The following is a 144,179-nucleotide window of genomic DNA, read 5'->3' as shown; positions in this document are numbered from 1 at the left end:
ACGTCATCACGCTGCATTAGTTGCCAGACGATAAATGTAAACGTTTCTGAGAGTAATGCGTCCAATGTGAAGATTTTCAGTTACGTCGATACAAAAACAATGTAGAAAACGTTATGTTTTCTGTGGTTTTTACTACGAATTACCACTTCTCGCTTTTTCTCGTGTAATGTGGCTGCCAGAGTTCGGTTCATGCAAAATCTTAAGGTCCTAGGTCAACTACAAGGCAGCAAAAGCAGCCAAAAACTGAATTTTCAAAAACTAAAACCTGAATTTCTGTGCCTCTTTCTTGGTGACTGCGACAACTTAGAAGCTTCTACTTCGTACAGAGTGGTGCGACCGCAAACGTCATCACGCTGCATTAGTTGCCAGACGATAAATGTAAACGTTTCTGAGAGTAATGCGTCCAATGTGAAGATTTTCAGTTACGTCGATACGAAAACAAATGTTGAAAACGTTATGTTTTCTGTGGTTTTTACTACGAATTACCACTTCTCGCTTTTTCTCGTGTAATGTGGCTGCCAGAGTTCGGTTCATGCAAAATCTTAAGGTCCTAGGTCAACTACAAGGCAGCAAAAGCAGCCAAAAACTGAAATTTCAAAAACTAAAACTTGAATTTCTGTGCCTCTTTCTTGGTGACTGCAACAACTTAGAAGCTTCTACTTCGTACAGAGTGGCTGCCAGAGTTCGTTTCATTCAAAATCTTAAGACCCTAGGACAACTACAAGGCAGCAAAAGCAGCCAAAAACTGAATTATCAAAAACTAAAACTTGAATTTCTGTGCCTCTTTCTTGGTGACTGCAACAACTTAGAAGCTTCTACTTCGTACAGAGTGGTGCGACCGCAAACGTCATCACGCTGCATTAGTTGCCAGACGATAAATATAAACGTTTCAGAGAGTAATGCGTCCAATGTGAAGATTTTCAGATACGTCATTTCGATAACAAATGTTGAAAACGTTATGTTTTCTGCGGTTTTTACTACGAATTACCACTTCTTGATTTTTCTCGTGTAATGTGGCTGCCAGAGTTCGGTTCATGCAAAATCTTAAGGTCCTAGGTCAACTACAAGTTAGCAAAAGCAGCCAAAAACTGAATTTTCAAAAACTAAAACTTGAATTTCTGTGCCTATTTCTTGGTGACTGCAACAACTTAGAAGCTTCTACTTCGTACAGAGTGGTGCGACCGCAAACGTCATCACGCTGCATTAGTTGCCAGACGATAAATGTAAACGTTTCTGAGAGTAATGCGTCCAATGTGAAGATTTTCAGTTACGTCATTTCGAAAACAAATGTTGAAAACGTTAAGTTTTCTGCGGTTTTTACTACGAATTACCACTTCTCGCTTTTTCTCGTGAAACGTGGCTGCCAGAGGTCGGTTCATGCAAAATCTTAAGGTCCTAGGTCAACTACAAGGCAGCAAAAGCAGCCAAAACCTGAATTTTCAAAAACTAAAACTTGAATTTCTGTGCCTCTTTCTTGGTGACTGCAACAACTTAGAAGCTTCTACTTCGTACAGAGTGGTGCGACCGCAAACGTCATCACTCTGCATTAGTTGCCAGACGATAAATGTAAACGTTTCTGAGAGTAATGCGTCCAATGTGAAGATTTTCAGTTACGTCGATACGAAAACAAATGTTGAAAACGTTATGTTTTCTGCGGTTTTTACAACGAATTACCACTTCTCGCTTTTTCTCGTGTAATGTGGCTGCCAGAGTTCGGTTCATGCAAAATCTTAAGGTCCTAGGTCAACTACAAGGCAGTAAAAGCAGCCAAAAACTGAATTTTCAAAAACTAAAACTTGAATTTCTGTGCCTCTTTCTTGGTGACTGCAACAACTTAGAAGCTTCTACTTCGTACAGAGTGGTGCGACCGCAAACGTCATCACGCGGCATTAGTTGCCAGACGATAAATGTAAACGTTTCTGAGAGAAATGCGTCCAATGTGAAGATTTTCAGTTACGTCGATACGAAAACAAATGTTGAAAACGTTATGTTTTCTGTGGTTTTTACTACGAATTACCACTTCTCGCTTTTTCTCGTGTAATGTGGCTGCCAGAGTTAGGTTCATGCAAAATCTTAAGGTCCTAGGTCAACTACAAGGCAGCAAAAGCAGCCAAAAACTGAATTTTCAAAAACTAAAACTTGAATTTCTGTGCCTCTTTCTTGGTGACTGCAACAACTTAGAAGCTTCTACTTCGTACAGAGTGGTGCGACCGCAAACGTCATCACGCTGCATTAGTTGCCAGACGATAAATGTAAACGTTTCTGAGAGTAATGCGTCCAATGTGAAGATTTTCAGTTACGTCGATACGAAAACAAATGTTGGAAACGTTATGTTTTCTGCGGTTTTTACTACGAATTACCACTTCTCGCTTTTTCTCGTGTAATGTGGCTGCCAGAGTTCGGTTCATGCAAAATCTTAAGGTCCTAGGTCAACTACAAGGCAGCAAAAGCAGCCAAAAACTGAATTTTCAAAAACTAAAACTCGAATTTCTGTGCCTCTTTCTTGGTGACTGCAAAAACTTAGAAGCTTCTACTTCGTACAGAGTGGTGCGACCGCAAACGTCATCACGCTGCATTAGTTGCCAGACGATAAATGTAAACGTTTCTGAGAGTAATGCGTCAAATGTGAAGATTTTCAGTTACGTCATTTCGAAAACAAATGTTGAAAACGTTATGTTTTCTGCGGTTTTTACTACGAATTACAACTTCTCGCTTTTTCTCGTGTAATGTGGCTGCCAGAGTTCGGTTCATGCAAAATCTTAAGGTCCTAGGTCAACTACAAGGCAGCAAAAGCAGCCAAAAACTGAATTTTCAAAAACTAAAACTTGAATTTCTGTGCCTCTTTCTTGGTGACTGCAACAACTTAGAAGCTTCTACTTCGTACAGAGTGGTGCGACCGTAAACGTCATCAAGCTGCATTAGTTGCCAGACGATAAATGTAAACGTTTCTGAGAGTAATGCGTCCAATGTGAAGATTTTCAGTTACGTCATTTCGAAAACAAATGTTGAAAACGTTATGTTTTCTGCGGTTTTTACAACGAATTACCACTTCTCGCTTTTTCTCGTGTAATGTAGCTGCCAGAGTTCGGTTCATGCAAAATCTTAACGTCCTAGGTCAACTACAAGGCAGCAAAAGCAGCCAAAACCTGAATTTTCAAAAACTAAAACTTGAATTTCTGTGCCTCTTTCTTGGTGACTGCAACAACTTAGAAGCTTCTACTTCGTACAGAGTGGTGCCACCACAAACGTCATCACGCTGCATTAGTTGCCAGACGATAAATGTAAACGTTTCTGAGAGTAATGCGTCCAATGTGAAGATTTTCAGTTACGTCGATACGAAAACAAATGTTGAAAACGTTATGTTTTCTGCGGTTTTTACTACGAATTACCACTTCTCGCTTTTTCTCGTGTAATGTGGATGCCAGAGTTCGGTTCATGCAAAATCTTAAGGTCCTAGGTCAACTACAAGGCAGAAAAAACAGCCAAAATCTGAATTTTCAAAAACTAAAACTTGAATTTCTGTGCCTCTTTCTTTGTGACTGCAACAACTTAGAAGCTTCTACTTCGTACAGAGTGGTGCGACCACAAACGTCATCACGCTGCATTAGTTTCCAGACGATAAATGTAAACGTTTCTGAGAGTAATGCGTCCAATGTGAAGATTTTCAGTTACGTCGATACGAAAACAAATGTTGAAAACATTATGTTTTCTGCGGTTTTTTCTACGAATTACCACTTCTCACTTTTTCTCGTGTAACGTGGCTGCCAGAGGTCGGTAATTGCAAAATCTTAGGGTCCTAGGTCAACTACAAGGCAGCAAAAGCAGCCAAAAACTGAATTTTCAAAAACTAAAACTTGAATTTCTGTGCCTCTTTCTTGGTGACTGCAACAACTTAGAAGCTTCTACTTCGTACAGAGTGGTGCGACCGCAAACGTCATCACGCTGCATTAGTTGCCAGACGATAAATGTAAACGTTTCTGAGAGTAATGCGTCCAATGTCAAGATTTTTAGTTACGTCATTTCGAAAACAAATGTTGAAAACGTTATGTTTTCTGCGGTTTTTACTACGAATTACCACTTCTCGCTTTTTCTCGTGTAATGTGGCTGCCAGAGTTCGGTTCATGCAAAATCTTAAGGTCCTAGGTCAACTACAAGGCAGTAAAATCAGCCAAAAACTGAATTTTCAAAAACTAAAACTTGAATTTCTGTGCCTCTTTCTTGGTGACTGCAACAACTTAGAAGCTTCTACTTCGTACAGAGTGGTGCGACCGCAAACGTCATCACGCTGCATTAGTTGCCAGACGATAAATGTAAACGTTTCTGAGAGTAATGCGTCCAATGTGAAGATTTTCAGTTACGTCGATACGAAAACAAATGTTGAAAACGTTATGTTTTCTGTGGTTTTTACTACGTATTACCACTTCTCGCTTTTTCTCATGTAATGTGGCTGCCAGAGTTCGGTTCATGCAAAATCTTAAGGTCCTAGGTCAACTACAAGGCAGCAAAAGCAGCCAAAAACTGAATTTTCAAAAACTAAAACTTGAATTTCTGTGCCTCTTTCTTGGTGACTGCAACAACTTAGAAGCTTCTACTTCGTACAGAGTGGTGCGACCGGAAACGTCATCACGCTGCATTAGTTGCCAGACGATAAATGTAAACGTTTCTGAGAGTAATGCGTCCAATGTGAAGAATTTCAGTTACGTCGATACGAAAACAAATGTTGAAAACGTTATGTTTTCTGCGGTATTTAGGACGAATTACCACTTCTCGCTTTTTCTCGTGTAATGTGGCTGCCAGAGTTCGGTTCATGCAAAATCTTAAGGTCCTAGGTCAACTACAAGGCAGCAAAAGCAGCCAAAAACTGAATTTTCAAAAACTAAAACTTGAATTTCTGTGCCTCTTTCTTGGTGACTGCAACAACTTAGAAGCTTCTACTTCGTACAAAGGGGTGCGACCGAAAACGTCATCACGCTGCATTAGTTGCCAGACGATAAATGTAAACGTTTCTGAGAGTAATGCGTCCAATGTGAAGATTTTCGGTTAGCTCATTTCGAAAACAAATGTTGAAAACGTTATGTTTTCTGCGGTTTTTACTACGAATTACCACTTCTCGCTTTTTCTCGTGTAATGTGGCTGCCAGAGTTCGGTTCATGCAAAATCTTAAGGTCCTAGGGCAAATACAAGGCAGCAAAAGCAGCCAAAAACTGAATTTTCAAAAACTAAAACTTGAATTTCTGTGCCTCTTTCTTGGTGATTGCAACAACTTAGAAGCTTCTACTTCGTACAGAGTGGTGCGACCGCAAACGTCATCACGCTGCATTAGTTGCCAGACGATAAATGCAAACGTTTCTGAGAGTAATGCGTCCAATGTGAAGATTTTCAGTTACATCGATACGAAAACAAATGTTGAAAACGTTATGTTTTCTGCGGTTTTTACTACGAATTACCACTTCTCGCTTTCTCTCGTGTAATGTGGCTGCCAGAGTTCGGTTCATGCAAAATCTTAAGGTCCTAGGTCAACTACGAAGCAGCAAAAGCAGCCAAAAACTGAATTTTCAAAAACTAAAACTTGAATTTCTGTGCCTCTTTCTTGGTGACTGCAACAACTTAGAAGCTTCTACTTCGTACAGAGTGGTGCGACCGCAAACGTCATCACGCTTCATTAGGTGCCAGATGATAAATGTAAACGTTTCTGAGAGTAATGCGTCCAATGTGAAGATTTTCAGTTACGTCGATACGAAAACAAATGTTGAAAACGTTATGTTTTCTGCGGTTTTTACTACGAATTACCACTTCTCGCTTTTTCTCGTGTAATGTGGCTGCCAGAGTTCGGTTCATGCAAAATCTTAAGGTCCTACGTCAACTACAAGGCAGCAAAAGCAGCCAAAAACTGAATTTTCAAAAACTAAAACTTGAATTTCTGTGCCTCTTTCTTGGTGACTGCAACAACTTAGAAGCTTCTACTTCGTACAGAGTGGTGCGACCGCAAACGTCATCACGCTGCATTAGTTGCCAGACGATAAATATAAATGTTTCTGAGAGTAATGTGTCCACTGTGAAGATTTTCAGTTACGTCTATACGAAAACAAATGTTGAAAACGTTATGTTTTCTGCGGTTTTTACTACGAATTACCACTTCTCGCTTTTTCTCGTGTAATGTGGCTGCCAGAGTTCGGTTCATGCAAAATCTTAAGGTCCTAGGTCAACTACAAGGCAGCAAAAGCAGCCAAAAACTGAAATTTCAAAAACTAAAACTTGAATTTCTGTGCCTCTTTCTTGGTGACTGCAACAACTTAGAAGCTTCTACTTCGTACAGAGTGGCTGCCAGAGTTCGTTTCATGCAAAATCTTAAGACCCTAGGACAACTACAAGGCAGCAAAAGCAGCCAAAAACTGAATTATCAAAAACTAAAACTTGAATTTCTGTGCCTCTTTCTTGGTGACTGCAACAACTTAGAAGCTTCTACTTCGTACAGAGTGGTGCGACCGCAAACGTCATCACGCTGCATTAGTTGCCAGACGATAAATATAAACGTTTCTGAGAGTAATGCGTCCAATGTGAAGATTTTCAGATACGTCATTTCGATAACAAATGTTGAAAACGTTATGTTTTCTGCGGTTTTTACTACGAATTACCACTTCTTGCTTTTTCTCGTGTAATGTGGCTGCCAGAGTTCGGTTCATGCAAAATCTTAAGGTCCTAGGTCAACTACAAGGCAGCAAAAGCAGCGAAAAACTGAATTTTCAAAAACTAAAACTTGAATTTCTGTGCCTCTTTCTTGGTGACTGCAAAAACTTAGAAGCTTCTACTTCGTACAGAGTGGTGCGACAGCAAACGTCATCACGCTGCATAAGTTGCCAGACGATAAATGTAAACGTTTCTGAGAGTAATGCGTCCAATGTGAAGATTTTCAGTTACGTCGATACTAAAACAAATGTTGAATACGTTATGTTTTCTGCGGTTTTTACTACGAATTACCACTTCTCGCTTTTTCTCGTGAAACGTGGCTGCCAGAGGTCGGTTCATGCAAAATCTTAAGGTCCTAGGTCAACTACAAGGCAGCAAAAGCAGCCAAAACCTGAATTTTCAAAAACTAAAACTTGAATTTCTGTGCCTCTTTCTTGGTGACTGCAACAACTTAGAAGCTTCTACTTCGTACAGAGTGGTGCGACCGCAAACGTCATCACTCTGCATTAGTTGCCAGACGATAAATGTAAACGTTTCTGAGAGTAATGCGTCCAATGTGAAGATTTTCAGTTACGTCATTTCGAAAACAAATGTTGAAAACGTTATGTTTTCTGCGGTTTTTACTACGAATTACCACTTCTCGCTTTTTCTCGTGTAATGTGGCTGCCAGAGTTCGGTTCATGCAAAATCTTAAGGTCCTAGGGCAACTACAAGGCAGCAAAAGCAGCCAAAAACTGAATTTTCAAATAATAAAACTTGAATTTCTGTGCCTCTTTCTTGGTGACTGCAACAACTTAGAAGCTTCTACTTCGTACAGAGTGGTGCGACCGCAAACGTCATCACGCTGCATTAGTTGCCAGACGATAAATGTAAACGTTTCTGAGAGTAATGCGTCCAATGTGAAGATTTTCAGTTACGTCGATACGAAAACAAATGTTGAAAACATTATGTTTTCTGCGGTTTTTACTACGAATTACCACTTCTCGCTTTTTCTCGTGTAATGTGGCTGCCAGAGTTCGGTTCATGTAAAATCATAAGACCCTAGGACAACTACAAGGGAGCAAAAGCAGCCAAAAACTGAATTATCAATAACTAAAACTTGAATTTCTGTGCCTCTTTCTTGGCGACTGCAACAACATAGAAGCTTCTACTTCGTACAGAGTGGTGCGACCGCAAACGTCATCACGCTGCATTAGTTGCCAGACGATAAATGTAAACGTTTCTGAGAGTAATGCGTCCAATGTGAAGATTTTCAGTTACGTCATTTCGAAAACAAATGTTGAAAACGTTATGTTTTCTGTGGTTTTTACTACGAATTACCACTTCTCGCTTTTTCTCGTGTAATGTGGCTGCCAGACTTCGGTTCATGCAAAATCTTAAGGTCCTAGGTTAACTACAAGGCAGCAAAAGCAGCCAAAAACTGAATTTTCAAAAACTAAAACTTGAATTTCTGTGCCTCTTTCTTGGTGACTGCAACAACTTAGAAGCTTCTACTTCGTACAGAGTGGTGCGACCGCAAACGTCATCACGCTGCAGTAGTTGCCAGACGATAAATGTAAACGTTTCTGAGAGTAATGCGTCCAATGTGAAGATTTTCAGTTACGTCGATACGAAAACAATGTAGAAAACGTTATGTTTTCTGCGGTTTTTACTACGAATTACCACTTCTCGCTTTTTCTCGTGTAATGTGGCTGCCAGAGTTCGGTTCATGCAAAATCTTAAGGTCCTAGGTCAACTACAAGGCAGCAAAAGCAGCCAAAAAGTGAATTTTCAAAAACTAAAACTCGAATTTCTGTGCCTCTTTCTTGGTGACTGCAAAAACTTAGAAGCTTCTACTTCGTACAGAGTGGTGCGACCGCAAACGTCATCACGCTGCATTAGTTGCCAGACGATAAATGTAAACGTTTCTGAGAGTAATGCGTCAAATGTGAAGATTTTCAGTTACGTCATTTCGAAAACAAATGTTGAAAACGTTATGTTTTCTGCGGTTTTTACTACGAATTACAACTTCTCGCTTTTTCTCGTGTAATGGGGCTGCCAGAGTTCGGTTCATGCAAAATCTTAAGGTCCTAGGTCAACTACAAGGCAGCAAAAGCAGCCAAAAACTGAATTTTCAAAAACTAAAACTTGAATTTCTGTGCCTCTTTCTTGGTGACTGCAACAACTTAGAAGCTTCTACTTCGTACAGAGTGGTGCGACCGTAAACGTCATCAAGCTGCATTAGTTGCCAGACGATAAATGTAAACGTTTCTGAGAGTAATGCGTCCAATGTGAAGATTTTCAGTTACGTCGATACGAAAACAAATGTTGAAAACGTTATGTTTTCTGCGGTTTTTACTACGAATTACCACTTCTCGCTTTTTCTCGTGTAATGTGGGTGCCAGAGTTCGGTTCATGCAAAATCTTAAGGTCCTAGGTCAACTACAAGGCAGAAAAAACAGCCAAAAACTGAATTTTCAAAAACTAAAACTTGAATTTCTGTGCCTCTTTCTTGGTGACTGCAACAACTTAGAAGCTTCTACTTCGTACAGAGTGGTGCGACCACAAACGTCATCACGCTGCATTAGTTGCCAGACGATAAATGTAAACGTTTCTGAGAGTAATGCGTCCAATGTGAAGATTTTCAGTTACGTCGATACGAAAACAATGTAGAAAATGTTATGTTTTCTGCGGTTTTTTCTACGAATTACCACTTCTCCCTTTTTCTCGTGTAACGTGGCTGCCAGAGGTCGGTAATTGCAAAATCTTAAGGTCCTAGGTCAACTACAAGGCAGCAAAAGCAGCCAAAAACTGAATTTTCAAAAACTAAAACTTTAATTTCTGTGCCTCTTTCTTGGTGATTGCAACAACTTAGAAGCTTCTACTTCGTACAGAGTGGTGCGACCGCAAACGTCATCACGCTGCATTAGTTGCCAGACGATAAATGTAAACGTTTCTGAGAGTAATGCGTCCAATGTGAAGAATTTCAGTTACGTCGATACGAAAACAAATGTTGAAAACGTTATGTTTTCTGCGGTATTTAGGACGAATTACCACTTCTCGCTTTTTCTCGTGTAATGTGGCTGCCAGAGTTCGGTTCATGCAAAATCTTAAGGTCCTAGGTCAACTACAAGGCAGCAAAAGCAGCCAAAAACTGAATTTTCAAAAACTAAAACTTGAATTTCTGTGCCTCTTTCTTGGTGACTGCAACAACTTAGAAGCTTCTACTTCGTACAAAGGGGTGCGACCGAAAACGTCATCACGCTGCATTAGTTGCCAGACGATAAATGTAAACGTTTCTGAGAGTAATGCGTCCAATGTGAAGATTTTCAGTTAGCTCATTTCGAAAACAAATGTTGAAAACGTTATGTTTTCTGCGGTTTTTACTACGAATTACCACTTCTCGCTTTTTCTCGTGTAATGTGGCTGCCAGAGTTCGGTTCATGCAAAATCTTAAGGTCCTAGGGCAAATACAAGGCAGCAAAAGCAGCCAAAAACTGAATTTTCAAAAACTAAAACTTGAATTTCTGTGCCTCTTTCTTGGTGATTGCAACAACTTAGAAGCTTCTACTTCGTACAGAGTGGTGCGACCGCAAACGTCATCACGCTGCATTAGTTGCCAGACGATAAATGCAAACGTTTCTGAGAGTAATGCGTCCAATGTGAAGATTTTCAGTTACATCGATACGAAAACAAATGTTGAAAACGTTATGTTTTCTGCGGTTTTTACTACGAATTACCACTTCTCGCTTTCTCTCGTGTAATGTGGCTGCCAGAGTTCGGTTCATGCAAAATCTTAAGGTCCTAGGTCAACTACGAAGCAGCAAAAGCAGCCAAAAACTGAATTTTCAAAAACTAAAACTTGAATTTCTGTGCCTCTTTCTTGGTGACTGCAACAACTTAGAAGCTTCTACTTCGTACAGAGTGGTGCGACCGCAAACGTCATCACGCTTCATTAGGTGCCAGATGATAAATGTAAACGTTTCTGAGAGTAATGCGTCCAATGTGAAGATTTTCAGTTACGTCGATACGAAAACAAATGTTGAAAACGTTATGTTTTCTGCGGTTTTTACTACGAATTACCACTTCTCGCTTTTTCTCGTGTAATGTGGCTGCCAGAGTTCGGTTCATGCAAAATCTTAAGGTCCTACGTCAACTACAAGGCAGCAAAAGCAGCCAAAAACTGAATTTTCAAAAACTAAAACTTGAATTTCTGTGCCTCTTTCTTGGTGACTGCAACAACTTAGAAGCTTCTACTTCGTACAGAGTGGTGCGACCGCAAACGTCATCACGCTGCATTAGTTGCCAGACGATAAATATAAACGTTTCTGAGAGTAATGTGTCCACTGTGAAGATTTTCAGTTACGTCTATACGAAAACAAATGTTGAAAACGTTATGTTTTCTGCGGTTTTTACTACGAATTACCACTTCTCGCTTTTTCTCGTGTAATGTGGCTGCCAGAGTTCGGTTCATGCAAAATCTTAAGGTCCTAGGTCAACTACAAGGCAGCAAAAGCAGCCAAAAACTGAAATTTCAAAAACTAAAACTTGAATTTCTGTGCCTCTTTCTTGGTGACTGCAACAACTTAGAAGCTTCTACTTCGTACAGAGTGGCTGCCAGAGTTCGTTTCATGCAAAATCTTAAGACCCTAGGACAACTACAAGGCAGCAAAAGCAGCCAAAAACTGAATTATCAAAAACTAAAACTTGAATTTCTGTGCCTCTTTCTTGGTGACTGCAACAACTTAGAAGCTTCTACTTCGTACAGAGTGGTGCGACCGCAAACGTCATCACGCTGCATTAGTTGCCAGACGATAAATATAAACGTTTCTGAGAGTAATGCGTCCAATGTGAAGATTTTCAGATACGTCATTTCGATAACAAATGTTGAAAACGTTATGTTTTCTGCGGTTTTTACTACGAATTACCACTTCTTGCTTTTTCTCGTGTAATGTGGCTGCCAGAGTTCGGTTCATGCAAAATCTTAAGGTCCTAGGTCAACTACAAGGCAGCAAAAGCAGCGAAAAACTGAATTTTCAAAAACTAAAACTTGAATTTCTGTGCCTCTTTCTTGGTGACTGCAAAAACTTAGAAGCTTCTACTTCGTACAGAGTGGTGCGACAGCAAACGTCATCACGCTGCATAAGTTGCCAGACGATAAATGTAAACGTTTCTGAGAGTAATGCGTCCAATGTGAAGATTTTCAGTTACGTCGATACTAAAACAAATGTTGAATACGTTATGTTTTCTGCGGTTTTTACTACGAATTACCACTTCTCGCTTTTTCTCGTGAAACGTGGCTGCCAGAGGTCGGTTCATGCAAAATCTTAAGGTCCTAGGTCAACTACAAGGCAGCAAAAGCAGCCAAAACCTGAATTTTCAAAAACTAAAACTTGAATTTCTGTGCCTCTTTCTTGGTGACTGCAACAACTTAGAAGCTTCTACTTCGTACAGAGTGGTGCGACCGCAAACGTCATCACGCTGCATTAGTTGCCAGACGATAAATGTAAACGTTTCTGAGAGTAATGCGTCCAATGTGAAGATTTTCAGTTACGTCGATACGAAAACAAATGTTGAAAACATTATGTTTTCTGCGGTTTTTACTACGAATTACCACTTCTCGCTTTTTCTCGTGTAATGTGGCTGCCAGAGTTCGGTTCATGTAAAATCATAAGACCCTAGGACAACTACAAGGGAGCAAAAGCAGCCAAAAACTGAATTATCAATAACTAAAACTTGAATTTCTGTGCCTCTTTCTTGGCGACTGCAACAACATAGAAGCTTCTACTTCGTACAGAGTGGTGCGACCGCAAACGTCATCACGCTGCATTAGTTGCCAGACGATAAATGTAAACGTTTCTGAGAGTAATGCGTCCAATGTGAAGATTTTCAGTTACGTCATTTCGAAAACAAATGTTGAAAACGTTATGTTTTCTGTGGTTTTTACTACGAATTACCACTTCTCGCTTTTTCTCGTGTAATGTGGCTGCCAGACTTCGGTTCATGCAAAATCTTAAGGTCCTAGGTTAACTACAAGGCAGCAAAAGCAGCCAAAAACTGAATTTTCAAAAACTAAAACTTGAATTTCTGTGCCTCTTTCTTGGTGACTGCAACAACTTAGAAGCTTCTACTTCGTACAGAGTGGTGCGACCGCAAACGTCATCACGCTGCAGTAGTTGCCAGACGATAAATGTAAACGTTTCTGAGAGTAATGCGTCCAATGTGAAGATTTTCAGTTACGTCGATACGAAAACAATGTAGAAAACGTTATGTTTTCTGCGGTTTTTACTACGAATTACCACTTCTCGCTTTTTCTCGTGTAATGTGGCTGCCAGAGTTCGGTTCATGCAAAATCTTAAGGTCCTAGGTCAACTACAAGGCAGCAAAAGCAGCCAAAAAGTGAATTTTCAAAAACTAAAACTCGAATTTCTGTGCCTCTTTCTTGGTGACTGCAAAAACTTAGAAGCTTCTACTTCGTACAGAGTGGTGCGACCGCAAACGTCATCACGCTGCATTAGTTGCCAGACGATAAATGTAAACGTTTCTGAGAGTAATGCGTCAAATGTGAAGATTTTCAGTTACGTCATTTCGAAAACAAATGTTGAAAACGTTATGTTTTCTGCGGTTTTTACTACGAATTACAACTTCTCGCTTTTTCTCGTGTAATGGGGCTGCCAGAGTTCGGTTCATGCAAAATCTTAAGGTCCTAGGTCAACTACAAGGCAGCAAAAGCAGCCAAAAACTGAATTTTCAAAAACTAAAACTTGAATTTCTGTGCCTCTTTCTTGGTGACTGCAACAACTTAGAAGCTTCTACTTCGTACAGAGTGGTGCGACCGTAAACGTCATCAAGCTGCATTAGTTGCCAGACGATAAATGTAAACGTTTCTGAGAGTAATGCGTCCAATGTGAAGATTTTCAGTTACGTCGATACGAAAACAAATGTTGAAAACGTTATGTTTTCTGCGGTTTTTACTACGAATTACCACTTCTCGCTTTTTCTCGTGTAATGTGGGTGCCAGAGTTCGGTTCATGCAAAATCTTAAGGTCCTAGGTCAACTACAAGGCAGAAAAAACAGCCAAAAACTGAATTTTCAAAAACTAAAACTTGAATTTCTGTGCCTCTTTCTTGGTGACTGCAACAACTTAGAAGCTTCTACTTCGTACAGAGTGGTGCGACCACAAACGTCATCACGCTGCATTAGTTGCCAGACGATAAATGTAAACGTTTCTGAGAGTAATGCGTCCAATGTGAAGATTTTCAGTTACGTCGATACGAAAACAATGTAGAAAATGTTATGTTTTCTGCGGTTTTTTCTACGAATTACCACTTCTCCCTTTTTCTCGTGTAACGTGGCTGCCAGAGGTCGGTAATTGCAAAATCTTAAGGTCCTAGGTCAACTACAAGGCAGCAAAAGCAGCCAAAAACTGAATTTTCAAAAACTAAAACTTGAATTTCTGTGCCTCTTTCTTGGTGATTGCAACAACTTAGAAGCTTCTACTTCGTACAGAGTGGTGCGACCGCAAACGTCATCACGCTGCATTAGTTGCCAGACGATAAATGTAAACGTTTCTGAGAGTAATGCGTCCAATGTGAAGAATTTCAGTTACGTCGATACGAAAACAAATGTTGAAAACGTTATGTTTTCTGCGGTATTTAGGACGAATTACCACTTCTCGCTTTTTCTCGTGTAATGTGGCTGCCAGAGTTCGGTTCATGCAAAATCTTAAGGTCCTAGGTCAACTACAAGGCAGCAAAAGCAGCCAAAAACTGAATTTTCAAAAACTAAAACTTGAATTTCTGTGCCTCTTTCTTGGTGACTGCAACAACTTAGAAGCTTCTACTTCGTACAGAGTGGCTGCCAGAGTTCGTTTCATGCAAAATCTTAAGACCCTAGGACAACTACAAGGCAGCAAAAGCAGCCAAAAACTGAATTATCAAAAACTAAAACTTGAATTTCTGTGCCTCTTTCTTGGTGACTGCAACAACTTAGAAGCTTCTACTTCGTACAGAGTGGTGCGACCGCAAACGTCATCACGCTGCATTAGTTGCCAGACGATAAATATAAACGTTTCTGAGAGTAATGCGTCCAATGTGAAGATTTTCAGATACGTCATTTCGATAACAAATGTTGAAAACGTTATGTTTTCTGCGGTTTTTACTACGAATTACCACTTCTTGCTTTTTCTCGTGTAATGTGGCTGCCAGAGTTCGGTTCATGCAAAATCTTAAGGTCCTAGGTCAACTACAAGGCAGCAAAAGCAGCGAAAAACTGAATTTTCAAAAACTAAAACTTGAATTTCTGTGCCTCTTTCTTGGTGACTGCAAAAACTTAGAAGCTTCTACTTCGTACAGAGTGGTGCGACAGCAAACGTCATCACGCTGCATAAGTTGCCAGACGATAAATGTAAACGTTTCTGAGAGTAATGCGTCCAATGTGAAGATTTTCAGTTACGTCGATACTAAAACAAATGTTGAATACGTTATGTTTTCTGCGGTTTTTACTACGAATTACCACTTCTCGCTTTTTCTCGTGAAACGTGGCTGCCAGAGGTCGGTTCATGCAAAATCTTAAGGTCCTAGGTCAACTACAAGGCAGCAAAAGCAGCCAAAACCTGAATTTTCAAAAACTAAAACTTGAATTTCTGTGCCTCTTTCTTGGTGACTGCAACAACTTAGAAGCTTCTACTTCGTACAGAGTGGTGCGACCGCAAACGTCATCACTCTGCATTAGTTGCCAGACGATAAATGTAAACGTTTCTGAGAGTAATGCGTCCAATGTGAAGATTTTCAGTTACGTCATTTCGAAAACAAATGTTGAAAACGTTATGTTTTCTGCGGTTTTTACTACGAATTACCACTTCTCGCTTTTTCTCGTGTAATGTGGCTGCCAGAGTTCGGTTCATGCAAAATCTTAAGGTCCTAGGGCAACTACAAGGCAGCAAAAGCAGCCAAAAACTGAATTTTCAAATAATAAAACTTGAATTTCTGTGCCTCTTTCTTGGTGACTGCAACAACTTAGAAGCTTCTACTTCGTACAGAGTGGTGCGACCGCAAACGTCATCACGCTGCATTAGTTGCCAGACGATAAATGTAAACGTTTCTGAGAGTAATGCGTCCAATGTGAAGATTTTCAGTTACGTCGATACGAAAACAAATGTTGAAAACATTATGTTTTCTGCGGTTTTTACTACGAATTACCACTTCTCGCTTTTTCTCGTGTAATGTGGCTGCCAGAGTTCGGTTCATGTAAAATCATAAGACCCTAGGACAACTACAAGGGAGCAAAAGCAGCCAAAAACTGAATTATCAATAACTAAAACTTGAATTTCTGTGCCTCTTTCTTGGTGACTGCAACAACTTAGAAGCTTCTACTTCGTACAGAGTGGTGCGACCGCAAACGTCATCACTCTGCATTAGTTGCCAGACGATAAATGTAAACGTTTCTGAGAGTAATGCGTCCAATGTGAAGATTTTCAGTTACGTCATTTCGAAAACAAATGTTGAAAACGTTATGTTTTCTGCGGTTTTTACTACGAATTACAACTTCTCGCTTTTTCTCGTGTAATGGGGCTGCCAGAGTTCGGTTCATGCAAAATCTTAAGGTCCTAGGTCAACTACAAGGCAGCAAAAGCAGCCAAAAACTGAATTTTCAAAAACTAAAACTTGAATTTCTGTGCCTCTTTCTTGGTGACTGCAACAACTTAGAAGCTTCTACTTCGTACAGAGTGGTGCGACCGTAAACGTCATCAAGCTGCATTAGTTGCCAGACGATAAATGTAAACGTCTCTGAGAGTAATGCGTCCAATGTGAAGATTTTCAGTTACGTCGATACGAAAACAAATGTTGAAAACGTTATGTTTTCTGCGGTTTTTACTACGAATTACCACTTCTCGCTTTTTCTCGTGTAATGTGGGTGCCAGAGTTCGGTTCATGCAAAATCTTAAGGTCCTAGGTCAACTACAAGGCAGAAAAAACAGCCAAAAACTGAATTTTCAAAAACTAAAACTTGAATTTCTGTGCCTCTTTCTTGGTGACTGCAACAACTTAGAAGCTTCTACTTCGTACAGAGTGGTGCGACCACAAACGTCATCACGCTGCATTAGTTGCCAGACGATAAATGTAAACGTTTCTGAGAGTAATGCGTCCAATGTGAAGATTTTCAGTTACGTCGATACGAAAACAATGTAGAAAATGTTATGTTTTCTGCGGTTTTTTCTACGAATTACCACTTCTCCCTTTTTCTCGTGTAACGTGGCTGCCAGAGGTCGGTAATTGCAAAATCTTAAGGTCCTAGGTCAACTACAAGGCAGCAAAAGCAGCCAAAAACTGAATTTTCAAAAACTAAAACTTGAATTTCTGTGCCTCTTTCTTGGTGATTGCAACAACTTAGAAGCTTCTACTTCGTACAGAGTGGTGCGACCGCAAACGTCATCACGCTGCATTAGTTGCCAGACGATAAATGTAAACGTTTCTGAGAGTAATGCGTCCAATGTCAAGATTTTTAGTTACGTCATTTCGAAAACAAATGTTGAAAACGTTATGTTTTCTGCGGTTTTTACTACGAATTACCACTTCTCGCTTTTTCTCGTGTAATGTGGCTGCCAGAGTTCGGTTCATGCAAAATCTTAAGGTCCTAGGTCAACTACAAGGCAGTAAAATCAGCCAAAAACTGAATTTTCAAAAACTAAAACTTGAATTTCTGTGCCTCTTTCTTGGTGACTGCAACAACTTAGAAGCTTCTACTTCGTACAGAGTGGTGCGACCGCAAACGTCATCACGCTGCATTAGTTGCCAGACGATAAATGTAAACGTTTCTGAGAGTAATGCGTCCAATGTGAAGATTTTCAGTTACGTCGATACGAAAACAAATGTTGAAAACGTTATGTTTTCTGTGGTTTTTACTACGAATTACCACTTCTCGCTTTTTCTCATGTAATGTGGCTGCCAGAGTTCGGTTCATGCAAAATCTTAAGGTCCTAGGTCAACTACAAGGCAGCAAAAGCAGCCAAAAACTGAATTTTCAAAAACTAAAACTTGAATTTCTGTGCCTCTTTCTTGGTGACTGCAACAACTTAGAAGCTTCTACTTCGTACAGAGTGGTGCGACCGGAAACGTCATCACGCTGCATTAGTTGCCAGACGATAAATGTAAACTTTTCTGAGAGTAATGCGTCCAATGTGAAGAATTTCAGTTACGTCGATACGAAAACAAATGTTGAAAACGTTATGTTTTCTGCGGTATTTAGGACGAATTACCACTTCTCGCTTTTTCTCGTGTAATGTGGCTGCCAGAGTTCGGTTCATGCAAAATCTTACGGTCCTAGGTCAACTACAAGGCAGCAAAAGCAGCCAAAACTGAATTTTCAAAAACTAAAACTTGAATTTCTGTGCCTCTTTCTTGGTGACTGCAACAACTTAGAAGCTTCTACTTCGTACAGAGTGGTGCGACCGCAAACGTCATCACGCTGCATTAGTTGCCAGACGATAAATGTAAACGTTTCTGAGAGTAATGCTTCCAATGTGAAGATTTTCAGTTACGTCGATACGAAAACAAATGTTGAAAACGTTATGTTTTCTGCGGTTTTTACTACGAATTACCACTTCTCGCTTTTTCTCGTGTAATGTGGCTGCCAGAGTTCGGTTCATGCAAAATCTTAAGGTCCTAGGGCAAATACAAGGCAGCAAAAGCAGCCAAAAACTGAATTTTCAAAAACTAAAACTTGAATTTCTGTGCCTCTTTCTTGGTGATTGCAACAACTTAGAAGCTTCTACTTCGTACAGAGTGGTGCGACCGCAAACGTCATCACGCTGCATTAGTTGCCAGATGATAAATGTAAACGTTTCTGAGAGTAATGCGTCCAATGTGAAGATTTTCAGTTACGTCATTTCGAAAACAAATGTTGAAAACGTTATGTTTTCTGCGGTTTTTACTACGAATTACCACTTCTCGCTTTCTCTCGTGTAATGTGGCTGCCAGAGTTCGGTTCATGCAAAATCTTAAGGTCCTAGGTCAACTACAAAGCAGCAAAAGCAGCCAAAAACTGAATTTTCAAAAACTAAAACTTGAATTTCTGTGCCTCTTTCTTGGTGACTGCAACAACTTAGAAGCTTCTACTTCGTACAGAGTGGTGCGACCGCAAACGTCATCACGCTGCATTAGGTGCCAGATGATAAATGTAATCGTTTCTGAGAGTAATGCGTCCAATGTGAAGATTTTCAGTTACGTCGATACGAAAACAAATGTTGAAAACGTTATGTTTTCTGCGGTTTTTACTACGAATTACCACTTCTCGCTTTTTCTCGTGTAATGTGGCTGCCAGAGTTCGGTTCATGCAAAATCTTAAGGTCCTAGGTCAACTACAAGGCAGCAAAAGCAGCCAAAAACTGAATTTTCAAAAACTGAAACTTGAATTTCTGTGCCTCTTTCTTGGTGACTGCAACAACTTAGAAGCTTCTACTTCGTACAGAGTGGTGCGACCGCAAACGTCATCACGCTGCATTAGTTGCCAGACGATAAATGTAAACGTTTCTGAGAGTAATGTGTCCAATGTGAAGATTTTCAGTTACGTCTATACGAAAACAAATGTTGAAAACGTTATGTTTTCTGCGGTTTTTACTACGAATTACCACTTCTCGCTTTTTCTCGTGTAATGTGGCTGCCAGAGTTCGGTTCATGCAAAATCTTAAGGTCCTAGGTCAACCACAAGGCAGCAAAAGCAGCCAAAAACTGAATTTTCAAAAACTAAAACTTGAATTTCTGTGCCTCTTTCTTGGTGACTGCAACAACTTAGAAGCTTCTACTTCGTACAGAGTGGTGCGACCGGAAACGTCATCACGCTGCATTAGTTGCCAGACGATAAATGTAAACGTTTCTGAGAGTAATGCGTCCAATGTGAAGAATTTCAGTTACGTCGATACGAAAACAAATGTTGAAAACGTTATGTTTTCTGCGGTATTTAGGACGAATTACCACTTCTCGCTTTTTCTCGTGTAATGTGGCTGCCAGAGTTCGGTTCATGCAAAATCTTACGGTCCTAGGTCAACTACAAGGCAGCAAAAGCAGCCAAAAACTGAATTTTCAAAAACTAAAACTTGAATTTCTGTGCCTCTTTCTTGGTGACTGCAACAACTTAGAAGCTTCTACTTCGTACAGAGTGGTGCGACCGCAAACGTCATCACACTGCATTAGATGCCAGACGATAAATGTAAACGTTTCTGAGAGTAATGCGTCCAATGTGGAGATTTTCAGTTACGTCGATACGAAAACAAATGTAGAAAACGTTATGTTTTCTGCGGTTTTTACTACGAATTACCACTTCTCACTTTTTCTCGTGTAATGTGGCTGCCAGAGTTCGGTTCATGCAAAATCTTAAGGTCCTAGGTCAACTACAAGGCAGCAAAAGCAGCCAAAAACTGAATTTTCAAAAACTAAAACTTGAATTTCTGTGCCTCTTTCTTGGTGACTGCAACAACTTAGAAGCTTCTACTTCGTACAGAGTGTTGCGACCGAAAACGTCATCACGCTGCATTAGTTGCCAGACGATAAACGTAAACGTTTATGATAGTAATGCGTCCAATGTGAAGATTTTCAGTTACGTCATTTCGAAAACAAATGTTGAAAACGTTATGTTTTTTGCGGTTTTTACTACGAATTACCACTTCTCGCTTTTTCTCGTGTAATGTGGCTGCCAGAGTTCGGTTCATGCAAAATCTTAAGGTACTAGGTCAACTACAAGGGAGCAAAAGCAGCCAAAAACTGAATTTTCAAAAACTAAAACTTGAATTTCTGTGCCTCTTTCTTGGTGACTGCAGCAACTTAGAAGCTTCTACTTCGTACAGAGTGGTGCGACCGCAAACGTCATCACGCTGCATTAGTTGCCAGACGATAAATGTAAACGTTTCTGAGAGTAATGCGTCCAATGTGAAGATTTTCAGTTACGTCGATACGTAAACAAATGTTGAAAACAATATGTTTTCTGCGGTTTATACTACGAATTACCACTTCTCGCTTTTTCTCGTGTAATGTGGCTGCCAGAGTACGGTTCATGCAAAATCTTAAGGTCCTAGGTCAACTACAAGGCAGCAAAAGCAGCCAAAAACTGAATTTTCAAAAACTAAAACTTGAATTTCTGTGCCTCTTTCTTGGTGACTGCAACAACTTAGAAGCTTCTACTTCGTACAGAGTGGTGCGACCGTAAACGTCATCACGCTGCATTAGTTGCCAGACGATAAATGTAAACGTTTCTGAGAGTAATGCGTCCAATCTGAAGATTTTCAGTTACGTCGATACGAAAACAAATGTTGAAAACGTTATGTTTTCTGCGGTTTTTACTACGAATTACCACTTCTCGCTTTTTCTCGTGTAATGTGGCTGCCAGAGTTTGGTTCATGCAAAATCTTAAGGTCCTGGGTCAACTACAAGGCAGCAAAAGCAGCCAAAAACTGAATTTTCAAAAACTAAAACTTGAATTTCTGTGCCTCTTTCTTGGTGACTGCAACAACTTAGAAGCTTCCACTTCGTACAGAGTGGTGCGACCGCAAACGTCATCACGCTGCATTAGTTGCCAGACGATAAATGTAAACGTTTCTGAGAGTAATGCGTCCAATGTGAAGATTTTCAGTTACGTCATTTCGAAAACAAATGTTGAAAACGTTATGTCTGCGGTTTTTACAACGAATTACCACTTCTCGCTTTTTCTCGTGTAATGTGGCTGCCAGAGTTCGGTTCATGCAAAATCTTAAGGTCCTAGGGCAAATACAAGGCAGCAAAAGCAGCCAAAAACTGAATTTTCAAAAACTAAAACTTGAATTTCTGTGCCTCTTTCTTGGTGATTGCAACAACTTAGAAGCTTCTACTTCGTACAGAGTGGTGCGACCGCAAACGTCATCACGCTGCATTAGTTGCCAGATGATAAATGTAAACGTTTCTGAGAGTAATGCGTCCAATGTGAAGATTTTCAGTTACGTCATTTCGAAAACAAATGTTGAAAACGTTATGTTTTCTGCGGTTTTTACTACGAATTACCACTTCTCGCTTTCTCTCGTGTAATGTGGCTGCCAGAGTTCGGTTCATGCAAAATCTTAAGGTCCTAGGTCAACTACAAAGCAGCAAAAGCAGCCAAAAACTGAATTTTCAAAAACTAAAACTTGAATTTCTGTGCCTCTTTCTTGGTGACTGCAACAACTTAGAAGCTTCTACTTCGTACAGAGTGGTGCGACCGCAAACGTCATCACGCTGCATTAGGTGCCAGATGATAAATGTAATCGTTTCTGAGAGTAATGCGTCCAATGTGAAGATTTTCAGTTACGTCGATACGAAAACAAATGTTGAAAACGTTATGTTTTCTGCGGTTTTTACTACGAATTACCACTTCTCGCTTTTTCTCGTGTAATGTGGCTGCCAGAGTTCGGTTCATGCAAAATCTTAAGGTCCTAGGTCAACTACAAGGCAACAAAAGCAGCCAAAAACTGAATTTTCAAAAACTGAAACTTGAATTTCTGTGCCTCTTTCTTGGTGACTGCAACAACTTAGAAGCTTCTACTTCGTACAGAGTGGTGCGACCGCAAACGTCATCACGCTGCATTAGTTGCCAGACGATAAATGTAAACGTTTCTGAGAGTAATGTGTCCAATGTGAAGATTTTCAGTTACGTCTATACGAAAACAAATGTTGAAAACGTTATGTTTTCTGCGGTTTTTACTACGAATTACCACTTCTCGCTTTTTCTCGTGTAATGTGGCTGCCAGAGTTCGGTTCATGCAAAATCTTAAGGTCCTAGGTCAACCACAAGGCAGCAAAAGCAGCCAAAAACTGAATTTTCAAAAACTAAAACTTGAATTTCTGTGCCTCTTTCTTGGTGACTGCAACAACTTAGAAGCTTCTACTTCGTACAGAGTGGTGCGACCGGAAACGTCATCACGCTGCATTAGTTGCCAGACGATAAATGTAAACGTTTCTGAGAGTAATGCGTCCAATGTGAAGAATTTCAGTTACGTCGATACGAAAACAAATGTTGAAAACGTTATGTTTTCTGCGGTATTTAGGACGAATTACCACTTCTCGCTTTTTCTCGTGTAATGTGGCTGCCAGAGTTCGGTTCATGCAAAATCTTACGGTCCTAGGTCAACTACAAGGCAGCAAAAGCAGCCAAAAACTGAATTTTCAAAAACTAAAACTTGAATTTCTGTGCCTCTTTCTTGGTGACTGCAACAACTTAGAAGCTTCTACTTCGTACAGAGTGGTGCGACCGCAAACGTCATCACACTGCATTAGATGCCAGACGATAAATGTAAACGTTTCTGAGAGTAATGCGTCCAATGTGGAGATTTTCAGTTACGTCGATACGAAAACAAATGTAGAAAACGTTATGTTTTCTGCGGTTTTTACTACGAATTACCACTTCTCACTTTTTCTCGTGTAATGTGGCTGCCAGAGTTCGGTTCATGCAAAATCTTAAGGTCCTAGGTCAACTACAAGGCAGCAAAAGCAGCCAAAAACTGAATTTTCAAAAACTAAAACTTGAATTTCTGTGCCTCTTTCTTGGTGACTGCAACAACTTAGAAGCTTCTACTTCGTACAGAGTGGTGCGACCGAAAACGTCATCACGCTGCATTAGTTGCCAGACGATAAACGTAAACGTTTATGATAGTAATGCGTCCAATGTGAAGATTTTCAGTTACGTCATTTCGAAAACAAATGTTGAAAACGTTATGTTTTTTGCGGTTTTTACTACGAATTACCACTTCTCGCTTTTTCTCGTGTAATGTGGCTGCCAGAGTTCGGTTCATGCAAAATCTTAAGGTACTAGGTCAACTACAAGGGAGCAAAAGCAGCCAAAAACTGAATTTTCAAAAACTAAAACTTGAATTTCTGTGCCTCTTTCTTGGTGACTGCAGCAACTTAGAAGCTTCTACTTCGTACAGAGTGGTGCGACCGCAAACGTCATCACGCTGCATTAGTTGCCAGACGATAAATGTAAACGTTTCTGAGAGTAATGCGTCCAATGTGAAGATTTTCAGTTACGTCGATACGAAAACAAATGTTGAAAACAATATGTTTTCTGCGGTTTATACTACGAATTACCACTTCTCGCTTTTTCTCGTGTAATGTGGCTGCCAGAGTACGGTTCATGCAAAATCTTAAGGTCCTAGGTCAACTACAAGGCAGCAAAAGCAGCCAAAAACTGAATTTTCAAAAACTAAAACTTGAATTTCTGTGCCTCTTTCTTGGTGACTGCAACAACTTAGAAGCTTCTACTTCGTACAGAGTGGTGCGACCGTAAACGTCATCACGCTGCATTAGTTGCCAGACGATAAATGTAAACGTTTCTGAGAGTAATGCGTCCAATCTGAAGATTTTCAGTTACGTCGATACGAAAACAAATGTTGAAAACGTTATGTTTTCTGCGGTTTTTACTACGAATTACCACTTCTCGCTTTTTCTCGTGTAATGTGGCTGCCAGAGTTTGGTTCATGCAAAATCTTAAGGTCCTGGGTCAACTACAAGGCAGCAAAAGCAGCCAAAAACTGAATTTTCAAAAACTAAAACTTGAATTTCTGTGCCTCTTTCTTGGTGACTGCAACAACTTAGAAGCTTCCACTTCGTACAGAGTGGTGCGACCGCAAACGTCATCACGCTGCATTAGTTGCCAGACGATAAATGTAAACGTTTCTGAGAGTAATGCGTCCAATGTGAAGATTTTCAGTTACGTCATTTCGAAAACAAATGTTGAAAACGTTATGTCTGCGGTTTTTACAACGAATTACCACTTCTCGCTTTTTCTCGTGTAATGTGGCTGCCAGAGTTCGGTTCATGCAAAATCTTAAGGTCCTAGGTCAACCACAAGGCAGCAAAAGCAGCCAAAAACTGAATTTTCAAAAACTAAAACATGAATTTCTGTGCCTCTTTCTTGGTGACTGCAACAACTTAGAAGCTTCTACTTCGTACAGAGTGGTGCGACCGGAAACGTCATCACGCTGCATTAGTTGCCAGACGATAAATGTAAACGTTTCTGAGAGTAATGCGTCCAATGTGAAGAATTTCAGTTACGTCGATACGAAAACAAATGTTGAAAACGTTATGTTTTCTGCGGTATTTAGGACGAATTACCACTTCTCGCTTTTTCTCGTGTAATGTGGCTGCCAGAGTTCGGTTCATGCAAAATCTTACGGTCCTAGGTCAACTACAAGGCAGCAAAAGCAGCCAAAAACTGAATTTTCAAAAACTAAAACTTGAATTTCTGTGCCTCTTTCTTGGTGACTGCAACAACTTAGAAGCTTCTACTTCGTACAGAGTGGTGCGACCGCAAACGTCATCACACTGCATTAGATGCCAGACGATAAATGTAAACGTTTCTGAGAGTAATGCGTCCAATGTGAAGATTTTCAGTTACGTCGATACGAAAACAAATGTAGAAAACGTTATGTTTTCTGCGGTTTTTACTACGAATTACCACTTCTCACTTTTTCTCGTGTAATGTGGCTGCCAGAGTTCGGTTCATGCAAAATCTTAAGGTCCTAGGTCAACTACAAGGCAGCAAAAGCAGCCAAAAACTGAATTTTCAAAAACTAAAACTTGAATTTCTGTGCCTCTTTCTTGGTGACTGCAACAACTTAGAAGCTTCTACTTCGTACAGAGTGGTGCAACCGCAAACGTCATCACGCTGCATTAGTTGCCAGACGATAAACGTAAACGTTTATGATAGTAATGCGTCCAATGTGAAGATTTTCAGTTACGTCATTTCGAAAACAAATGTTGAAAACGTTATGTTTTTTGCGGTTTTTACTACGAATTACCACTTCTCGCTTTTTCTCGTGTAATGTGGCTGCCAGAGTTCGGTTCATGCAAAATCTTAAGGTACTAGGTCAACTACAAGGGAGCAAAAGCAGCCAAAAACTGAATTTTCAAAAACTAAAACTTGAATTTCTGTGCCTCTTTCTTGGTGACTGCAGCAACTTAGAAGCTTCTACTTCGTACAGAGTGGTGCGACCGCAAACGTCATCACGCTGCATTAGTTGCCAGACGATAAATGTAAACGTTTCTGAGAGTAATGCGTCCAATGTGAAGATTTTCAGTTACGTCGATACGAAAACAAATGTTGAAAACGTTATGTTTTCTGCGGTTTATACTACGAATTACCACTTCTCGCTTTTTCTCGTGTAATGTGGCTGCCAGAGTACGGTTCATGCAAAATCTTAAGGTCCTAGGTCAACTACAAGGCAGCAAAAGCAGCCAAAAACTGAATTTTCAAAAACTAAAACTTGAATTTCTGTGCCTCTTTCTTGGTGACTGCAACAACTTAGAAGCTTCTACTTCGTACAGAGTGGTGCGACCGCAAACGTCATCACGCTGCATTAGTTGCCAGATGATAAATGTAAACGTTTCTGAGAGTAATGCGTCCAATGTGAAGATTTTCAGTTACGTCGATACGAAAACAATGTAGAAAAAGTTATGTTTTCTGCGGTTTTTACCCAGAATTACCACTTCTCGCTTTTTCTCGTGTAATGTGGCTGCCAGAGTTCGGTTCATGCAAAATCTTAAGGTCCTAGGTCAACTACAAGGCAGCAAAAGCAGCCAAAAACTGAATTTTCAAAAACTAAAACTTGAATTTCTCTGCCTCTTTCTTGGTGACTGCAACAACTTAGAAGCTTCTACTTCGTACAGAGTGGTGCGACCGTAAACGTCATCACGCTGCATTAGTTGCCAGACGATAAATGTAAACGTTTCTGAGAGTAATGCGTCCAATGTGAAGATTTTCAGTTACGTCATTACGAAAACAAATGTTGAAAACGTTATGTGTTCTGCGGTTTTTACTACGAATTACCACTTCTCGCTTTTTCTCGTGTAATGTGGCAGCCAGAGTTCGGTTCATGCAAAATCTTAAGGTCCTAGGTCAACTACAAGGCAGCAAAAGCAGCCAAAAACTGAATTTTCAAAAACTAAAACTTGAATTTCTGTGCCTCTTTCTTGGTGACTGCAACAACTTAGAAGCTTCTACTTCGTACAGAGTGGTGCGACCGCAAACGTCATCACGCTGCATTAGTTGCCAGACGATAAATGTAAACGTTTCTGAGAGTAATGCGTCCAATCTGAAGATTTTCAGTTACGTCGATACGAAAACAAATGTTGAAAACGTTATGTTTTCTGCGGTTTTTACTACGAATTACCACTTCTCGCTTTTTCTCGTGTAATGTGGCTGCCAGAGTTTGGTTCATGCAAAATCTTAAGGTCCTGGGTCAACTACAAGGCAGCAAAAGCAGCCAAAAACTGAATTTTCAAAAACTAAAACTTGAATTTCTGTGCCTCTTTCTTGGTGACTGCAACAACTTAGAAGCTTCCACTTCGTACAGAGTGGTGCGACCGCAAACGTCATCACGCTGCATTAGTTGCCAGACGATAAATGTAAACGTTTCTGAGAGTAATGCGTCCAATGTGAAGATTTTCAGTTACGTCATTTCGAAAACAAATGTTGAAAACGTTATGTCTGCGGTTTTTACAACGAATTACCACTTCTCGCTTCTTCTCGTGTAATGTTGCTGCCAGAGTTCGGTTCATGCAAAATCTTAAGGTCCTAGGTCAACTACAAGGCAGCAAAAGCAGACAAAAACTGAATTTTCAAAAACTAAAACTTGAATTTCTGCGCCTCTTTCTTGGTGACTGCAACAACTTAGAAGCTTCTACTTCGTACAGAGTGGTGCGACCGCAAACGTCATCACGCTGCATTAGTTGCCAGACGATAAATGTAAACGTTTCTGAGAGTAATGCGTCCAATGTGAAGATTTTCAGTTACGTCATTTCCAAAACAAATGTTGAAAACGTTATGTTTTCTGCGTGTTTCACTACGAATTACCACTTCTCGCTTTTACTCGTGTAACGTGGCTGCCAGAGGTCGGTTCATGCAAAATCTTAAGGTTCTAGGTCAACTACAAGGCAGCAAAAGCAGCCAAAGACTGAATTTTCAAAAACTAAAACTTGAATTTCTGTGCCTCTTTCTTGGTGACTGCAACAACTTAGAAGTTTCTACTTCGTACAGAGTGGTGCGACCGGAAACGTCATCACGCTGCATTAGTTGCCAGACGATAAATGTAAACGTTTCTGAGAGTAATGCGTCCAATGTGAAGATTTTCAGTTACGTCATTTCGAAAACAAATGTTGAAAACGTTACGTCTGCGGTTTTTACTACGAATTACCACTTCTCGCTTCTTCTCGTGTAATGTTGCTGCCAGAGTTCGGTTCATGCAAAATCTTAAGGTCCTAGGTCAACTACAAGGCAGCAAAAGCAGCCAAAAACTGAATTTTCAAAAACTAAAACTTGAATTTCTGTGCCTCTTTCTTGGTGACTGCAACAACTTAGAAGCTTCTACTTCGTACAGAGTGGTGCGACCGCAAACGTCATCACGCTGCATTAGTTGCCAGACGATAAATGTAAACGTTTCTGAGAGTAATGCGTCCAATGTGAAGATTTTCAGTTACGTCATTTCCAAAACAAATGTTGAAAACGTTATGTTTTCTGCGTGTTTCACTACGAATTACCACTTCTCGCTTTTTCTCGTGTAACGTGGCTGCCAGAGGTCGGTTCATGCAAAATCTTAAGGTTCTAGGTCAACTACAAGGCAGCAAAAGCAGCCAAAGACTGAATTTTCAAAAACTAAAACTTGAATTTCTGTGCCTCTTTCTTGGTGACTGCGACAACTTAGAAGTTTCTACTTCGTACAGAGTGGTGCGACCGCAAACGTCATCACGCTGCATTAGTTGCCAGACGATAAATGTAAACGTTTCTGAGAGTAATGCGTCCAATGTGAAGATTTTCAGTTACGTCGATACGAAAACAATGTAGAAAAAGTTATGTTTTCTGCGGTTTTTACTACGAATTACCACTTCTCGCTTTTTCTCGTGTAATGTGGCTGCCAGAGTTCGGTTCATGCAAAATCTTAAGGTCCTAGGTCAACTAGAAGGCAGCAAAAGCAGCCAAAAACTGAATTTTCAAAAACTAAAACTTGAATTTCTGTGCCTCGTTCTTGGTGACTGCAACCACTTAGAAGCTTCTACTTCGTACAGAGTGGTGCGACCGCAAACGTCATCACGCTGCATTAGTTTCCAGACGATAAATGTAAACGTTTCTGAGAGTAATGCGTCCAATGTGAAGATTTTCAGTTACGTCGATACGAAAACAACGTAGAAAACGTTATGTTTTCTGCGGTTTTTACTACGAATTACCACTTCTCGCTTTTTCTCGTGTAACGTGGCTGCCAGAGGTCGGTTCATGCAAAATCTTAAGGTCCTAGGTCAACTACAAGGCAGCAAAAGCAGCCAAAAACTGAATTTTCAAAAACTAAAACTTGAATTTCTGTGCCTCTTTCTTGGTGACTGCAACAACTTAGAAGATTCTACTTCGTACAGAGTGGTGCGACCGCAAACGTCATCACGCTGCATTAGTTGCCAGACGATAAATGTAAACGTTTCTGAGAGTAATGCGTCCAATGTGAAGATTTTCAGTTACGTCGATACGAAAACAATGTAGAAAACGTTATGTTTCCTGCGGTTTTTACTACGAATTACCACTTCTCGCTTTTTCTCGTGTAATGTGGCTGCCAGAGTTCGGTTCATGCAAAATCTTAAGGTCCTAGGTCAACTACAAGGCAGCAAAAGCAGCCAAAAACTGAATTTTCAAAAACTAAAACTTGAATTTCTGTGCCTCTTTCTTGGTGACTGCAAAAACTTAGAAGCGTTTACTTCGTACAGAGTGGTGCGACCGCAAACGTGATCACGTTGCATTAGTTGCCAGACGATAAATGTAAACGTTTCTGAGAGTAATGCGTCCAATGTGAAGATTTTCTGTTACAACATTTCGAAAACAAATGTTGAAAACGTTATGTTTTCTGCGGTTTTTACTACGAATTACCACTTCTCGCTTTTTCTCGTGTAATGTGGCTGCCAGAGTTCGGTTCATGCAAAATCTTAAGATCCTAGGTCAACTACAAGACAGCAAAAGCAGCCAAAAACTGAATTTTCAAAAACTAAAACTTGAATTTCTGTGCCTCTTTCTTGGTGACTGCAACAACTTAGAAGCTTCTACTTCGTACAGAGTGGTGCGACCGCAAACGTCATCACGCTGCATTAGTTGCCAGACGATAAATGTAAACGTTTCTGAGAGTAATGGGTCCAATGTGAAGATTTTCAGTTACGTCGATACGAAAACAATGTAGAAAACGTTATGTTTTCTGCGGTTTTTACTACGAATTACCACTTCTCGCTTTTTCTCGTGTAATGTGGCTGCCAGAGTTCGGTTCATGCAAAATCTTAAGGTCCTAGGTCAACTACAAGGCAGCAAAAGCAGCCAAAAACTGAATTTTCAAAAACTAAAACTTGAATTTCTGTGCCTCTTTCTTGGTGACTGCAACAACTTAGAAGCTTCTACTTCGTACAGAGTGGTGCGACCGCAAACGTCATCACGCTGCATTAGTTGCCAGACGATAAATGTAAACGTTTCATAGAGTAATGCGTCCAATGTGAAGATTTTCAGTTACGTCGATACGAAAACAAATGTTGAAAACGTTATGTTTTCTGCGGTTTATACTAAGAATTACCACTTCTCGCTTTTTCTCGTGTAATGTGGCTGCCAGAGTTCGGTTCATGCAAAATCTTAAGGTCCTAGGTCAACTACAAGGCAGCAAAAGCAGTCAAAAACTGAATTTTCAAAAACTAAAACTTGAATTTCTGTGCCTCTTTCTTGGTGACTGCAACAACTTAGAAGCGTCTACTTCGTACAGAGTGGTGCGACCGCAAACGTCATCACGCTGCATTAGTTGCCAGACGATAAATGTAAACGTTTCTGAGAGTAATGCGTCCAATGTGAAGATTTTCAGTTACGTCATTTCCAAAACAAATGTTGAAAACGTTATGTTTTCTGCGTGTTTCACTACGAATTACCACTTCTCGCTTTTTCTCGTGTAACGTGGCTGCCAGAGGTCGGTTCATGCAAAATCTTAAGGTTCTAGGTCAACTACAAGGCAGCAAAAGCAGCCAAAGACTGAATTTTCAAAAACTAAAACTTGAATTTCTGTGCCTCTTTCTTGGTGACTGCGACAACTTAGAAGTTTCTACTTCGTACAGAGTGGTGCGACCGCAAACGTCATCACGCTGCATTAGTTGCCAGACGATAAATGTAAACGTTTCTGAGAGTAATGCGTCCAATGTGAAGATTTTCAGTTACGTCGATACGAAAACAATGTAGAAAAAGTTATGTTTTCTGCGGTTTTTACTACGAATTACCACTTCTCGCTTTTTCTCGTGTAATGTGGCTGCCAGAGTTCGGTTCATGCAAAATCTTAAGGTCCTAGGTCAACTAGAAGGCAGCAAAAGCAGCCAAAAACTGAATTTTCAAAAACTAAAACTTGAATTTCTGTGCCTCGTTCTTGGTGACTGCAACCACTTAGAAGCTTCTACTTCGTACAGAGTGGTGCGACCGCAAACGTCATCACGCTGCATTAGTTTCCAGACGATAAATGTAAACGTTTCTGAGAGTAATGCGTCCAATGTGAAGATTTTCAGTTACGTCGATACGAAAACAACGTAGAAAACGTTATGTTTTCTGCGGTTTTTACTACGAATTACCACTTCTCGCTTTTTCTCGTGTAACGTGGCTGCCAGAGGTCGGTTCATGCAAAATCTTAAGGTCCTAGGTCAACTACAAGGCAGCAAAAGCAGCCAAAAACTGAATTTTCAAAAACTAAAACTTGAATTTCTGTGCCTCTTTCTTGGTGACTGCAACAACTTAGAAGATTCTACTTCGTACAGAGTGGTGCGACCGCAAACGTCATCACGCTGCATTAGTTGCCAGACGATAAATGTAAACGTTTCTGAGAGTAATGCGTCCAATGTGAAGATTTTCAGTTACGTCGATACGAAAACAATGTAGAAAACGTTATGTTTCCTGCGGTTTTTACTACGAATTACCACTTCTCGCTTTTTCTCGTGTAATGTGGCTGCCAGAGTTCGGTTCATGCAAAATCTTAAGGTCCTAGGTCAACTACAAGGCAGCAAAAGCAGCCAAAAACTGAATTTTCAAAAACTAAAACTTGAATTTCTGTGCCTCTTTCTTGGTGACTGCAAAAACTTAGAAGCGTTTACTTCGTACAGAGTGGTGCGACCGCAAACGTGATCACGTTGCATTAGTTGCCAGACGATAAATGTAAACGTTTCTGAGAGTAATGCGTCCAATGTGAAGATTTTCTGTTACAACATTTCGAAAACAAATGTTGAAAACGTTATGTTTTCTGCGGTTTTTACTACGAATTACCACTTCTCGCTTTTTCTCGTGTAATGTGGCTGCCAGAGTTCGGTTCATGCAAAATCTTAAGATCCTAGGTCAACTACAAGACAGCAAAAGCAGCCAAAAACTGAATTTTCAAAAACTAAAACTTGAATTTCTGTGCCTCTTTCTTGGTGACTGCAACAACTTAGAAGCTTCTACTTCGTACAGAGTGGTGCGACCGCAAACGTCATCACGCTGCATTAGTTGCCAGACGATAAATGTAAACGTTTCTGAGAGTAATGGGTCCAATGTGAAGATTTTCAGTTACGTCGATACGAAAACAATGTAGAAAACGTTATGTTTTCTGCGGTTTTTACTACGAATTACCACTTCTCGCTTTTTCTCGTGTAATGTGGCTGCCAGAGTTCGGTTCATGCAAAATCTTAAGGTCCTAGGTCAACTACAAGGCAGCAAAAGCAGCCAAAAACTGAATTTTCAAAAACTAAAACTTGAATTTCTGTGCCTCTTTCTTGGTGACTGCAACAACTTAGAAGCTTCTACTTCGTACAGAGTGGTGCGACCGCAAACGTCATCACGCTGCATTAGTTGCCAGACGATAAATGTAAACGTTTCATAGAGTAATGCGTCCAATGTGAAGATTTTCAGTTACGTCGATACGAAAACAAATGTTGAAAACGTTATGTTTTCTGCGGTTTATACTAAGAATTACCACTTCTCGCTTTTTCTCGTGTAATGTGGCTGCCAGAGTTCGGTTCATGCAAAATCTTAAGGTCCTAGGTCAACTACAAGGCAGCAAAAGCAGTCAAAAACTGAATTTTCAAAAACTAAAACTTGAATTTCTGTGCCTTTTTCTTGGTGACTGCAACAACTTAGAAGCGTCTACTTCGTACAGAGTGGTGCGACCGCAAACGTGATCACGTTGCATTAGTTGCCAGACGATAAATGTAAACGTTTCTGAGAGTAATGCGTCCAATGTGAAGATTTTCTGTTACGTCATTTCGAAAACAAATGTTGAAAACGTTATGTTTTCTGCGGTTTTTACTACGAATTACCACTTCTCGCTTTTTCTCGTGTAATGTGGCTGCCAGAGTTCGGTTCATGCAAAATCTTAAGATCCTAGGTCAACTACAAGGCAGCAAAAGCAGCCAAAAACTGAATTTTCAAAAACTAAAACTTGAATTTCTGTGCCTCTTTCTTGGTGACTGCAACAACTTAGAAGCTTCTACTTCGTACAGAGTGGTGCGACCGCAAACGTCATCACGCTGCATTAGTTGCCAGACGATAAATGTAAACGTTTCTGAGAGTAATGGGTCCAATGTGAAGATTTTCAGTTACGTCGATACGAAAACAATGTAGAAAACGTTATGTTTTCTGCGGTTTTTACTACGAATTACCACTTCTCGTTTGTTCTTGTGTAATGTGGCTGCCAGAGTTCGGTTCATGCAAAATCTTAAGGTCCTAGGTCAACTACAAGGCAGCAAAAGCAGCCAAAAACTGAATTTTCAAAAACTAAAACTTGAATTTCTGTGCCCCTTTCTTGGTGACTGCAACAACTTAGAAGCTTCTACTTCGTACAGAGTGGTGCGACCGCAAACGTCATCACGCTGCATTAGTTGCCAGACGATAAATGTAAACGTTTCTGAGAGTAATGCGTCCAACGTGAAGATTTTCAGTTACGTCATTTCGAAAACAAATGTTGAAAACGTTATGTTTTCTGCGGTTTTTACTACGAATTACCACTTCTCGCTTTTTCTCGTGTAATATGGATGCCAGAGTTCGGTTCATGCAAAATCTCAAGGTCCTACGTCAACTACAAGGCAGCAAAAGCAGCCAAAAACTGAATTTTCAAAAACTAAAACTTGAATTTCTGTGCCTCTTTCTTGGTGACTGCAACAACTTAGAAGCTTCTACTTCGTACAGAGTGGTGCGACCGCAAACGTCATCACGCTGCATTAGTTGCCAGACGATAAATGTAAACGTTTCTGAGAGTAATGCGTCCAATGTGAAGATTTTCAGTTACATCGATACGAAAACAATGTAGAAAACGGTATGTTTCCTGCGGTTTTTACTACGAATTACCATTTCTCGCTTTTTCTCGTGTAATGTGGCTGCCAGAGTTCGGTTCATGCAAAATCTTAAGGTCCTAGGTCAACTACAAGGCAGCAAAAGCAGCCAAAAACTGAATTTTCAAAAACTAAAACTTGAATTTCTGTGCCTCTTTCTTGGTGACTGCAACAACTTAGAAGCTTCTACTTCGTACAGAGTGGTGCGACCGCAAACGTCATCACGCTGCATTAGTTGCCAGACGATAAATGTAAACGTTTCTGAGAGTAATGCGTCCAATGTGAAGATTTTCAGTTTCGTCGATACGAAAACAAATGTTGAAAACGTTATGTTTTCTGCGGTTTTTACTACGAATTACCACTTCTCGCTTTTTCTCGTGTAATGTGGCAGCCAGAGTTCGGTTCATGCAAAATCTTAAGGTCCTAGGTCAACTACAAGGCAGCAAAAGCAGCCAAAAACTGAATTTTCAAAAACTAAAACTTGAATTTCTGTGCCTCTTTCTTGGTGACTGCAACAACTTAGAAGCTTCTACTTCGTACAGAGTGGTGCGACCGCAAACGTCATCACGCTGCATTAGTTGCCAGACGATAAATGTAAACGTTTCTGAGAGTAATGCGTCCAATGTGAAGATTTTCAGTTACGTCGATACGAAAACAATGTAGAAAACGTTATGTTTTCTGCGGTTTTTACTACGAATTACCACTTCTCGCTTTTTCTCGTGTAATGTGGCTGCCAGAGTTCGGTTCATGCAAAATCTTAAGGTCCTAGGTCAACTACAATCCAGCAAAAGCAGCCAAAAACTGAATTTTCAAAAACTAAAACTTGAATTTCTGTGCCTCTTTCTTGGTGACTGCAACACCTTAGAAGCTTCTACTTCGTACAGAGTGGTGCGACCGCAAACGTCATCACGCTGCATTAGTTGCCAGACGATAAATGTAAACGTTTCTGAGAGTAATGCGTCCAATCTGAAGATTTTCAGTTACGTCGATACGAAAACAAATGTTGAAAACGTTATGTTTTCTGCGGTTTTTACTACGAATTACCAGTTCTCGCTTTTTCTCGTGTAATGTGGCTGCCAGAGTTCGGTTCATGCAAAATCTTAAGGTCCTAGGTCAACTACAAGGCAGCAAAAGCAGCCAAAAACTGAATTTTCAAAAACTAAAACTTGAATTTCTGTGCCTCTTTCTTGGTGACAGCAACAACTTAGAAGCTTCTACTTCGTACAGAGTGGTGCGACCGCAAACGTCATCACGCTGCATTAGTTGCCAGACGATAAATGTAAACGTTTCTGAGAGTAATGCGTCCAATGTGAAGATTTTCAGTTACGTCGATACGAAAACAATGTAGAAAACGTAATGTTTTCTGCGGTTTTTACTACGAATTACCACTTCTCGCTTTTTCTCGTGTAATGTGGCTGCCAGAGTTCGGTTCATGCAAAATCTTATGGTCCTAGGTCAACTACAAGGCAGCAAAAGCAGCCAAAAACTGAATTTTCAAAAACTAAAACTTGAATTTCTGTGTCTCTTTCTTGGTGACTGCAACAACTTAGAAGCTTCTACTTCGTACAGAGTGGTGCGACCGCAAACGTCATCACGCTGCATTAGTTGCCAGACGATAAATGTAAACGTTTCTGAGAGTAATGCGTCCAATGTGAAGATTTTCAGTTACGTCGATACGAAAACAATGTAGAAAACGTTATGTTTTCTGCGGTTTTTACTACGAATTACCACTTCTCGCTTTTTCTCGTGTAATGTGGCTGCCAGAGTTCGGTTCATGCAAAATCTTAAGGTCCTAGGTCAACTACAAGGCAGCAAAAGCAGCCAAAAACTGAATTTTCAAAAACTAAAACTTGAATTTCTGTGCCTCTTTCTTGGTGACTGCAACAACTTAGAAGCTTCTACTTCATACAGAGTAGTGCGACCGCAAACGTCATCACGCTGCATTAGTTGCCAGACGATAAATGTAAACGTTTCTGAGAGTAATGCGTCCAATGTGAAGATTTTCAGTTACGTCGATACGAAAACAATGTAGAAAACGTTATGTTCTCTGTGGTTTTTACTACGAATTACCACTTCTCGCTTTTTCTCGTGTAATGTGGCTGCCAGAGTTCGGTCCATGCAAAATCTTAAGATCCTAGGTCAACTACAAGGCAGCAAAAGCTGCCAAAAACTGAATTTTCAAAAACTAAAACTTGAATTTCTGTGCCTCTTTCTTGGTGATTGCAACAACTTAGAAGTTTCTACTTCGTACAGAGTGGTGCGACCGCAAACGTCATCACGCTGCATTAGTTGCCAGACGATAAATGTAAACGTTTCTGAGAGTAATGCGTCCAATGTGAAGATTTTCAGTTACGTCGATACGAAAACAATGTAGAAAACGTTATGTTTTCTGCGGTTTTTGCTACGAATTACCACTTTTCGCTTTTTCTCGTGTAATGTGGCTGCCAGAGTTCGGTTCATGCAAAATCTTAAGGCCCTAGGTCAACCACAAGGCAGCAAAAGCAGCCAAAAACTGAATTTTCAAAAACTAAAACTTGAATTTCTGTGCCTCTTTCTTGGTGACTACAACAACTTAGAAGTTTCTACTTCGTACAGAGTGGTGCGACCGCGAACGTCATCACGCTGCATTAGTTGCCAGACGATAAATGTAAACGTTTCTGAGAGTAATGCGTCCAATGTGAAGATTTTCAGTTACGTCATTTCGAAAACAAATGTTGAAAACGTTATGTTTTCTGCGGTTTTTACTACGAATTACCACTTCTCGCTTTTTCTCGTGTAATGTGGCTGCCAGAGTTCGGTTCATGCAAAATCTTAAGGTCCTAGGTCAACTACAAGGCAGCAAAAGCAGCCAAAAACTGAATTTTCAAAAACTAAAACTTGAATTTCTGTGCCTCTTTCTTGGTGACTGCAACAACTTAGAAGCTTCTACTTCGTACAGAGTGGTGCGACCGCAATCGTCATCACGCTGCATTAGTTGCCAGACGATAAATGTAAACGTTTCTGAGAGTAATGCGTCCAATGTGAAGATTTTCAATTACGTCGATACGAAAACAATGTAGAAAACGTTATGTTTTCTGCGGTTTTTACTACGAATTACCACTTCTCGCTTTTTCTCGTGTAATGTGGCTGCCAGAGTTCGGTTCATGCAAAATCTTAGGGTCCTAGATCAACTACAAGGCAGCAAAAGCAGCCAAAAACTGAATTTTCAAAAACTAAAACTTGAATTTCTGTGCCTCTTTCTTGGTGACTGCAACAACTTAGAAGCTTCTACTTCGTACAGAGTGGTGCGACCGCAAACGTCATCACGTTGCATTAGTTGTCAGACGATAAATGTAAACGTTTCTGAGAGTAATGCGTCCAATGTGAAGATTTTCAGTTACGTCGATACGAAAACAATGTAGAAAACGTTATGTTTTCTGCGGTTTTTACTACGAATTACCACTTCTCGCTTTTTCTCGTGTAATGTGGCTGCCAGAGTTCGGTTCATGCAAAATCTTAAGGTCCTAGGTCAACTACAAGGCAGCAAAAGCAGCCAAAAACTGAATTTTCAAAAACTAAAACTTGAATTTCTGTGCCTCCTTCTTGGTGACTTCAACAACTTAGAAGCTTCTACTTCGTACAGAGTGGTGCGACCGCAAACGTCATCACGCTGCATTAGTTGCCAGACGATAAATGTAAACGTTTCTGAGAGTAATGCGTCCAATGTGAAGATTTTCAGTTACGTCGATACGAAAACAATGTAGAAAACGTTATGTTTTCTGCAGTTTTTACTACGAATTACCACTTCTCGCTTTTTCTCGTGTAATGTGGCTGCCAGAGTTCGGTTCATGCAAAATCTTAAGGTCCTAGGACAACTACAAGGCAGCAAAAGCAGCCAAAAACTGAATTTTCAAAAACTAAAACTTGAATTTCTGTGCCTCTTTCTTGGTGACTGCAACAACTTAGAAGCTTCTACTTCGTACAGAGTGGTGCGACCGCAAACGTCATCACGCTGCATTAGTTGCCAGACGATAAATGTAAACGTTTCTGAGAGTAATGCGTCCAATGTGAAGATTTTCAGTTACGTCATTTCGAAAACAAATGTTGAAAACGTTATGTTTTCTGCGGTTTTTACTACGAATTACCACTTCTCGCTTTTTATCGTGTAATGTGGCTGCCAGAGTTCGGTTCATGCAAAATCTTAAGGTCCTAGGTCAACTACAAGGCAGCAAAAGCAGCCAAAAACTGAATTTTCAAAAACTAAAACTTGAATTTCTGTGCCTCTTTCTTGGTGACTGCAACAACTTAGAAGCTTCTACTTCGTACAGAGTGGTGCGACCGCAAACGTCATCACGCTGCATTAGTTTCCAGACGATAAATGTAAACGTTTCTGAGAGTAATGCGTCCAATGTGAAGATTTTCAGTTACGTCATTACGAAAACAAATGTAGAAAACGTTATGTTTTCTGCGGTTTTTACTACGAATTACCACTTCTCGCTTTTTGTCGTGTAATGTGGCTGCCAGAGTTCGGTACATGCAAAATCTTAAGGTCCTAGGTCAACTACAAGGCAGCAAAAGCAGCCAAAAACTGAATTTTCAAAAAGTAAAACTTGAATTTCTGTGCCTCTTTCTTGGTGACTGCAACAACTTAGAAGCTTCTACTTCGTACAGAGTGGTGCGACCGCAAACGTCATCACGCTGCATTAGTTGCCAGACGATAAATGTAAAAGTTTCTGAGAGTAATGCGTCCAATGTGAAGATTTTCAGTTACGTCGATACGAAAACAATGTAGAAAACGTTATGTTTTCTGAGGTTTTTACTACGAATTACCACTTCTCGCTTTTTCTCGTGTAATGTGGCTGCCAGAGTTCGGTTCATGCAAAATCTTAAGATCCTAGGTCAACTACAAGGCAGCAAAAGCTGCCAAAAACTGAATTTTCAAAAACAAAAACTTGAATTTCTGTGCCTCTTACTTGGTGACTGCAACAACTTAGAAGTTTCTACTTCGTACAGAGTGGTGCGACCGCAAACGTCATCACGCTGCATTAGTTGCCAGACGATAAATGTAAACGTTTCTGAGAGTAATGCGTCCAATGTGAAGATTTTCAGTTACGTCGATACGAAAACAATGTAGAAAACGTTATGTTTTCTGCGGTTTTTACTACGAATTACCACTTCTCGCTTTTTCTCGTGTAATTTGGCTGCCAGAGTTCGGTTCATGCAAAATCTTAAGGCCCTAGGTCAACTACAAGACAGCAAAAGCAGCCAAAAACTGAATTTTCAAAAACTAAAACTTGAATTTCTGTGCGTCTTTCTTGGTGACTGCAACAACTTAGAAGCTTCTACTTCGTACAGAGTAGTGCGACCGCAAACGTCATCACGCTGCGTTAGTTGCCAGACGATAAATGTAAACGTTTCTGAGAGTAATGCGTCAAATGTGAAGATTTTCAGTTACGTCATTTCGAAAACAAATGTTGAAAACGTTATGTTTTCTGCGGTTTTTACTACGAATTACCACTTCTCGCTTTTTCTCGTGTAATGTGGCTGCCAGAGTTCGGTTCATGCAAAATCTTAAGGTCCTAGGTCAACTACAAGGCAGCAAAAGCAGCCAAAAACTGAATTTTCAAAAACTAAAACTTGAATTTCTGTGCCTCTTTCTTGGTGACTGCAACAACTTAGAAGCTTCTACTTCGTACAGAGTGGTGCGACCGCAAACGTCATCACGCTGCATTAGTTGCCAGACGATAAATGTAAACGTTTCTGAGAGTAATGCGTCCAATGTGAAGATTTTCAGTTACGTCGATACGAAAACAATGTAGAAAACGTTATGTTTTCTGCGGTTTTTACTACGAATTACCACTTCTCGCTTTTTCTCGTGTAATGTTGCTGCCAGAGTTCGGTTCATGCAAAATCTTAAGGTCCTAGGTCAACTACAAGGCAGCAAAAGGAGCCAAAAACTGAATTTTCAAAAACTAAAACTTGAATTTCTGTGCCTCTTTCTTGGTGACTGCAACAACTTAGAAGCTTCTACTTCGTACAGAGTGGTGCGACCGCAAACGTCATCCCGTTGCATTAGTTGTCAGACGATAAATGTAAACGTTTCTGAGAGTAATGCGTCCAATGTGAAGATTTTCAGTTACGTCGATACGAAAACAATGTAGAAAACGTTATGTTTTCTGCGGTTTTTACTACGAATTACCACTTCTCGCTTTTTCTCGTGTAATGTGGCTGCCAGAGTTCGGTTCATGCAAAATCTTAAGGTCCTAGGTCAACTACAAGGCAGCAAAAGCAGCCAAAAACTGAATTTTCAAAAACTAAAACTTGAATTTCTGTGCCTCTTTCTTGGTGACTGCAACAACTTAGAAGCTTCTACTTCGTACAGAGTGGTGCGACCGCAAACGTCATCACGCTGCATTAGTTGCCAGACGATAAATGTAAACGTTTCTGAGAGTAATGCGTCCAATGTGAAGATTTTCAGTTACGTCGATACGAAAACAATGTTGAAAACGTTATGTTTTCTGCGGTTTTTACTACGAATTACCACTTCTCGCTTTTTCTCGTGTAATGTGGCTGCCAGAGTTCGGTTCATGCAAAATCTTAAGGTCCTAGGTCAACTACAAGGCAGCAAAAGCAGCCAAAAACTGAATTTTCAAAAACTAAAACTTGAATTTCTGTGCCTCTTTCTTGGTGACTGCAACAACTTAGAAGCTTCTACTTCGTACAGAGTGGTGCGACCGCAAACGTCATCACGCTGCATTAGTTGCCAGACGATAAATGTAAACGTTTCTAAGAGTAATGGGTCCAATGTGAAGATTTTCAGTTACGTCGATACGAAAACAATGTAGAAAACGTTATGTTTTCTGCGGTTTTTACTACGAATTACCACTTCTCGCTTTTTCTCGTGTAATGTGGCTGCCAGAGTTCGGTTCATGCAAAATCTTAAGGTCCTAGGTCAACTACAACGCAGCAAAAGCAGCCAAAAACTGAATTTTCAAAAACTAAAACTTGCATTTCTGTGCCCCTTTCTTGGTGACTGCAACAACTTAGAAGCTTCTACTTCGTACAGAGTGGTGCGACTGCAAACGTCATCACGTTGCATTAGTTGTCAGACGATAAATGTAAACGTTTCTGAGAGTAATGCGTCCAATGTGAAGATTTTCAGTTACGTCGATACGAAAACAATGTAGAAAACGTTATGTTTTCTGCGGTTTTTACTACGAATTACCACTTCTCGCTTTTTCTAGTGTAATGTGGCTGCCAGAGTTCGGTTCATGCAAAATCTTAAGGTCCTAGGTCAACTACAAGGCAGCAAAAGCAGCCAAAAACTGAATTTTCAAAAACTAAAACTTGAATTTCTGTGCCCCTTTCTTGGTGACTGCAACAACTTAGAAGCTTCTACTACGTACAGAGTGGTGCGACCGCAAACGTCATCACGCTGCATTAGTTGCCAGACGATAAATGTAAACGTTTCTGAGAGTAATGCGTCCAATGTGAAGATTTTCAGTTACATCTATACGAAAACAATGTAGAAAACGTTATGTTTTCTGCGGTTTTAACTACGAATTACCACTTCTCGCTTTATCTCGTGTAATGTGGCTGCCAGAGTTCGGTTCATGCAAAATCTTAAGGTCCTAGGTCAACTACAAGGCAGCAAAAGCAGCCAAAAACTGAATTTTCAAAAACTAAAACTTGAATTTCTGTGCCTCTTTCTTGGTGACTGCAACAACCTAGAAGCTTCTACTTCGTACAGAGTGGTGCGACCGCAAACGTCATCACGCTGCATTAGTTGGCAAACGATAAATGTAAACGTTTCTGAGAGTAATGCGTCCACGTGAAGATTTTCAGTTACGTCATTTCGAAAACAAATGTTGAAAACGTTATGTTTTCTGCGGTTTTTACTACGAATTACCACTTCTCGCTTTTTCTCGTGTAATGTGGCTGCCAGAGTTCGGTTCATGCAAAATCTTAAGGTCCTAGGTCAACTACAAGGCAGCAAAAGCAGCCAAAAACTGAATTTTCAAAAACTAAAACTTGAATTTCTGTGCCTCTTTCTTGGTGACTGCAACAACTTAGAAGCTTCTACTTCGTACAGAGTGGTGCGACCGCAAACGTCATCACGCTGCATTAGTTGCCAGACGATAAATGTAAACGTTTCTGAGAGTAATGCGTCCAATGTGAAGATTTTCAGTTACGTCGATACGAAAACAATGTTGAAAACGTTATGTTTTCTGCGGTTTTTACTACGAATTACCACTTCTCGCTTTTTCTCGTGTAATGTGGCTGCCAGAGTTCGGTTCATGCAAAATCTTAAGGACCTAGGTCAACTACAAGGCAGCAAAAGCAGCCAAAAACTGAATTTTCAAAAACTAAAACTTGAATTTCTGTGCCTCTTTCTTGGTGACTGCAACAACTTAGAAGCTTCTACTTCGTACAGAGTGGTGCGACCGCAAACGTCATCACGCTGCATTAGTTGCCAGACGATAAATGTAAACGTTTCTGAGAGTAATGGGTCCAATGTGAAGATTTTCAGTTACGTCGATACGAAAACAATGTAGAAAACGTTATGTTTTCTGCGGTTTTTACTACGAATTACCACTTCTCGCTTTTTCTCGTGTAATGTGGCTGCCAGAGTTCGGTTCATGCAAAATCTTAAGGTCCTAGGTCAACTACAAGGCAGCAAAAGCAGCCAAAAACTGAATTTTCAAAAACTAAAACTTGAATTTCTGTGCCTCTTTCTTGGTGACTGCAACAACTTAGAAGCTTCTACTTCGTACAGAGTGGTGCGACCGCAAACGTCATCACGTTGCATTAGTTGTCAGACGATAAATGTAAACGTTTCTCAGAGTAATGCGTCCAATGTGAAGATTTTCAGTTACGTCGATACGAAAACAATGTAGAAAACGTTATGTTTTCTGCGGTTTTTACTACGAATTACCACTTCTCGCTTTTTCTCGTGTAATGTGGCTGCCAGAGTTCGGTTCATGCAAAATCTTAAGGTCCTAGGTCAACTACAAGGCAGCAAAAGCAGCCAAAAACTGAATTTTCAAAAACTAAAACTTGAATTTCTGTGCCCCTTTCTTGGTGACTGCAACAACTTAGAAGCTTCTACTACGTACAGAGTGGTGCGACCGCAAACGTCATCACGCTGCATTAGTTGCCAGACGATAAATGTAAACGTTTCTGAGAGTAATGCGTCCAATGTGAAGATTTTCAGTTACGTCGATACGAAAACAATGTAGAAAATGTTATGTTTTCTGCGGTTTTAACTACGAATTACCACTTCTCGCTTTATCTCGTGTAATGTGGCTGCCAGAGTTCGGTTCATGCAAAATCTTAAAGTCCTAGGTCAACTACAAGGCAGCAAAAGCAGCCAAAAACTGAATTTTCAAAAACTAAAACTTGAATTTCTGTGCCTCTTTCTTGGTGACTGCAACAACCTAGAAGCTTCTACTTCGTACAGAGTGGTGCGACCGCAAACGTCATCACGCTGCATTAGTTGGCAAACGATAAATGTAAACGTTTCTGAGAGTAATGCGTCCACGTGAAGATTTTCAGTTACGTCATTTCGAAAATAAATGTTGAAAACGTTATGTTTTCCGCGGTTTTTACTACGAATTACCACTTCTCGCTTTTTCTCGTGTAATGTGGCTGCCAGAGTTCGGTTCATGCAAAATCTTAAGGCCCTAGGTCAACTACAAGGCAGCAAAAGCGGCCAAAAACTGAATTTTCAAAAACTAAAACTTGAATTTCTGTGCCTCTTTCTTGGTGACTGCAACAACTTAGAAGCTTCTACTTCGTACAGAGTGGTGCGACCGCAAACGTCATCACGCTGCATTAGTTGCCAGACGATAAATGTAAACGTTTCTGAGAGTAATGCGTCCAATGTGAAGATTTTCAGTTACGTCGATACGAAAACAATGTTGAAAACGTTATGTTTTCAGCGGTTTTTACTACGAATTACCACTTCTCGCTTTTTCTCGTGTAATGTGGCTGCCAGAGTTCGGTTCATGCAAAATCTTAAGGTCCTAGGTCAACTACAAGGCAGCAAAAGCAGCCAAAAACTGAATTCTCAAAAACTAAAACTTGAATTTCTGTGACTCTTTCTTGGTGACTGCAACAACTTAGAAGCTTCTACTTCGTACAGAGTGGTGCGACCGCAAACGTCATCACGCTGCATTAGTTGCCAGACGATAAATGTAACCGTTTCTGAGAGTAATGCGTCCAATGTGAAGATTTTCAGTTACGTCATTTCGAAAACAAATGTTGAAAACGTTATGTTTTCTGCGGTTTTTACTACGAATTACCACTTCTCGCTTTTTCTCATGTAATGTGGCTGCCAGAATTCGGTTCATGCAAAATCTTAAGGTCCTAGGTCAACTACAAGGCAGCAAAAGCAGCCAAAAACTGAATTTTCAAAAACTAAAACTTGAATTTCTGTGCCTCTTTCTTGATGACTGCAACAACTTAGAAGCTTCTACTTCGTACAGAGTGGTGCGACCGCAAACGTCATCACGTTGCATTAGTTGTCAGACGATAAATGTAAACGTTTCTGAGAGTAATGCGTCCAATGTGAAGATTTTCAGTTACGTCGATACGAAAACAATGTAGAAAACGTTATGTTTTCTGCGGTTTTTACTACGAATTACCACTTCTCGCTTTTTCTCGTGTAATGTGGCTGCCAGAGTTCGGTTCATGCAAAATCTTAAGGTCCTAGGTCAACTACAAGGCAGCAAAAGCAGCCAAAAACTGAATTTTCAAAAACTAAAACTTGAATTTCTGTGCCTCTTTCTTGGTGACTGCAACAACTTAGAAGCTTCTACTTCGTACAGAGTGGTGCGACCGCAAACGTCATCACGCTGCATTAGTTGCCAGACGATAAATGTAAACGTTTCTGAGAGTAATGCGTCCAATGTGAAGATTTTCAGTTACGTCGATACGAAAACAATGTAGAAAACGTTATGTTTTCTGCGGTTTTAACTACGAATTACCACTTCTCGCTTTATCTCGTGTAATGTGGCTGCCAGAGTTCGGTTCATGCAAAATCTTAAGGTCCTAGGTCAACTACAAGGCAGCAAAAGCAGCCAAAAACTGAATTTTCAAAAACTAAAACTTGAATTTCTGTGCCTATTTCTTGGTGACTGCAACAACCTAGAAGCTTCTACTTCGTACAGAGTGGTGCGACCGCAAACGTCATCACGCTGCATTAGTTGGCAAACGATAAATGTAAACGTTTCTGAGAGTAATGCGTCCATGTGAAGATTTTCAGTTACGTCATTTCGAAAACAAATGTTGAAAACGTTATGTTTTCTGCGGTTTTTACTACGAATTACCACTTCTCGCTTTTTCTCGTGTAATGTGGCTGCCAGAGTTCGGTTCATGCAAAATCTTAAGGTCCTAGGTCAACTACAAGGCAGCAAAAGCAGCCAAAAACTGAATTTTCAAAAACTAAAACTTGAATTTCTGTGCCTCTTTCTTGGTGACTGCAACAACTTAGAAGCTTCTACTTCGTACAGAGTGGTGCGACCGCAAACGTCATCACGCTGCATTAGTTGCCAGACGATAAATGTAAACGTTTCTGAGAGTAATGCGTCCAATGTGAAGATTTTCAGTTACGTCGATACGAAAACAATGTTGAAAACGTTATGTTTTCTGCGGTTTTTACTACGAATTACCACTTCTCGCTTTTTCTCGTGTAATGTGGCTGCCAGAGTTCGGTTCATGCAAAATCTTAAGGTCCTAGGTCAACTACAAGGCAGCAAAAGCAGCCAAAAACTGAATTTTCAAAAACTAAAACTTGAATTTCTGTGCCTCTTTCTTGGTGACTGCAACAACTTAGAAGCTTCTACTTCGTACAGAGTGGTGCGACCGCAAACGTCATCACGCTGCATTAGTTGCCAGACGATAAATGTAAACGTTTCTGAGAGTAATGGGTCCAATGTGAAGATTTTCAGTTACGTCGATACGAAAACAATGTAGAAAACGTTATGTTTTCTGCGGTTTTTACTACGAATTACCACTTCTCGCTTTTTCTCGTGTAATGTGGCTGCCAGAGTTCGGTTCATGCAAAATCTTAAGGTCCTAGGTCAACTACAACGCAGCAAAAGCAGCCAAAAACTGAATTTTCAAAAACTAAAACTTGCATTTCTGTGCCCCTTTCTTGGTGACTGCAACAACTTAGAAGCTTCTACTTCGTACAGAGTGGTGCGACTGCAAACGTCATCACGTTGCATTAGTTGTCAGACGATAAATGTAAACGTTTCTGAGAGTAATGCGTCCAATGTGAAGATTTTCAGTTACGTCGATACGAAAACAATGTAGAAAACGTTATGTTTTCTGCGGTTTTTACTACGAATTACCACTTCTCGCTTTTTCTAGTGTAATGTGGCTGCCAGAGTTCGGTTCATGCAAAATCTTAAGGTCCTAGGTCAACTACAAGGCAGCAAAAGCAGCCAAAAACTGAATTTTCAAAAACTAAAACTTGAATTTCTGTGCCCCTTTCTTGGTGACTGCAACAACTTAGAAGCTTCTACTACGTACAGAGTGGTGCGACCGCAAACGTCATCACGCTGCATTAGTTGCCAGACGATAAATGTAAACGTTTCTGAGAGTAATGCGTCCAATGTGAAGATTTTCAGTTACATCTATACGAAAACAATGTAGAAAACGTTATGTTTTCTGCGGTTTTAACTACGAATTACCACTTCTCGCTTTATCTCGTGTAATGTGGCTGCCAGAGTTCGGTTCATGCAAAATCTTAAGGTCCTAGGTCAACTACAAGGCAGCAAAAGCAGCCAAAAACTGAATTTTCAAAAACTAAAACTTGAATTTCTGTGCCTCTTTCTTGGTGACTGCAACAACCTAGAAGCTTCTACTTCGTACAGAGTGGTGCGACCGCAAACGTCATCACGCTGCATTAGTTGGCAAACGATAAATGTAAACGTTTCTGAGAGTAATGCGTCCACGTGAAGATTTTCAGTTACGTCATTTCGAAAACAAATGTTGAAAACGTTATGTTTTCTGCGGTTTTTACTACGAATTACCACTTCTCGCTTTTTCTCGTGTAATGTGGCTGCCAGAGTTCGGTTCATGCAAAATCTTAAGGTCCTAGGTCAACTACAAGGCAGCAAAAGCAGCCAAAAACTGAATTTTCAAAAACTAAAACTTGAATTTCTGTGCCTCTTTCTTGGTGACTGCAACAACTTAGAAGCTTCTACTTCGTACAGAGTGGTGCGACCGCAAACGTCATCACGCTGCATTAGTTGCCAGACGATAAATGTAAACGTTTCTGAGAGTAATGCGTCCAATGTGAAGATTTTCAGTTACGTCGATACGAAAACAATGTTGAAAACGTTATGTTTTCTGCGGTTTTTACTACGAATTACCACTTCTCGCTTTTTCTCGTGTAATGTGGCTGCCAGAGTTCGGTTCATGCAAAATCTTAAGGTCCTAGGTCAACTACAAGGCAGCAAAAGCAGCCAAAAACTGAATTTTCAAAAACTAAAACTTGAATTTCTGTGCCTCTTTCTTGGTGACTGCAACAACTTAGAAGCTTCTACTTCGTACAGAGTGGTGCGACCGCAAACGTCATCACGCTGCATTAGTTGCCAGACGATAAATGTAAACGTTTCTGAGAGTAATGGGTCCAATGTGAAGATTTTCAGTTACGTCGATACGAAAACAATGTAGAAAACGTTATGTTTTCTGCGGTTTTTACTACGAATTACCACTTCTCGCTTTTTCTCGTGTAATGTGGCTGCCAGAGTTCGGTTCATGCAAAATCTTAAGGTCCTAGGTCAACTACAAGGCAGCAAAAGCAGCCAAAAACTGAATTTTCAAAAACTAAAACTTGAATTTCTGTGCCTCTTTCTTGGTGACTGCAACAACTTAGAAGCTTCTACTTCGTACAGAGTGGTGCGACCGCAAACGTCATCACGTTGCATTAGTTGTCAGACGATAAATGTAAACGTTTCTCAGAGTAATGCGTCCAATGTGAAGATTTTCAGTTACGTCGATACGAAAACAATGTAGAAAACGTTATGTTTTCTGCGGTTTTTACTACGAATTACCACTTCTCGCTTTTTCTCGTGTAATGTGGCTGCCAGAGTTCGGTTCATGCAAAATCTTAAGGTCCTAGGTCAACTACAAGGCAGCAAAAGCAGCCAAAAACTGAATTTTCAAAAACTAAAACTTGAATTTCTGTGCCCCTTTCTTGGTGACTGCAACAACTTAGAAGCTTCTACTACGTACAGAGTGGTGCGACCGCAAACGTCATCACGCTGCATTAGTTGCCAGACGATAAATGTAAACGTTTCTGAGAGTAATGCGTCCAATGTGAAGATTTTCAGTTACGTCGATACGAAAACAATGTAGAAAATGTTATGTTTTCTGCGGTTTTAACTACGAATTACCACTTCTCGCTTTATCTCGTGTAATGTGGCTGCCAGAGTTCGGTTCATGCAAAATCTTAAGGTCCTAGGTCAACTACAAGGCAGCAAAAGCAGCCAAAAACTGAATTTTCAAAAACTAAAACTTGAATTTCTGTGCCTCTTTCTTGGTGACTGCAACAACCTAGAAGCTTCTACTTCGTACAGAGTGGTGCGACCGCAAACGTCATCACGCTGCATTAGTTGGCAAACGATAAATGTAAACGTTTCTGAGAGTAATGCGTCCACGTGAAGATTTTCAGTTACGTCATTTCGAAAATAAATGTTGAAAACGTTATGTTTTCCGCGGTTTTTACTACGAATTACCACTTCTCGCTTTTTCTCGTGTAATGTGGCTGCCAGAGTTCGGTTCATGCAAAATCTTAAGGCCCTAGGTCAACTACAAGGCAGCAAAAGCGGCCAAAAACTGAATTTTCAAAAACTAAAACTTGAATTTCTGTGCCTCTTTCTTGGTGACTGCAACAACTTAGAAGCTTCTACTTCGTACAGAGTGGTGCGACCGCAAACGTCATCACGCTGCATTAGTTGCCAGACGATAAATGTAAACGTTTCTGAGAGTAATGCGTCCAATGTGAAGATTTTCAGTTACGTCGATACGAAAACAATGTTGAAAACGTTATGTTTTCAGCGGTTTTTACTACGAATTACCACTTCTCGCTTTTTCTCGTGTAATGTGGCTGCCAGAGTTCGGTTCATGCAAAATCTTAAGGTCCTAGGTCAACTACAAGGCAGCAAAAGCAGCCAAAAACTGAATTCTCAAAAACTAAAACTTGAATTTCTGTGACTCTTTCTTGGTGACTGCAACAACTTAGAAGCTTCTACTTCGTACAGAGTGGTGCGACCGCAAACGTCATCACGCTGCATTAGTTGCCAGACGATAAATGTAACCGTTTCTGAGAGTAATGCGTCCAATGTGAAGATTTTCAGTTACGTCATTTCGAAAACAAATGTTGAAAACGTTATGTTTTCTGCGGTTTTTACTACGAAATACCACTTCTCGCTTTTTCTCATGTAATGTGGCTGCCAGAATTCGGTTCATGCAAAATCTTAAGGTCCTAGGTCAACTACAAGGCAGCAAAAGCAGCCAAAAACTGAATTTTCAAAAACTAAAACTTGAATTTCTGTGCCTCTTTCTTGATGACTGCAACAACTTAGAAGCTTCTACTTCGTACAGAGTGGTGCGACCGCAAACGTCATCACGTTGCATTAGTTGTCAGACGATAAATGTAAACGTTTCTGAGAGTAATGCGTCCAATGTGAAGATTTTCAGTTACGTCGATACGAAAACAATGTAGAAAACGTTATGTTTTCTGCGGTTTTTACTACGAATTACCACTTCTCGCTTTTTCTCGTGTAATGTGGCTGCCAGAGTTCGGTTCATGCAAAATCTTAAGGTCCTAGGTCAACTACAAGGCAGCAAAAGCAGCCAAAAACTGAATTTTCAAAAACTAAAACTTGAATTTCTGTGCCTCTTTCTTGGTGACTGCAACAACTTAGAAGCTTCTACTTCGTACAGAGTGGTGCGACCGCAAACGTCATCACGCTGCATTAGTTGCCAGACGATAAATGTAAACGTTTCTGAGAGTAATGCGTCCAATGTGAAGATTTTCGGTTACGTCGATACGAAAACAATGTAGAAAACGTTATGTTTTCTGCGGTTTTAACTACGAATTACCACTTCTCGCTTTATCTCGTGTAATGTGGCTGCCAGAGTTCGGTTCATGCAAAATCTTAAGGTCCTAGGTCAACTACAAGGCAGCAAAAGCAGCCAAAAACTGAATTTTCAAAAACTAAAACTTGAATTTCTGTGCCTATTTCTTGGTGACTGCAACAACCTAGAAGCTTCTACTTCGTACAGAGTGGTGCGACCGCAAACGTCATCACGCTGCATTAGTTGGCAAACGATAAATGTAAACGTTTCTGAGAGTAATGCGTCCATGTGAAGATTTTCAGTTACGTCATTTCGAAAACAAATGTTGAAAACGTTATGTTTTCTGCGGTTTTTACTACGAATTACCACTTCTCGCTTTTTCTCGTGTAATGTGGCTGCCAGAGTTCGGTTCGTGCAAAATCTTAAGGTCCTAGGTCAACTACAAGGCAGCAAAAGCAGCCAAAAACTGAATTTTCAAAAACTAAAACTTGAATTTCTGTGCCCCTTTCTTGGTGACTGCAACAACTTAGAAGCTTCTACTACATACAGAGTGGTGCGACCGCAAACGTCATCACGCTGCATTAGTTGCCAGACGATAAATGTAAACGTTTCTGAGAGTAATGCGTCCAATGTGAAGATTTTCAGTTACGTCGATACGAAAACAATGTAGAAAACGTTATGTTTTCTGCGGTTTTAACTACGAATTACCACTTCTCGCTTTATCTCGTGTAATGTGGCTGCCAGAGTTCGGTTCATGCAAAATCTTAAGGTCCTAGGTCAACTACAAGGCAGCAAAAGCAGCCAAAAACTGAATTTTCAAAAACTAAAACTTGAATTTCTGTGCCTCTTTCTTGGTGACTGCAACAACCTAGAAGCTTCTACTTCGTACAGAGTGGTGCGACCGCAAACTTCATCACGCTGCATTAGTTGGCAAACGATAAATGTAAACGTTTCTGAGAGTAATGCGTCCACGTGAAGATTTTCAGTTACGTCATTTCGAAAATAAATGTTGAAAACGTTATGTTTTCTGCGGTTTTTACTACGAATTACCACTTCTCGCTTTTTCTCGTGTAATGTGGCTGCCAGAGTTCGGTTCATGCAAAATCTTAAGGCCCTAGGTCAACTACAAGGCAGCAAAAGCAGCCAAAAACTGAATTTTCAAAAACTAAAACTTGAATTTCTGTGCCTCTTTCTTGGTGACTGCAACAACTTAGAAGCTTCTACTTCGTACAGAGTGGTGCGACCGCAAACGTCATCACGCTGCATTAGTTGCCAGACGATAAATGTAAACGTTTCTGAGAGTAATGCGTCCAATGTGAAGATTTTCAGTTACGTCGATACGAAAACAATGTTGAAAACGTTATGTTTTCAGCGGTTTTTACTACGAATTACCACTTCTCGCTTTTTCTCGTGTAATGTGGCTGCCAGAGTTCAGTTCATGCAAAATCTTAAGGTCCTAGGTCAACTACAAGGCAGCAAAAGCAGCCAAAAACTGAATTTCAAAAACTAAAACTTTAATTTCTGTGCCCCTTTCTTGGTGACTGCAACAACTTAGAAGCTTCTACTTCGTACAGAGTGGTGCGACCGCAAACGTCATCACGCTGCATTAGTTGCCAGACGATAAATGTATACGTTTCTGAGAGTAATGCGTCCAATGTGAAGATTTTCAGTTACGTCGATACGAAAACAATGTAGAAAACGTTATGTTTTCTGCGGTTTTTGCTACGAATTACCACTTCTCGCTTTTTCTCGTGTAATGTGGCTGCCAGAGTTCGGTTCATGCAAAATCTTAAGGTCCTAGGTCAACTACAAGGCAGCAAAAGCAGCCAAAAACTGAATTTTCAAAAACTAAAACTTGAATTTCTGTGACTCTTTCTTGGTGACTGCAACAACTTAGAAGCTTCTACTTCGTACAGAGTGGTGCGACCGCAAACGTCATCACGCTGCATTAGTTGCCAGACGATAAATGTAAACGTTTCTGAGAGTAATGCGTCCAAAGTGAAGATTTTCAGTTACGTCATTTCGAAAACAAATGTTGAAAACGTTATGTTTTCTGCGGTTTTTACTACGAATTACCACTTCTCGCTTTTTCTCATGTAATGTGGCTGCCAGAATTCGGTTCATGCAAAATCTTAAGGTCCTAGGTCAACTACAAGGCAGCAAAAGCAGCCAAAAACTGAATTTTCAAAAACTAAAACTTGAATTTCTGTGCCTCTTTCTTGGTGACTGCAACAACTTAGAAGCTTCTACTTCGTACAGAGTGGTGCGACCGCAAACGTCATCACGCTGCATTAGTTGCCAGACAATAAATGTAAACGTTTCTGAGAGTAATGCGTCCAATGTGAAGATTTTCAGTTACGTCATTTCGAAAACAAATGTTGAAAACGTTATGTTTTCTGCGGTTTTTACTACGAATTACCACTTCTCGCTTTTTCTCGTGTAATGTGGCTGCCAGAGTTCGGTTCATGCAAAATCTTAAGGTCCTAGGTCAACTACAAGGCAGCAAAAGCAGCCAAAAACTGAATTTTCAAAAACTAAAACTTGAATTTCTGCGCCTCTTTCTTGGTGACTGCAACAACTTAGAAGCTTCTACTTCGTACAGAGTGGTGCGACCGCAAACGTCATCACGCTGCATTAGTTGCCAGACGATAAATGTAAACGTTTCTGAGAGTAATGCGTCCAATGTGAAGATTTTCAGTTACGTCGATACGAAAACAAATGTTGAAAACGTTATGTTTTCAGCGGTTTTTACTGCGAATTACCACTTCTCGCTTTTTCTCGTGTAATGTGGCTGCCAGAGTTCGGTTCATGCAAAATCTTAAGGTCCTAGGTCAACTACAAAGCAGCAAAAGCAGCCAAAAACTGAATTTTCAAAAACTAATACTTGAATTTCTGTGCCTCTTTCTTGGTGACTGCAACAACTTAGAAGCTTCTACTTCGTACAGAGTGGTGCGACCGCAAACGTCATCACGCTGCATTAGTTGCCAGACGATAAATGTAAACGTTTCTGAGAGTAATGCGTCCAATGTGAAGATTTTCAGTTACGTCGATACGAAAACAAATGTTAAAAACGTTATGTTTTCCGCGGTTTTTACTACGAATTACCACTTCTCGCTTTTTCTCGTGTAATGTGGCTGCCAGAGTTCGGTTCATGCTAAATCTTAAGGTCCTAGGTCAACTACAAGGCAGCAAAAGCAGCCAAAAACTGAATTTTGAAAAACTAAGACTTGAATTTCTGTGCCTCTTTCTTGGTGACTGCAACAACTTAGAAGCTTCTACTTCGTACAGAGTGGTGCGACCGCAAACGTCATCACGCTGCATTAGTTGCCAGACGATAAATGTAAACGTTTCTGAGAGTAATGCGTCCAATGTGAAGATTTTCAGTTACGTCGATACGAAAACAATGTAGAAAACGTTATGTTTTCTGCGGTTTTTACAACGAATTACTACTTCTCGCTTTTTCTCGTGTAATGTCGCTGCCAGAGTTAGGTTCATGCAAAATCTTAAGGTCCTAGGTCAACTAAAAGGCAGCAAGAGCAGCCAAAAACTGAATTTTCAAAAACTAAAACTTGAATTTCTGTGCCTCTTTCTTGGTGACTGCAACAACTTAGAAGCTTCTACTTCGTACAGAGTGGTGCGACCGCAAACGTCATCACGCTGCATTAGTTGCCAGACGATAAATGTAAACGTTTCTGAGAGTGATGCGTCCAATGTGAAGATTTTCAGTTACGTCATTTCGAAAACGAATGCTGAAGACGTTATGTTTTCTGCGGTTTTTACTACGAATTACCACTTCTCGCTTTTTCTCGTGTAATGTGGCTGCCAGAGTTCGGTTCATGCAAAATCTTAAGGTCGTAGGTCAACCACAAGGCAGCAAAAGCAGCAAAAAACTGAATTTTCAAAAACTAAAACTTGAATTTCTGTGCCTCTTTCTTGGTGACTGCAACAACTTAGAAGCTTCTACTTCGTACAGAGTGGTGCGACCGCAAACGTCATCACGCTGCATTAGTTGCCAGACGATAAATGTAAACGTTTCTGAGAGTGATGCGTCCAATGTGAGGATTTTCAGTTACGTCATTTCGAAAACAAATGTTGAAAACGTTATGTTTTCTGCGGTTTTTACTACGAATTACCACTTCTCGCTTTTTATCGTGTAATGTGGCTGCCAGAGTTCGGTTCATGCAAAATCTTAAGGTCCTAGGTCAACTACAAGGCAGCAAAAGCAGCCAAAAACTGAATTTTCAAAAACTAAAACTTGAATTTCTGTGCCCCTTTCTTGGTGACTGCAACAACTTAGAAGCTTCTACTACATACAGAGTGGTGCGACCGCAAACGTCATCACGCTGCATTAGTTGCCAGACGATAAATGTAAACGTTTCTGAGAGTAATGCGTCCAATGTGAAGATTTTCAGTTACGTCGATACGAAAACAATGTAGAAAACGTTATGTTTTCTGCGGTTTTAACTACGAATTACCACTTCTCGCTTTATCTCGTGTAATGTGGCTGCCAGAGTTCGGTTCATGCAAAATCTTAAGGTCCTAGGTCAACTACAAGGCAGCAAAAGCAGCCAAAAACTGAATTTTCAAAAACTAAAACTTGAATTTCTGTGCCTCTTTCTTGGTGACTGCAACAACCTAGAAGCTTCTACTTCGTACAGAGTGGTGCGACCGGAAACGTCATCACGCTGCATTAGTTGGCAAACGATAAATGTAAACGTTTCTGAGAGTAATGCGTCCACGTGAAGATTTTCAGTTACGTCATTTCGAAAATAAATGTTGAAAACGTTATGTTTTCTGCGGTTTTTACTACGAATTACCACTTCTCGCTTTTTCTCGTGTAATGTGGCTGCCAGAGTTCGGTTCATGCAAAATCTTAAGGCCCTAGGTCAACTACAAGGCAGCAAAAGCAGCCAAAAACTGAATTTTCAAAAACTAAAACTTGAATTTCTGTGCCTCTTTCTTGGTGACTGCAACAACTTAGAAGCTTCTACTTCGTACAGAGTGGTGCGACCGCAAACGTCATCACGCTGCATTAGTTGCCAGACGATAAATGTAAACGTTTCTGAGAGTAATGCGTCCAATGTGAAGATTTTCAGTTACGTCGATACGAAAACAATGTAGAAAACGTTATGTTTTCTGCGGTTTTTGCTACGAATTACCACTTCTCGCTTTTTCTCGTGTAATGTGGCTGCCAGAGTTCGGTTCATGCAAAATCTTAAGGTCCTAGGTCAACTACAAGGCAGCAAAAGCAGCCAAAAACTGAATTTTCAAAAACTAAAACTTGAATTTCTGTGACTCTTTCTTGGTGACTGCAACAACTTAGAAGCTTCTACTTCGTACAGAGTGGTGCGACCGCAAACGTCATCACGCTGCATTAGTTGCCAGACGATAAATGTAAACGTTTCTGAGAGTAATGCGTCCAATGTGAAGATTTTCAGTTACGTCATTTCGAAAACAAATGTTGAAAACGTTATGTTTTCTGCGGTTTTTACTACGAATTACCACTTCTCGCTTTTTCTCATGTAATGTGGCTGCCAGAATTCGGTTCATGCAAAATCTTAAGGTCCTAGGTCAACTACAAGGCAGCAAAAGCAGCCAAAAACTGAATTTTCAAAAACTAAAACTTGAATTTCTGTGCCTCTTTCTTGGTGACTGCAACAACTTAGAAGCTTCTACTTCGTACAGAGTGGTGCGACCGCAAACGTCATCACGCTGCATTAGTTGCCAGACAATAAATGTAAACGTTTCTGAGAGTAATGCGTCCAATGTGAAGATTTTCAGTTACGTCATTTCGAAAACAAATGTTGAAAACGTTATGTTTTCTGCGGTTTTTACTACGAATTACCACTTCTCGCTTTTTCTCGTGTAATGTGGCTGCCAGAGTTCGGTTCATGCAAAATCTTAAGGTCCTAGGTCAACTACAAGGCAGCAAAAGCAGCCAAAAACTGAATTTTCAAAAACTAAAACTTGAATTTCTGCGCCTCTTTCTTGGTGACTGCAACAACTTAGAAGCTTCTACTTCGTACAGAGTGGTGCGACCGCAAACGTCATCACGCTGCATTAGTTGCCAGACGATAAATGTAAACGTTTCTGAGAGTAATGCGTCCAATGTGAAGATTTTCAGTTACGTCGATACGAAAACAAATGTTGAAAACGTTATGTTTTCAGCGGTTTTTACTGCGAATTACCACTTCTCGCTTTTTCTCGTGTAATGTGGCTGCCAGAGTTCGGTTCATGCAAAATCTTAAGGTCCTAGGTCAACTACAAAGCAGCAAAAGCAGCCAAAAACTGAATTTTCAAAAACTAATACTTGAATTTCTGTGCCTCTTTCTTGGTGACTGCAACAACTTAGAAGCTTCTACTTCGTACAGAGTGGTGCGACCGCAAACGTCATCACGCTGCATTAGTTGCCAGACGATAAATGTAAACGTTTCTGAGAGTAATGCGTCCAATGTGAAGATTTTCAGTTACGTCGATACGAAAACAAATGTTAAAAACGTTATGTTTTCCGCGGTTTTTACTACGTATTACCACTTCTCGCTTTTTCTCGTGTAATGTGGCTGCCAGAGTTCGGTTCATGCTAAATCTTAAGGTCCTAGGTCAACTACAAGGCAGCAAAAGCAGCCAAAAACTGAATTTTGAAAAACTAAGACTTGAATTTCTGTGCCTCTTTCTTGGTGACTGCAACAACTTAGAAGCTTCTACTTCGTACAGAGTGGTGCGACCGCAAACGTCATCACGCTGCATTAGTTGCCAGACGATAAATGTAAACGTTTCTGAGAGTAATGCGTCCAATGTGAAGATTTTCAGTTACGTCGATACGAAAACAATGTAGAAAACGTTATGTTTTCTGCGGTTTTTACAACGAATTACTACTTCTCGCTTTTTCTCGTGTAATGTCGCTGCCAGAGTTAGGTTCATGCAAAATCTTAAGGTCCTAGGTCAACTAAAAGGCAGCAAGAGCAGCCAAAAACTGAATTTTCAAAAACTAAAACTTGAATTTCTGTGCCTCTTTCTTGGTGACTGCAACAACTTAGAAGCTTCTACTTCGTACAGAGTGGTGCGACCGCAAACGTCATCACGCTGCATTAGTTGCCAGACGATAAATGTAAACGTTTCTGAGAGTGATGCGTCCAATGTGAAGATTTTCAGTTACGTCATTTCGAAAACAAATGCTGAAGACGTTATGTTTTCTGCGGTTTTTACTACGAATTACCACTTCTCGCTTTTTCTCGTGTAATGTGGCTGCCAGAGTTCGGTTCATGCAAAATCTTAAGGTCGTAGGTCAACCACAAGGCAGCAAAAGCAGCAAAAAACTGAATTTTCAAAAACTAAAACTTGAATTTCTGTGCCTCTTTCTTGGTGACTGCAACAACTTAGAAGCTTCTACTTCGTACAGAGTGGTGCGACCGCAAACGTCATCACGCTGCATTAGTTGCCAGACGATAAATGTAAACGTTTCTGAGAGTGATGCGTCCAATGTGAAGATTTTCAGTTACGTCATTTCGAAAACAAATGTTGAAAACGTTATGTTTTCTGCGGTTTTTACTACGAATGACCACTTCTCGCTTTTTATCGTGTAATGTGGCTGCCAGAGTTCGGTTCATGCAAAATCTTAAGGTCCTAGGTCAGCTACAAGGCAGCCAAAGCAGCCAAAAACTGAATTTTCAAAAACTAAAACTTGAATTTCTGTGCCTCTTTCTTGGTGACTGCAACAACTTAGAAGCTTCTACTTCGTACAGAGTGGTGCGACCGCAAACGTCATCACTCTGCATTAGTTGCCAGACGATAAATGTAAACGTTTCTGAGAGTAATGCGTCCAATGTGAAGATTTTCAGTTACGTCGATACGAAAACAATGTAGAAAACGTTATGTTTTCTGCGGTTTTTACTACGAATTACCACTTCTCGCTTTTTCTCGTGTAATGTGGCTGCCAGAGTTCGGTTCATGCAAAATGTTAAGGTCCTAGGTCAACTACAAGGCAGCAAAAGCAGCGAAAAACTGAATTTTCAAAAACTAAAACTTGAATTTCTGTGCCTCTTTCTTGGTGACTGCAACAACTTAGAAGCTTCTACTTCGTACAGAGTGGTGCGACCGCAAACGTCATCACGCTGCATTAGTTGCCAGACGATAAGTGTAAACGTTTCTGAGAGTAATGCGTCCAATGTGAAGATTTTCAGTTACGTCATTTCGAAAACAAATGTTGAAAACGTTATGTTTTCTGCGGTTTTTACTACGAATTACCACTTCTCGCTTTTTCTCGTGTAATGTGGCTGCCAGAGTTCGGTTCATGCAAAATCTTAAGGTCCTAGGTCAACTACAAGGCAGCAAAAGCAGCCAAAAACTGAATTTTTTAAAAAACTAAAACTTGAATTTCTGTGCCTCTTTCTTGGTGACTGCAACAACTTAGAAGCTTCTACTTCGTACAGAGTGGTGCGACCGCAAACGTCATCACGCTGCATTAGTTGCCAGACGATAAATGTAAACGTTTCTGAGAGTAATGCGTCCAATGTGAAGATTTTCAGTTACGTCGATACGAAAACAAATGTTGAAAACGTTATGTTTTCAGCGGTTTTTACTGCGAATTACCACTTCTCGCATTTTCTCGTGTAATGTGGCTGCCAGAGTTCGGTTCATGCAAAATCTTAAGGTCCTAGGTCAACTACAAGGCAGCAAAAGCAGCCAAAAACTGAATTTTCAAAAACTAAAACTTGAATTTCTGTGCCTCTTTCTTGGTGACTGCAACAACTTAGATGCTTCTACTTCGTACAGAGTGGTGCGACCGCAAACGTCATCACGCTGCATTAGTTGCCAGACGATAAATGTAAACGTTTCTGAGAGTAATGCGTCCAATGTGAAGATTTTCAGTTACGTCATTTCGAAAACAAATGTTGAAAACGTTATGTTTTCTGCGGTTTTTACTACGAATTACCACTTCTCGCTTTTTCTCGTGTAATGTGGCTGCCAGAGTTCGTTTCATGCAAAATCTTAAGGTCCTAGGTCAACTACAAGGCAGCAAAAGCAGCCAAAAACTGAATTTTCAAAAACTAAAACTTGAATTTCTGTGCCTCTTTCTTGGTGACTGCAACAACTTAGATGCTTCTACTTCGTACAGAGTGGTGCGACCGCAAACGTCATCACGCTGCATTAGTTGCCAGACGATAAATGTAAACGTTTCTGAGAGTAATGCGTCCAATGTGAAGATTTTCAGTTACGTCATTTCGAAAACAAATGTTGAAAACGTTATGTTTTCTGCGGTTTTTACTACGAATTACCACTTCTCGCTTTTTCTCGTGTAATGTGGCTGCCAGAGTTCGTTTCATGCAAAATCTTAAGGTCCTAGGTCAACTACAAGGCAGCAAAAGCAGCCAAAAACTGAATTTTCAAAAACTAAAACTTGAATTTCTGTGCCTCTTTCTTGGTGACTGCAACAACTTAGAAGCTTCTACTTCGTACAGAGTGGTGCGACCGCAAACGTCATCACCCTGCATTAGTTGCCAGACGATAAATGTAAACGTTTCTGAGAGGAATGCGTCCAATGTGAAGATTTTCAGTTACGTCGATACGAAAACAAATGTTAAATACGTTATGTTTTCCGCGGTTTTTACTACGAATTACCACTTCTCGCTTTTTCTCGTGTAATGTGGCTGCCAGAGTTCGGTTCATGCTAAATCTTAAGGTCCTAGGTCAACTACAAGGCAGCAAAAGCAGCCAAAAACTGAATTTTCAAAAACTAAAACTTGAATTTCTGTGCCTCTTTCTTGGTGACTGCAACAACTTAGAAGCTTCTACTTCGTACAGAGTAGTGCGACCGCAAACGTCATCACGCTGCATTAGTTGCCAGACGATAAATGTAAACGTTTCTGAGAGTAATGCGTCCAATGTGAAGATTTTCAGTTACGTCGATACGAAAACAATGTAGAAAACGTTATGTTTTCTGCGGTTTTTACTACGAATTACCACTTCTCGCTTTTTCTCGTGTAATGTCGCTGCCAGAGTTCGGTTCATGCAAAATCTTATGGTCCTAGGTCAACTACAAGGCAGCAAAAGCAGCCAAAAACTGAATTTTCAAAAACTAAAACTTGAATTTCTGTGCCTCTTTCTTGGTGACTGCAACAACTTAGAAGCTTCTACTTCGTACAGAGTGGTGAGACCGCAAACGTCATCACGCTGCATTAGTTGCCAGACGATAAATGTAAACGTTTCTGAGAGTGATGCGTCCAATGCGAAGATTTTCAGTTACGTCATTTCGAAAACAAATGCTGAAAACGTTATGTTTTCTGCGGTTTTTACTACGAATTACCACTTCTCGCTTTTTCTCGTGTAATGTGGCTGCCAGTGTTCGGTTCATGCAAAATCTTAAGGTCGTAGGTCAACTACAAGGCAGCAAAAGCAGCCAAAAACTGAATTTTCAAAAACTAAAACTTGAATTTCTGTGCCTCTTTCTTGGTGACTGCAACAACTTAGAAGCTTCTACTTCGTACAGAGTGGTGCGACCGCAAACGTCATCACGCTGCATTAGTTGCCAGACGATAAATGTAAACGTTTCTGAGAGTAATGCGTCCAATGTGAAGATTTTCAGTTACGTCGATACGAAAACAATGTAGAAAACGTTATGTTTTCTGCGGTTTTTACTACGAATTACCACTTCTCGCTTTTTCTCGTGTAATGTGGCTGCCAGAGTTCGGTTCATGCAAAATCTTAAGGTCCTAGGTCAACTACAAGGCAGCAAAAGCAGCCAAAAACTGAATTTTCAAAAACTAAAACTTGAATTTCTGTGCCTCTTTCTTGGTGACTGCAACAACTTAGAAGCTTCTACTTCGTACAGAGTGGTGCGACCGCAAACGTCATCACGCTGCATTAGTTGCCAGACGATAAGTGTAAACGTTTCTGAGAGTAATGCGTCCAATGTGAAGATTTTCAGTTACGTCATTTCGAAAACAAATGTTGAAAACGTTATGTTTTCTGCGGTTTTTACTACGAATTACCACTTCTCGCTTTTTCTCGTGTAATGTGGCTGCCAGAGTTCGGTTCATGCAAAATCTTAAGGTCCTAGGTCAACTACAAGGCAGCAAAAGCAGCCAAAAACTGAATTTTCAAAAACTAAAACTTGAATTTCTGTGCCTCTTTCTTGGTGACTGCAACAACTTAGAAGCTTCTACTTCGTACAGAGTGGTGCGACCGCAAACGTCATCACGCTGCATTAGTTGCCAGACGATAAATGTAAACGTTTCTGAGAGTAATGCGTCCAATGTGAAGATTTTCAGTTACGTCGATACGAAAACAAATGTTGAAAACGTTATGTTTTCTGCGGTTTTTACTGCGAATTACCACTTCTCGCATTTTCTCGTGTAATGTGGCTGCCAGAGTTCGGTTCATGCAAAATCTTAAGGTCCTAGGTCAACTACAAGGCAGCAAAAGCAGCCAAAAACTGAATTTTCAAAAACTAAAACTTGAATTTCTGTGCCTCTTTCTTGGTGACTGCAACAACTTAGATGCTTCTACTTCGTACAGAGTGGTGCGACCGCAAACGTCATCACGCTGCATTAGTTGCCAGACGATAAATGTAAACGTTTCTGAGAGTAATGCGTCCAATGTGAAGATTTTCAGTTACGTCATTTCGAAAACAAATGTTGAAAACGTTATGTTTTCTGCGGTTTTTACTACGAATTACCACTTCTCGCTTTTTCTCGTGTAATGTGGCTGCCAGAGTTCGTTTCATGCAAAATCTTAAGGTCCTAGGTCAACTACAAGGCAGCAAAAGCAGCCAAAAACTGAATTTTCAAAAACTAAAACTTGAATTTCTGTGCCTCTTTCTTGGTGACTGCAACAACTTAGAAGCTTCTACTTCGTACAGAGTGGTGCGACCGCAAACGTCATCACCCTGCATTAGTTGCCAGACGATAAATGTAAACGTTTCTGAGAGGAATGCGTCCAATGTGAAGATTTTCAGTTACGTCGATACGAAAACAAATGTTAAATACGTTATGTTTTCCGCGGTTTTTACTACGAATTACCACTTCTCGCTTTTTCTCGTGTAATGTGGCTGCCAGAGTTCGGTTCATGCTAAATCTTAAGGTCCTAGGTCAACTACAAGGCAGCAAAAGCAGCCAAAAACTGAATTTTCAAAAACTAAAACTTGAATTTCTGTGCCTCTTTCTTGGTGACTGCAACAACTTAGAAGCTTCTACTTCGTACAGAGTGGTGCGACCGCAAACGTCATCACGCTGCATTAGTTGCCAGACGATAAATGTAAACGTTTCTGAGAGTAATGCGTCCAATGTGAAGATTTTCAGTTACGTCGATACGAAAACAATGTAGAAAACGTTATGTTTTCTGCGGTTTTTACTACGAATTACCACTTCTCGCTTTTTCTCGTGTAATGTCGCTGCCAGAGTTCGGTTCATGCAAAATCTTATGGTCCTAGGTCAACTACAAGGCAGCAAAAGCAGCCAAAAACTGAATTTTCAAAAACTAAAACTTGAATTTCTGTGCCTCTTTCTTGGTGACTGCAACAACTTAGAAGCTTCTACTTCGTACAGAGTGGTGAGACCGCAAACGTCATCACGCTGCATTAGTTGCCAGACGATAAATGTAAACGTTTCTGAGAGTGATGCGTCCAATGTGAAGATTTTCAGTTACGTCATTTCGAAAACAAATGCTGAAAACGTTATGTTTTCTGCGGTTTTTACTACGAATTACCACTTCTCGCTTTTTCTCGTGTAATGTGGCTGCCAGTGTTCGGTTCATGCAAAATCTTAAGGTCGTAGGTCAACTACAAGGCAGCAAAAGCAGCCAAAAACTGAATTTTCAAAAACAAAAACTTGAATTTCTGTGCCTCTTTCTTGGTGACTGCAACAACTTAGAAGCTTCTACTTCGTACAGAGTGGTGCGACCGCAAACGTCATCACGCTGCATTAGTTGCCAGACGATAAATGTAAACGTTTCTGAGAGTAATGCGTCCAATGTGAAGATTTTCAGTTACGTCGATACGAAAACAATGTAGAAAACGTTATGTTTTCTGCGGTTTTTACTACGAATTACCACTTCTCGCTTTTTCTCGTGTAATGTGGCTGCCAGAGTTCGGTTCATGCAAAATCTTAAGGTCCTAGGTCAACTACAAGGCAGCAAAAGCAGCCAAAAACTGAATTTTCAAAAACTAAAACTTGAATTTCTGTGCCTCTTTCTTGGTGACTGCAACCACTTTGAAGCTTCTACTTCGTACAGAGTGGTGCGACCGCAAACGTCATCACGCTGCATTAGTTGCCAGACGATAAATGTAAACGTTTCTGAGAGTAATGCGTCCAATGTGAAGATTTTCAGTTACGTCATTTCGAAAAGAAATGTTGAAAACGTTATGTTTTCTGCGGTTTTTACTACGAATTACCACTTCTCGCTTTTTCTCGTGTAATGTGGCTGCCAGAGTTCGGTTCATGCTAAATCTTAAGGTCCTAGGTCAACTACAAGGCAGCAAAAGCAGCCAAAAACTGAATTTTCAAAAACTAAAACTTGAATTTCTGTGCCTCTTTCTTGGTGACTGCAACAACTTAGAAGCTTCTACTTCGTACAGAGTGGTGCGACCGCAAACGTCATCACGCTGCATTAGTTGCCAGACGATAAATGTAAACGTTTCTGAGAGTAATGCGTCCAATGTGAAGATTTTCAGTTACGTCGATACGAAAACAAATGTTGAAAACGTTATGTTTTCAGCGGTTTTTACTGCGAATTACCACTTCTCGCTTTTTCCCGTGTAAAGTGGCTGCCAGAGTTCGGTTCATGCAAAATCTTAAGGTCCTAGGTCAACTACAAGGCAGCAAAAGCAGCCAAAAACTGAATTTTCAAAAACTAAAACTTGAATTTCTGTGCCTCTTTCTTGGTGACTGCAACAACTTAGAAGCTTCTACTTCGTACAGAGTGGTGCGACCGCAAACGTCATCACGCTGCATTAGTTGCCAGACGATAAATGTAAACGTTTCTGAGAGTAATGCGTCCAATGTGAAGATTTTCAGTTACGTCATTTCGAAAACAAATGTTGAAAACGTTATGTTTTCTGCAGTTTTTACTACGAATTACCACTTCTCGCTTTTTCTCGTGTAATGTGGCTGCCAGAGTTCGTTTCATGCAAAATCTTAAGGTCCTAGGTCAACTACAAGGCAGCAAAAGCAGCCAAAAACTGAATTTTCAAAAACTAAAACTTGAATTTCTGTGCCTCTTTCTTGGTGACTGCAACAACTTAGAAGCTTCTACTTCGTACAGAGTGGTGCGACCGCAAACGTCATCATGCTGCATTAGTTGCCAGACGATAAATGTAAACGTTTCTGAGAGGAATGCGTCCAATGTGAAGATTTTCAGTTACGTCGATACGAAAACAAATGTTAAAAACGTTATGTTTTTCGCGGCTTTTACTACGAATTACCACTTCTCGCTTTTTCTCGTGTAATGTGGCTGCCAGAGTTCGGTTCATGCAAAATCTTAAGGTCCTAGGTCAACTACAAGGCAGCAAAAGCAGCCAAAAACTGAATTTTCAAAAACTAAAACTTGAATTTCTGTGCCTCTTTCTTGGTGACTGCAACAACTTACAAGCTTCTACTTCGTACAGAGTGGTGCGACCGCAAACGTCATCACGCTGCATTAGTTGCCAGACGATAAATGTAAACGTTTCTGAGAGTAATGCGTCCAATGTGAAGATTTTCAGTTACGTCGATACGAAAACAATGTAGAAAACGTTATGTTTTCTGCGGTTTTTACTACGAATTACTACTTCTCGCTTTTTCTCGTGTAATGTCGCTGCCAGAGTTCGGTTCATGCAAAATCTTAAGGTCCTAGGTCAACTACAAGGCAGCAAAAGCAGCCAAAAACTGAATTTTCAAAAACTAAAACTTGAATTTCTGTGCCTCTTTCTTGGTGACTGCAACAACTTAGAAGCTTCTACTTCGTACAGAGTGGTGCGACCGCAAACGTCATCACGCTGCATTAGTTGCCAGACGATAAATGTAAACGTTTCTGAGATGCGTCCAATGTGAAGATTTTCAGTTACGTCATTTCGAAAACAAATGCTGAAAACGTTATGTTTTCTGCGGTTTTTACTACGAATTACCACTTCTCGCTTTTTCTCGTGTAATGTGGCTGCCAGAGTTCGGTTCATGCAAAATCTTAAGGTCCTAGGTCAACTACAAGGCAGCAAAAGCAGCCAAAAACTGAATTTTCAAAAACTAAAACTTGAATTTCTGTGCCTCTTTCTTGGTGACTGCAACAACTTAGAAGCTTCTACTTCGTACAGAGTGGTGCGACCGCAAACGTCATCACGCTGCATTAGTTGCCAGATGATAAATGTAAACGTTTCTGAGAGTAATGCGTCCAATGTGAAGATTTTCAGTTACTTCATTTCGAAAACAAATGTTGAAAACGTTATGTTTTCTGCAGTTTTTACTACGAATTACCACTTCTCGCTTTTTCTCGTGTAATGTGGCTGCCAGAGTTCGTTTCATGCAAAATCTTAAGGTCCGAGGTCAACTACAAGGCAGCAAAAGCAGCCAAAAACTGAATTTTCAAAAACTAAAACTTGAATTTCTGTGCCTCTTTCTTGGTGACTGCAACAACTTAGAAGCTTCTACTTCGTACAGAGTGGTGCGACCGCAAACGTCATCACGCTGCATTAGTTGCCAGACGATAAATGTAAACGTTTCTGAGAGGAATGCGTCCAATGTGAAGATTTTCAGTTACGTCGATACGAAAACAAATGTTAAAAACGTTATGTTTTCCGCGGTTTTTACTACGAAATACCACTTCTCGCTTTTTCTCGTGTAATGTGGCTGCCAGAGTTCGGTTCATGCTAAATCTTAAGGTCCTAGGTCAACTACAAGGCAGCAAAAGCAGCCAAAAACTGAATTTTCAAAAACTAAAACTTGAATTTCTGTGCCTCTTTCTTGGTGACTGCAACAACTTAGAAGCTTCTACTTCGTACAGAGTGGTGCGACCGCAAACGTCATCATGCTGCATTAGTTGCCAGACGATAAATGTAAACGTTTCTGAGAGTAATGCGTCCAATGTGAAGATTTTCAGTTACGTCGATACGAAAACAATGTAGAAAACGTTATGTTTTCTGCGGTTTTTACTACGAATTACTACTTCTCGCTTTTTCTCGTGTAATGTCGCTGCCAGAGTTCGGTTCATGCAAAATCTTAAGGTCCTAGGTCAACTACAAGGCAGCAAAAGCAGCCAAAAACTGAATTTTCAAAAACTAAAACTTGAATTTCTGTGCCTCTTTCTTGGTGACTGCAACAACTTAGAAGCTTCTACTTCGTACAGAGTGGTGCGACCGCAAACGTCATCACGCTGCATTAGTTGCCAGACGATAAATGTAAACGTTTCTGAGAGTGATGCGTCCAATGTGAAGATTTTCAGTTACGTCATTTCGAAAACAAATGTTGAAAACGTTATGTTTTCTGCGGTTTTTACTACGAATTACCACTTCTCGCTTTTTCTCGTGTAATGTGGCTGCCAGAGTTCGGTTCATGCAAAATCTTAAGGTCCTAGGTCAACTACAAGGCAGCAAAAGCAGCCAAAAACTGAATTTTCAAAAACTAAAAATTGAATTTCGTGTGCCTCTTTCTTGGTGACTGCAACAACTTAGAAGCTTCTACTTCGTACAGAGTGGTGCGACCGCAAACGTCATCACGCTGCATTAGTTGCCAGACGATAAATGTAAACGTTTCTGAGAGTGATGCGTCCAATGTGAAGATTTTCAGTTACGTCATTTCGAAAACAAATGTTGAAAACGTTATGTTTTCTGCGGTTTTTACCACGAATTACCACTTCTCGCTTTTTCTCGTGTAATGTGGCTGCCAGAGTTCGGTTCATGCAAAATCTTAAGGTCCTAGGTCAACTACAAGGCAGCAAAAGCAGCCAAAAACTGAATTTTCAAAAACTAAAAATTGAATTTCGTGTGCCTCATTCTTGGTGACTGCAACAACTTAGAAGCTTCTACTTCGTACAGAGTGGTGCGACCGCAAACGTCATCACGCTGCATTAGTTGCCAGACGATAAATGTAAACGTTTCTGAGAGTAATGCGTCCAATGAGAAGATTTTCAGTTACGTCGATACGAAAACAATGTAGAAAACGTTATGTTTTCTGCGGTTTTTACTACGAATTACCACTTCTCGCTTTTTCTCGTGTAATGTGGCTTCCAGAGTTCGGTTCATGCAAAATCTTAAGGTCCTAGGTCAACTACAAGGCAGCAAAAGCAGCCAAAAACCGAATTTTCAAAAACTAAAACTTGAATTTCTGTGCCTCTTTCTTGGTGACTGCAACCACTTAGAAGCTTCTACTTCGTACAGAGTGGTGCGACCGCAAACGTCATCACGCTGCATTAGTTGCCAGACGATAAATGTAAACGTTTCTGAGAGTAATGCGTCCAATGTGAAGATTTTCAGTTACGTCATTTCGAAAACAAATGTTGAAAACGTTATGTTTTCTGCGGTTTTTACTACGAATTACCACTTCTCGCTTTTTCTCGTGTAATGTGGCTGCCAGAGTTCGGTTCATGCAAAATGTTAAGGTCCTAGGTCAACTACAAGGCAGCAAAAGCAGCGAAAAACTGAATTTTCAAAAACTAAAACTTGAATTTCTGTGCCTCTTTCTTGGTGACTGCAACAACTTAGAAGCTTCTACTTCGTACAGAGTGGTGCGACCGCAAACGTCATCACGCTGCATTAGTTGCCAGACGATAAATGTAAACGTTTCTGAGAGTAATGCGTCCAATGTGAAGATTTTCAGTTACGTCGATACGAAAACAAATGTTGAAAACGTTATGTTTTCAGCGGTTTTTACTGCGAATTACCACTTCTCGCTTTTTCCCGTGTAAAGTGGCTGCCAGAGTTCGGTTCATGCAAAATCTTAAGGTCCTAGGTCAACTACAAGGCAGCAAAAGCAGCCAAAAACTGAATTTTCAAAAACTAAAACTTGAATTTCTGTGCCTCTTTCTTGGTGACTGCAACAACTTAGAAGCTTCTACTTCGTACAGAGTGGTGCGACCGCAAACGTCATCACGCTGCATTAGTTGCCAGACGATAAATGTAAACGTTTCTGAGAGTAATGCGTCCAATGTGAAGATTTTCAGTTACGTCGATACGAAAACAATGTAAAAAACGTTATGTTTTCTGCGGTTTTTACTACGAATTACCACTTCTCGCTTTTTCTCGTGTAATGTGGCTGCCAGAGTTCGGTTCATGCAAAATCTTAAGGTCCTAGGTCAACTACAAGGCAGCAAAAGCAGCCAAAAACTGAATTTTCAAAAACTAAAACTTGAATTTCTGTGCCTCTTTCTTGGTGACTGCAACCACTTAGAAGCTTCTACTTCGTACAGAGTGGTGCGACCGAAAACGTCATCACGCTGCATTAGTTGCCAGATGATAAATGTAAACGTTTCTGAGAGTAATGCGTCCAATGTGAAGATTTTCAGTTACGTCATTTCGAAAACAAATGTTGAAAACGTTATGTTTTCTGCGGTTTTTACTACGAATTACCACTTCTCGCTTTTTCTCGTGTAATGTGGCTGCCAGAGTTCGGTTCATGCAAAATCTTAAGGTCCTAGGTCAACTACAAGGCAGCAAAAGCAGCCAAAAACTGAATTTTCAAAAACTAAAACTTGAATTTCTGTGCCTCTTTCTTGGTGACTGCAACAACTTAGAAGCTTCTACTTCGTACAGAGTGGTGCGACCGCAAACGTCATCACGCTGCATTATTTGCCAGACGATAAATGTAAACGTTTCTGAGAGTAATGCGTCCAATGTGAAGATTTTCAGTTACGTCGATACGAAAACAAATGTTGAAAACGTTATGTTTTCAGCGGTTTTTACTGCGAATTACCACTTCTCGCTTTTTCCCGTGTACAGTGGCTGCCAGAGTTCGGTTCATGCAGAATCTTAAGGTCCTAGGTCAACTACAAGGCAGCAAAAGCAGCCAAAAACTGAATTTTCAAAAACAAAAACTTGAATTTCTGTGCCTCTTTCTTGGTGACTGCAACAACTTAGAAGCTTCTACTTCGTACAGAGTGGTGCGACCGCAAACGTCATCACGCTGCATTAGTTGCCAGACGATAAATGTAAACGTTTCTGAGAGTAATGCGTCCAATGTGAAGATTTTCAGTTACGTCATTTCGAAAACAAATGTTGAAAACGTTATGTTTTCTGCAGTTTTTACTACGAATTACCACTTCTCGCTTTTTCTCGTGTAATGTGGCTGCCAGAGTTCGTTTCATGCAAAATCTTAAGGTCCTAGGTCAACTACAAGGCAGCAAAAGCAGCCAAAAACTGAATTTTCAAAAACTAAAACTTGAATTTCTGTGCCTCTTTCTTGGTGACTGCAACAACTTAGAAGCTTCTACTTCGTACAGAGTGGTGCGACCGCAAACGTCATCACGCTGCATTAGTTGCCAGACGATAAATGTAAACGTTTCTGAGAGGAATGCGTCCAATGTGAAGATTTTCAGTTACGTCGATACGAAAACAAATGTTAAAAACGTTATGTTTTCCGCGGTTTTTACTACGAATTACCACTTCTCGCTTTTTCTCGTGTAATGTGGCTGCCAGAGTTCGGTTCATGCTAAATCTTAAGGTCCTAGGTCAACTACAAGGCAGCAAAAGCAGCCAAAAACTGAATTTTCAAAAACTAAAACTTGAATTTCTGTGCCTCTTTCTTGGTGACTGCAACAACTTAGAAGCTTCTACTTCGTACAGAGTGGTGCGACCGCAAACGTCATCACGCTGCATTAGTTGCCAGACGATAAATGTAAACGTTTCTGGGAGTAATGCGTCCAATGTGAAGATTTTCAGTTACGTCATTTCGAAAACAAATGTTGAAAACGTTATGTTTTCTGCGGTTTTTACTACGAATTACCACTTCTCGCTTTTTCTCGTGTAATGTGGCTGCCAGAGTTCGGTTCATGCAAAATCGTAAGGTCCTAGGTCAACTACAAGGCAGCAAAAGCAGCCAAAAACTGAATTTTCAAAAACTAAAACTTGAATTTCTGTGCCTCTTTCTTGGTGACTGCAACAACTTAGAAGCTTCTACTTCGTACAGAGTGGTGCGACCGCAAACGTCATCACGCTGCATTAGTTGCCAGACGATAAATGTAAACGTTTCTGAGAGTAATGCGTCCAATGTGAAGATTTTCAGTTACGTCATTTCGAAAACAAATGTTGAAAACGTTATGTTTTCTGCGGTTCTTACTACGAATTACCACTTCTCGCTTTTTCTCGTGTAATGTGGCTGCCAGAGTTCGGTTCATGCAAAATCTTAAGGTCCTAGGTCAACTACAAGGCAGCAAAAGCAGCCAAAAACTGAATTTTCAAAAACTAAAACTTGAAATTCTGTGCCTCTTTCTTGGTGACTGCAACAACTTAGAAGCTTCTACTTCATACACAGTGGTGCGACCGCAAACGTCATCACGCTGTATTAGTTGCCAGACGATAAATGTAAACGTTTCTAAGAGTAATGCGTCCAATGTGAAGATTTTCAGTTACGTCGATACGAAAACAATGTAGAAAACGTTATGTTTTCTGCGGTTTTTACTACGAATTACCACTTCTCGCTTTTTCTCGTGTAATGTGGCTGCCAGAGTTCGGTTCATGCAAAATCTTAAGGTCCTAGGTCAACTACAAGGCAGCAAAAGCAGCCAAAAACTGAATTTTCAAAAACTAAAACTTGAATTTCTGTGCCTCTTTCTTGGTGACTGCAACAACTTAGAAGCTTCTACTTCGTACAGAGTGGTGTGACCGCAAACGTCATCACGCTGCATTAGTTGCCAGACGATAAATGTAAACGTTTCTGAGAGGAATGCGTCCAATGTGAAGATTTTTAGTTACGTCGATACGAAAACAATGTAGAAAACGTTATGTTTTCTGCGGTTTTTACTACGAATTACCACTTCTCGCTTTTTCTCGTGTAATGTGGCTGCCAGAGTTCGGTTCATGCAAAATCTTAAGGTCCTAGGTCAACTACAAGGCAGCAAAAGAAGCCAAAAACTGAATTTTCAAAAACTAAAACTTGAAATTCTGTGCCTCTTTCTTGGTGACTGCAACAACTTAGAAGCTTCTACTTCATACACAGTGGTGCGACCGCAAACGTCATCACGCTGTATTAGTTGCCAGACGATAAATGTAAACGTTTCTGAGAGTAATGCGTCCAATGTGAAGATTTTCAGTTACGTCGATACGAAAACAATGTAGAAAACGTTATGTTTTCTGCGGTTTTTACTACGAATTACCACTTCTCGCTTTTTCTCGTGTAATGTGGCTGCCAGAGTTCGGTTCATGCAAAATCTTAAGGTCCTAGGTCTACAAGGCAGCAAAAGCAGCCAAAAACTGAATTTTCAAAAACTAAAACTTGAATTTCTGTGCCTCTTTCTTGGTGACTGCAACAACTTAGAAGCTTCTACTTCGTACAGAGTGGTGCGACCGCAAACGTCATCACGCTGCATTAGTTGCCAGACGATAAATGTAAACGTTTCTGAGAGGAATGCGTCCAATGTGAAGATTTTCAGTTACGTCGATACGAAAACAATGTAGAAAACGTCATGTTTTCTGCGGTTTTTACTACGAATTACCACTTCTCGCTTTTTCTCGTGTAATGTGGCTGCCAGAGTTCGGTTCATGCTAAATCTTATGGTCCTAGGTCAACTACAAGGCAGCAAAAGCAGCCAAAAACTGAATTTTCAAAAACCAAAACTTGAATTTCTGTGCCTCTTTCTTGGTGACTGCAACAACTTAGAAGCTTCTACTTCGTACAGAGTGGTGCGACCGCAAACGTCATCACGCTGCATTAGTTGCCAGATGATAAATGTAAACGTTTCTGAGAGTAATGCGTCTAATGTGAAGATTTTCAGTTACGTCGATACGAAAACAATGTAGAAAACGTTATGTTTTCTGCGGTTTTTACTACGAATTACCACTTTTCGCTTTTTCTCGTGTAATGTGGCTGCCAGAGTTCGGTTCATGCAAAATCTTAAGGTCGTAGGTCAACTACAAGGCAGCAAAAGCAGCCAAAAACTGAATTTTCAAAAACTAAAACTTGAATTTCTGTGCCTCTTTCTAGGTGACTGCAACAACTTAGGAGCTTCTACTTCGTACAGAGTGGTGCGACCGCAAACGTCATCACGCTGCATTAGTTGCCAGACGATAAATGTAAACGTTTCTGTGAGTAATGCGTCCAATGTGAAGATTTTCAGTTACGTCGATACGAAAACAATGTAGAAAACGTTATGTTTTATGCGGTTTTTACCACGAATTACCAGTTCTCGCTTTTTCTCGTGTAATGTGGCTGCCAGAGTTCGGATCATGCAAAATCTTAAGGTCCTAGGTCAACTACAAGGCAGCAAAAGCAGCCAAAAACTGAATTTTCAAAAACTAAAACTTGAATTTCTGTGCCTCTTTCTTGGTGACTGCAACAACTTAGAAGCTTCTACTTCATACGGAGTGGTGCGACCGCAAACGTCATCACGCTGCATTAGTTGCCAGACGATAAATGTAAACGTTTCTGAGAGTAATGCGTCCAATGTGAAGATCTTCAGTTACGTCATTTCGAAAACAAATGTTGAAAACGTTATGTTTTCTGCGGTTTTTACTACGAATTACCACTTCTCGCTTTTTCTCGTCTAATGTGGCTGCCAGAGTTCGGTTCATGCAAAATCTTAAGGTCCTAGGTCAACTACAAGGCAGCAAAAGAAGCCAAAAACTGAATTTTCAAAAACTAAAACTTGAATTTCTGTGCCTCTTTCTTTGTGACTGCAACAACTTAGAAGCTTCTACTTCATACACAGTGGTGCGACCGCAAACGTCATCACGCTGTATTAGTTGCCAGACGATAAATGTAAACGTTTCTGAGAGTAATGCGTCCAATGTGAAGATTTTCAATTACGTCGATACGAAAACAATGTAGAAAACGTTATGTTTTCTGCGGTTTTTACTACGAATTACCACTTCTCGCTTTTTCTCGTGTAATGTGGCTGCCAGGGTTCGGTTCATGCAAAATCTTAAGGTCCTAGGTCAACTACAAGGCAGCAAAAGCAGCCAAAAACTGAATTTTCAGAAACTAAAACTTGAATTTCTGTGCCTCTTTCTTGGTGACTGCAACAACTTAGAAGCTTCTACTTCGTACAGAGTGGTGCGACCGCAAACGTCATCACGCTGCATTAGTTGCCAGACGATAAATGTAAACGTTTCTGAGAGTAATGCGTCCAATGTGAAGATTTTCAGTTACGTCGATACGAAAACAATATAGAAAACGTCATGTTTTCTGCGGTTTTTACTACGAATTACCACTTCTCGCTTTTTCTCGTGTAATGTGGCTGCCAGAGTTCGGTACATGCTAAATCTTAAGGTCCTAGGTCAACTACAAGGCAGCAAAAGCAGCCAAAAACTGAATTTTCAAAAACTAAAACTTGAATTTCTGTGCCTCTTTCTTGGTGACTGCAACAACTTAGAAGCTTCTACTTCGTACAGAGTGGTGCGACCGCAAACGTCATCACGCTGCATTAGTTGCCAGACGATAAATGTAAACGTTTCTGAGAGGAATGCGTCCAATGTGAAGATTTTCAGTTACGTCGATACGAAAACAATGTAGAAAACGTCATGTTTTCTGCGGTTTTTACTACGAATTACCACTTCTCGCTTTTTCTCGTGTAATGTGGCTGCCAGAGTTCGGTTCATGCTAAATCTTATGGTCCTAGGTCAACTACAAGGCAGCAAAAGCAGCCAAAAACTGAATTTTCAAAAACCAAAACTTGAATTTCTGTGCCTCTTTCTTGGTGACTGCAACAACTTAGAAGCTTCTACTTCGTACAGAGTGGTGCGACCGCAAACGTCATCACGCTGCATTAGTTGCCAGATGATAAATGTAAACGTTTCTGAGAGTAATGCGTCTAATGTGAAGATTTTCAGTTACGTCGATACGAAAACAATGTAGAAAACGTTATGTTTTCTGCGGTTTTTACTACGAATTACCACTTTTCGCTTTTTCTCGTGTAATGTGGCTGCCAGAGTTCGGTTCATGCAAAATCTTAAGGTCGTAGGTCAACTACAAGGCAGCAAAAGCAGCCAAAAACTGAATTTTCAAAAACTAAAACTTGAATTTCTGTGCCTCTTTCTAGGTGACTGCAACAACTTAGGAGCTTCTACTTCGTACAGAGTGGTGCGACCGCAAACGTCATCACGCTGCATTAGTTGCCAGACGATAAATGTAAACGTTTCTGTGAGTAATGCGTCCAATGTGAAGATTTTCAGTTACGTCGATACGAAAACAATGTAGAAAACGTTATGTTTTATGCGGTTTTTACCACGAATTACCAGTTCTCGCTTTTTCTCGTGTAATGTGGCTGCCAGAGTTCGGATCATGCAAAATCTTAAGGTCCTAGGTCAACTACAAGGCAGCAAAAGCAGCCAAAAACTGAATTTTCAAAAACTAAAACTTGAATTTCTGTGCCTCTTTCTTGGTGACTGCAACAACTTAGAAGCTTCTACTTCATACGGAGTGGTGCGACCGCAAACGTCATCACGCTGCATTAGTTGCCAGACGATAAATGTAAACGTTTCTGAGAGTAATGCGTCCAATGTGAAGATCTTCAGTTACGTCATTTCGAAAACAAATGTTGAAAACGTTATGTTTTCTGCGGTTTTTACTACGAATTACCACTTCTCGCTTTTTCTCGTCTAATGTGGCTGCCAGAGTTCGGTTCATGCAAAATCTTAAGGTCCTAGGTCAACTACAAGGCAGCAAAAGAAGCCAAAAACTGAATTTTCAAAAACTAAAACTTGAATTTCTGTGCCTCTTTCTTTGTGACTGCAACAACTTAGAAGCTTCTACTTCATACACAGTGGTGCGACCGCAAACGTCATCACGCTGTATTAGTTGCCAGACGATAAATGTAAACGTTTCTGAGAGTAATGCGTCCAATGTGAAGATTTTCAATTACGTCGATACGAAAACAATGTAGAAAACGTTATGTTTTCTGCGGTTTTTACTACGAATTACCACTTCTCGCTTTTTCTCGTGTAATGTGGCTGCCAGGGTTCGGTTCATGCAAAATCTTAAGGTCCTAGGTCAACTACAAGGCAGCAAAAGCAGCCAAAAACTGAATTTTCAGAAACTAAAACTTGAATTTCTGTGCCTCTTTCTTGGTGACTGCAACAACTTAGAAGCTTCTACTTCGTACAGAGTGGTGCGACCGCAAACGTCATCACGCTGCATTAGTTGCCAGACGATAAATGTAAACGTTTCTGAGAGTAATGCGTCCAATGTGAAGATTTTCAGTTACGTCGATACGAAAACAATATAGAAAACGTCATGTTTTCTGCGGTTTTTACTACGAATTACCACTTCTCGCTTTTTCTCGTGTAATGTGGCTGCCAGAGTTCGGTACATGCTAAATCTTAAGGTCCTAGGTCAACTACAAGGCAGCAAAAGCAGCCAAAAACTGAATTTTCAAAAACTAAAACTTGAATTTCTGTGCCTCTTTCTTGGTGACTGCAACAACTTAGAAGCTTCTACTTCATACAGAGTGGTGCGACCGCAAACGTCATCACGCTGCATTAGTTGCCAGACGATAAATGTAAACGTTTCTGAGAGTAATGCGTCCAATGTGAAGATTTTCAGTTACGTCGATACGAAAACAATGTAGAAAACGTTATGTTTTCTGCGGTTTTTACTACGAATTACCACTTCTCGCTTTTTCTCGTGTAATGTGGCTGCCAGAGTTCGGTTCATGCAAAATCATAAGCTCCTAGGTCAACTACAAGGCAGCAAAAGCAGCCAAAAACTGAATTTTCAAAATCTAAAACTTGAATTTCTGTGCCTCTTTCTTGGTGACTGCAACAACTTAGAAGCTTCTACTTCATACAGAATGGTGCGACCGCAAACGTCATCACGCTGCATTAGTTGCCAGACGATAAATGTAAACGTTTCTGAGAGTAATGCGTCCAATGTGAAGATTTTCAGTTACGTCGATACGAAAACAATGTAGAAAACGTTATGTTTTCTGCATTTTTACTACGAATTACCACTTCTCGCTTTTTCTCGTGTAATGTGGCTGCCAGAGTTCGGTTCATGCAAAATCGTAAGGTCCTAGGTCAACTACAAGGCAGCATAAGCAGTCAAAAACTGATTTTTCAAAAACTAAAACTTGAATTTCTGTGCCTCTTTCTTGGTGACTGCAACAACTTAGAAGCTTCTACTTCGTACAGAGTGGTGCGACCGCAAACGTCATCACGCTGCATTAGTTGCCAGACGATAAATGTAAACGTTTCTGAGAGTAATGCGTCCAATGTGAAGATTTTCAGTTACGTCATTTCGAAAACAAATGTTGAAAACGTTATGTTTTCTGCGGTTTTTACTACGAATTACCACTTCTCGCTTTTTCTCGTGTAATGTGGCTGCCAGAGTTCGGTTCATGCAAAATCTTAAGGTCCTAGGTCAACTACAAGGCAGCAAAAGCAGCCAAAAACTGAATTTTCAAAAACTAAAACTTGAATTTCTGTGCCTCTTTCTAGGTGACTGCAACAACTTAGAAGCTTCTACTTCGTACAGAGTGGTGCGACCGCAAACGTCATCACGCTGCATTAGTTGCCAGACGACAAATGTAAACGTTTCTGAGAGTAATGCGTCCAATGTGAAGATTTTCAGTTACGTCGATACGAAAACAATGTAGAAAACGTTATGTTTTCTGCGGTTTTTACTACGAATTACCACTTCTCGCTTTTTCTCGTGTAATGTGGCTGCCAGAGTTCGGTTCATGCAAAATCTTAAGGTCCTAGGTCAACTACAAGGCAGCAAAAGCAGCCAAAAACTGAATTTTCAAAAACTAAAACTTGAAATTCTGTGCCTCTTTCTTGGTGACTGCAACAACTTAGAAGCTTCTACTTCGTACAGAGTGGTGCGATCGCAAACGTCATCACGCTGCATTAGTTGCCAGACGATAAATGTAAACGTTTCTGAGAGTATTGCGTCCAATGTGAAGATTTTCAGTTACGTCATTTCGAAAACAAATGTTGAAAACGTTATGTTTTCTGCGGTTTTTACTACGAATTACCACTTCTTGCTTTTTCTCGTGTAATGTGGCTACCAGAGTTCTGTTCATGCTAAATCTTAACGTCCTAGGTCAACTACAAGGCAGCAAAAGCAGCCAAAAACTGAATTTTCAAAAACTAAAACTTGAATTTCTTTGCCTCTTTCTTGGTGACTGCAACAACTTAGAAGCTTCTACTTCATACAGAGTGGTGCGACCGCAAACGTCATCACGCTGCATTAGTTGCCAGACGATAAATGTAAACGTTTCGGAGAGTAATGCGTCCAATGTGAAGATTTTCAGTTACGTCGATACGAAAACAATGTAGAAAACGTTATGTTTTCTGCGGTTATTTACTACGAATTACCACTTCTCGCTTTTTTTCGTGTAATGTGGCTGCCAGAGTTCGGTTCATGCAAAATCTTAAGCTCCTAGGTCAACTACAAGGCAGCAAAAGCAGCCAAAAACTGAATTTTCAAAAACTAAAACTTGAATTTCTGTGCCTCTTTCTTGGTGACTGCAACAACTTAGAAGCTTCTACTTCATACAGAGTGGTGCGACCGCAAACGTCATCACGCTGCATTAGTTGCCAGACGATAAATGTAAACGTTTCTGAGAGTAATGCGTCCAATGTGAAGATTTTCAGTTACGTCGATACGAAAACAATGTAGAAAACGTTATGTTTTCTGCGGTTTTTACTACGAATTACCACTTCTCGCTTTTTCTCGTGTAATGTTGCTGCCAGAGTTCGGTTCATGCAAAATCGTAAGGTCCTAGGTCAACTACAAGGCAGCAAAAGCAGCCAAAAACTGAATTTTCAAAAACTAAAACTTGAATTTCTGTGCCTCTTTCTTGGTGACTGCAACAACTTAGAAGCTTCTACTTCGTACAGAGTGGTGCAACCGCAAACGTCATCACGCTGCATTAGTTGCCAGACGATAAATGTAAACGTTTCTGAGAGTAATGCGTCCAATGTGAAGATTTTCAGTTACGTCATTTCGAAAACAAATGTTGAAAACGTTATGTTTTCTGCGGTTTTAACTACGAATTACCACTTCTCGCTTTTTCTCGTGTAATGTGGCTGCCAGAGTTCGGTTCATGCAAAATCTTAAGGTCCTAGGTCAACTACAAGGCAGCAAAAGCAGCCAAAAACTGAATTTTCAAAAACTAAAACTTGAATTTCTGTGCCTCTTTCTTGGTGACTGCAACAACTTAGAAGATTCTACTTCGTACAGAGTGGTGCGACCGCAAACGTCATCACGCTGCATTAGTTGCCAGACGATAAATGTAAACGTTTCTGAGAGTAATGCGTCCAATGTGAAGATTTTCAGTTACGTCGATACGAAAACAATGTAGAAAACGTTATGTTTTCTGCGGTTTTTACTACGAATTACCACTTCTCGCTTTTTCTCGTGTAATGTGGCTGCCAGAGTTCGGTTCATGCAAAATCTTAAGGTCCTAGGTCAACTACAAGGCAGCAAAAGCAGCCAAAAACTGAATTTTCAAAAACTAAAACTTGAATTTCTGTGCCTCTTTCTTGGTGACTGCAACAACTTAGAAGCTTCTACTTCATACAGAGTGGTGCGACCGCAAACGTCATCACGCTGCATTAGTTGCCAGACGATAAATGTAAACGTTTCTGAGAGTAATGCGTCCAATGTGAAGATTTCCAGTTACGTCGATACGAAAACAATGTAGAAAACGTTATGTTTTCTGCGGTTTTTACTACGAATTACCACTTCTCGCCTTTTCTCGTGTAATGTGGCTGCCAGAGTTCGGTTCATGCAAAATCATAAGCTCCTAGGTCAACTACAAGGCAGCAAAAGCAGCCAAAAACTGAATTTTCAAAAACTAAAACTTGAATTTCTGTGCCTCTTTCTTGGTGACTGCAACAACTTAGAAGCTTCTACTTCGTACAGAGTGGTGCGACCGCAAACGTCATCACGCTGCATTAGTTGCCAGACGATAAATGTAAACGTTTCTGAGAGTAATGCGTCCAATGTGAAGATTTTCAGTTACGTCGATACGAAAACAATGTAGAAAACGTTATGTTTTCTGCGGTTTTTACTACGAATTACCACTTCTCGCTTTTTCTCGTGTAATGTGGCTGCCAGAGTTCGGTTCATGCAAAATCTTAAGGTCCTAGGTCAACTACAAGGCAGCAAAAGCAGCCAAAAACTGAATTTTCAAAAACTTAAACTTGAAATTCTGTGCCTCTTTCTTGGTGACTGCAACAACTTAGAAGTTTCTACTTCGTACAGAGTGGTGCGACCGCAAACGTCATCACGCTGCATTAGTTGCCAGACGATAAATGTAAACGTTTCTGAGAGTATTGCGTCCAATGTGAAGATTTTCAGTTACGTCATTTCGAAAACAAATGTTGAAAACGTTATGTTTTCTGCGGTTTTTACTACGAATTACCACTTCTCGCTTTTTCTCGTGTAATGTGGCTGCCAGAGTTCGGTTCATGCAAAATCTTAAGGTCCTAGGTCAACTACAAGGCAGCAAAAGCAGCCAAAAACTGAATTTTCAAAAACTAAAACTTGAATTTCTGTGCCTCTTTCTTGGTGACTGCAACAACTTAGAAGCTTCTACTTCATACAGAGTGGTGCGACCGCAAACGTCATCAATCTGCATTAGTTGCCAGACGATAAATGTAAACGTTTCTGAGAGTAATGCGTCCAATGTGAAGATTTTCAGTTACGTCGATACGAAAACAATGTAGAAAACGTTATGTTTTCTGCGGTTTTTACTACGAATTACCACTTCTCGCCTTTTCTCGTGTAATGTGGCTGCCAGAGTTCGGTTCATGCAAAATCATAAGCTCCTAGGTCAACTACAAGGCAGCAAAAGCAGCCAAAAACTGAATTTTCAAAATCTAAAACTTGAATTTCTGTGCCTCTTTCTTGGTGTCTGCAACAACTTAGAAGCTTCTACTTCATACAGAATGGTGCGACCGCAAACGTCATCACGCTGCATTAGTTGCCAGACGATAAATGTAAACGTTTCTGAGAGTAATGCGTCCAATGTGAAGATTTTCAGTTACGTCATTTCGAAAACAAATGTTGAAAACGTTATGTTTTCTGCGGTTTTAACTACGAATTACCACTTCTCGCTTTTTCTCGTGTAATGTGGCTGCCAGAGTTCGGTTCATGCAAAATCTTAAGGTCCTAGGTCAACTACAAGGCAGCAAAAGCAGCCAAAAACTGAATTTTCAAAAACTAAAACTTGAATTTCTGTGCCTCTTTCTTGGTGACTGCAACAACTTAGAAGCTTCTACACTCCTGGAAATTGAAATAAGAACACCGTGAATTCATTGTCCCAGGAAGGGGAAACTTTATTGACACATTCCTGGGGTCAGATACATCACATGATCACACTGACAGAACCACAGGCACATAGACACAGGCAACAGAGCATGCACAATGTCGGCACTAGTACAGTGTATATCCACCTTTCGCAGCAATGCAGGCTGCTATTCTCCCATGGAGACGATCGTAGAGATGCTGGATGTAGTCCTGTGGAACGGCTTGCCATGCCATTTCCACCTGGCGCCTCAGTTGGACCAGAGTTCGTGCTGGACGTGCAGACCGCGTGAGACGACGCTTCATCCAGTCCCAAACATGCTCAATGGGGGACAGATCCGGAGATCTTGCTGGCCAGGGTAGTTGACTTACACCTTCTAGAGCACGTTGGGTGGCACGGGATACATGAGGACGTGCATTGTCCTGTTGGAACAGCAAGTTCCCTTGCCGGTCTAGGAATGGTAGAACGATGGGTTCGATGACGGTTTGGATGTACCGTGCACTATTCAGTGTCCCCTCGACGATCACCAGTGGTGTACGGCCAGTATAGGAGATCGCTCCCCACACCATGATGCCGGGTGTTGGCCCTGTGTGCCTCGGTCGTATGCAGTCCTGATTGTGGCGCTCAGCTTCACGGCGCCACACACGCATACGACCATCATTGGCACCAAGGCAGAAGCGACTCTCATCGCTGAAGACGACACGTCCCCATTCGTCCCTCCATTCACGCCTGTCGCGACACCACTGGAGGCGGGCTGCACGATGTTGGGGCGTGAGCGGAAGACGGCCTAACGGTGTGCGGGACCGTAGCCCAGCTTCATGAAGATGGTTGCGAATGGTCCTCGCCGATACCCCAGGAGCAACAGTGTCCCTAATTTGCTGGGAAGTGGCGGTGCGGTCCCCTACGGCACTGCGTACGATCCTACGGTCTTGGCGTGCATCCGTGCGTCGCTGCGGTCCGGTCCCAGGTCGACGGTGACGTGCACCTTCCGCCGACCACTGGCGACAACATCGATGTACTGTGGAGACCTCACGCCCCACGTGTTGAGCAATTCAGCGGTACGTCCACCCGGCCTCCCGCATGCCCACTATATGCCATCGCTCAAAGTCCGTCAACTGCACATACGGTTCACGTCCACGCTGTCGCGGCATGCTACCAGTGTTAAAGACTGCGATGGAGCTCCGTATGCCACGGCAAACTGGCTGACACTGACGGCGGCGGTGCACAAATGCTGCGCAGCTAGCGCCATTCGACGTCCAACACCGCGGTTCCTGGTGTGTCCGCTGTGCCGTGCGTGTGATCATTGCTTGTACAGCCCTCTCGCAGTGTCCGGAGCAAGTATGGTGGGTCTGACACACCGGTGTCAATGTGTTCTTTTTTCCATTTCCAGGAGTGTACTTCGTACAGAGTGGTGCGACCGCAAACGTCATCACGCTGCATTAGTTGCCAGACGATAAATGTAAACGTTTCTGAGAGTAATGCGTCCAATGTGAAGATTTTCAGTTACGTCGATACGAAAACAATGTAGAAAACGTTATGTTTTCTGCGGTTTTTACTACGAATTACCACTTCTCGCTTTTTCTCGTGTAATGTGGCTGCCAGAGTTCGGTTCATGCAAAATCTTAAGGTCCTAGGTCAACTACAAGGCAGCAAAAGCAGCCAAAAACTGAATTTTCAAAAACTAAAACTTGAATTTCTATGCCTCTTTCTTGGTGACTGCAACAACTTAGAAGCTTCTACTTCATACAGAGTGGTGCGACCGCAAACGTCATCACGCTGCATTAGTTGCCAGACGATAAATGTAAACGTTTCTGAGAGTAATGCGTCCAATGTGAAGATTTTCAGTTACGTCGATACGAAAACAATGTAGAAAACGTTATGTCTTCTGCGGTTTTTACTGCGAATTACCACTTCTCGCTTTTTCTCGTGTAATGTGGCTGCCAGAGTTCGGTTCATGCAAAATCTTAAGGTCCTAGGTCAACTACAAGGCAGCAAAAGCAGCCTAAAACTGAATTTTCAAAAACTAAAACTTGAATTTCTGTGCCACTTTCTTGGTGACTGCAACAACTTAGAAGCTTCTACTTCGTACAGAGTGGTGCGACCGCAAACGTCATCACGCTGCATTAGTTGCCAGACGATAAATGTAAACGTTTCTGAGAGTAATGCGTCCAATGTGAAGATTTTCAGTTACGTCGATACGAAAACAATGTAGAAAACGTTATGTTTTCTGCGGTTTTTACTACGAATTACCACTTCTCGCTTTTTCTCGTGTAATGTGGCTGCCAGAGTTCGGTTCATGCAAAATCTTAAGGTCCTAGGTCAACTACAAGGCAGCAAAAGCAGCCAAAAACTGAATTTTCAAAAACTAAAACTTGAATTTCTGTGCCTCTTTCTTGGTGACTGCAACAACTTAGAAGCTTCTACTTCATACAGAGTGGTGCGACCGCAAACGTCATCACGCTGCATTAGTTGCCAGACGATAAATGTAAACGTTTCTGAGAGTAATGCGTCCAATGTGAAGATTTCCAGTTACGTCGATACGAAAACAATGTAGAAAACGTTATGTTTTCTGCGGTTTTTACTACGAATTACCACTTCTCGCCTTTTCTCGTGTAATGTGGCTGCCAGAGTTCGGTTCATGCAAAATCATAAGCTCCTAGGTCAACTACAAGGCAGCAAAAGCAGCCAAAAACTGAATTTTCAAAAACTAAAACTTGAATTTCTGTGCCTCTTTCTTGGTGACTGCAACAACTTAGAAGCTTCTACTTCGTACAGAGTGGTGCGACCGCAAACGTCATCACGCTGCATTAGTTGCCAGACGATAAATGTAAACGTTTCTGAGAGTAATGCGTCCAATGTGAAGATTTTCAGTTACGTCGATACGAAAACAATGTAGAAAACGTTATGTTTTCTGCGGTTTTTACTACGAATTACCACTTCTCGCTTTTTCTCGTGTAATGTGGCTGCCAGAGTTCGGTTCATGCAAAATCTTAAGGTCCTAGGTCAACTACAAGGCAGCAAAAGCAGCCAAAAACTGAATTTTCAAAAACTTAAACTTGAAATTCTGTGCCTCTTTCTTGGTGACTGCAACAACTTAGAAGCTTCTACTTCGTACAGAGTGGTGCGACCGCAAACGTCATCACGCTGCATTAGTTGCCAGACGATAAATGTAAACGTTTCTGAGAGTATTGCGTCCAATGTGAAGATTTTCAGTTACGTCATTTCGAAAACAAATGTTGAAAACGTTATGTTTTCTGCGGTTTTTACTACGAATTACCACTTCTCGCTTTTTCTCGTGTAATGTGGCTGCCAGAGTTCGGTTCATGCAAAATCTTAAGGTCCTAGGTCAACTACAAGGCAGCAAAAGCAGCCAAAAACTGAATTTTCAAAAACTAAAACTTGAATTTCTGTGCCTCTTTCTTGGTGACTGCAACAACTTAGAAGCTTCTACTTCATACAGAGTGGTGCGACCGCAAACGTCATCAATCTGCATTAGTTGCCAGACGATAAATGTAAACGTTTCTGAGAGTAATGCGTCCAATGTGAAGATTTTCAGTTACGTCGATACGAAAACAATGTAGAAAACGTTATGTTTTCTGCGGTTTTTACTACGAATTACCACTTCTCGCCTTTTCTCGTGTAATGTGGCTGCCAGAGTTCGGTTCATGCAAAATCATAAGCTCCTAGGTCAACTACAAGGCAGCAAAAGCAGCCAAAAACTGAATTTTCAAAATCTAAAACTTGAATTTCTGTGCCTCTTTCTTGGTGTCTGCAACAACTTAGAAGCTTCTACTTCGTACAGAGTGGTGCGACCGCAAACGTCATCACGCTGCATTAGTTGCCAGACGATAAATGTAAACGTTTCTGAGAGTAATGCGTCCAATGTGAAGATTTTCAGTTACGTCATTTCGAAAACAAATGTTGAAAACGTTATGTTTTCTGCGGTTTTTACTACGAATTACCACTTCTCGCTTTTTCTCGTGTAATGTGGCTGCCAGAGTTCGGTTCATGCAAAATCTTAAGGTCCTAGGTCAACTACAAGGCAGCAAAAGCAGCCAAAAACTGAATTTTCAAAAACTAAAACTTGAATTTCTGTGCCTCTTTCTAGGTGACTGCAACAACTTAGAAGCTTCTACTTCGTACAGAGTGGTGCGACCGCAAACGTCATCACGCTGCATTAGTTGCCAGACGACAAATGTAAACGTTTCTGAGAGTAATGCGTCCAATGTGAAGATTTTCAGTTACGTCGATACGAAAACAATGTAGAAAACGTTATGTTTTCTGCGGTTTTTACTACGAATTACCACTTCTCGCTTTTTCTCGTGTAATGTGGCTGCCAGAGTTCGGTTCATGCAAAATCTTAAGGTCCTAGGTCAACTACAAGGCAGCAAAAGCAGCCAAAAACTGAATTTTCAAAAACTAAAACTTGAAATTCTGTGCCTCTTTCTTGGTGACTGCAACAACTTAGAAGCTTCTACTTCGTACAGAGTGGTGCGATCGCAAACGTCATCACGCTGCATTAGTTGCCAGACGATAAATGTAAACGTTTCTGAGAGTATTGCGTCCAATGTGAAGATTTTCAGTTACGTCATTTCGAAAACAAATGTTGAAAACGTTATGTTTTCTGCGGTTTTTACTACGAATTACCACTTCTTGCTTTTTCTCGTGTAATGTGGCTACCAGAGTTCGGTTCATGCTAAATCTTAACGTCCTAGGTCAACTACAAGGCAGCAAAAGCAGCCAAAAACTGAATTTTCAAAAACTAAAACTTGAATTTCTTTGCCTCTTTCTTGGTGACTGCAACAACTTAGAAGCTTCTACTTCATACAGAGTGGTGCGACCGCAAACGTCATCACGCTGCATTAGTTGCCAGACGATAAATGTAAACGTTTCGGAGAGTAATGCGTCCAATGTGAAGATTTTCAGTTACGTCGATACGAAAACAATGTAGAAAACGTTATGTTTTCTGCGGTTATTTACTACGAATTACTACTTCTCGCTTTTTTTCGTGTAATGTGGCTGCCAGAGTTCGGTTCATGCAAAATCTTAAGCTCCTAGGTCAACTACAAGGCAGCAAAAGCAGCCAAAAACTGAATTTTCAAAAACTAAAACTTGAATTTCTGTGCCTCTTTCTTGGTGACTGCAACAACTTAGAAGCTTCTACTTCATACAGAGTGGTGCGACCGCAAACGTCATCACGCTGCATTAGTTGCCAGACGATAAATGTAAACGTTTCTGAGAGTAATGCGTCCAATGTGAAGATTTTCAGTTACGTCGATACGAAAACAATGTAGAAAACGTTATGTTTTCTGCGGTTTTTACTACGAATTACCACTTCTCGCTTTTTCTCGTGTAATGTTGCTGCCAGAGTTCGGTTCATGCAAAATCGTAAGGTCCTAGGTCAACTACAAGGCAGCAAAAGCAGCCAAAAACTGAATTTTCAAAAACTAAAACTTGAATTTCTGTGCCTCTTTCTTGGTGACTGCAACAACTTAGAAGCTTCTACTTCGTACAGAGTGGTGCAACCGCAAACGTCATCACGCTGCATTAGTTGCCAGACGATAAATGTAAACGTTTCTGAGAGTAATGCGTCCAATGTGAAGATTTTCAGTTACGTCATTTCGAAAACAAATGTTGAAAACGTTATGTTTTCTGCGGTTTTAACTACGAATTACCACTTCTCGCTTTTTCTCGTGTAATGTGGCTGCCAGAGTTCGGTTCATGCAAAATCTTAAGGTCCTAGGTCAACTACAAGGCAGCAAAAGCAGCCAAAAACTGAATTTTCAAAAACTAAAACTTGAATTTCTGTGCCTCTTTCTTGGTGACTGCAACAACTTAGAAGATTCTACTTCGTACAGAGTGGTGCGACCGCAAACGTCATCACGCTGCATTAGTTGCCAGACGATAAATGTAAACGTTTCTGAGAGTATTGCGTCCAATGTGAAGATTTTCAGTTACGTCATTTCGAAAACAAATGTTGAAAACGTTATGTTTTCTGCGGTTTTTACTACGAATTACCACTTCTCGCTTTTTCTCGTGTAATGTGGCTGCCAGAGTTCGGTTCATGCAAAATCTTAAGGTCCTAGGTCAACTACAAGGCAGCAAAAGCAGCCAAAAACTGAATTTTCAAAAACTAAAACTTGAATTTCTGTGCCTCTTTCTTGGTGACTGCAACAACTTAGAAGCTTCTACTTCATACAGAGTGGTGCGACCGCAAACGTCATCAATCTGCATTAGTTGCCAGACGATAAATGTAAACGTTTCTGAGAGTAATGCGTCCAATGTGAAGATTTTCAGTTACGTCGATACGAAAACAATGTAGAAAACGTTATGTTTTCTGCGGTTTTTACTACGAATTACCACTTCTCGCCTTTTCTCGTGTAATGTGGCTGCCAGAGTTCGGTTCATGCAAAATCATAAGCTCCTAGGTCAACTACAAGGCAGCAAAAGCAGCCAAAAACTGAATTTTCAAAATCTAAAACTTGAATTTCTGTGCCTCTTTCTTGGTGTCTGCAACAACTTAGAAGCTTCTACTTCGTACAGAGTGGTGCGACCGCAAACGTCATCACGCTGCATTAGTTGCCAGACGATAAATGTAAACGTTTCTGAGAGTAATGCGTCCAATGTGAAGATTTTCAGTTACGTCATTTCGAAAACAAATGTTGAAAACGTTATGTTTTCTGCGGTTTTTACTACGAATTACCACTTCTCGCTTTTTCTCGTGTAATGTGGCTGCCAGAGTTCGGTTCATGCAAAATCTTAAGGTCCTAGGTCAACTACAAGGCAGCAAAAGCAGCCAAAAACTGAATTTTCAAAAACTAAAACTTGAATTTCTGTGCCTCTTTCTAGGTGACTGCAACAACTTAGAAGCTTCTACTTCGTACAGAGTGGTGCGACCGCAAACGTCATCACGCTGCATTAGTTGCCAGACGACAAATGTAAACGTTTCTGAGAGTAATGCGTCCAATGTGAAGATTTTCAGTTACGTCGATACGAAAACAATGTAGAAAACGTTATGTTTTCTGCGGTTTTTACTACGAATTACCACTTCTCGCTTTTTCTCGTGTAATGTGGCTGCCAGAGTTCGGTTCATGCAAAATCTTAAGGTCCTAGGTCAACTACAAGGCAGCAAAAGCAGCCAAAAACTGAATTTTCAAAAACTAAAACTTGAAATTCTGTGCCTCTTTCTTGGTGACTGCAACAACTTAGAAGCTTCTACTTCGTACAGAGTGGTGCGATCGCAAACGTCATCACGCTGCATTAGTTGCCAGACGATAAATGTAAACGTTTCTGAGAGTATTGCGTCCAATGTGAAGATTTTCAGTTACGTCATTTCGAAAACAAATGTTGAAAACGTTATGTTTTCTGCGGTTTTTACTACGAATTACCACTTCTTGCTTTTTCTCGTGTAATGTGGCTACCAGAGTTCGGTTCATGCTAAATCTTAACGTCCTAGGTCAACTACAAGGCAGCAAAAGCAGCCAAAAACTGAATTTTCAAAAACTAAAACTTGAATTTCTTTGCCTCTTTCTTGGTGACTGCAACAACTTAGAAGCTTCTACTTCATACAGAGTGGTGCGACCGCAAACGTCATCACGCTGCATTAGTTGCCAGACGATAAATGTAAACGTTTCGGAGAGTAATGCGTCCAATGTGAAGATTTTCAGTTACGTCGATACGAAAACAATGTAGAAAACGTTATGTTTTCTGCGGTTATTTACTACGAATTACTACTTCTCGCTTTTTTTCGTGTAATGTGGCTGCCAGAGTTCGGTTCATGCAAAATCTTAAGCTCCTAGGTCAACTACAAGGCAGCAAAAGCAGCCAAAAACTGAATTTTCAAAAACTAAAACTTGAATTTCTGTGCCTCTTTCTTGGTGACTGCAACAACTTAGAAGCTTCTACTTCATACAGAGTGGTGCGACCGCAAACGTCATCACGCTGCATTAGTTGCCAGACGATAAATGTAAACGTTTCTGAGAGTAATGCGTCCAATGTGAAGATTTTCAGTTACGTCGATACGAAAACAATGTAGAAAACGTTATGTTTTCTGCGGTTTTTACTACGAATTACCACTTCTCGCTTTTTCTCGTGTAATGTTGCTGCCAGAGTTCGGTTCATGCAAAATCGTAAGGTCCTAGGTCAACTACAAGGCAGCAAAAGCAGCCAAAAACTGAATTTTCAAAAACTAAAACTTGAATTTCTGTGCCTCTTTCTTGGTGACTGCAACAACTTAGAAGCTTCTACTTCGTACAGAGTGGTGCAACCGCAAACGTCATCACGCTGCATTAGTTGCCAGACGATAAATGTAAACGTTTCTGAGAGTAATGCGTCCAATGTGAAGATTTTCAGTTACGTCATTTCGAAAACAAATGTTGAAAACGTTATGTTTTCTGCGGTTTTAACTACGAATTACCACTTCTCGCTTTTTCTCGTGTAATGTGGCTGCCAGAGTTCGGTTCATGCAAAATCTTAAGGTCCTAGGTCAACTACAAGGCAGCAAAAGCAGCCAAAAACTGAATTTTCAAAAACTAAAACTTGAATTTCTGTGCCTCTTTCTTGGTGACTGCAACAACTTAGAAGATTCTACTTCGTACAGAGTGGTGCGACCGCAAACGTCATCACGCTGCATTAGTTGCCAGACGATAAATGTAAACGTTTCTGAGAGTAATGCGTCCAATGTGAAGATTTTCAGTTACGTCGATACGAAAACAATGTAGAAAACGTTATGTTTTATGCGGTTTTTACTACGAATTACCACTTCTCGCTTTTTCTCGTGTAATGTGGCTGCCAGAGTTCGGTTCATGCAAAATCTTAAGGTCCTAGGTCAACTACAAGGCAGCAAAAGCAGCCAAAAACTGAATTTTCAAAAACTAAAACTTGAATTTCTGTGCCTCTTTCTTGGTGACTGCAACAACTTAGAAGCTTCTACTTCATACAGGGTGGTGCGACCGCAAACGTCATCACGCTGCATTAGTTGCCAGACGATAAATGTAAACGTTTCTGAGAGTAATGCGTCCAATGTGAAGATTTCCAGTTACGTCGATACGAAAACAATGTAGAAAACGTTATGTTTTCTGCGGTTTTTACTACGAATTACCACTTCTCGCCTTTTCTCGTGTAATGTGGCTGCCAGAGTTCGGTTCATGCAAAATCATAAGCTCCTAGGTCAACTACAAGGCAGCAAAAGCAGCCAAAAACTGAATTTTCAAAAACTAAAACTTGAATTTCTGTGCCTCTTTCTTGGTGACTGCAACAACTTAGAAGCTTCTACTTCGTACAGAGTGGTGCGACCGCAAACGTCATCACGCTGCATTAGTTGCCAGACGATAAATGTAAACGTTTCTGAGAGTAATGCGTCCAATGTGAAGATTTTCAGTTACGTCGATACGAAAACAATGTAGAAAACGTTATGTTTTCTGCGGTTTTTACTACGAATTACCACTTCTCGCTTTTTCTCGTGTAATGTGGCTGCCAGAGTTCGGTTCATGCAAAATCTTAAGGTCCTAGGTCAACTACAAGGCAGCAAAAGCAGCCAAAAACTGAATTTTCAAAAACTTAAACTTGAAATTCTGTGCCTCTTTCTTGGTGACTGCAACAACTTAGAAGCTTCTACTTCGTACAGAGTGGTGCGACCGCAAACGTCATCACGCTGCATTAGTTGCCAGACGATAAATGTAAACGTTTCTGAGAGTATTGCGTCCAATGTGAAGATTTTCAGTTACGTCATTTCGAAAACAAATGTTGAAAACGTTATGTTTTCTGCGGTTTTTACTACGAATTACCACTTCTCGCTTTTTCTCGTGTAATGTGGCTGCCAGAGTTCGGTTCATGCAAAATCTTAAGGTCCTAGGTCAACTACAAGGCAGCAAAAGCAGCCAAAAACTGAATTTTCAAAAACTAAATCTTGAATTTCTGTGCCTCTTTCTTGGTGACTGCAACAACTTAGAAGCTTCTACACTCCTGGAAATTGAAATAAGAACACCGTGAATTCATTGTCCCAGGAAGGGGAAACTTTATTGACACATTCCTGGGGTCAGATACATCACATGATCACACTGACAGAACCACAGGCACATAGACACAGGCAACAGAGCATGCACAATGTCGGCACTAGTACAGTGTATATCCACCTTTCGCAGCAATGCAGGCTGCTATTCTCCCATGGAGACGATCGTAGAGATGCTGGATGTAGTCCTGTGGAACGGCTTGCCATGCCATTTCCACCTGGCGCCTCAGTTGGACCAGAGTTCGTGCTGGACGTGCAGACCGCGTGAGACGACGCTTCATCCAGTCCCAAACATGCTCAATGGGGGACAGATCCGGAGATCTTGCTGGCCAGGGTAGTTGACTTACACCTTCTAGAGCACGTTGGGTGGCACGGGATACATGAGGACGTGCATTGTCCTGTTGGAACAGCAAGTTCCCTTGCCGGTCTAGGAATGGTAGAACGATGGGTTCGATGACGGTTTGGATGTACCGTGCACTATTCAGTGTCCCCTCGACGATCACCAGTGGTGTACGGCCAGTATAGGAGATCGCTCCCCACACCATGATGCCGGGTGTTGGCCCTGTGTGCCTCGGTCGTATGCAGTCCTGATTGTGGCGCTCAGCTTCACGGCGCCACACACGCATACGACCATCATTGGCACCAAGGCAGAAGCGACTCTCATCGCTGAAGACGACACGTCCCCATTCGTCCCTCCATTCACGCCTGTCGCGACACCACTGGAGGCGGGCTGCACGATGTTGGGGCGTGAGCGGAAGACGGCCTAACGGTGTGCGGGACCGTAGCCCAGCTTCATGAAGATGGTTGCGAATGGTCCTCGCCGATACCCCAGGAGCAACAGTGTCCCTAATTTGCTGGGAAGTGGCGGTGCGGTCCCCTACGGCACTGCGTACGATCCTACGGTCTTGGCGTGCATCCGTGCGTCGCTGCGGTCCGGTCCCAGGTCGACGGTGACGTGCACCTTCCGCCGACCACTGGCGACAACATCGATGTACTGTGGAGACCTCACGCCCCACGTGTTGAGCAATTCAGCGGTACGTCCACCCGGCCTCCCGCATGCCCACTATATGCCATCGCTCAAAGTCCGTCAACTGCACATACGGTTCACGTCCACGCTGTCGCGGCATGCTACCAGTGTTAAAGACTGCGATGGAGCTCCGTATGCCACGGCAAACTGGCTGACACTGACGGCGGCGGTGCACAAATGCTGCGCAGCTAGCGCCATTCGACGTCCAACACCGCGGTTCCTGGTGTGTCCGCTGTGCCGTGCGTGTGATCATTGCTTGTACAGCCCTCTCGCAGTGTCCGGAGCAAGTATGGTGGGTCTGACACACCGGTGTCAATGTGTTCTTTTTTCCATTTCCAGGAGTGTACTTCGTACAGAGTGGTGCGACCGCAAACGTCATCACGCTGCATTAGTTGCCAGACGATAAATGTAAACGTTTCTGAGAGTAATGCGTCCAATGTGAAGATTTTCAGTTACGTCGATACGAAAACAATGTAGAAAACGTTATGTTTTCTGCGGTTTTTACTACGAATTACCACTTCTCGCTTTTTCTCGTGTAATGTGGCTGCCAGAGTTCGGTTCATGCAAAATCTTAAGGTCCTAGGTCAACTACAAGGCAGCAAAAGCAGCCAAAAACTGAATTTTCAAAAACTAAAACTTGAATTTCTATGCCTCTTTCTTGGTGACTGCAACAACTTAGAAGCTTCTACTTCATACAGAGTGGTGCGACCGCAAACGTCATCACGCTGCATTAGTTGCCAGACGATAAATGTAAACGTTTCTGAGAGTAATGCGTCCAATGTGAAGATTTTCAGTTACGTCGATACGAAAACAATGTAGAAAACGTTATGTCTTCTGCGGTTTTTACTGCGAATTACCACTTCTCGCTTTTTCTCGTGTAATGTGGCTGCCAGAGTTCGGTTCATGCAAAATCTTAAGGTCCTAGGTCAACTACAAGGCAGCAAAAGCAGCCAAAAACTGAATTTTCAAAAACTAAAACTTGAATTTCTGTGCCACTTTCTTGGTGACTGCAACAACTTAGAAGCTTCTACTTCGTACAGAGTGGTGCGACCGCAAACGTCATCACGCTGCATTAGTTGCCAGACGATAAATGTAAACGTTTCTGAGAGTAATGCGTCCAATGTGAAGATTTTCAGTTACGTCGATACGAAAACAATGTAGAAAACGTTATGTTTTCTGCGGTTTTTACTACGAATTACCACTTCTCGCTTTTTCTCGTGTAATGTGGCTGCCAGAGTTCGGTTCATGCAAAATCTTAAGGTCCTAGGTCAACTACAAGGCAGCAAAAGCAGCCAAAAACTGAATTTTCAAAAACTAAAACTTGAATTTCTGTGCCTCTTTCTTGGTGACTGCAACAACTTAGAAGCTTCTACTTCATACAGAGTGGTGCGACCGCAAACGTCATCACGCTGCATTAGTTGCCAGACGATAAATGTAAACGTTTCTGAGAGTAATGCGTCCAATGTGAAGATTTCCAGTTACGTCGATACGAAAACAATGTAGAAAACGTTATGTTTTCTGCGGTTTTTACTACGAATTACCACTTCTCGCCTTTTCTCGTGTAATGTGGCTGCCAGAGTTCGGTTCATGCAAAATCATAAGCTCCTAGGTCAACTACAAGGCAGCAAAAGCAGCCAAAAACTGAATTTTCAAAAACTAAAACTTGAATTTCTGTGCCTCTTTCTTGGTGACTGCAACAACTTAGAAGCTTCTACTTCGTACAGAGTGGTGCGACCGCAAACGTCATCACGCTGCATTAGTTGCCAGACGATAAATGTAAACGTTTCTGAGAGTAATGCGTCCAATGTGAAGATTTTCAGTTACGTCGATACGAAAACAATGTAGAAAACGTTATGTTTTCTGCGGTTTTTACTACGAATTACCACTTCTCGCTTTTTCTCGTGTAATGTGGCTGCCAGAGTTCGGTTCATGCAAAATCTTAAGGTCCTAGGTCAACTACAAGGCAGCAAAAGCAGCCAAAAACTGAATTTTCAAAAACTTAAACTTGAAATTCTGTGCCTCTTTCTTGGTGACTGCAACAACTTAGAAGCTTCTACTTCGTACAGAGTGGTGCGACCGCAAACGTCATCACGCTGCATTAGTTGCCAGACGATAAATGTAAACGTTTCTGAGAGTATTGCGTCCAATGTGAAGATTTTCAGTTACGTCATTTCGAAAACAAATGTTGAAAACGTTATGTTTTCTGCGGTTTTTACTACGAATTACCACTTCTCGCTTTTTCTCGTGTAATGTGGCTGCCAGAGTTCGGTTCATGCAAAATCTTAAGGTCCTAGGTCAACTACAAGGCAGCAAAAGCAGCCAAAAACTGAATTTTCAAAAACTAAAACTTGAATTTCTGTGCCTCTTTCTTGGTGACTGCAACAACTTAGAAGCTTCTACTTCATACAGAGTGGTGCGACCGCAAACGTCATCAATCTGCATTAGTTGCCAGACGATAAATGTAAACGTTTCTGAGAGTAATGCGTCCAATGTGAAGATTTTCAGTTACGTCGATACGAAAACAATGTAGAAAACGTTATGTTTTCTGCGGTTTTTACTACGAATTACCACTTCTCGCCTTTTCTCGTGTAATGTGGCTGCCAGAGTTCGGTTCATGCAAAATCATAAGCTCCTAGGTCAACTACAAGGCAGCAAAAGCAGCCAAAAACTGAATTTTCAAAATCTAAAACTTGAATTTCTGTGCCTCTTTCTTGGTGTCTGCAACAACTTAGAAGCTTCTACTTCATACAGAATGGTGCGACCGCAAACGTCATCACGCTGCATTAGTTGCCAGACGATAAATGTAAACGTTTCTGAGAGTAATGCGTCCAATGTGAAGATTTTCAGTTACGTCATTTCGAAAACAAATGTTGAAAACGTTATGTTTTCTGCGGTTTTAACTACGAATTACCACTTCTCGCTTTTTCTCGTGTAATGTGGCTGCCAGAGTTCGGTTCATGCAAAATCTTAAGGTCCTAGGTCAACTACAAGGCAGCAAAAGCAGCCAAAAACTGAATTTTCAAAAACTAAAACTTGAATTTCTGTGCCTCTTTCTTGGTGACTGCAACAACTTAGAAGCTTCTACACTCCTGGAAATTGAAATAAGAACACCGTGAATTCATTGTCCCAGGAAGAGGAAACTTTATTGACACATTCCTGGGGTCAGATACATCACATGATCACACTGACAGAACCACAGGCACATAGACACAGGCAACAGAGCATGCACAATGTCGGCACTAGTACAGTGTATATCCACCTTTCGCAGCAATGCAGGCTGCTATTCTCCCATGGAGACGATCGTAGAGATGCTGGATGTAGTCCTGTGGAACGGCTTGCCATGCCATTTCCACCTGGCGCCTCAGTTGGACCAGAGTTCGTGCTGGACGTGCAGACCGCGTGAGACGACGCTTCATCCAGTCCCAAACATGCTCAATGGGGGACAGATCCGGAGATCTTGCTGGCCAGGGTAGTTGACTTACACCTTCTAGAGCACGTTGGGTGGCACGGGATACATGAGGACGTGCATTGTCCTGTTGGAACAGCAAGTTCCCTTGCCGGTCTAGGAATGGTAGAACGATGGGTTCGATGACGGTTTGGATGTACCGTGCACTATTCAGTGTCCCCTCGACGATCACCAGTGGTGTACGGCCAGTATAGGAGATCGCTCCCCACACCATGATGCCGGGTGTTGGCCCTGTGTGCCTCGGTCGTATGCAGTCCTGATTGTGGCGCTCAGCTTCACGGCGCCACACACGCATACGACCATCATTGGCACCAAGGCAGAAGCGACTCTCATCGCTGAAGACGACACGTCCCCATTCGTCCCTCCATTCACGCCTGTCGCGACACCACTGGAGGCGGGCTGCACGATGTTGGGGCGTGAGCGGAAGACGGCCTAACGGTGTGCGGGACCGTAGCCCAGCTTCATGAAGATGGTTGCGAATGGTCCTCGCCGATACCCCAGGAGCAACAGTGTCCCTAATTTGCTGGGAAGTGGCGGTGCGGTCCCCTACGGCACTGCGTACGATCCTACGGTCTTGGCGTGCATCCGTGCGTCGCTGCGGTCCGGTCCCAGGTCGACGGTGACGTGCACCTTCCGCCGACCACTGGCGACAACATCGATGTACTGTGGAGACCTCACGCCCCACGTGTTGAGCAATTCAGCGGTACGTCCACCTGGCCTCCCGCATGCCCACTATATGCCATCGCTCAAAGTCCGTCAACTGCACATACGGTTCACGTCCACGCTGTCGCGGCATGCTACCAGTGTTAAAGACTGCGATGGAGCTCCGTATGCCACGGCAAACTGGCTGACACTGACGGCGGCGGTGCACAAATGCTGCGCAGCTAGCGCCATTCGACGTCCAACACCGCGGTTCCTGGTGTGTCCGCTGTGCCGTGCGTGTGATCATTGCTTGTACAGCCCTCTCGCAGTGTCCGGAGCAAGTATGGTGGGTCTGACACACCGGTGTCAATGTGTTCTTTTTTCCATTTCCAGGAGTGTACTTCGTACAGAGTGGTGCGACCGCAAACGTCATCACGCTGCATTAGTTGCCAGACGATAAATGTAAACGTTTCTGAGAGTAATGCGTCCAATGTGAAGATTTTCAGTTACGTCGATACGAAAACAATGTAGAAAACGTTATGTTTTCTGCGGTTTTTACTACGAATTACCACTTCTCGCTTTTTCTCGTGTAATGTGGCTGCCAGAGTTCGGTTCATGCAAAATCTTAAGGTCCTAGGTCAACTACAAGGCAGCAAAAGCAGCCAAAAACTGAATTTTCAAAAACTAAAACTTGAATTTCTATGCCTCTTTCTTGGTGACTGCAACAACTTAGAAGCTTCTACTTCATACAGAGTGGTGCGACCGCAAACGTCATCACGCTGCATTAGTTGCCAGACGATAAATGTAAACGTTTCTGAGAGTAATGCGTCCAATGTGAAGATTTTCAGTTACGTCGATACGAAAACAATGTAGAAAACGTTATGTCTTCTGCGGTTTTTACTGCGAATTACCACTTCTCGCTTTTTCTCGTGTAATGTGGCTGCCAGAGTTCGGTTCATGCAAAATCTTAAGGTCCTAGGTCAACTACAAGGCAGCAAAAGCAGCCAAAAACTGAATTTTCAAAAACTAAAACTTGAATTTCTGTGCCACTTTCTTGGTGACTGCAACAACTTAGAAGCTTCTACTTCGTACAGAGTGGTGCGACCGCAAACGTCATCACGCTGCATTAGTTGCCAGACGATAAATGTAAACGTTTCTGAGAGTAATGCGTCCAATGTGAAGATTTTCAGTTACGTCGATACGAAAACAATGTAGAAAACGTTATGTTTTCTGCGGTTTTTACTACGAATTACCACTTCTCGCTTTTTCTCGTGTAATGTGGCTGCCAGAGTTCGGTTCATGCAAAATCTTAAGGTCCTAGGTCAACTACAAGGCAGCAAAAGCAGCCAAAAACTGAATTTTCAAAAACTTAAACTTGAAATTCTGTGCCTCTTTCTTGGTGACTGCAACAACTTAGAAGCTTCTACTTCGTACAGAGTGGTGCGACCGCAAACGTCATCACGCTGCATTAGTTGCCAGACGATAAATGTAAACGTTTCTGAGAGTATTGCGTCCAAAGTGAAGATTTTCAGTTACGTCATTTCGAAAACAAATGTTGAAAACGTTATGTTTTCTGCGGTTTTTACTACGAATTACCACTTCTCGCTTTTTATCGTGTAATGTGGCTACCAGAGTTCGGTTCATGCTAAATCTTAACGTCCTAGGTCAACTACAAGGCAGCAAAAGCAGCCAAAAACTGAATTTTCAAAATCTAAAACTTGAATTTCTGTGCCTCTTTCTTGGTGACTGCAACAACTTAGAAGCTTCTACTTCATACAGAATGGTGCGACCGCAAACGTCATCACGCTGCATTAGTTGCCAGACGATAAATGTAAACGTTTCTGAGAGTAATGCGTCCAATGTGAAGATTTTCAGTTACGTCATTTCGAAAACAAATGTTGAAAACGTTATGTTTTCTGCGGTTTTAACTACGAATTACCACTTCTCGCTTTTTCTCGTGTAATGTGGCTGCCAGAGTTCGGTTCATGCAAAATCTTAAGGTCCTAGGTCAACTACAAGGCAGCAAAAGCAGCCAAAAACTGAATTTTCAAAAACTAAAACTTGAATTTCTGTGCCTCTTTCTTGGTGACTGCAACAACTTAGAAGCTTCTACTTCGTACAGAGTGGTGCGACCGCAAACGTCATCACGCTGCATTAGTTGCCAGACGATAAATGTAAACGTTTCTGAGAGTAATGCGTCCAATGTGAAGATTTTCAGTTACGTCGACACGAAAACAATGTAGAAAACGTTATGTTTTCTGCGGTTTTTACTACGAATTACCACTTCTCGCTTTTTCTCGTGTAATGTGGCTGCCAGAGTTCGGTTCATGCAAAATCTTAAGGTCCTAGGTCAACTACAAGGCAGCAAAAGCAGCCAAAAACTGAATTTTCAAAAACTAAAACTTGAATTTCTATGCCTCTTTCTTGGTGACTGCAACAACTTAGAAGCTTCTACTTCATACAGAGTGGTGCGACCGCAAACGTCATCACGCTGCATTAGTTGCCAGACGATAAATGTAAACGTTTCTGAGAGTAATGCGTCCAATGTGAAGATTTTCAGTTACGTCGATACGAAAACAATGTAGAAAACGTTATGTCTTCTGCGGTTTTTACTGCGAATTACCACTTCTCGCTTTTTCTCGTGTAATGTGGCTGCCAGAGTTCGGTTCATGCAAAATCTTAAGGTCCTAGGTCAACTACAAGGCAGCAAAAGCAGCCAAAAACTGAATTTTCAAAAACTAAAACTTGAATTTCTGTGCCACTTTCTTGGTGACTGCAACAACTTAGAAGCTTCTACTTCGTACAGAGTGGTGCGACCGCAAACGTCATCACGCTGCATTAGTTGCCAGACGATAAATGTAAACGTTTCTGAGAGTAATGCGTCCAATGTGAAGATTTTCAGTTACGTCGATACGAAAACAATGTAGAAAACGTTATGTTTTCTGCGGTTTTTACTACGAATTACCACTTCTCGCTTTTTCTCGTGTAATGTGGCTGCCAGAGTTCGGTTCATGCAAAATCTTAAGGTCCTAGGTCAACTACAAGGCAGCAAAAGCAGCCAAAAACTGAATTTTCAAAAACTTAAACTTGAAATTCTGTGCCTCTTTCTTGGTGACTGCAACAACTTAGAAGCTTCTACTTCGTACAGAGTGGTGCGACCGCAAACGTCATCACGCTGCATTAGTTGCCAGACGATAAATGTAAACGTTTCTGAGAGTATTGCGTCCAATGTGAAGATTTTCAGTTACGTCATTTCGAAAACAAATGTTGAAAACGTTATGTTTTCTGCGGTTTTTACTACGAATTACCACTTCTCGCTTTTTATCGTGTAATGTGGCTACCAGAGTTCGGTTCATGCTAAATCTTAACGTCCTAGGTCAACTACAAGGCAGCAAAAGCAGCCAAAAACTGAATTTTCAAAAACTAAAACTTGAATTTCTTTGCCTCTTTCTTGGTGACTGCAACAACTTAGAAGCTTCTACTTCATACAGAGTGGTGCGACCGCAAACGTCATCACGCTGCATTAGTTGCCAGACGATAAATGTAAACGTTTCTGAGAGTAATGCGTCCAATGTGAAGATTTTCAGTTACGTCGATACGAAAACAATGTAGAAAACGTTATGTTTTCTGCGGTTTTTACTACGAATTGCCACTTCTCGCTTTTTCTCGTGTAATGTGGCTGCCAGAGTTCGGTTCATGCTAAATCTTAAGGTCCTAGGTCAACTACAAGGCAGCAAAAGCAGCCAAAAACTGAATTTTCAAAAACTAAAACTTGAATTTCTGTGCCTCTTTCTTGGTGACTGCAACAACTTAGAAGCTTCTACTTCATACAGAGTGGTGCGACCGCAAACGTCATCACGCTGCATTAGTTGCCAGATGATAAATGTAAACGTTTCTGAGAGTATTGCGTCCAATGTGAAGATTTTCAGTTACGTCATTTCGAAAACAAATGTTGAAAACGTTATGTTTTCTGCGGTTTTTACTACGAATTACCACTTCTCGCTTTTTATCGTGTAATGTGGCTACCAGAGTTCGGTTCATGCTAAATCTTAACGTCCTAGGTCAACTACAAGGCAGCAAAAGCAGCCAAAAACTGAATTTTCAAAAACTAAAACTTGAATTTCTTTGCCTCTTTCTTGGTGACTGCAACAACTTAGAAGCTTCTACTTCATACAGAGTGGTGCGACCGCAAACGTCATCACGCTGCATTAGTTGCCAGACGATAAATGTAAACGTTTCTGAGAGTAATGCGTCCAATGTGAAGATTTTCAGTTACGTCGATACGAAAACAATGTAGAAAACGTTATGTTTTCTGCGGTTTTTACTACGAATTGCCACTTCTCGCTTTTTCTCGTGTAATGTGGCTGCCAGAGTTCGGTTCATGCTAAATCTTAAGGTCCTAGGTCAACTACAAGGCAGCAAAAGCAGCCAAAAACTGAATTTTCAAAAACTAAAACTTGAATTTCTGTGCCTCTTTCTTGGTGACTGCAACAACTTAGAAGCTTCTACTTCATACAGAGTGGTGCGACCGCAAACGTCATCACGCTGCATTAGTTGCCAGACGATAAATGTAAACGTTTCTGAGAGTAATGCGTCCATTGTGAAGATTTTCAGTTACGTCGATACGAAAACAAATGTTGAAAACGTTATGTTTTCTGCGGTTTTTACTACGAATTACCACTTCTCGCTTTTTCTCGTGTAATGTGGCTGCCAGAGTTCGGTTCATGCAAAATCTTAAGGTCCTAGGTCAACTACAAGGCAGCAAAAGCAGCCAAAAACTGAATTTACAAAAACTAAAACTTGAATTTCTGTGCCTCTTTCTTGGTGACTGCAACAACTTAGAAGCTTCTACTTCGTACAGAGTGGTGCGACCGCAAACGTCATCACGCTGCATTAGTTGCCAGACGATAAATGTAAACGTTTCTGAGAGTAATGCGTCCAATGTGAAGATTTTCAGTTACTTTGATACGAAAACAATGTAAAAAATGTTATGTTTTCTGCGGTTTATACTACGAATTACCACTTCTCGCTTTTTCTCGTGTAATGTGGCTGCCAGAGTTCGGTTCATGCAAAATCTTAAGGTCCTAGGTCAACTACAAGGCAGCAAAAGCAGCAAAAAACTGAATTTTCAAAAACTAAAACTTGAATTTCTGTGCCTCTTTCTTGGTGACTGCAACAACTTAGAAGCTTCTACTTCCTACAGAGTGGTGCGACCGCAAACGTCATCACGCTGCATTAGTTGCCAGACGATAAATGTAAACGTTTCTGAGAGTAATGCGTCCAATCTGAAGATTTTCAGTTACGTCGATACGATTACAATGTAGAAAACGTTATATTTTCTGCGGTTTTTACTACGAATTACCACTTCTCGCTTTTTCTCGTGTAATGTGGCTGCCAGAGTTCGGTTCATGCAAAATCTTAAGGTCCTAGGTCAACTACAAGTCAGCAAAAGCAGCCAAAAACTGAATTTTCAAAAACTAAAACTTGAATTTCTGTGCCTCTTTCTTGGTGACTGCAACAACTTAGAAGCTTCTACTTCGTACAGAGTGGTGCGACCGCAAACGTCATCACGCTGCATTAGTTGCCAGACGATAAATGTAAACGTTTCTGAGAGTAATGCGTCCAATGTGAAGATTTTCAGTTACGTCGATACGAAAACAATGTAGAAAACGTTATGTTTTCTGCGGTTTTTACTACGAATTACCACTTCTCGCTTTTTCTCGTGTAATGTGGCTGCCAGAGTTCGGTTCATGCAAAATCTTAAGGTCCTAGGTCAACTACAAGGCAGCAAAAGCAGCCAAAAACTGAATTTTCAAAAACTAAAACTTGAATTTCTATGCCTCTTTCATGGTGACTGCAACAACTTAGAAGCTTCTACTTCATACAGAGTGGTGCGACCGCAAACGTCATCACGCTGCATTAGTTGCCAGACGATAAATGTAAACGTTTCTGAGAGTAATGCGTTCAATGTGAAGATTTTCAGTTACGTCGATACGAAAACAATGTAGAAAACGTTATGTCTTCTGCGGTTTTTACTGCGAATTACCACTTCTCGCTTTTTCTCGTGTAATGTGGCTGCCAGAGTTCGGTTCATGCAAAATCTTAAGGTCCTAGGTCAACTACAAGGCAGCAAAAGCAGCCAAAAACTGAATTTTCAAAAACTAAAACTTGAATTTATGTGCCTCTTTCTTGGTGACTGCAACAACTTAGAAACTTCTACTTCGTACAGAGTGGTGCGACCGCAAACGTCATCACGCTGCATTAGTTGCCAGACGATAAATGTAAACGTTTCTGAGAGTAATGCGTCCAATGTGAAGATTTTCAGTTACGTCATTTCGAAAACAAATGTTGAAAACGTTATGTTTTCTGCGGTTTTAACTACGAATTACCACTTCTCGCTTTTTCTCGTGTAATGTGGCTGCCAGAGTTCGGTTCATGCAAAATCTTAAGGTCCTAGGTCAACTAAAAGGCAGCAAAAGCAGCCAAAAACTGAATTTTCAAAAACTAAAACTTGAATTTCTGTGCCTCTTTCTTGGTGACTGCAACAACTTAGAAGCTTCTACTTCGTACAGAGTGGTGCGACCGCAAACTTCATCACGCTGCATTAGTTGCCAGACGATAAATGTAAACGTTTCTGAGAGTAATGCGTCCAATTTGAAGATTTTCAGTTACGTCATTTCGAAAACAAATGTTGAAAACGTTATGTTTTCTGCGGTTTTTACTACGAATTACCACTTCTCGCTTTTTCTCGTGTAATGTGGCTGCCAGTGTTCGGTTCATGCAATATCTTAAGGTCCTAGGGCAACTACAAGGCAGCAAAAGCAGCCAAAAACTGAATTTTCAAAAACTAAAACTTGAATTTCTGTGCCTCTTTCTTGGTGACTGCAACAACTTAGAAGCTTCTACTTCATACAGAATGGTGCGACCGCAAACGTCATCACGCTGCATTAGTTGCCAGACGATAAATGTAAACGTTTCTGAGAGTAATGCGTTCAATGTGAAGATTTTCAGTTACGTCGATACGAAAACAATGTAGAAAACGTTATGTTTTCTGCGGTTTTTACTACGAATTACCACTTCTCGCTTTTTCTCGTGTAATGTGGCGGCCAGAGTTCGGTTCATGCTAAATCTTAAGGTCCTAGATCAACTACAAGGCAGCAAAAGCAGCCAAAAACTGAATTTTCAAAAACTAAAACTTGAATTTCTGTGCCTCTTTCTTGGTGACTGCAACAACTTAGAAGCTTCTACTTCATACAGAGTGGTGCGACCGCAAACGTCATCACGCTGCATTAGTTGCCAGACGATAAATGTAAACGTTTCTGAGAGTAATGCGTCCAATGTGAAGATTTTCAGATACGTCGATACGAAAACAATGTAGAAAACGTTATGTTTTCTGCGGTTTTTACTACGAATTACCACTTCTCGCTTTTTCTAGTGTAATGTGGCTGCCAGAGTTCGGTTCATGCTAAATCTTAAGGTCCTAGGTCAACTACAAGGCAGCAAAAGCAGCCAAAAACTGAATTTTCAAAAACTAAAACTTGAATTTCTGTGCCTCTTTCTTGGTGACTGCAACAACTTAGAAGCTTCTACTTCGTACAGAGTGGTGCGACCGCAAACGTCATCACGCTGCATTAGTTGCCAGACGATAAATGTAAATGTTTCTGAGAGTAATGCGTCCAATGTGAAGATTTTCAGTTACGTCGATACGAAAACAATGTAGAAAACGTTATGTTTTCTGCGGTTTTTACTACGAATTACCACTTCTCGCTTTTTCTCGTGTAATGTGGCTGCCAGAGTTCCGTTCATGCAAAATCTTAAGGTCCTAGGTCAACTACAAGGCAGCAAAAGCAGCCAAAAACTCAATTTTCAAAAACTAAAACTTGAATTTCTGTGCCTCTTTCTTGGTGACTGCATCAACTTAGAAGCTTCTACTTCGTACAGAGTGGTGCGACCGCAAACGTCATCACGCTGCATTAGTTGCCAGACGATAAATGTAAACGTTTCTGAGAGTAATGCGTTCAATGTGAAGATTTTCAGTTACGTCGATACGAAAACAATGTAGAAAACGTTATGTTTTCTGCGGTTTTTACTACGAATTACAACTTCTCGCTTTTTCTCGTGTAATGTGGCTACCAGAGTTCGGTTCATGCTAAATCTTATGGTCCTAGGTCAACTACAAGGCAGCAAAAGCAGCCAAAAACTGAATTTTCAAAAACTAAAACTTGATTTTCTGTGCCTCTTTCTTGGTGACTGCAACAACTTAGAAGCTTCTACTTCATACAGAGTGGTGCGACCGCAAACGTCATCACGCTGCATTAGTTGCCAGACGATAAATGTAAACGTTTCTGAGAGTAATGCGTTCAATGTGAAGATTTTCAGTTACGTCGATACGAAAACAATGTAGAAAAAGTTATGTTTTCTGCGGTTTTTACTACGAATTACCACTTCTCGCTTTTTCTCGTGTAATGTGGCTGCCGGAGTTCGGTTCATGCTAAATCTTAAGGTCCTAGGTCAACTACAAGGCAGCAAAAGCAGCCAAAAACTGAATTTTTAAAAACTAAAACTTGAATTTCTGTGCCTCTTTTGGCAACAACTAAGAAGCTTCTACTTCGTACAGAGTGGTGCGACCGCAAACGTCATCACGCTGCATTAGTTGCCAGACGATAAATGTAAACGTTTCTTAGAGTAATGCGTCCCATGTGAAGATTTTCAGTTACGTCATTTCGAAAACAAATGTTGAAAACGTTGTGTTTTCTGCGGTTTTTACTACGAATTACCACTTCTCGCTTTTTCTCGTGTAATGTGGCTGCCAGAGTTCGGTTCATGCAAAATCTTAAGCTCCTAGGTCAACTACAAGGCAGCAAAAGCAGCCAAAAACTGAATTTTCAAAAACTAAAACTTGAATTTCTGTGCCTCTTTCTTGGTGACTGCAACAACTTAGAAGCTTCTACTTCATACAGAGTGGTGCGACCGCAAACGTCATCACGCAGCATTAGTTGCCAGACGATAAATGTAAACGTTTCTGAGAGTAATGCGTCCAATGTGAAGATTTTCAGTTACGTCGATACGAAAACAATGTAGAAAACGTTATATTTTCTGCGGTTTTTACTACGAATTACCACTTCTCGCTTTTTCTCGTGTAATGTGGCTGCCAGAGTTCGGTTCATGCAAAATCTTAAGGTCCTAGGTCAACTACAAGGCAGCAAAAGCAGCCAAAAACTGAATTTTCAAAAACTAAAACTTGAATTTCTGTGCCTCTTTCTTGGTGACTGCAACAACTTAGAAGCTTCTACTTCGTACAGAGTGGTGCGACCGCAAACGTCATCACGCTGCATTAGTTGCCAGACGATAAATGTAAACGTTTGTGAAAGTAATGCGTCCAATGTGAAGATTTTCAGTTACGTCATTTCGAAAACAAATGTTGAAAACGTTATGTTTTCTGCGGTTTTAACTACGAATTACCACTTCTCGCTTTTTCTCGTGTAATGTGGCTGCCAGAGTTCGGTTCATGCAAAATCTTAAGGTCCTAGGTCAACTACAAGGCAGCAAAAGCAGCCAAAAACTGAATTTTCAAAAACTAAAACTTGAATTTCTGTGCCTCTTTCTTGGTGACTGCAACAACTTAGAAGCTTCTACTTCGTACAGAGTGGTGCGACCGCAAACGTCATCACGCTGCATTAGTTGCCAGACAATAAATGTAAACGTTTCTGAGAGTAATGCGTCCAATTTGAAGATTTTCAGTTACGTCATTTCGAAAACAAATGTGGAAAACGTTGTGTTTTCTGCGATTTTTACTACGAATTACCACTTCTCGCTTTTTCTCATGTAATGTGGCTGCCAGAGTTCGGTTCATGCAAAATCTTAAGGTCCTAGGTCAACTACAAGGCAGCAAAAGCAGCCAAAAACTGAATTTTCAAAAACTAAAACTTGAATTTCTGTGCCTCTTTCTTGGTGACTGCAACAACTTAGAAGCTTCTACTACATACAGAATGGTGCGACCGCAAACGTCATCACGCTGCATTAGTTGCCAGACGATAAATGTAAACGTTTCTGAGAGTAATGCGTTCAATGTGAAGATTTTCAGTTACGTCGATACTAAAACAATGTAGAAAACGTTATGTTTTCTGCGGTTTTTACTACGAATTACCACTTCTCGCTTTTTCTCGTGTAATGTGGCTGCCAGAGTTCGGTTCATGCTAAATCTTAAGGTCCTAGGTCAACTACAAGGCAGCAAAAGCAGCCAAAAACTGAATTTTTAAAAACTAAAACTTGAAATTCTGTGCCTGTTTCTTGGTGACTGCAACAACTTAGAAGCTTCTACTTCATACAGAGTGGTGCGACCGCAAACGTCATCACGCTGCATTAGTTGCCAGACGATAAATGTAAACGTTTCTGAGAGTAATGCGTCCAATGTGAAGATTTTCAGTTACGTCGATACGAAAACAATGTAGAAAACGTTATGTTTTCTGCGCTTTTTACTACGAATTACCACTTCTCGCTTTTTCTCGTGTAATGTGGCTGCCAGAGTTCGGTTCATGCAAAATCTTAAGGTCCTAGGTCAACTACAAGGCAGCAAAAGCAGCCAAAAACTGAATTTTCAAAAACTAAAACTTGAATTTCTGTGCCTCTTTCTTGGTGACTGCAACAACTTAGAAGCTTCTACTTCGTACAGAGTGGTGCGACCGCAAGCGTCATCACGCTGCATTAGTTGCCAGACGATAAATGTAAACGTTTCTGAGAGTAATGTGTCCAATGTGAAGATTTTCAGTTACGTCGATACGAAAACAATGTAGAAAACGTTATGTTTTCTGCGGTTTTTACTACGAAATACCACTTCTCGCTTTTTCTCGTGTAATGTGGCTGCCAGAGTTCGGTTCATGCAAAATCTTAAGGTCCTAGGTCAACTACAAGGCAGCAAAAGCAGCCAAAAACTGAATTATCAAAAACTAAAACTTGAAATTCTGTGCCTCTTTCTTGGTGACTGCAACAACTTAGAAGCTTCTACTTCGTACAGAGTGGTGCGACCGCAAACGTCATCACGCTGCATTAGTTGCCAGACGATAAATGTAAACGTTTCTGAGAGTAATGCGTCCAATGTGAAGATTTTCAGTTACGTCATTTCGAAAACAAATGTTGAAAACGTTATGTTTTCTGCGGTTTCTACTACGAATTACCACTTCTCGCTTTTTCTCGTGTAATGTGGCTGCCAGAGTTCGGTTCATGCAAAATCTTAAGGTCCTAGGTCAACTACAAGGCAGCAAAAGCAGCCAAAAACTGAATTTTCAAAAACTAAAACTTGAATTTCTGTGCCTCTTTCTTGGTGACTGCAACAACTTAGAAGCTTCTACTTCGTACAGAGTGGTGCGACCGCAAACGTCATCACGCTGCATTAGTTGCCAGACGATAAATGTAAACGTTTCTGAGAGTAATGCGTCCAATGTGAAGATTTTCAGTTACGTCATTTCGAAAACAAATGTTGAAAACGTTATGTTTTCTGCGGTTTTTACTACGAATTACCACTTCTCGCTTTTTCTCGTGTAATGTGGCTGCCAGAGTTCGGTTCATGCAAAATGTTAAGGTCCTAGGTCAACTACAAGGCAGCAAAAGCAGCCAAAAACTGAACTTTCAAAAACTAAAACTTGAATTTCTGTGCCTCTTTCTTGGTGACTGCAACAACTTAGAAGCTTCTACTTCATACAGAGTGGTGCGACCGCAAACGTCATCACGCTGCAATAGTTGCCAGACAATATATGTAAACGTTTCTGAGAGTAATGCACCCAATGTGACGATTTTCAGTTACGTCGATACGAAAACAATGTAGAAAACGTTATGTTTTCTGCGGTTTTTACTACGAATTACCACTTCTCGCTTTTTCTCGTGCTATGTGGCTACCAGAGTTCGGTTCATGCGAAATCTTAAGGTCCTAGGTCAACTACAAGGCAGCAAAAGCAGCCAAAAAATGAATTTTCAAAAACTAAAATTTGAATTTCTGTGCCTCTTTCTTGGTGACTGCAACAACTAGAAGCTTCTACTTCATACAGAGTGGTGCGACCGCAAACGTCATCACGCTGCATTAGTTGCCAGACGATAAATGTAAACGTTTCTGAGAGTAATGCGTTCAATGTGAAGATTTTCAGTTACGTCGATACGAAAACAATGTAGAAAACGTTATGTTTTCTGCGGTTTTTACTACGAATTACCACTTCTCGCTTTTTCTCGTGTAATGTGGCTGCCAGAGTTCGGTTCATGCTAAATCTTATGGTCCTAGGTCAACTACAAGGCAGCAAAAGCAGCCAAAAACTGAATTTTCAAAAACTAAAACTTGAATTTCTGTGCCTCTTTCTTGGTGACTGCAACAACTTAGAAGCTTCTACTTCATACAGAGTGGTGCGACCGCAAACGTCATCACGCTGCATTAGTTGCCAGACGATAAATGTAAACGTTTCTGAGAGTAATGCGTCCAATGTGAAGATTTTCAGTTACGTCGATACGAAAACAATGTAGAAAACGTTATGTTTTCTGCGGTTTTTACTACGAATTACCACTTCTCGCTTTTTCTCGTGTAATGTGGCTGCCAGAGTTCGGTTCATGCTAAATCTTAAGGTCCTAGGTCAACTACAAGGCAGCAAAAGCAGCCAAAAACTGAATTTTCAAAAACTATAACTTCAATTTCTGTGCCTCTTTCTTGGTGACTGCAACAACTTAGAAGCTTCTACTTCGTACAGAGTGGTGCGACCGCAAACGTCATCACGCTGCATTAGTTGAAAGACGATAAATGTAAACGTTTCTGAGAGTAATGCGTCCAATGTGAAGATTTTCAGTTACGTCGATACGAAAACAATGTAGAAAACGTTATGTTTTCTGCGGTTTTTACTACGAATTACCACTTCTCGCTTTTTCTCGTGTAATGGGGCTGCCAGAGTTCGGTTCATGCCAAATCTTAAGGTCCTAGGTCAACTACAAGGCAGCAAAAGCAGCCAAAAACTGAATTTTCAAAAACTAAAACTTGAATTTCTGTGCCTCTTTCTTGGTGACTGCAACAACTTAGAAGCTTCTACTTCATACAGAGTGGTGCGACCGCAAACGTCATCACGCTGCATTAGTTGCCAGACGATAAATGTAAACGTTTCTGAGAGTAATGCGTCCAATGTGAAGATTTTCAGTTACGTCGATACGAAAAGAATGTAGAAAACGTTATGTTTTCTGCGGTTTTTACTACGAATTACCACTTCTCGCTTTTTCTCGTGTAATGTGGCTGCCAGAGTTCGGTTCATGCTAAATCTTAAGGTCCTAGGTCAACTACAAGGCAGCAAAAGCAGCCAAAAACTGAATTTTCAAAAACTAAAACTTGAATTTCTGTGCCTCTTTCTTGGTGACTGCAACAACTTAGAAGCTTCTACTTCGTACAGAGTGGTGCGACCGCAAACGTCATCACGCGGAATTTGTTGCCAGACGATAAATGTAAACGTTTCTGAGAGTAATGAGTCCAATGTGAAGATTTTCAGTTACGTCGATACGAAAACAATGTAGAAAACGTTATATTTTCTGCGGTTTTTACTACGAATTACCACTTCTCGCTTTTTCTCGTGTAATGTGGCTGCCAGAGTTCGGTTCATGCAAAATCTTAAGGTCCTAGGTCAACTACAAGGCAGCAAAAGCAGCCAAAAACTGAATTTTCAAAAACTAAAACTTGAATTTCTGTGCCTCTTTCTTGGTGACTGCAACAACTTAGAAGCTTCTACTTCGTACAGAGTGGTGCGACCGCAAACGTCATCACGCTGCATTAGTTGCCAGACGATAAATGTAAACGTTTCTGAAAGTAATGCGTCCAATGTGAAGATTTTCAGTTACGTCATTTCGAAAACAAATGTTGAAAACGTTATGTTTTCTGCGGTTTTAACTACGAATTACCACTTCTCGCTTTTTCTCGTGTAATGTGGCTGCCAGAGTTCGGTTCATGCAAAATCTTAAGGTCCTAGGTCAACTACAAGGCAGCAAAAGCAGCCAAAAACTGAATTTTCAAAAACTAAAACTTGAATTTCTGTGCCTCTTTCTTGGTGACTGCAACAACTTAGAAGCTTCTACTTCGTACAGAGTGGTGCGACCGCAAACGTCATCACGCTGCATTAGTTGCCAGACGATAAATGTAAACGTTTCTGAGAGTAATGCGTCCAATTTGAAGATTTTCAGTTACGTCATTTCGAAAACAAATGTGGAAAACGTTGTGTTTTCTGCGATTTTTACTACGAATTACCACTTCTCGCTTTTTCTCGTGTAATGTGGCTGCCAGAGTTCGGTTCATGCAAAATCTTAAGGTCCTAGGTCAACTACAAGGCAGCAAAAGCAGCCAAAAACTGAATTTTCAAAAACTAAAACTTGAATTTCTGTGCCTCTTTCTTGGTGACTGCAACAACTTAGAAGCTTCTACTACATACAGAATGGTGCGACCGCAAACGTCATCACGCTGCATTATTTGCCAGACGATAAATGTAAACGTTTCTGAGAGTAATGCGTTCAATGTGAAGATTTTCAGTTACGTCGATACGAAAACAATGTAGAAAACGTTATGTTTTCTGCGGTTTTTACTACGAATTACCACTTCTCGCTTTTTCTCGTGTAATGTGGCTGCCAGAGTTCGGTTCATGCTAAATCTTAAGGTCCTAGGTCAACTACAAGGCAGCAAAAGCAGCCAAAAACTGAATTTTTAAAAACTAAAACTTGAAATTCTGTGCCTCTTTCTTGGTGACTGCAACAACTTAGAAGCTTCTACTTCATACAGAGTGGTGCGACCGCAAACGTCATCACGCTGCATTAGTTGCCAGACGATAAATGTAAACGTTTCTGAGAGTAATGCGTCCAATGTGAAGATTTTCAGTTACGTCGATACGAAAACAATGTAGAGAACGTTATGTTTTCTGCGCTTTTTACTACGAATTACCACTTCTCGCTTTTTCTCGTGTAATGTGGCTGCCAGAGTTCGGTTCATGCAAAATCTTAAGGTCCTAGGTCAACTACAAGGCAGCAAAAGCAGCCAAAAACTGAATTTTCAAAAACTAAAACTTGAATTTCTGTGCCTCTTTCTTGGTGACTGCAACAACTTAGAAGCTTCTACTTCGTACAGAGTGGTGCGACCGCAAACGTCATCACGCTGCATTAGTTGCCAGACGATAAATGTAAACGTTTCTGAGAGTAATGTGTCCAATGTGAAGATTTTCAGTTACGTCGATACGAAAACAATGTAGAAAACGTTATGTTTTCTGCGGTTTTTACTACGAAATACCACTTCTCGCTTTTTCTCGTGTAATGTGGCTGCCAGAGTTCGGTTCATGCAAAATCTTAAGGTCCTAGGTCAACTACAAGGCAGCAAAAGCAGCCAAAAACTGAATTTTCAAAAACTAAAACTTGAAATTCTGTGCCTCTTTCTTGGTGACTGCAACAACTTAGAAGCTTCTACTTCGTACAGAGTGGTGCGACCGCAAACGTCATCACGCTGCATTAGTTGCCAGACGATAAATGTAAACGTTTCTGAGAGTAATGCGTCCAATGTGAAGATTTTCAGTTACGTCATTTCGAAAACAAATGTTGAAAACGTTATGTTTTCTGCGGTTTCTACTACGAATTACCACTTCTCGCTTTTTCTCGTGTAATGTGGCTGCCAGAGTTCGGTTCATGCAAAATCTTAAGGTCCTAGGTCAACTACAAGGCAGCAAAAGCAGCCAAAAACTGAATTTTCAAAAACTAAAACTTGAATTTCTGTGCCTCTTTCTTGGTGACTGCAACAACTTAGAAGCTTCTACTTCGTACAGAGTGGTGCGACCGCAAACGTCATCACGCTGCATTAGTTGCCAGACGATAAATGTAAACGTTTCTGAGAGTAATGCGTCCAATGTGAAGATTTTCAGTTACGTCATTTCGAAAACAAATGTTGAAAACGTTATGTTTTCTGCGGTTTTTACTACGAATTACCACTTCTCGCTTTTTCTCGTGTAATGTGGCTGCCAGAGTTCGGTTCATGCAAAATGTTAAGGTCCTAGGTCAACTACAAGGCAGCAAAAGCAGCCAAAAACTGAACTTTCAAAAACTAAAACTTGAATTTCTGTGCCTCTTTCTTGGTGACTGCAACAACTTAGAAGCTTCTACTTCATACAGAGTGGTGCGACCGCAAACGTCATCACGCTGCAATAGTTGCCAGACAATATATGTAAACGTTTCTGAGAGTAATGCACCCAATGTGAAGATTTTCAGTTACGTCGATACGAAAACAATGTAGAAAACGTTATGTTTTCTGCGGTTTTTACTACGAATTACCACTTCTCGCTTTTTCTCGTGCAATGTGGCTACCAGAGTTCGGTTCATGCAAAATCTTAAGGTCCTAAGTCAACTACAAGGCAGCAAAAGCAGCCAAAAACTGAATTTTCAAAAACTAAAATTTGAATTTCTGTGCCTCTTTCTTGGTGACTGCAACAACTAGAAGCTTCTACTTCATACAGAGTGGTGCGACCGCAAACGTCATCACGCTGCATTAGTTGCCAGACGATAAATGTAAACGTTTCTGAGAGTAATGCGTTCAATGTGAAGATTTTCAGTTACGTCGATACGAAAACAATGTAGAAAACGTTATGTTTTCTGCGGTTTTTACTACGAATTACCACTTCTCGCTTTTTCTCGTGTAATGTGGCTGCCAGAGTTCGGTTCATGCTAAATCTTATGGTCCTAGGTCAACTACAAGGCAGCAAAAGCAGCCAAAAACTGAATTTTCAAAAACTAAAACTTGAATTTCTGTGCCTCTTTCTTGGTGACTGCAACAACTTAGAAGCTTCTACTTCATACAGAGTGGTGCGACCGCAAACGTCATCACGCTGCATTAGTTGCCAGACGATAAATGTAAACGTTTCTGAGAGTAATGCGTCCAATGTGAAGATTTTCAGTTACGTCGATACGAAAACAATGTAGAAAACGTTATGTTTTCTGCGGTTTTTACTACGAATTACCACTTCTCGCTTTTTCTCGTGTAATGTGGCTGCCAGAGTTCGGTTCATGCTAAATCTTAAGGTCCTAGGTCAACTACAAGGCAGCAAAAGCAGCCAAAAACTGAATTATCAAAAACTAAAACTTGAATTTCTGTGCCTCTTTCTTGGTGACTGCAACAACTTAGAAGCTTCTACTTCGTACAGAGTGGTGCGACCGCAAACGTCATCACGCTGCATTAGTTGAAAGACGATAAATGTAAACGTTTCTGAGAGTAATGCGTCCAATGTGAAGATTTTCAGTTACGTCGATACGAAAACAATGTAGAAAACGTTATGTTTTCTGCGGTTTTTACTACGAATTACCACTTCTCGCTTTTTCTCGTGTAATGGGGCTGCCAGAGTTCGGTTCATGCCAAATCTTAAGGTCCTAGGTCAACTACAAGGCAGCAAAAGCAGCCAAAAACTGAATTTTCAAAAACTAAAACTTGAATTTCTGTGCCTCTTTCTTGGTGACTGCAACAACTTAGAAGCTTCTACTTCATACAGAGTGGTGCGACCGCAAACGTCATCACGCTGCATTAGTTGCCAGACGATAAATGTAAACGTTTCTGAGAGTAATGCGTCCAATGTGAAGATTTTCAGTTACGTCGATACGAAAACAATGTAGAAAACGTTATGTTTTCTGCGGTTTTTACTACGAATTACCACTTCTCGCTTTTTCTCGAGTAATGTGGCTGCCAGAGTTCGGTTCATGCTAAATCTTAAGGTCCTAGGTCAACTACAAGGCAGCAAAAGCAGCCAAAAACTGAATTTTCAAAAACTAAAACTTCAATTTCTGTGCCTCTTTCTTGGTGACTGCAACAACTTAGAAGCTTCTACTTCGTAGAGAGTGGTGCGACCGCAAACGTCATCACGCTGCATTAGTTGAAAGACGATAAATGTAAACGTTTCTGAGAGTAATGCGTCCAATGTGAAGATTTTCAGTTACGTCGATACGAAAACAATGTAGAAAACGTTATGTTTTCTGCGGTTTTTACTACGAATTACCACTTCTCGCTTTTTCTCGTGTAATGGGGCTGCCAGAGTTCGGTTCATGCCAAATCTTAAGGTCCTAGGTCAACTACAAGGCAGCAAAAGCAGCCAAAAACTGAATTTTCAAAAACTAAAACTTGAATTTCTGTGCCTCTTTCTTGGTGACTGCAACAACTTAGAAGCTTCTACTTCATACAGAGTGGTGCGACCGCAAACGTCATCACGCTGCATTAGTTGCCAGACGATAAATGTAAACGTTTCTGAGAGTAATGCGTCCAATGTGAAGATTTTCAGTTACGTCGATACGAAAAGAATGTAGAAAACGTTATGTTTTCTGCGGTTTTTACTACGAATTACCACTTCTCGCTTTTTCTCGTGTAATGTGGCTGCCAGAGTTCGGTTCATGCTAAATCTTAAGGTCCTAGGTCAACTACAAGGCAGCAAAAGCAGCCAAAAACTGAATTTTCAAAAACTAAAACTTGAATTTCTGTGCCTCTTTCTTGGTGACTGCAACAACTTAGAAGCTTCTACTTCGTACAGAGTGGTGCGACCGCAAACGTCATCACGCGGAATTTGTTGCCAGACGATAAATGTAAACGTTTCTGAGAGTAATGAGTCCAATGTGAAGATTTTCAGTTACGTCGATACGAAAACAATGTAGAAAACGTTATATTTTCTGCGGTTTTTACTACGAATTACCACTTCTCGCTTTTTCTCGTGTAATGTGGCTGCCAGAGTTCGGTTCATGCAAAATCTTAAGGTCCTAGGTCAACTACAAGGCAGCAAAAGCAGCCAAAAACTGAATTTTCAAAAACTAAAACTTGAATTTCTGTGCCTCTTTCTTGGTGACTGCAACAACTTAGAAGCTTCTACTTCGTACAGAGTGGTGCGACCGCAAACGTCATCACGCTGCATTAGTTGCCAGACGATAAATGTAAACGTTTCTGAAAGTAATGCGTCCAATGTGAAGATTTTCAGTTACGTCATTTCGAAAACAAATGTTGAAAACGTTATGTTTTCTGCGGTTTTAACTACGAATTACCACTTCTCGCTTTTTCTCGTGTAATGTGGCTGCCAGAGTTCGGTTCATGCAAAATCTTAAGGTCCTAGGTCAACTACAAGGCAGCAAAAGCAGCCAAAAACTGAATTTTCAAAAACTAAAACTTGAATTTCTGTGCCTCTTTCTTGGTGACTGCAACAACTTAGAAGCTTCTACTTCGTACAGAGTGGTGCGACCGCAAACGTCATCACGCTGCATTAGTTGCCAGACGATAAATGTAAACGTTTCTGAGAGTAATGCGTCCAATTTGAAGATTTTCAGTTACGTCATTTCGAAAACAAATGTGGAAAACGTTGTGTTTTCTGCGATTTTTACTACGAATTACCACTTCTCGCTTTTTCTCGTGTAATGTGGCTGCCAGAGTTCGGTTCATGCAAAATCTTAAGGTCCTAGGTCAACTACAAGGCAGCAAAAGCAGCCAAAAACTGAATTTTCAAAAACTAAAACTTGAATTTCTGTGCCTCTTTCTTGGTGACTGCAACAACTTAGAAGCTTCTACTACATACAGAATGGTGCGACCGCAAACGTCATCACGCTGCATTAGTTGCCAGACGATAAATGTAAACGTTTCTGAGAGTAATGCGTTCAATGTGAAGATTTTCAGTTACGTCGATACGAAAACAATGTAGAAAACGTTATGTTTTCTGCGGTTTTTACTACGAATTACCACTTCTCGCTTTTTCTCGTGTAATGTGGCTGCCAGAGTTCGGTTCATGCTAAATCTTAAGGTCCTAGGTCAACTACAAGGCAGCAAAAGCAGCCAAAAACTGAATTTTTAAAAACTAAAACTTGAAATTCTGTGCCTCTTTCTTGGTGACTGCAACAACTTAGAAGCTTCTACTTCATACAGAGTGGTGCGACCGCAAACGTCATCACGCTGCATTAGTTGCCAGACGATAAATGTAAACGTTTCTGAGAGTAATGCGTCCAATGTGAAGATTTTCAGTTACGTCGATACGAAAACAATGTAGAGAACGTTATGTTTTCTGCGCTTTTTACTACGAATTACCACTTCTCGCTTTTTCTCGTGTAATGTGGCTGCCAGAGTTCGGTTCATGCAAAATCTTAAGGTCCTAGGTCAACTACAAGGCAGCAAAAGCAGCCAAAAACTGAATTTTCAAAAACTAAAACTTGAATTTCTGTGCCTCTTTCTTGGTGACTGCAACAACTTAGAAGCTTCTACTTCGTACAGAGGGGTGCGACCGCAAACGTCATCACGCTGCATTAGTTGCCAGACGATAAATGTAAACGTTTCTGAGAGTAATGTGTCCAATGTGAAGATTTTCAGTTACGTCGATACGAAAACAATGTAGAAAACGTTATGTTTTCTGCGGTTTTTACTACGAAATACCACTTCTCGCTTTTTCTCGTGTAATGTGGCTGCCAGAGTTCGGTTCATGCAAAATCTTAAGGTCCTAGGTCAACTACAAGGCAGCAAAAGCAGCCAAAAGCTGAATTTTCAAAAACTAAAACTTGAAATTCTGTGCCTCTTTCTTGGTGACTGCAACAACTTAGAAGCTTCTACTTCGTACAGAGTGGTGCGACCGCAAACGTCATCACGCTGCATTAGTTGCCAGACGATAAATGTAAACGTTTCTGAGAGTAATGCGTCCAATGTGAAGATTTTCAGTTACGTCATTTCGAAAACAAATGTTGAAAACGTTATGTTTTCTGCGGTTTCTACTACGAATTACCACTTCTCGCTTTTTCTCGTGTAATGTGGCTGCCAGAGTTCGGTTCATGCAAAATCTTAAGGTCCTAGGTCAACTACAAGGCAGCAAAAGCAGCCAAAAACTGAATTTTCAAAAACTAAAACTTGAATTTCTGTGCCTCTTTCTTGGTGACTGCAACAACTTAGAAGCTTCTACTTCGTACAGAGTGGTGCGACCGCAAACGTCATCACGCTGCATTAGTTGCCAGACGATAAATGTAAACGTTTCTGAGAGTAATGCGTCCAATGTGAAGATTTTCAGTTACGTCATTTCGAAAACAAATGTTGAAAACGTTATGTTTTCTGCGGTTTTTACTACGAATTACCACTTCTCGCTTTTTCTCGTGTAATGTGGCTGCCAGAGTTCGGTTCATGCAAAATGTTAAGGTCCTAGGTCAACTACAAGGCAGCAAAAGCAGCCAAAAACTGAACTTTCAAAAACTAAAACTTGAATTTCTGTGCCTCTTTCTTGGTGACTGCAACAACTTAGAAGCTTCTACTTCATACAGAGTGGTGCGACCGCAAACGTCATCACGCTGCAATAGTTGCCAGACAATATATGTAAACGTTTCTGAGAGTAATGCACCCAATGTGAAGATTTTCAGTTACGTCGATACGAAAACAATGTAGAAAACGTTATGTTTTCTGCGGTTTTTACTACGAATTACCACTTCTCGCTTTTTCTCGTGCAATGTGGCTACCAGAGTTCGGTTCATGCAAAATCTTAAGGTCCTAAGTCAACTACAAGGCAGCAAAAGCAGCCAAAAACTGAATTTTCAAAAACTAAAATTTGAATTTCTGTGCCTCTTTCTTGGTGACTGCAACAACTAGAAGCTTCTACTTCATACAGAGTGGTGCGACCGCAAACGTCATCACGCTGCATTAGTTGCCAGACGATAAATGTAAACGTTTCTGAGAGTAATGCGTTCAATGTGAAGATTTTCAGTTACGTCGATACGAAAACAATGTAGAAAACGTTATGTTTTCTGCGGTTTTTACTACGAATTACCACTTCTCGCTTTTTCTCGTGTAATGTGGCTGCCAGAGTTCGGTTCATGCTAAATCTTATGGTCCTAGGTCAACTACAAGGCAGCAAAAGCAGCCAAAAACTGAATTTTCAAAAACTAAAACTTGAATTTCTGTGCCTCTTTCTTGGTGACTGCAACAACTTAGAAGCTTCTACTTCATACAGAGTGGTGCGACCGCAAACGTCATCACGCTGCATTAGTTGCCAGACGATAAATGTAAACGTTTCTGAGAGTAATGCGTCCAATGTGAAGATTTTCAGTTACGTCGATACGAAAACAATGTAGAAAACGTTATGTTTTCTGCGGTTTTTACTACGAATTACCACTTCTCGCTTTTTCTCGTGTAATGTGGCTGCCAGAGTTCGGTTCATGCTAAATCTTAAGGTCCTAGGTCAACTACAAGGCAGCAAAAGCAGCCAAAAACTGAATTTTCAAAAACTAAAACTTGAATTTCTGTGCCTCTTTCTTGGTGACTGCAACAACTTAGAAGCTTCTACTTCGTACAGAGTGGTGCGACCGCAAACGTCATCACGCTGCATTAGTTGAAAGACGATAAATGTAAACGTTTCTGAGAGTAATGCGTCCAATGTGAAGATTTTCAGTTACGTCGATACGAAAACAATGTAGAAAACGTTATGTTTTCTGCGGTTTTTACTACGAATTACCACTTCTCGCTTTTTCTCGTGTAATGGGGCTGCCAGAGTTCGGTTCATGCCAAATCTTAAGGTCCTAGGTCAACTACAAGGCAGCAAAAGCAGCCAAAAACTGAATTTTCAAAAACTAAAACTTGAATTTCTGTGCCTCTTTCTTGGTGACTGCAACAACTTAGAAGCTTCTACTTCATACAGAGTGGTGCGACCGCAAACGTCATCACGCTGCATTAGTTGCCAGACGATAAATGTAAACGTTTCTGAGAGTAATGCGTCCAATGTGAAGATTTTCAGTTACGTCGATACGAAAAGAATGTAGAAAACGTTATGTTTTCTGCGGTTTTTACTACGAATTACCACTTCTCGCTTTTTCTCGTGTAATGTGGCTGCCAGAGTTCGGTTCATGCTAAATCTTAAGGTCCTAGGTCAACTACAAGGCAGCAAAAGCAGCCAAAAACTGAATTTTCAAAAACTAAAACTTGAATTTCTGTGCCTCTTTCTTGGTGACTGCAACAACTTAGAAGCTTCTACTTCGTACAGAGTGGTGCGACCGCAAACGTCATCACGCGGAATTTGTTGCCAGACGATAAATGTAAACGTTTCTGAGAGTAATGAGTCCAATGTGAAGGTTTTCAGTTACGTCGATACGAAAACAATGTAGAAAACGTTATGTGTTCTGCGGTTTTTTCTACGAATTACCACTTCTCGCTTTTTCTCGTGTCATGTGGCTGCCAGAGTTCGGTTCATGCAAAATCTTAAGGTCCTAGGTCAACTACAAGGCAGCAAAAGCAGCCAAAAACTGAATTTTCAAAAACTAAAACTTGAATTTCAGTGCCTCTTTCTTGGTGACTGCAACAACTTAGAAGCTTCTACTTCGTACAGAGTGGTGCGACCGCTAACGTCATCACGCTGCATTAGTTGCCAGACGATAAATGTAAACGTTTCTGAGAGTAATGCGTCCAATGTGAAGATTTTCAGTTACGTCGATACGAAAACAATGTAGAAAACGTTATGTTTTCTGCGGTTTTTCCTACGAATTACCACTTCTCGCTTTTTCTCGTGTAATGTGGCTGCCAGAGTTCGGTTCATGCTAAATCTTAAGGTCCTAGGTCAACTACAAGGCAGAAAAAGCAGCCAAAAACTGAATTTTCAAAAACTAAAACTTGAATTTCTGTGCCTCTTTCTTTTTGACTGCAACGACTTAGAAGCTTCTACTTCGTACAGAGTGGTGCGACCGCAAACGTCATCACGCTGCATTAGTTGCCAGACGATAAATGTAAACGTTTCTGAGAGTAATGCGTCCAATGTGAAGATTTTCAGTTACGTCGATACGAAAACAAATGTTGAAAACGTAACGTTTTCAGCGGTTTTTACTACGAATTACCACTTCTCGCTTTTTCTCGTGTAATGTGGCTGCCAGAGTTCGGTTCATGCAAAATCTTAAGGTCCTAGGTCAACTACAAGGCAGCAAAAGCAGCCAAAAACTGAACTTTCAAAAACTAAAACTTGAATTTCTGTGCCTCTTTCTTGGTGACTGCAACAACTTAGAAGCTTCTACTTCGTACAGAGTGGTGCGACCGCAAACGTCATCACGCTGCAATAGTTGCCAGACGATAAATGTAAACGTTTCTGAGAGTAATGCGTCCAATGTGAAGATTTTCAGTTACGTCATTTCGAAAACAAATGTTGAAAACGTTATGTTTTCTGCGGTTTTTACTACGAATTACCACTTCTCGCTTTTTCTCGTGTAATGTGGCTGCCAGAGTTCGGTTCATGCAAAATCTTAAGGTCCTAGGTCAACTACAAGGCAGCAAAAGCAGCCAAAAACTGAATTTTCAAAAACTAAAACTTGAATTTCTGTGCCTCTTTCTTGGTGACTGCAACAACTTAGAAGCTTCTACTTCGTACAGAGTGGTGCGACCGCAAACGTCATCACGCTGCATTAGTTGCCAGACGATAAATGTAAACGTTTCTGAGAGTAATGCGTCCAATGTGAAGATCTTCAGTTACGTCATTTCGAAAACAAATGTTGAAAACGTTATGTTTTCTGCGGTATTTACTACGAATTACCACTTCTCGCTTTTTCTCGTGTAATGTGGCTGCCAGAGTTCGGTTCATGCAGAATCTTAAGGTCCTAGGTCAACTACAAGGCAGCAAAAGCAGCCAAAAACTGAATTTTCAAAAACTAAAACTTGAATTTCTATGCCACTTTCTTGGTGACTGCAACAACTTAGAAGCTTCTACTTCGTACAGAGTGGTGCGACCGCAAACGTCATCACGCTGCATTAGTTGCCAGACGATAAATGTAAACGTTTCTGAGAGTAATGCGTCCAATGTGAAGATTTTCAGTTACGTCGATACGAAAACAAATGTTGAAAACGTTATGTTTTCAGCGGTTTTTACTACGAATTACCACTTCTCGCTTTTTCTCGTGTAATGTGGCTGCCAGAGTTCGGTTCATGCAAAATCTTAAGGTCCTAGGTCAACTACAAGGCAGCAAAAGCAGCCAAAAACTGAATTTTCAAAAACTAAAACTTGAATTTCTGTGCCTCTTTCTTGGTGACTGCAACAACTTAGAAGCTTCTACTTCGTACAGAGTGGTGCGACCGCAAACGTCATCACGCTGCATTAGTTGCCAGACGATAAATGTAAACGTTTCTGAGAGTAATGCGTCCAATGTGAAGATCTTCAGTTACGTCATTTCGAAAACAAATGTTGAAAACGTTATGTTTTCTGCGGTTTTTACTACGAATTACCACTTCTCGCTTTTTCTCGTGTAATGTGGCTGCCAGAGTTCGGTTCATGCTAAATCTTAAGGTCGTAGGTCAACTACAAGGCAGCAAAAGCAGCCAAAAACTGAATTTTCAAAAACTAAAACTTGAATTTCTGTGCCTCTTTCTTGGTGACTGCAACAACTTAGAAGCTTCTACTTCGTACAGAGTGGTGCGACCGCAAACGTCATCACGCTGCATTAGTTGCCAGACGATAAATGTAAACGTTTCTGAGAGTAATGAGTCCAATGTGAAGATTTTCAGTTACGTCGATACGAAAACAATGTAGAAAACGTTATGTTTTCTGCGGTTTTTACTACGAATTACTACTTCTCGCTTTTTCCCGTGTAATGTGGCTGCCAGAGTTCGGTTCATGCAAAATCTTAAGGTCCTAGGTCAACTACAAGGCAGCAAAAGCAGCCAAAAACTGAATTTTCAAAAACTAAAACTTGAATTTCTGTGCCTCTTTCTTGGTGACTGCAACAACTTAGAAGCTTCTACTTCGTACAGAGTGGTGCGACCGCAAACGTCATCACGCTGCATTAGTTGCCAGACGATAAATGTAAACGTTTCTGAGAGTAATGCGTCCAATGTGAAGATTTTCAGTTACGTCGATACGAAAACAATGTAGAAAACGTTATGTTTTCTGCGGTTTTTACTACGAATTACCACTTCTCACTTTTTCTCGTGTAATGTGGCTGCCAGAGTTCGGTTCATGCAAAATCTTAAGGTCCTAGGTCAACTACAAGGCAGCAAAAGCAGCCAAAAACTGAATTTTCAAAAACTAAAACTTGAATTTCTGTGATTCTTTCTTGGTGACTGCAACAACTTAGAAGCTTCTACTTCGTACAGAGTGGTTCGACCGCAAACGTCATAACGCTGCATTAGTTGCCAGACGATAAATGTAAACGTTTCTGAGAGTAATGCGTCCAATGTGAAGATTTTCAGTTACGTCGATACGAAAACAATGTAGAAAACGTTATGTTTTCTGCGGTTTTTACTACGAATTACCACTTCTCGCTTTTTCTCGTGTAATGTGGCTGCCAGAGTTCGGTTCATGCAAAATCTAAAGGTCCTAGGTCAACTACAAGGCAAGAAAAGCAGCCAAAAACTGAATTTTCAAAAACTAAAACTTGAATTTCTGTGCCTCTTTCTTGGTGACTGCAACAACTTAGAAGCTTCTACTTCGTACAGAGTGGTGCGACCGCAAACGTCATCACGCTGCATTAGTTGCCAGACGATAAATGTAAACGTTTCTGAGAGTAATGCGTCCAATGTGAAGATTTTCAGTTACGTCGATACGAAAACAAATGTTGAAAACGGTATGTTTTCTGCGGTTTTTACTACGAATTACCACTTCTTGCTTTTCCTCGTGTAATGTGGCTGCCAGAGTCCGGTTCATGCAAAATCTTAAGGTCCTAGGTCAACTACAAGGCAGCAAAAGCAGCCAAAAACTGAATTTTCAAAAACTAAAACTTGAATTTCTGTGCCTCTTTCTTGGTGACTGCAACAACTTAGAAGCTTCTACTTCGTACAGAGTGGTGCGACCGCAAACGTCATCACGCTGCATTAGTAGCCAGACGATAAATGTAAACGTTTCTGAGAGTAATGCGTCAAATGTGACGATTTTCAGTTACGTCGATACGAAAACAATGTAGAAAACGTTATGTTTTCTGCGGTTTTTACTACGAGTTACCACTTCTCGCTTTTTCTCGTGTAATGTGGCTGCCAGAGTTTGGTTCATGCTAAATCTTAAGGTCCTAGGTCAACTACAAGGCAGCAAAAGCAGCCAAAAACTGAATTTTCAAAAACTAAAACTTGAATTTCTGTGCCTCTTTCTTGGTGACTGCAACGACTTAGAAGCTTCTACTTCGTACAGAGTGGTGCGACCGCAAACGTCATCACGCTGCATTAGTTGCCAGACAATAAATGTAAACGTTTCTGAGAGTAATGCGTCCAATGTGAAGATTTTCAGTTACGTCATTTCGAAAACAAATGTTGAAAACGTTATGTTTTCTGCGGTTTTTACTACGAATTACCACTTCTCGCTTTTTCTCGTGTAATGTGGCTGCCAGAGTTCGGTTCATGCAAAATCTTAAGGTCCTAGGTCAACTACAAGGCAGCAAAAGCAGCCAAAAACTGAATTTTCAAAAACTAAAACTTGAATTTCTATGCCACTTTCTTGGTGACTGCAACAACTTAGAAGCTTCTACTTCGTACAGAGTGATGCGACCGCAAACGTCATCACGCGGCATTAGTTGCCAGACGATAAATGTAAACGTTTCTGAGAGTAATGCTTCCAATGTGAAGATTTTGAGTTACGTCATTTCGAAAACAAATGTTGAAAACGTTATGTTTTCTGCGGTTTTTACTACGAATTACCACTTCTAGCTTTTTCTCGTGTAATGTGGCTGCCAGAGTTCGGTTCATGCAAAATCTTAAGGTCCTAGGTCAACTACAAGGCAGCAAAAGCAGCCAAAAACTGAATTTTCAAAAACTAAAACTTGAATTTCTGTGCCTCTTTCTTGGTGACTGCAACAACTTAGAAGCTTCTACTTCGTACAGAGTGGAGCGACCGCAAACGTCATCACGCTGCATTAGTTGCCAGACGATAAATGTAAACGTTTCTGGGAGTAATGCGTCCAATGTGAAGATCTTCAGTTACGTCATTTCGAAAACAAATGTTGAAAACGTTATGTTTTCTGCGGTTTTTACTACGAATTACCACTTCTCGCTTTTTCTCGTGTAATGTGGCTGCCAGAGTTCGGTTCATGCAAAATCTTAAGGTCGTAGGTCAACTACAAGGCAGCAAAAGCAGCCAAAAACTGAATTTTCAAAAACTAAAACTTGAATTTCTGTGCCTCTTTCTTGGTGACTGCAACAACTTAGAAGCTTCTACTTCGTACAGAGTGGTGCGACCGCAAACGTCATCACGCTGCATTAGTTGCCAGACGATAAATGTAAACGTTTCTGAGAGTAATGCGTCCAATGTGACGATTTTCAGTTACGTCGATACGAAAACAATGTAGAAAACGTTATGTTTTCTGCGGTTTTTACTACGAATTAACACTTCTCGCTTTTTCTCGTGTAATGTGGCTGCCAGAGTTCGGTTCATGCTAAATCTTAAGGTCCTAGGTCAACTACAAGGCAGCAAAAGCAGCCAAAAACTGAATTTTCAAAAACTAAAACTTGAATTTCTGTGCCTCTTTCTTGGTGACTGCAACGACTTAGAAGCTTCTACTTCGTACAGAGTGGTGCGACCGCAAACCTCATCACGCGGCATTAGTTGCCTGACGATAAATGTAAACGTTTCTGAGAGTAATGCTTCCAATGTGAAGATTTTGAGTTACGTCATTTCGAAAACAAATGTTGAAAACGTTATGTTTTCTGCGGTTTTTACTACGAATGACCACTTCTAGCTTTTTCTCGTGTAATGTGGCTGCCAGAGTTCGGTTCATGCAAAATCTTAAGGTCCTAGGTCAACTACAAGGCAGCAAAAGCAGCCAAAAACTGAATTTTCAAAAACTAAAACTTGAATTTCTGTGCCTCTTTCTTGGTGACTGCAACAACTTAGAAGCTTCTACTTCGTACAGAGTGGAGCGACCGCAAACGTCATCACGCTGCATTAGTTGCCAGACGATAAATGTAAACGTTTCTGGGAGTAATGCGTCCAATGTGAAGATCTTCAGTTACGTCATTTCGAAAACAAATGTTGAAAACGTTATGTTTTCTGCGGTTTTTACTACGAATTACCACTTCTCGCTTTTTCTCGTGTAATGTGTCTGCCAGAGTTCGGTTCATGCAAAATCTTAAGGTCCTAGGTCAACTACAAGGCAGCAAAAGCAGCCAAAAACTGAATTTTCAAAAACTAAAACTTGAATTTCTGTGCCTCTTTCTTGGTGACTGCAACAACTTAGAAGCTTCTACTTTGTACAGAGTGGTGCGTCCGCAAACGTCATCACGCGGCATTAGTTGCCAGACGATAAATGTAAACGTTTCTGAGAGTAATGAGTCCAATGTGAAGATTTTCAGTTACGTCGATATGAAAACAATGTAGAAAACGTTATGTTTTCTGCGGTTTTTACTACGAATTACCACTTCTCGCTTTTTATCGTGTAATGTGGCTGCCAGAGTTCGGTTCATGCAAAATCTTAAGGTCCTAGGTCAACTACAAGGCAGCAAAAGCAGCCAAAAACTGAATTTTCAAAAACTAAAACTTGAATTTCTGTGCCTCTTTCTTGGTGACTGCAACAACTTAGAAGCTTCTACTTCGTACAGAGTGGTGCGACCGCAAACGTCATCACGCTGCATTAGTTGCCAGACGATAAATGTAAACGTTTCTGAGAGTAATGCGTCCAATGTGAAGATTTTCAGTTACGTCGATACGAAAGCAAATGTTGAAAACGTTATGTTTTCTGCGGTTTTTACTACGAATTACCACTTCTCGCTTTTTCTCGTGTAATGTGGCTGCCAGAGTTCGGTTCATGCAAAATCTTAAGGTCCTAGGTCAACTACAAGGCAGCAAAAGCAGCCAAAAACTGAATTTTCAAAAACTAAAACTTGAATTTCTGTGCCTCTTTCTTGGTGACTGCAACAACTTAGAAGCTTCTACTTCGTACAGAGTGGTGCGACCGCAAACGTCATCACGCTGCATTAGTTGCCAGACGATAAATGTAAACGTTTCTGAGAGTAATGCGTCCAATGTGAAGATTTTCAGTTACGTCGATACGATTACAATGTAGAAAACGTTATGTTTTCTGCGGTTTTTACTACGAATTACCACTTCTCGCTTTTTCTCGTGTAATGTGGCCGCCAGAGTTCGGATCATGCAAAATCTTAAGGTCGTAGGTCAACTACAAGGCTGCAAAAGCAGCCAAAAACTGAATTTTCAAAAACTAAAACTTGAATTTCTGTGCCTCTTTCTTGGTGACTGCAACAACTTAGAAGCTTCTACTTCGTACAGAGTGGTGCGACCGCTAACGTCATCACGCTGCATTAGTTGCCAGACGATAAATGTAAACGTTTCTGAGAGTAATGCGTCCAATGTGAAGATTTTCAGTTACGTCGATACGAAAACAATGTAGAAAACGTTATGTTTTCTGCGGTTTTTACTACGAATTACCACCTCTCGCTTTTTCTCGTGTAATGTGGCTGCCAGAGTTCGGTTCATGCAAAATCTTAAGGTCCTAGGTCAACTACAAGGCAGCAAAAGCAGCCAAAAACTGAATTTTCAAAAACTAAAACTTGAATTTCTGTGCCTCTTTCTTGGTGACTGCAACGACTTAGAAGCTTCTACTTCGTACAGAGTGGTGCGACCGCAAACGTCATCACGCGGCATTAGTTGCCTGACGATAAATGTAAACGTTTCTGAGAGTAATGCTTCCAATGTGAAGATTTTGAGTTACGTCATTTCGAAAACAAATGTTGAAAACGTTATGTTTTCTGCGGTTTTTACTACGAATGACCACTTCTAGCTTTTTCTCGTGTAATGTGGCTGCCAGAGTTCGGTTCAAGCAAAATCTTAAGGTCCTAGGTCAACTACAAGGCAGCAAAAGCAGCCAAAAACTGAATTTTCAAAAACTAAAACTTGAATTTCTGTGCCTCTTTCTTGGTGACTGCAACAACTTAGAAGCTTCTACTTCGTACAGAGTGGAGCGACCGCAAACGTCATCACGCTGCATTAGTTGCCAGACGATAAATGTAAACGTTTCTGGGAGTAATGCGTCCAATGTGAAGATCTTCAGTTACATCATTTCGAAAACAAATGTTGAAAACGTTATGTTTTCTGCGGTTTTTACTACGAATTACCACTTCTCGCTTTTTATCGTGTAATGTGGCTGCCAGAGTTCGGTTCATGCAAAATCTTAAGGTCCTAGGTCAACTACAAGGCAGCAAAAGCAGCCAAAAACTGAATTTTCAAAAACTAAAACTTGAATTTCTGTGCCTCTTTCTTGGTGACTGCAACAACTTAGAAGCTTCTACTTCGTACAGAGTGGTGCGACCGCAAACGTCATCACGCTGCATTAGTTGCCAGACGATAAATGTAAACGTTTCTGAGAGTAATGCGTCCAATGTGAAGATTTTCAGTTACGTCGATACGAAAGCAAATGTTGAAAACGTTATGTTTTCTGCGGTTTTTACTACGAATTACCACTTCTCGCTTTTTCTCGTGTAATGTGGCTGCCAGAGTTCGTTTCATGCAAAATCTTAAGGTCCTAGGTCAACTACAAGGCAGCAAAAGCAGCCAAAAACTGAATTTTCAAAAACTAAAACTTGAATTTCTGTGCCTCTTTCTTGGTGACTGCAACAACTTAGAAGCTTCTACTTCGTACAGAGTGGTGCGACCGCAAACGTCATCACGCTGCATTAGTTGCCAGACGATAAATGTAAACGTTTCTGAGAGTAATGCGTCCAATGTGAAGATTTTCAGTTACGTCGATACGATTACAATGTAGAAAACGTTATGTTTTCTGCGGTTTTTACTACGAATTACCACTTCTCGCTTTTTCTCGTGTAATGTGGCCGCCAGAGTTCGGATCATGCAAAATCTTAAGGTCGTAGGTCAACTACAAGGCAGCAAAAGCAGCCAAAAACTGAATTTTCAAAAACTAAAACTTGAATTTCTGTGCCTCTTTCTTGGTGACTGCAACAACTTAGAAGCTTCTACTTCGTACAGAGTGGTGCGACCGCTAACGTCATCACGCTGCATTAGTTGCCAGACGATAAATGTAAACGTTTCTGAGAGTAATGCGTCCAATGTGAAGATTTTCAGTTACGTCGATACGAAAACAATGTAGAAAACGTTATGTTTTCTGCGGTTTTTACTACGAATTACCACCTCTCGCTTTTTCTCGTGTAATGTGGCTGCCAGAGTTCGGTTCATGCAAAATCTTAAGGTCCTAGGTCAACTACAAGGCAGCAAAAGCAGCCAAAAACTGAATTTTCAAAAACTAAAACTTGAATTTCTGTGCCTCTTTCTTGGTGACTGCAACAACTTAGAAGCTTCTACTTCGTACAGAGTGGCGCGACCGCAAACGTCATCACGCTGCATTAGTTGCCAGACGATAAATGTAAACGTTTCTGAGAGTAATGCGTCCAATGTGAAGATTTTCAGTTACGTCGATACGAAAACAATGTAGAAATCGTTATGTTTTCTGCGGTTTTTACTACGAATTACCACTTCTCGCTTTTTCTCGTGTAATGTGGCTGCTAGAGTTCGGTTCATGCAAAATCTAAACTTCCTAGGTCAACTACAAGGCAAGAAAAGCAGCCAAAAATTGAATTTTCAAAAACTAAAACTTGAATTTCTGTGCCTCTTTCTTGGTGACTGCAACAACGTAGAAGCTTCTACTTCGTACAGAGTGGTGCGTCCGCAAACGTCATCACGCTGCATTAGTTGCCAGACGATAAATGTAAACGTTTCTGAGAGTAATGCGTCCAATGTGAAGATTTTCAGTTACGTCGATACGAAAACAAATGTTGAAAACGTTATGTTTTCTGCGGTTTTTACTACGAATTACCACTTCTCGCTTTTTCTCGTGTAATGTGGCTGCCAGAGTTCGGTTCATGCAAAATCTTAAGGTCCTAGGTCAACTACAAGTCAGCAAAAGCAGCCAAAAACTGAATTTTCAAAAACTAAAACTTGAATTTCTGTGCCTCTTTCTTGGTGACTGCAACAACTTAGAAGCTTCTACTTTGTACAGAGTGGTGCGACCGCAAACGTCATCACGCTGCATTAGTTGCCAGACGATAAATGTAAACGTTTCTGAGAGTAATGCGTCCAATGTGAAGATTTTCAGTTACGTCGATACGAAAACAATGTAGAAAACGTTATGTTTTCTGCGGTTTTTACTACGAATTACCACTTCTCGCTTTTTCTCGTGTAATGTGGCTGCCAGAGTTCGGTTCATGCAAAATCTTAAGGTCCTAGGTCAACTACAAGGCAGCAAAAGCAGCCAAAAACTGAATTTTCAAAAACTAAAACTTGAATTTCTGTGCCTCTTTCTGCAACAACTTAGAAGCTTCTACTTCGTACAGAGTGGTGCGACCGCAAACGTCATCACGCTGCATTAGTTGCCAGACGATAAATTTAAACGTTTCTGAGAGTAATGCGTCCCATGTGAAGATTTTCAGTTACGTCATTTCGAAAACAAATGTTGAAAACGTTATGTTTTCTGCGGTTTTTACTACGAATTACCACTTCTCGCTATTTCTCGTGTAATGTGGCTGCCAGAGTTCGGTTCATGCAAAATCTTAAGGTCCTAGGTCAACTACAAGGCAGCAAAATCAGCCAAAAACTGAATTTTCAAAAACTAAAACTTGAATTTCTGTGCCTCTTTCTTGGTGACTGCAACAACTTAGAAGCTTCTACTTCGTACAGAGTGGTGCGACCGCAAACGTCATCACGCGGCATTAGTTGCCAGACGATAAATGTAAACGTTTCTGAGAGTAATGCCTCCAATGTGAAGATTTTCAGTTACGTCATTTCGAAAAAAAATGTTGAAAACGTTATGTTTTCTGCGGTTTTTTCTACAAATTACCACTTCTCGCTTTTTCTCGTGTAATGTGGCTGCCAGAGTTCGGTTCATGCAAAATCTTAAGGTCCTAGGTCAACTACAAGGCAGCAAAAGCAGCCAAAAACTGAATTTTCGAAAACTAAAACTTGAATTTCTGTGCCTCTTTCTTGGTGACTGCAACAACTTAGATGCTTCTACTTCGTACAGAGTGGTGCGACCGCTAACGTCATCACGCTGCATTAGTTGCCAGACGATAAATGTAAACGTTTCTGAGAGTAATGCGTCCAATGTGAAGATTTTCAGTTACGTCGATACGAAAACAATGTAGAAAACGTTATGTTTTCTGCGGTTTTTACTACGATTTAACCACTTCTCGCTTTTTCTCGTGTAATGTGGCTGCCACAGTTCGGTTCATGCAAAATCTTAAGGTCCTAGGTCAACTACAAGGCAGCAAAAGCAGCCAAAAACTGAATTTTCAAAAACTAAAATTTGAAATTCTGTGCCCCTTTCTTGGTGACTGCAACAACTTAGATGCTTCTACTTCGTACAGAGTGGTGCGACCGCAAACGTCATCACGCTGCATTAGTTGCCAGACGATAAATGTAAATGTTTCTGAGAGTAATGCGTCCAATGTGAAGATTTTCAGTTACGTCATTTCGAAAACAAATGTTGAACACGTTACGTTTTCTGCGGTTTTTACTACGAATTACCACTTCTCGCTTTTTCTCGTGTTTTGTGGCTGCCAGAGTTCGGTTCATGCAAAATCTTAAGGTCCTAGGTCAACTACAAGGCAGCAAAAGCAGCCAAAAACTGAATTTTCAAAAACTAAAACTTGAATTTCTGTGCCTCTTTCTTGGTGACTGCAACAACTTATAAGCTTCTACTTCGTACAGTGTGGTGCAAACCGCAAACGTCATCACGCTGCATTAGTTGCCAGACGATAAATGTAAACGTTTCTGAGAGTAATGCGTCCAATGTGAAGATTTTCAGTTACGTCGATACGAAAACAATATAGAAAACGTTATGTTTTCTGCGGTTTTTAATACGTATTACCACTTCTCGCTTTTTCTCGTGTAATGTGGCTGCCAGAGTTTGGTTCATGCAAAATCTTAAGTTCCTAGGTCAACTACAAGGCAGCAAAAGCAGCCAAAAACTGAATTTTCAAAAACTAAAACTTGAATTTCTGTGCCTCTTTCTTGGTGACTGCAACAACTTAGAAGCTTCTACTTCGTACAGAGTGGTGCGACCGCAAACGTCATCACGCTGCATTAGTTGCCAGACGATAAATGTAAACGTTTCTGAAAGTAATGCGCCCAATGTGAAGATTTTCAGTTACGTCGATACGAAAACAATGTAGAAAACGTTATGTTTTCTGCGGTTTTTACTACGAATTACCACTTCTCGCTTTTTCTCGTGTAATGTGGCTGCCAGAGTTCGGTTCATGCAAAATCTTAAGGTCCTAGGTCAACTACAAGGCAGCAAAAGCAGCCAAAAACTGAATTTTAAAAAACTAAAACTTGAATTTCTGTGCCTCTTTCTTGGTGACTGCAACAACTTAGAAGCTTCTACTTCGTACAGAGTGGTGCGACCGCAAACGTCATCACGCGGCATTAGTTGCCAGACGATAAATGTAAACGTTTCTGAGAGTAATGCCTCCAATGTGAAGATTTTCAGTTACGTCATTTCGAAAAAAAATGTTGAAAACGTTATGTTTTCTGCGGTTTTTTCTACAAATTACCACTTCTCGCTTTTTCTCGTGTAATGTGGCTGCCAGAGTTCGGTTCATGCAAAATCTTAAGGTCCTAGGTCAACTACAAGGCAGCAAAAGCAGCCAAAAACTGAATTTTCGAAAACTAAAACTTGAATTTCTGTGCCTCTTTCTTGGTGACTGCAACAACTTAGAAGCTTCTACTTCGTACAGAGTGGTGCGACCGCAAACGTCATCACGCGGCATTAGTTGCCAGACGATAAATGTAAACGTTTCTGAGAGTAATGCGTCCAATGTGAAGATTTTCAGTTACGTCATTTCGAAAACAAATGTTGAAAACGTTATGTTTTCTGCGGTTTTTACTGCGAATTACCACTTCTCGCTTTTTCTCGTGTAATGTGGCTGCCAGAGTTCGGTTCATGCAAAATCTTAAGGTCCTAGGTCAACTACAAGGCAGCAAAAGCAGCCAAAAACTGAATTTTCAAAAACTAAAACTTGAATTTCTGTGCCTCTTTCTTGGTGACTGCAACAACTTAGAAGCTTCTACTTCGTACAGAGTGGTGCGACCGCAAACGTCATCACGCTGCATTAGTTGCCAGACGATAAATGTAAACGTTTCTGAGATTAATGCGTCCAATGTGAAGATTTTCAGTTACGTCGATACGAAAACAAATGTTGAAAACGTTATGTTTTCTGCGGTTTTTACTACGAATTACCACTTCTCGCTTTTTCTCGTGTAATGTGGCTACCAGAGGTCGGTTCATGCAAAATCTTAAGGTCCTAGGTCAACTACAAGGCAGCAAAAGCAGCCAAAAACTGAATTTTCAAAAACTAAAACTTGAATTTCTGTGCCTCTTTCTTGGTGACTGCGACAACTTAGAAGCTTCTACTTCGTACAGAGTGGTGCGACTGCAAACGTCATCACGCTGCATTAGTTGCCAGACGATAAATGTAAACGTTTCTGAGAGTAATGCGTCCAATGTGAAGATTTTCAGTTACGTCGATACGAAAACAATGTAGAAAACGCTATGTTTTCTGCGGTTTTTGCTACGAATTACCACTTCTCGCTTTTTCTCGTGTAATGCGGCTGCCACAGTTCGGTTCATGCAAAATCTTAAGGTCCTAGGTCAACTACAAGGCGGCAAAAGCAGCCAAAAACTGAATTTTCAAAAACTAAAACTTGCATTTCTGTGCCTCTTTCTTGGTGACTGCAACAACTTAGAAGCTTCTACTTCGTACAGAGTGGTGCGACCGCAAACGTCATCACGCTGCATTAGTTGCCAGACGATAAATGTAAACGTTTCTGAGAGTAATGTGTCCAATGTGAAGATTTTCAGTTACGTCGTTATGAAAACGATGTAGAAAACGTTATGTTTTCTGCGGTTTTTACTACGAATTACCACTTCTCGCTTTTTCTCGTGTAATGTGGCTGCCAGAGGTCGGTTCATGCAAAATCTTAAGGTCCTAGGTCAACTACAAGGCAGCAAAAGCAGCCAAAAACTGAATTTTCAAAAACTGAAACTTGAATTTCTGTGCCTCTTTCTTGGTGACTGCAACAACTTAGAAGCTTCTACTTCGTACAGAGTGGTGCGACCGCAAACGTCATCACGCTGCATTAGCTGCCAGACGATAAATGTAAACGTTTCTGAGAGTAATGCGTCCAATGTGAAGATTTTTAGTTACGTCGATAAGATTACAATGTAGAAAACGTTATGTTTTCTGCGGTTATTACTACGAATTACCACTTCTCGCTTTTTCTCGTGTAATGTGGCTGCCAGAGTTCGTTTCATGCAAAATCTTAAGGTCCTAGGTCTACTACAAGGCAGCAAAAGCAGCCAAAAACTGAATTTTCAAAAACTAAAACTTGAATTTCTGTGCCTCTTTCTTGGTGACTGCAACAACTTAGAAGCTTCTACTTCGTACAGAGTGGTGCGACCGCAAATGTCATCACGCTGCATTAGTTGCCAGACGATAAATGTAAACGTTTCTGAGAGTAATGCGTCCATTGTGAAGATTTTCAGTTACGTCGATACGAAAACAATGTAGAAAACGTTATGTTTTCTGCGGTTTTTACTACGAATTACCACTTCTCGCTTTTTCTCGAGTAATGTGGCTGCTAGAGTTCGGTTCATGCAAAATCTTAAGGTCCTAGGTCAACTACAAGGCAGCAAAAGCAGCCAAAAACTGAATTTACAAAAACTAAAACTTGAATTTCTGTGCCTCTTTCTTGGTGACTGCAACAACTTAGAAGCTTCTACTTCGTACAGAGTGGTGCGACCGCAAACGTTATCACGCTGCATTAGTTGCCAGACGATAAGTGTAAACGTTTCTGAGAGTAATGCGTCCAATGTGAAGATTTTCAGTTACTTTGATACGAAAACAATGTAGAAAACGTTATGTTTTCTGCGGTTTATACTACGAATTACCACCTCTCGCTTTTTCTCGTGTAATGTGGCTGCCAGAGTTCGGTTCATGCAAAATCTTAAGGTCCTAGGTCAACTACAAGTAGCAAAAGCAGCCAGAAACTGAATTTTCAAAAACTAAAACTTGAATTTCTGTGCCTCTTTCTTGGTGACTGCAACAACTTAGAAGCTTCTACTTCGTACAGAGTGGTGCGACCGCAAACGTCATCACGCTGCATTAGTTGCCAGACGATAAATGTAAACGTTTCTGAGAGTAATGCGTCCAATGTGAAGATTTTCAGTTACGTCATTTCGAAAACAAATGTTGAAAACGTTATGTTTTCTGCGGTTCTTACTACGAATTACCACTTCTCGCTTTTTCTCGTGTAATGTGGCTGCCAGAGTTCGGTTCATGCAAAATCTTAAGGTCCTAGGTCAACTACAAGGCAGCAAAAGGAGCCAAAAACTGAATTTTCAAAAACTAAAACTTGAATTTCTGTGCCTCTTTCTGCAACAACTTAGAAGCTTCTACTTCGTACAGAGTGGTGCGACCGCAAACGTCATCACGCTGCATTAGTTGCCAGACGATAAATGTAAACGTTTCTGAGAGTAATGCGTCCCATGTGAAGATTTTCAGTTACGTCATTTCGAAAACAAATGTTGAAAACGTTATGTTTTCTGCGGTTTTTACTACGAATTACCACTTCTCGCTTTTTCTCGTGTAATGTGGCTGCCAGAGTTCGGTTCATGCAAAATCTTAAGGTCCTAGGTCAACTACAAGGCAGCAAAAGCAGCCAAAAACTGAATTTTCAAAAACTAAAACTTGAATTTCTGTGCCTCTTTCTTGGTGACTGCAACAACTTAGAAGCTTCTACTTCGTACAGAGTGGTGCGACCGCAAACGTCATCACGCGGCATTAGTTGCCAGACGATAAATGTAAACGTTTCTGAGAGTAATGCGTCCAATGTGAAGATTTTCAGTTACGTCATTTCGAAAAAAAATGTTGAAAACGTTATGTTTTCTGCGGTTTTTACTACGAATTACCACTTCTCGGTTTTTCTCGTGTAATGTGGCTGCCAGAGTTCGGTTCATGCATAATCGTAAGGTCCTAGGTCAACTACAAGGCAGGAAAAGCAGCCAAAAACTGAATTTTCAAAAACTAAAACTTGAATTTCTGTGCCTCTTTCTTGGTGACTGCAACAACTTAGAAGCTTCTACTTCGTACAGAGTGGTGCGACCGCAAACGTCATCACGCTGCAATAGTTGCCAGACGATAAATGTAAACGTTTCTGAGAGTAATGCGTCCAATGTGAAGATTTTCAGTTACGTCGATACGAAAACAATGTTGAAAACGTCATGTTTTCTGCGGATTTTACTACGAATTACCACTTCTCGCTTTTTCTCGTGTAATGTGGCTGCCAGAGTTCGGTTCATGCAAAATCTTAAGGTCATAGGTCAACTACAAGGCAGCAAAAGCAGCCAAAAACTGAATTTTCAAAAACTAAAACTTGAAATTCTGTGCCTCTTTCTTGGTGCCTGCAACAACTTAGAGGCTTCTACTTCGTACAGAGTGGTGCGACCGCAAACGTCATCACGCTGCATTAGTTGCCAGACGATAAATGTAAACGTTTCTGAGAGTAATGCGTCCAATGTGAAGATTTTCAGTTACGTCATTTCGAAAACAAATGTTGAAAACGTTATGCTTTCTGCGGTTTTTACTACGAATTACCACTTCTCGCTTTTTCTCGTGTTTTGTGGCTGCCAGAGTTCGGTTCATGCAAAATCTTAAGGTCCTAGGTCAACTACAAGGCGGCAAAAGCAGCCAAAAACTGAATTTTCAAAAGAAAAACTTGAATTTCTGTGCCTCTTTCTTGGTGACTGCAACAACTTAGAAGCTTCTACTTCGTACAGAGTGGTGCGACCGCAAACGTCATCACGCTGCATTAGTTGCCAGACGATAAATGTAAACGTTTCTGAGAGTAATGTGTCCAATGTGAAGATTTTCAGTTACGTCGATACGAAAACAATGTAGAAAACGTTATGTTTTCTGCGGTTTTTACTACGAATTACCACTTCTCGCTTTTTCTCGTATAATGTGGCTGCCAGAGTTCGGTTCATGCCAAATCTTAAGGTCCTAGGTCAACTACAAGGCAGCAAAAGAAGCCAAAAACTGAATTTACAAAAACTAAAACTTGAATTTCTGTGCCTCTTTCTTGGTGACTGCAACAACTTAGAAGCTTCTACTTCGTACAGAGTGGTGCGACCGCAAACGTCATCACGCTGCATTAGTTGCCAGACGATAAATGTAAACGTTTCTGAGAGTAATGCGTCCAATGTGAAGATTTTCAGTTACGTCGATACGAAAACAATGTAGAAAACGTTATATTTTCTGCGGTTTATACTACGAATTACCACTTCTCGCTTTTTCTCGTGTAATGTGGCTGCCAGAGTTCGGTTCATGCAAAATCTTAAGGTCCTAGGTCAACTACAAGGCAGCAAAAGCAGCCAAAAACTGAATTTTCAAAAACTAAAACTTGAATTTCTGTGCCTCTTTCTTGGTGACTGCAACAACTTAGAAGCTTCTACTTCGTACAGAGTGGTGCGACCGCAAACGTCATCACGCTGCATTAGTTGCCAGACGATAAATGTAAACGTTTCTGAGAGTAATGCGTCCAATGTGAAGATTTTCAGTTACGTCATTTCGAAACCAAATGTTGAAAACGTTATGTTTTCTGCGGTTTTTACTACGAATTACCACTTCTCGCTTTTTCTCGTGTAATGTGGCTGCCAGAGTTCGGTTCATGCAAAATCTTAAGGTCCTAGGACAACTACAAGGCAGCAAAAGCAGCCAAAAACTGAATTTTCAAAAACTAAAACTTGAATTTCTGTGCCTCTTTCTTGGTGACTGCAACAATTTAGAAGCTTCTACTTCGTACAGAGTGGTGCGACCGCAAACGTCATCACGCTGCATTAGTTGCCAGACGATAAATGTAAACGTTTCTGAGAGTAATGCGTCCAATGTGAAGATTTTCAGTTACGTCGATACGAAAACAATGTAGAGAACGTTATGTTTTCTGCGGTTTTTACTATGAATTACCACTTCTCGCTTTTTCTCGTGTAATGTGGCTGCCAGAGTTCGGTTCATGCAAAATCTTAAGGTCCTAGGTCAACTACAAGGCAGCAAAAGCAGCCAAAAACTGAATTTTCAAAAACTAAAACTTGAATTTCTGTGCCTCTTTCTTGGTGACTGCAACAACTTAGAAGCTTCTACTTCGTACAGAGTGGTGCGACCGCAAACGTCATCACGCTGCATTAGTTGCCAGACGTTAAATGTAAACGTTTCTGAGAGTAATGCGTCCAATGTGAAGATTTTCAGTTACGTCGATACGAAAACAATGTAGAAAACGTTATGTTTTCTGCGGTTTTTACTACGAATTACCACTTCTCGCTTTTTCTCGTGTAATGTGGCTGCCAGAGTTCGGTTCATGCAAAATCTTAAGGTCCTAGGTCAACTACAAGGCAGCAAAAGCAGCCAAAAACTGAATTTTCAAAAACTAAAACTTGAATTTCTGTGCCTCTTTCCGCAACAACTTAGAAGCTTCTACTTCGTACAGAGTGGTGCGAACGCAAACGTCATCACGCTGCATTAGTTGCCAGACGATAAATGTAAACGTTTCTGAGAGTAATGCGTCCCATGTGAAGATTTTCAGTTACGTCATTTCGAAAACAAATGTTGAAAACGTTATGTTTTCTGCGGTTTTACTACGAATTACCACTTCTCGCTATTTCTCGTGTAATGTGGCTGCCAGAGTTCGGTTCATGCAAAATCTTAAGGTCCTAGGTCAACTACAAGGCAGCAAAAGCAGCCAAAAACTGAATTTTCAAAAACTAAAACTTGAATTTCTGTGCCTCTTTCTTGGTGACTGCAACAACTTAGAAGCTTCTACTTCGTACAGAGTGGTGCGACCGCAAACGTCATCACGCTGCATTAGTTGCCAGACGATAAATGTAAACGTTTCTGAGAGTAATGCGTCCAATGTGAAGATTTTCAGTTACGTCGACACGAAAACAATGTAGAAAACGTTATGTTTTCTGCGGTTTTTACTACGAATTACCACTTCTCGCTTTTTCTCGTGTAATGTGGCTGCCAGAGTTCGGTTCATGCAAAATCTTAAGGTCCTAGGTCAACTACAAGGCAGCAAAAGCAGCCAAAAACTGAATTTTCAAAAACTAAAACTTGAATTTCTGTGCCTCTTTCTTGGTGACTGCAACAACTTAGAAGCTTCTACTTCGTACAGAGTGGTGCGACTGCAAACGTCATCACGCTGCATTAGTTGCCAGACGATAAATGTAAACGTTTCTGAGAGTAATGCGTCCAATGTGAAGATTTTCAGTTACGTCATTTCGAAAACAAATGTTGAAAACGTTATGTTTTCTGCGGTTTTTACTACGAATTACCACTTCTCGCTTTTTCTCGTGTTTTGTGGCTGCCAGAGTTCGGTTCATGCAAAATCTTAAGGTCCTAGGTCAACTACAAGGCGGCAAAAGCAGCCAAAAACTGAATTTTCAAAAACTAAAACTTGAATTACTGTGCCTCTTTCTTGGTGACTGCAACAACTTAGAAGCTTCTACTTCGTACAGAGTGGTGCGACCGCAAACGTCATCACGCTGCATTAGTTGCCAGACGATAAATGTAAACGTTTCTGAGAGTAATGCGTCCAATGTGAAGATTTTCAGTTACGTCATTTCGAAACCAAATGTTGAAAACGTTATGTTTTCTGCGGTTTTTACTACGAATTACCACTTCTCGCTTTTTCTCGTGTAATGTGGCTGCCAGAGTTCGGTTCATGCAAAATCTTAAGGTCCTAGGACAACTACAAGGCAGCAAAAGCAGCCAAAAACTGAATTTTCAAAAACTAAAACTTGAATTTCTGTGCCTCTTTCTTGGTGACTGCAACAATTTAGAAGCTTCTACTTCGTACAGAGTGGTGCGACCGCAAACGTCATCACGCTGCATTAGTTGCCAGACGATAAATGTAAACGTTTCTGAGAGTAATGCGTCCAATGTGAAGATTTTCAGTTACGTCGATACGAAAACAATGTAGAGAACGTTATGTTTTCTGCGGTTTTTACTATGAATTACCACTTCTCGCTTTTTCTCGTGTAATGTGGCTGCCAGAGTTCGGTTCATGCAAAATCTTAAGGTCCTAGGTCAACTACAAGGCAGCAAAAGCAGCCAAAAACTGAATTTTCAAAAACTAAAACTTGAATTTCTGTGCCTCTTTCTTGGTGACTGCAACAACTTAGAAGCTTCTACTTCGTACAGAGTGGTGCGACCGCAAACGTCATCACGCTGCATTAGTTGCCAGACGTTAAATGTAAACGTTTCTGAGAGTAATGCGTCCAATGTGAAGATTTTCAGTTACGTCGATACGAAAACAATGTAGAAAACGTTATGTTTTCTGCGGTTTTTACTACGAATTACCACTTCTCGCTTTTTCTCGTGTAATGTGGCTGCCAGAGTTCGGTTCATGCAAAATCTTAAGGTCCTAGGTCAACTACAAGGCAGCAAAAGCAGCCAAAAACTGAATTTTCAAAAACTAAAACTTGAATTTCTGTGCCTCTTTCCGCAACAACTTAGAAGCTTCTACTTCGTACAGAGTGGTGCGAACGCAAACGTCATCACGCTGCATTAGTTGCCAGACGATAAATGTAAACGTTTCTGAGAGTAATGCGTCCCATGTGAAGATTTTCAGTTACGTCATTTCGAAAACAAATGTTGAAAACGTTATGTTTTCTGCGGTTTTACTACGAATTACCACTTCTCGCTATTTCTCGTGTAATGTGGCTGCCAGAGTTCGGTTCATGCAAAATCTTAAGGTCCTAGGTCAACTACAAGGCAGCAAAAGCAGCCAAAAACTGAATTTTCAAAAACTAAAACTTGAATTTCTGTGCCTCTTTCTTGGTGACTGCAACAACTTAGAAGCTTCTACTTCGTACAGAGTGGTGCGACCGCAAACGTCATCACGCTGCATTAGTTGCCAGACGATAAATGTAAACGTTTCTGAGAGTAATGCGTCCAATGTGAAGATTTTCAGTTACGTCGACACGAAAACAATGTAGAAAACGTTATGTTTTCTGCGGTTTTTACTACGAATTACCACTTCTCGCTTTTTCTCGTGTAATGTGGCTGCCAGAGTTCGGTTCATGCAAAATCTTAAGGTCCTAGGTCAACTACAAGGCAGCAAAAGCAGCCAAAAACTGAATTTTCAAAAACTAAAACTTGAATTTCTGTGCCTCTTTCTTGGTGACTGCAACAACTTAGAAGCTTCTACTTCGTACAGAGTGGTGCGACTGCAAACGTCATCACGCTGCATTAGTTGCCAGACGATAAATGTAAACGTTTCTGAGAGTAATGCGTCCAATGTGAAGATTTTCAGTTACGTCATTTCGAAAACAAATGTTGAAAACGTTATGTTTTCTGCGGTTTTTACTACGAATTACCACTTCTCGCTTTTTCTCGTGTTTTGTGGCTGCCAGAGTTCGGTTCATGCAAAATCTTAAGGTCCTAGGTCAACTACAAGGCGGCAAAAGCAGCCAAAAACTGAATTTTCAAAAGAAAAACTTGCATTTCTGTGCCTCTTTCTTGGTGACTGCAACAACTTAGAAGCTTCTACTTCGTACAGAGTGGTGCGACCGCAAACGTCATCACGCTGCATTAGTTGCCAGACGATAAATGTAAACGTTTCTGAGAGTAATGTGTCCAATGTGAAGATTTTCAGTTACGTCGATACGAAAACAATGTAGAAAACGTTATGTTTTCTGCGGTTTTTACTACGAATTACCACTTCTCGCTTTTTCTCGTGTAATGTGGCTGCCAGAGTTCGGTTCATGCAAAATCTTAAGGTCCTAGGTCTACTACAAGGCAGCAAAAGCAGCCAAAAACTGAATTTTCAAAAACTAAAACTTGAATTACTGTGCCTCTTTCTTGGTGACTGCAACAACTTAGAAGCTTCTACTTCGTACAGAGTGGTGCGACCGCAAACGTCATCACGCTGCATTAGTTGCCAGACGATAAATGTAAACGTTTCTGAGAGTAATGCGTCCATTGTGAAGATTTTCAGTTACGTCGATACGAAAACAATGTAGAAAACGTTATGTTTTCTGCGGTTTTTACTACGAATTACCACTTCTCGCTTTTTCTCGAGTAATGTGGCTGCCAGAGTTCGGTTCATGCAAAATCTTAAGGTCCTAGGTCAACTACAAGGCAGCAAAAGCAGCCAAAAACTGAATTTACAAAAACTAAAACTTGAATTTCTGTGCCTCTTTCTTGGTGACTGCAACAACTTAGAAGCTTCTACTTCGTACAGAGTGGTGCGACCGCAAACGTCATCACGCTGCATTAGTTGCCAGACGATAAATGTGAACGTTTCTGAGAGTAATGCGTCCAATGTGAAGATTTTCAGTTACTTTGATACGAAAACAATGTAGAAAACGTTATGTTTTCTGCGGTTTATACTACGAATTACCACTTCTCGCTTTTTCTCGTGTAATGTGGCTGCCAGAGTTCGGTTCATGCAAAATCTTAAGGTCCTAGGTCAACTACAAGGCAGCAAAAGCAGCCAAAAACTGAATTTTCAAAAACTAAAACTTGAATTTCTGTGCCTCTTTCTTGGTGACTGCAACAACTTAGAAGCTTCTACTTCGTACAGAGTGGTGCGACCGCAAACGTCATCACGCTGCATTAGTTGCCAGACGATAAATGTAAACGTTTCTGAGAGTAATGCGTCCAATGTGAAGATTTTCAGTTACGTCATTTCGAAACCAAATGTTGAAAACGTTATGTTTTCTGCGGTTTTTACTACGAATTACCACTTCTCGCTTTTTCTCGTGTAATGTGGCTGCCAGAGTTCGGTTCATGCAAAATCTTAAGGTCCTAGGTCAACTACAAGGCAGCAAAAGCAGCCAAAAACTGAATTTTCAAAAACTAAAACTTGAATTTCTGTGCCTCTTTCTTGGTGACTGAACCAACTTAGAAGCTTCTACTTCGTACAGAGTGGTGCGACCGCAAACGTCATCACGCTGCATTAGTTGCCAGACGATAAATGTAAACGTTTCTGAGAGTAATGCGTCCAATGTGAAGATTTTCAGTTACGTCGATACGAAAACAATGTAGAAAACGTTATGTTTTCTGCGGTTTTTACTACGAATTACCACTTCTCGCTTTTTCTCGTGTAATGTGGCTGCCAGAGTTCGGTTCATGCAAAATCTTAAGGTCCTAGGTCAACTACAAGGCAGCAAAAGCAGCCAAAAACTGAATTTTCAAAAACTAAAACTTGAATTTCTGTGCCTCTTTCTTGGTGACTGCAACAACTTAGAAGCTTCTACTTCGTACAGAGTGGTGGGACCGCAAACGTCATCACGCTGCATTAGTTGCCAGACGATAAATGTAAACGTTTCTGAGAGTAATGCGTCCAATGTGAAGATTTTCAGTTACGTCTATACGAAAACAATGTAGAAAACGTTATGTTTTCTGCGGTTTTTACTACGAATTACCACTTCTCGCTTTTTCTCGTGTAATGTGGCTGCCAGAGTTCGGTTCATGCAAAATCTTAAGGTCCTAGGTCAACTACAAGGCAGCAAAAGCAGCCAAAAACTGAATTTTCAAAAACTAAAACTTGAATTTCTGTGCCTCTTTCCGCAACAACTTAGAAGCTTCTACTTCGTACAGAGTGGTGCGAACGCAAACGTCATCACGCTGCATTAGTTGCCAGACGATACATGTAAACGTTTCTGAGAGTAATGCGTCCCATGTGAAGATTTTCAGTTACGTCATTTCGAAAACAAATGTTGAAAACGTTATGTTTTCTGCGGTTTTTACTACAAATTACCACTTCTCGCTATTTCTCGTGTAATGTGGCTGCCAGAGTTCGGTTCATGCAAAATCTTAAGGTCCTAGGTCAACTACAAGGCAGCAAAAGCAGCCAAAAACTGAATTTTCAAAAACTACAACTTGAATTTCTGTGCCTCTTTCTTGGTGACTGCAACAACTTAGAAGCTTCTACTTCGTACAGAGTGGTGCGACCGCAAACGTCATCACGCTGCATTAGTTGCCAGACGATAAATGTAAACGTTTCTGAGAGTAATGCGTCCAATGTGAAGATTTTCAGTTACGTCGACACGAAAACAATGTAGAAAACGTTATGTTTTCTGCGGTTTTTACTACGAATTACCGCTTCTCGCTTTTTCTCGTGTAATGTGGCTGCCAGAGTTCGGTTCATGCAAAATCTTAAGGTCCTAGGTCAACTACAAGGCAGCAAAAGCAGCCAAAAACTGAATTTTCAAAAACTAAAACTTGAATTTCTGTGCCTCTTTCTTGGTGACTGCAACAACTTAGAAGCTTCTACTTCGTACAGAGTGGTGCGACCGCAAACGTCATCACGCTGCATTAGTTGCCAGACGATAAATGTAAACGTTTCTGTGAGTAATGCGTCCAATGTGAAGATTTTCAGTTACGTCGATACGAAAACAATGTAGAAAACGTTATGTTTTCTGCGGTTTTTACTACGAATTACCACTTCTCGCTTTTTCTCGTGTAATGTGGCTGCCAGAGTTCGGTTCATGCAAAATCTTAAGGTCCTAGGTCAACTACAAGGCAGCAAAAGCAGCCAAAAACTGAATTTTCAAAAACTAAAACTTGTATTTCTGTGCCTCTTTCTGCAACAACTTAGAAGCTTCTACTTCGTACAGAGTGGTGCGACCGCAAACGTCATCACGCTGCATTAGTTGCCAGACGATAAATGTAAACGTTTCTGAGAGTAATGCGTCCCATGTGAAGATTTTCAGTTACGTCATTTCGAAAACAAATGTTGAAAACGTTATGTTTTCTGCGGTTTTTACTACGAATTACCACTTCTCGCTTTTTCTCGTGTAATGTGGCTGCCAGAGTTCGGTTCATGCAAAATCTTAAGGTCCTAAGTCAACTACAAGGCAGCAAAAGCAGCCAAAAACTGAATTTTCAAAAACTAAAACTTGAATTTCTGTGCATCTTTCTTGGTGACTGCAACAACTTAGAAGCTTCTACTTCGTACAGAGTGGTGCGACCGCAAACGTCATCACGCGGCATTAGTTGCCAGACGATAAATGTAAACGTTTCTGAGAGTAATGCGTCCAATGTGAAGATTTTCAGTTACGTCGATACGAAAACAATGTAGAAAACGTTATGTTTTCTGCGGTTTTTTCTACGAATTACCACTTCTCGCTTTTTCTCGTGTAATGTGGCTGCCAGAGTTCGGTTCATGCAAAATCTAAAGGTCCTAGGTCAACTACAAGGCAGCAATAGCAGCCAAAAACTGAATTTTCAAAAACTAAAACTTGAATTTCTGTGCCTCTTTCTTGGTGACTGCAACAACTTAGAAGCTTCTACTTCGTACAGAGTGGTGCGACCGCAAACGTCATCACGCTGCATTAGTTGCCAGACGATAAATGTAAACGTTTCTGAGAGTAATGCGTCCAATGTGAAGATTTTCAGTTACGTCGATACGAAAACAATGTAGAAAACGTTACGTTTTCTGCGGTTTTTACTACGAATTACCACTTCTCGCTTTTTCTCGTGTAATGTGGCTGCCAGAGTTCGGTTCATGCAAAATCTTAAGGTCCTAGGTCAACTACAAGGCATCAAAAGCAGCCAAAAACTGAATTTTCAAAAACTAAAACTTGAAATTCTGTGCCTCTTTCTTGGTGCC

This window comes from Schistocerca serialis, chromosome 12 (genome assembly GCF_023864345.2).
Source record: "Schistocerca serialis cubense isolate TAMUIC-IGC-003099 chromosome 12, iqSchSeri2.2, whole genome shotgun sequence".
Lineage (NCBI taxonomy): Eukaryota > Metazoa > Arthropoda > Insecta > Orthoptera > Acrididae > Schistocerca > Schistocerca serialis.
This window is presented reverse-complemented; position numbering follows the sequence as displayed.